At 43.5% G+C, this 144,179-nt stretch overlaps 2 protein-coding genes across 5 annotated transcripts in view; one reads left to right on the forward strand and one right to left on the reverse strand.

The window, feature by feature from the left end:
- Positions 1-16,239, forward strand: part of PDE4A (phosphodiesterase 4A) — a 497,889-nt gene extending 481,650 nt beyond the window's left edge. For all 4 annotated transcript variants that reach the window (XM_077470223.1, XM_077470224.1, XM_077470225.1 and 1 more), the window contains 2 exons: positions 1,518-1,700; positions 3,246-16,239. In XM_077470223.1, the coding sequence (XP_077326349.1) occupies positions 1,518-1,700; positions 3,246-3,638 (576 nt within the window). In that variant the 3' untranslated portion in view covers positions 3,639-16,239. The remainder of the gene's footprint in view (positions 1-1,517; positions 1,701-3,245) is intronic.
- A 40,060-nt stretch (positions 16,240-56,299) lies between these two features.
- Positions 56,300-117,262, reverse strand: KEAP1 (kelch like ECH associated protein 1). Its single transcript, XM_077470228.1, has 6 exons — positions 117,132-117,262; positions 78,839-79,830; positions 69,655-70,340; positions 61,780-61,985; positions 59,603-59,779; positions 56,300-57,937 (listed from the first exon to the last, which is right to left on the reverse strand). The coding sequence occupies exons 2-6, from the start codon at positions 79,379-79,381 to the stop codon at positions 57,705-57,707; spliced, it is 1,845 nt and encodes a 614-aa protein (XP_077326354.1). The 5' UTR covers positions 79,382-79,830; positions 117,132-117,262; the 3' UTR covers positions 56,300-57,704.
- Between the last annotated feature and the right edge of the window lie 26,917 nt (positions 117,263-144,179).

Below are 144,179 nucleotides of genomic sequence, written 5' to 3' on the forward strand. Positions count from 1 at the left end.
AACAGAGGATGCAGATTCAAATAGAAAATAAATTCTTAATTATAATTAAAGTGATACTAAACACACACTGTTTGTTTAATTTATATTTTCCCTTCTATTTCTGTATATAGATGATGGCACTGAAATTATTTTAATTAAAATAAAATAAAAATCTAGGTACTCTTTTCCTAAGCGATATACAGATGTCACATGGCCCAGATCTTTCCCAGCCTGTCTGCCAGTACACCGTGGCAGGAGGAGCTTCTAGTCCTCTGTTGTGGGTCACATGTTCAAACAGCCTTTGGGACCCAGAGTAAAAATAAAAAAAATGAATATCAATAAACTGTTTTAAATTGTCATACAAATATATATTTGTAAGCAAACCTTTATTATTTTTGGCAATAACATGGCGTGGGCAGATTTCTGCCAGTCACAGGCTGTGTCACGAGCCTCCAGCCTGTGTCCTAGAATAAGAGGGAGGTGAAGCCTCCATTAATCTACATATAATATCCCACCCCCATTGGGTTTAGCTGGTTAGTGGGTATGGCAGAGGGAGGGAGTGGGCTGTCCTTTACCACTATGTATACGCTCACGTGTGTGACTCTATAGTCACATGGTCTGCTCAGATGTGATAGGGAAGAAATGCTCAGCATAGAAACTCACTGAAAACTGAGCATGTGCAGAGTTGCCAACAATGCTCTGCAAAATCTCCAACTGCAGTGGGGACATGGACAGATGGGGCAGATAAAGAGCAGCAGGATCAACCAAGTTATTTGCAGAATACAGAAAACAAATCTCATAGTGACTGAGTGAGTATAAACAGCATATAATACAGCATTTATTGATAGTTTTTTTATGATGTGGGTTTAGTGACACTTTAGGAAATGACTTTATAACTTCAGTTGTTTTTTTCTTTTTTTGGAAAAGTTTCCAATTTAAATATGGCAAATGGAGAACAGAAAGCTTTAGTGATATAAAGAATAAACCACCCATTACTGTAGCTCAACGTGTCTGAACTCTTTGGCTATAATAACCAATTAGGTTGTCCCTTTCTTGAACATTGGGGCAGGTTAGGAAATAAAAGGAAGAATCTGTTTGGCATAGCCAACATAATTGTTTCATGCAAGTTCGTGCATATTGCCTGTCTGTCAAGGTAGTGACCCACCTAAGTAAAGAACTAGACATAGCACAGTTTGCATGTGAAATGCCCAAGTAACAGAAAACCATTATTTCTTATGAAGATCTGAGCCCCTTTCTGTGTCACTTCACCAAGACATATGGAGAAGTTAGAATTTTCTGTCCTGTATGCAGTTTGGCTACACAGCATCAGCATGTCCACATCTGGACTAGGAAAGAAAATATTGTATTGGTGACACCTCCAGAATTTTTATTTGAATTGATGAATTTTGTTATCCGCAAACTGTACTGTTTATATTCACGTGTATTTATTTTCTTCTTGCAGTTTGACTGTTTTTACCTATTTCCGCATTTAAGTTGATCTTGCGTCTGATTGCTTTGTTGTCTTTCTGCTGCCACAGGTTCTTCGCAACATGGTACACTGTGCGGATCTCAGCAACCCAACCAAACCACTGGAACTGTATCGGCAGTGGACTGACCGCATCTTGGAGGAGTTCTTCAGACAGGGAGACAAAGAGAGGGAAAGGGGGATGGAGATAAGTCCTATGTGTGACAAGCACACTGCCTCTGTTGAGAAATCACAGGTACATTTCCATATTGGATACAAAATCCTCCCTCCTTAAATGCTTAGTCTGTGTCCTGAATGTCTTACAGCATTACAGAATAGGCCCTGTCATGTACGGAACAGAAATCAACTTTTAAGTAGTAGTTGTTGAAATTCACCATTGCTTCAATTGTCCCAGCATGCAGTGTTGGGAAGGGCTGGAGGACCGTCAGCACCAGAGAAGCTGCCACAATATAGTTTAATATGGAAAGTAGTCTTTCTCACTTCCCCCAGTACTGACGTAAAAGCTGGACCAATGTAATTATGTAAAAAAATAATTTTTTCGTTTTTTTTAAGTGTTTTGTAAATGTTATCATTAACAAAACATATAACACCAACCAGGGTACACAATGACAAGCCAGCAAGATATACTGATATAAAGGCATTCGCCTACAAAAGGCACACAAACATCATTTACAAAGCCCATCATAAGTACAATCTTAATCAATAAACAGCTGGTGAATACACAACTTAAAGTGGTTGTAAACCCTTACAAACCACTTTGACCTACAGGTAAGCCTAGATTGAGGCTTACCTGTAGGTCCAAGAAACATCTCCTAAACCTATATGATTTAGGAGATATTTACAAAAAGACAGCCACGCGCAGGTGCACTGGGCAGGCCGCAGATCACGGCGATATGCCGCTCATGTTGGCTCCCATGCGCATGCGCTGGAGTGACATCATCGCGGCTCCGGCAAATCACAGCGCCGGAGCAGCAAGACCCGGAAGTCATTCCGGGATACATGGCGGCGGCGAACATGAAGACGGAGGACCGCTTCGGGGGCTTCGTTCTCAGGTAAGTTATTCATAATGAGCTAGTATGCTATGCATACTAGCTCATTATGCCTTTGCCTTGCAGGTTGCATTTTTTTTTTTTTTTTTAAGTGCCTTTACTTCCTCTTTAAGGCACATATGGCAAGATAGCCAATGTAGGCACGTTCTAAGGCATGCAAATGACATATCTGGATCATAGCCACCAGAGCATCTATATTGCCTGAAACTGCAGAGATCCAACTCAACCAAATGTATTTTTTTTGTTTTGTTTTTTGGACATCCCCTCGCGGTATAAGTCAATTTGTACATAGGTGGAGTTTTATTTATTAAATCAATTCACATGCAAGCTAGGGGGATCAGGTTGTTTCCATCTTTAAAGCTATTTTTTTTTTTTTTTGAGAAAAAAAGAAAAATCAAAACAATATCTTTTGAAAAGCCCGAAGGTCTTCCTCTTCTAGATTTCCCAGAAGACATCTAGCAGAGGCACAGTGAAATTCTTTTTTAGCTAAGCATGTTGAAAGTTCACTTTGTAAAGTCAACATGCTCTAACCCCTCCTTTAGTAAATTAGCCCCATTTTTTTTTTCAGAGATTAGACATGGGTTTTTAGCTGCGGTGCTCAGAAATAACCAGTAAACAAAAGGGCTGAAATTGCAGTGAAGTTCTGTTATGCAACCATGTTAGAAATGATCATAAATCGGTTGGACCCTTTATACATTGTCTACATCCCATGTTTTTGTGTACATCAACAGGTTGGCTTCATTGATTACATTGTCCATCCGTTGTGGGAGACCTGGGCGGATCTTGTTCACCCAGATGCTCAGGATATCCTGGACACCTTGGAGGACAACCGGGATTGGTACCAAGGCATGATACCTCAAAGCCCGTCCCCACCACCAGATGATCCAGACAAAGACGATGAGACCGGTATGGAAAAGTTCCAGTTTGAATTGACACTGGAGGAAGAAACGGAGGAATCTGACAAGGACCGGAACAGCGGCATCGAGGAAGAGGAGGGCTGTGCGCTCCAAACACCTGAGATCCTAGAACCTGAGCTGGACATTGAAGAAGACCCCACAACACAGGAAGAGTCACCAGAACAGACTGATGACCAATCAAACGACACATCTTCTGCGGAATCCTGAACTTTACTGACAGAAGACAATGAACTCTAAGACGTTTAATAACACACAAAGACCTGTTTTACATGGAGATCAAAATGTGCTTAATTTCCAGTTTCATATTTATTTATTTTTGTCTTTTTTTTTTTTTTTTGAAGGTTGTTTTTGTATTCTCAAGGGGAACAAACACAATTACTGTAGATTCCGATACTTTGCACAGAATAGGAGTTTGTTGCCATAAGTAAGTTACAACACACTCTCTACAAAAAAATCTATAATGTGTTTTTTATTTCTTTTTTTTAGTGCTTTTTTTTTTCTTCTTATTTTTGAAAAACAAAACAAAAAAAACTATTTATTTCCCTTTCAAACGGATGCAACAAGAAAACCAAGCCCCGTTCCTATTTTTGCGCATGCAATGACAAAGCCATTTTTTTTTCTTTTGGAAAAAATGAACAAAAATACCCATCAAGGACTGAGCAGAAATGTAATGAATTTTTTTAATTACTTTTTTTTTTTAATTTTTAAAACAAAGAGAAACCTACTGTCTCAGCCAAGCTGAGCTCACTTCTCAGAGTGTTTTATTCCATCTGAGAGTGATGTAGGGTTCCAGAGACTGTGGAAAAGGTGTGTGCCTTTTATGTACTTGTATCTCTGTGTCTTTTTTTTGTGTGGCAGATGGCGCTCCCATGGCAAAGGTTTCTGGGTAAAACAAAATGGCAACAACAATGCTGAAAGGTGTGTTAGACAGGGCTTTACTTTCACCTCCTCCAAGGGGTTCACGGTGTTCTGTTCATATGAGGTGGAATGTTCTAGAACTGACCTTTCCACTGCCAGAGAGGCAGGTGGAGCCCAACTCTAAATCGCCCTCTGGTAGCCAAACGGTAAAAAGAATGTGGAAATATATAGCCTCCAAAAGATAAATATATATAATTTTTATTTTTTTTGGTACAAAAAAAAGTAATATTTTATTTAATTCTTCAATTCTCTCTTTCTCTTAAATCTCTTGACATATTTTATATATATAAAATTATAAATGCATATAATTTATTGATTGCCTTTTCTCACAAAAATACACTTCAACGCCATAGAACTGCGAAAATTGTGGTGTTTGCTGATTTAAAAGGGAAAAAAAAGATAAAAGAAAAGATAAGATGGACTGATATAGGAGACAGAGAGATTGTAATTGTCTGAGCCTCTTGCAGCTTTGCCGACGGTCTTCCTTACTCTTATTCCTTGTTCTCTCTTGCACACGCTGGCAATACACTCAGAGTGAAGGTTTTTATTTTAGGAGATGGCAAGCTGTAGAGCAACTGCAGGGTAGAAAAAAATAAAATGTATATTTTAATTTTTTTTCACCAGCAGTTTTTTTTTTTCCTTTTGCTTTTTTTATATGTTTTGTTTTAATGATGTTTATATATTTTGTATTATTTATTTGAATGTGTCTTTGTTGCCAAAATACTTGCTTATCTGTAAGCTGCTTCTATGAAAGACTGACATTCTACATGATTTTTGTTTTTCACTCTTGGGTTTCCTATTTTGTGTCTTTAGGCCCATTCGTTTCTGAGAATTAGATGAGGTGAGATAGTTTCTTGGCCACTGTGAGCTTTTCTGGTCTTGAATGTATTTCACCAAAAAAATATATTGCTAATCAACATTTAGGACGGTCTAAAAAAAAAAAAAATTAGGAAGGTACAGTTTAAAATCAGATTTGGCAATACAGTACAATAGAGCACAGACTGAAATCCCATACTAGGGAACCCTAAAGACTTGCATTTAAAGTAAGCCTATCACAAACTGGGTCAAATCAAATTCAGCAAAAAAAAAAATGCATAAATAGATACCATCTATTAAAAAAACTGCATTCCCAAAAGCTTGGGTGGATGCAGAGGTATAAGAAGTTGAAATTATAATTTTTCCAATAAAAGGTGAGCTTGGTCCTGTCCCTTCCAGCCTCTTAGGCCTCCATGCTAGTCTTTCAATTTTAGGCCTCGCTGGTCAATAAGGAGCTTTGTAAAGGGTAGGGTCAAAAGGCCAAGCTGATTTTCTAGAGGAAAAGTCATAATTTGAATACAACTTCAACTGCATGTATATTTGAATCTGCCAATGGCTTTGGCATGCTAAAATTCTGCTTATGCATCTTTTATCATATGCTCAGTTTGAGTGACTCAAGTATGTGACAGGTTCGCTTTAAGCCCTTAGCTTTAGTACCCAACTCAGCCTATTTGCCATTGTAATTATTACATTAAAGGAGTATTTCATAATTTATTTTTTAATTGTGCTCAGTGTCTGGTTGTGCCATGTCCTTGGGTTTTCTTCAGTGCATCTTACCGAAGTGCAATGTGGTCTAAGAGGTGGTTTATGGAGCTCAAAGTTTTATATTGAGTACATCTATGTTTTACTTCTAGTAGGCAACTCTAACACCCCAGAAATAACCTCATGCAACTTGCATGAGATTATTTCTGATAAAAAAAAAAAAAAGAAAAGTCTTAAGACTGACTGACAGCTACAAGCATGACTTCCAGAGGCATGATGGGATTTGTAGTTTCACCACAACTGGAGTACCAAGCTTACCTATCCCTGATCTAGTTAGACCCCTACGGCTTATTTGGCAGGAAAACTGCAGTACGCTTGACTCCTGTTAAGTGGCTGCTCAAAAAACATCTACCTCTGGTCCCTCATCTTTTTCAGACCTCCCAACAACTAAATGGAGGATCTCTTGTTTTGTTCTATTTTAGCTGCTCTATAAGATATTCTTTAGACTTAAAGAGCTTAAAGCACAAACAAAACATTTTTTTTCCAGTTTGCATTGATTGAGGAAAGGGTAGTCAACCTCTGTTGGGTAAATTTTTTGATGTCTTGTCCTAGCTGAGGGGATTTTCAATCTCTTCCTGCCCAATAACATAGGGATAGAAAGCAATAGAATGGGGTAGAGACGGCAGATAAATAGAGCTTCCCCTTTTGGGTGGAACTCCTCTTTAAGCCTTGTTCTACTCTCATGCAAAGTTTTTAGCTCCAGCAACATGGACAAGGTCAGATCTTGCAAAGTAAGATGACATACGGGCAGAACGAACATTTTGTAATAACAGCCAATTATAATATTACTTCTTCAGCTGACTATTGATCAGAGAGAGGACCTGTATCAGTGTATTGGTACAATAACTGTTTTTATTACTTGTAACAACCAATCAGATTCTTGCTTCTTAAAAAAGGGAAAAAAAAAAAAATATTTGACTGCTGGTTGCGCTGGGAAAGAGAGTTCCTGATAAGGAAGGCTCTGAAAATTGCAGAGTGAGCGGATGCCCATCGATGCAGTTATTGAGTCATCCAAATTCAAGTTATTTCTATACGTTTTTTGCTGCTATACACTCCCTGTACAATATTTGGCCAGTTTTCGAAGAGCATCTGCTGTCAAAACAAACAGCAGGGAGCCAGTATGGAAACCCAAAGCTTCATTCATGAGTGCGTCTGTGGACCAACTGGCCACAACTGCGCCCAACCACTCCAGTTCTCCTATGTATGATCTTGTTTCTGTACCTGTTCTGGAGAAGCAGCTTACAGACTTTGCAACATATGTATATTTATATGTAATTCTGTTTTGCCTTAAGCCAAAATTGATTTGCCATAGTCTTAGTAGTCCTTCTGTGTGTGTTTATAATTTATATGAAAGGGCTGTCTGCTGTGAAGAGAATGAACAAAAATCTTAATTTTTTATCATCTGATTTGGTTTTCTTTTTCATTTTATTTCTGCATGAGTTTTTGCATCCTTCCAAAGAATATCATTATACAGTGGTGTGTGTGTGTGTGTGTGGAAACTGTTGGGTGTCCCCCCAGGGAATCATGGGACAAAATGTCTAATTTAAAAAGTAAAAAACTATAGCCAATGAAAATAGATATTTTGCTTCCAGCAACCATTTAGGTTTGAGAATCTAGGCCAGCATAGTGCTGTATTTGAGCAAATACCGTTCTATTTCATTGGCTTTAGTTTTTTCCATAAATGCGGTCCATTGTGAGCATGTGAGTGCACTAAATATGTTTATCTGGGATTGAACAAGAAGTCAGTAGAGCAAAACAGCTGCATTTTGGTGGGAATTGGCCTTTATAATGGATGTCTGAAAGGAGAGATGCTCCTGGTGCTGTAGCAGCCACGTTTTCCTTTTACCATTCCCTGTGCTACATGGGTGAATGAAGAAGAAATCGTGAGTAGCTACTGGTGCCAAAACTTGTTAGGTTTGAATATGACTGAAAACCATCACTTTAAGTGGTTCTCATAATTACTTAAGATCATTCTCATAGTACAGGTACACTTCAGTCATAATCGAATATGAAAGGGTAGAGAAACTTTCTAACAACACTTTGTTACCCTTTGGCCCCTATTGATGGCATTGGTACAAGGTCTAAAGCAGGGGTATTGAATTAAAATTCACAGTGGTCCAGTCAGTAAGGGCTGGCTCACACCACATGTGGTGGGCCTTCATTGGGCAGCTATTCCAGCGCAGTACCACCACTTGGGCAAAGTGTCTTCTCTCCTATGTGCCTGGTTCACAACACGATCCAGTTGCGTTCCAGTGGTGTGCGGGCTCGGTGTGCTGGCAGTACTTTTTTTTTTTTTTTTCTTCCCTCAGTATGGTGCAGTGCACTGCCTTGCACCATACGGCCAGCAATTTAACTTTTTGAGATGTCTGTGTGACAATAGTGTTTTTGCATCATTGCACTAACGTCAGCCCCACGGCACACCAGCCGATGCACTGCAACCAGCCCCAAAATTTTCTTCCAGCAGTAGTCTGAATCTCGTATTTGAGTGATGACTCAGGTCCTTCACATCATAGCCTCCCTCTTCTTATATCACAATCCTATTCTTACATCAGTGTCCTCAGTCCCCCTACTTGCCACAATCCCCGTTTCACATCAGTTTCCCCTTTAAAGCAGTGTCCTCTGCCCCCCTTTACATCAAGACCCTTTTATCCACAAAGTGGTGTCCTCTGACCCACAATCTTCTCCTCACCTTCAGACCCCCCCCCCCTTTACACAGCAGTGTCCTCTGCCCCCTTCCACAGCACCTTTTCCTGCAGTGGTGTCCTCTGTCCCCCCCCCCCCCTTCACATTACAGCTCTGTGCAGCTCTTCTCCCTTATCGCAGATCTGTCCGTCCCCCCCCCTTCACATCACAGACCCCTGCAACTCTGCCTCCCCTTGACATCGCAGACCCCTGCAGCTCCGCTCCCCTTCACATCGCAGACCCCTGCAGCTCTGCCCCCCTTTCACATCACAGACCCCCTGCAGCTCTGCAGGACAGGCAGGAGCAGGAGCTGCCAAAGTTAACTTCTCGTAACAAGCTGATGATTGGTTGCTAGGACTGCCCTGCATCCTAGGAACGAATCACCTGCTGGCTAACTTGAAAAGTAACACTAGCAGCTCCTGCTCCAGCTTTTCGCTCTGCTGTGATTAATGACAGCAGTGAAGGCTGGAAGAAAGAACTGGCTCCTAAATGGTGGGACTGCAGCTGTCCAGATACAGGCCGTGGTCTGCTAGTTAGTGATTCCTGACCTAAAGAGTTTTCTAACCCTATTGGGACTTTTTTTTTTCTTGTTTCCAGCTATCATTTTGCAGTTGTCAAATTGTATTCTTGCCTTAGTGTATTATGCTTTACTGGGAAAAGTAATTCTGCTATTTACACCACAGATAGCTGCTTGAAGACGGATTTCACTATATTTAAGAGATAACTTAGCTGGCCAAGCTTCGACCAAGTCAGAGCACTCCCTATACTCTTGGAGAAAAGCTGTCTTGATTTCGAGATTTAAAGGGAATGTACACCCAGTTACAGCTGTTTATGCTCATACTACTGAAGTCTTTTTTGGCATTGGTTACCAAGCTGGAGTTACCTGCCCCTTCCATTTTCTAATGCAATGGGCTTCTCTTGTCACGGAGAGGACGAGAACTAGAAAAGGGGTGGTACCTTCAATACAACAATTAAGTATTTTAACAGAAGTTCTGACAACAATTTAGGATTGTAAAAAATAAATAACAGTATGAATATTTATATACAAATATATATACAGATTATCAAGATGAACACTTATGTAAAGATTGTATAGAGTCTGGAAAATTCTCTAGTCATAAATTCTTGTATAGAAATCATAGTATATAAGGTCTCTGGTTTGCACTTTATTTCCTATTTAAGATAAACTAAGCCTTTTCTGTGGACACTAACCTGTATTAAGGAATAGATCAGCCATTTTGCTTTTGTGTTCTATATGTTTGCTAATCATGCTAATGTCCCTACTTAACATGATCATTTTCATCATTTTATTGTGGAAAGAAAATGAATAACCGCTTACAACATGCTCTATCACAGTACTGTTATTGGATATTCTTTTTAAATAGAACTGTGAGCATTTGGGTGAAGTGAAAATGTGCATTACCTCTGAATATTGGTAACCCTTGATCTAGTGAGCCATAGAGTTCCCCAACTCATTCATTTGATCAGCCTGTAGTCAAAGGGAGGACTGGGAGCATTCGTCATACCACTCAAGTTATGGAGTCCTAACCCTGGTTATATGCTGGTCCCATCAGCAGCAAAGGAGGTGATCAGGCACTTAAAATGAAACCACATTCTCACCGCATCTACTGGTTTGGACATTCTTGGTGGACCTAGATATAAGGAAATCTTAAAAAAAAAAAAACACACAAAAGGAAGCCTTTATTGCTGAACCAGTACTGTGGACTAATGTGGACCTTTTTTAGTCAATTCATGTATTTTGAGCCATAGGTATTTGTAAAGAATGGTAAATCTTTAAAAAATACAGTAGCACCATAATCTGTGATTGTTCCGTTTGGTGTGGAATGCTATGCTTATCTCTAGTAGCTAAGTCCAGTTAAGCCCTGGCGTAGGAAGAGAGGTGGGCCTAGTGCTTTGATATCATCACATATATTATAACTATGTCATTTTCACATGTGCATTATCTCACCCATATTGTGGTGTTGGTTATCTTAGGCCTCAGTTTTAACACATTCTGTAAGGCCATAACTTTGTAGACACATGACCATCATACCTCTATGAGCTTTTTGGACTTCCCATTCCAAAACCATGGGCTTTTATTATGGAGTTGCAAAATAACAGCCCTCACTCTTCTGAGAAAGCTTTTCGCTAGATTTTGGAGTGTGCCTGTGGACATTTCAGCTAAGTTGCCCATAAAAGCTTTTGTGAAATCGGGTACTAGTTTTGGGCAACACCTGGCTCACAATCTACCATCCAGTAAAACCCAAAAGTGTTTAGGGTTGCGGTCAGGGTTTTGTGCAGGCTACTCAATGTGGCCAAACTTGTCAAACCATTTCATTATATAGGTGTCTTTGTACACAGGGGCATAGTCAAGCTGGAACAGAAAAGGGTCTTCCCCAAACTGTTGCCACGTGGTTGAAAGTGGGCAGTTGTCTAAAATATCTTTGTATAATGAATAGTATAACCAGAACCTTTCATGAATAACACTCGAACATAGTCAAACTTTTGGCCCTATACTAGATGTGATGGTCAGGTGATCAACATTTTCCCTTAAAACGTACTTTCCATCTGCTCATATTTTGCCTAATAAAAATTAAAAAAAAGAAATGGTTGTGAAATCACTCAAATATGATTAGGTAGGATCAGCGCCTTATTATTGCACTTGTTATTTTGTTTTGTTTTTTAGAATCGTGAAAAACCCAGCAAACGTGAAATTAAGGGCTAAGTGGAAATACTTGAAGCCTAAATTAGCATTTATCCATGTATAAGAAGATCGAGTCTATAGTGATCATTTTGGGCTGCTTGAGTGTTTTCATATTGAGTGCTCTATAGTAAAATTAACAATAGTCGATGGCCATAATCTGTCATTTGAAAATTATTGGCCATTTCTCTTGTTCCATAAATAATCACAAGTCAATTTTTGTCCACATCCTTCAGGCAGATAGTTTTACATTTTTAGTTCTAGCTTGAGTATATATAAATTATCATTTACATTCTTTCACAGATTAACATTCAGTCACCTGGCTTGGTTATGGCAAATGATGTGAACGTTGTTTGTTTTAGGCAAAGTATTGTGCCAAGAAAAACTGCTCGGGAAAACTGACAGTTCTTTCTTTTCAGTAAAAGATGAAAAGTGCTAAGTAAATCCAAGTTCTAAGATTCTAGAATTTACTTTTATTTGAATTGTAATACCAACACCTTTTAATAGTCTTAAAGGCCACTTCACCAGGGCTTTGGAAGGATTTCATTGAGAGTGGGGCTTTTTTTTTTTTTTTTTCCACAATTCGGCAGTATAAATTGGCTGTCTGGCATGTAGGATGTTAAATATGCAGTGTCAGATGATTTGCATAGCAGCTGGCCTAAATGTATTCTTCTGAATTTTTTTTTTTTTTTTAACATGCTCCAAGATTATATATCCTGCAGCGAAACCCCCAGAAGTGCAGAGGGAAGAGTCAGGCTATAAAATAGAGTTATGTCGCGTACACACGTAGCCGACTATCCGACGGACTTAGTCTGGCGGACTTCCTGCCAGACTGTCTGTCGGACTTTCCGAACGAGCTACTTGCCCACGGCACTTTTTCAGCAGACTAAGAGTGTTAGGATGTTCAGACCCTTCCTATTAGAGTTCTAGAGAGTTATGAGAAATGTAATGGAAACCATTTTCAATATCTATCTCTATTGTTGAATGGTGTCCCTACTACAGGAGTAGCACAAGGCCAAGACTGGCTATACCCAGCCCTTTGGTTAGTCACCTTGCTACCAATTACTGGGCAAGGCAACCACAACAACTAGGATGCACAAAATAAGTGCTTGGTGTCCAAATATTGTTCTGAAAATCTGGGGGGGTGTATGGGATTTGCACAAAATTGGGATAATGTGGCAGGTTTGGCAGCACAGTAATGTGCCAGCGGGAAGACCTGACCCTTCGGAGTAGGGGAACCCATTCACGGAGTCAGATTGCTGAACTATTGAAAGGAAACTGAGATAATCTGCCCATTTATAGAGATAAACTATTACATCAGATGGTCTTGAGCATTGATTGCAAAGGTTAGGAGAAGAGATTGTACATGAACTCTACTGATAATGCAGAGATATGCTGGCACTTTCTCATTTAGTGGAGAGCTTGCTCAACTTTTTCAATATGCCTATTCTATACTGTACTATGTGTTTGCCCTTTTGTTCCCCTTAGTAGAGCCTGGCCAAAAAATGTCTGGACTCTTTACACACAGTGTTGTGTTTTAACCAAGGAGAGACTGCTGCATGGTTCCAACGTTGTATTGGATACCTGAAAGTACTTGCATATAGAAAACGCTCACTAACCTTTCCACAATAGACAACTATAATATACACACCATAGGCAACCTACTAAAAATCATGTTCTATATTGAGCAAAAAGCTGCCGTTGAAAATGCTTGTAACACATTTTACAGTAACATGGCTGCTCCTGCAAAGGATTGTGGGTCATGCACGATTTCATGTTCATAAAATAATATACATGCCTATACCCCCGCCATCCTAACTTGTTTGTCTAATAATGTTTCTCACTCTCCCACTTTTATGTTATTAATCGAAGAGCCAATAAACCAAAAATACAAGTTATTTTATGTTAAAGAGCTGCCAATTAAACACCACAATTTTGTATGTATTAGTGCCCATAGTGTATCTCTGCAGAGAGTTCTATATTTGACATCGGACTTGGTAATTTATTTATTTTTTATAGCTAATTTTTCTGATTTCAGCTATGGCTGTAGCCAACAATTGGCAGTGTTCCTCTTTGGAACTACTAAAAAGGAACTTATCAGTTTAGAGAAAATAAGCCCCCCCCCCCCATCCACAAAGTGCAGTTCTAGTGGACTTATAATATGTTCACATTTATTTTCCTAAAAGCTCTTTTATATAAATCAACTTTTTATCTTCACTGTTCCCAAACTCTCAGATTCTTTATTGTTTTGTTTTAAAAGCAAAATTAGGATAGGTGTGCTTTGTGATCAGGTAGGTAGGGTTTGGTAAGATGATGGGCAAAGCCTGGAATTCAAGGTGGATGCGAACAAATTGGGTCAATGAAGCGAGTTTGGTTTAATCCTACAAATTTAAAGTGCAATTGAGCTTTTAGTTTTAGTAAGCAAAATACATTATAGGTCAACCTTCCTCAACCAGGGTTCCTCCAGAGGCTGCTGGGGGTTCCTCGAGTAATCAGTATTTTCTGCCTCTCGGACAAGTTACGGCTAAAACCAATGATCTTTTTAGCTATCTGTAGGGGGGATTCTAACTGACATACAGTCCTTTTTCTGTTCCAACCATTTGGGTTGGATGAAGAAACCGTGAGCTTATGCCTAAGTGCCCGTTCACACAGGGGCGACGCGACTTGCAGCGCGACTCACAGACGCGACCTGCACACGACTTCAGCGGCGACTTGCAAAATGACTTCTGTATAGAAGTCAATGCAAGTCGCCTGAAGTTGCCCCGAAAATAGTACAGGAACCTTTTTCTAAGTCGGAGCGTCTTGAGTCGCTCCTATTAGAACGGTTCCATAGTACAGAACGGAGCGCGACTTGTCAGGCGGCTAAGTCGCCTGACAAGTCGCGGTAGTGTGAACGGGCACTAAGGCTGGATTCACACCTAGGCAGTTTTAGTGCATTTTGCAGATTTGCACTACAGAACGTGTTCCATAGGAAACCATGTTAAATGGACTGTAGTGCAAATCTGCAAAATGCAAAAAGCACTAAAACTGCATAGGTGTGAATCCAGCCTTGGTGGCTGTATTCCTTATCAGTCCCTGTTCACACCCGAGCAGAGTGATTTTCAGGCATTTTTTTATGAGAGTTTTGCAAGTGTATTATGAGCATTTTAAAAGCATGTTACAAGCATTTTACATGTGTATTCAAGCTTCAGGTGTTTTTATTTAAGCCAATGGAAAGGATTAGGGGTGGGGAGCTGCTGTTTTGCCAGAAAACATGCAACAAAGTGCTCATAAAATGCTTGTAAAACTCATGTTTTAGCGTTTTTATGACATTCCCATTAAAGTCCATTGGGCCAATCTGCCTAAAAGAAGCTCATGTACTTTTTTGAATGACAGGCGTTTTGCTACATGCGACAAAATGCTCAGATGTGACCAGGGGCCATTGAAATGAAAGAGATTTTGTTGAATGTTAGAGCTACAAGCTTCAAGCAGAAAATCACTCCGGTGTGAACGGGCCTTCAAGAAAAGAGGTTTTCAGCAGGGGTCCCATAAGGCCAAATATTTTTTTTTCTAGGGTTCTTCTGTGTTACGAAGGTTGAGAGCCTGTTCTTGCTGCATCAAAACAGAAGGTACTCAAAGTCTTAACGTTTGCTTCTTTTAGAAAGCAGCCGCAGCTTGTGAAGAATAACCTGTCCCCAGCCAGCATGCTGCAAAGAAGGAGCTTTGGTCGCTTTGTGGAAGCGGTGGTTCCTCCGCAGACATCCAACACGCAATCAGAACATTTTATAACGTCCTGCTCATGGAGGGCTCTCTAGCTCTTACTCAGTAAGGGTTGTAGAAAAGATGTAGCTGGATAGCCGCACTCTGAATTATTCACCTTTATTTCAAGTAAGGGTTGTGTTAGACCTGTTTTGTCTTTGCACACCTTTTGTTTTGATAGTCCTTGTAAGTATTTAAACTGAAATTTTAATTGGGCCTTAAACGTTATCAGCCATGGTCCATTGCTGGTGGTGTAAAAGCCCCTTTGCTGCATTTCTATTGGCAATACTATGATCTAGTCTAGATTTTGTGTTTGTTGGTCGGTGAAGGATCGATGGTGTTACTGCTTGACATTTTGCCTTGTTTTTTTTTTGTTTTTTTGTTCCACCTGCCACACCCATGTGTTTCGAAATGGTCAGTTTATACGGCCATCTCTACCTATAGAAGGGAGGCTGTGATGTCTCCTAGCCATCTTGTGTGGAATATATTTTACTTGTTAGGAATAAGATATGTCATGGTAACAAACAAAAAAAAAAGTTTGAGTGGAAAACGAATGAACAAAAAAAAAAAAAAAAAAAAAAAGAAACGCCATTTCTGTACACAGTACTGTAGGTTTTGTTTCTTTGTAATTTAGCCATCGATATAAAGGAACCCCAGACACGCCAGAGAGACCGTACAACCGATAAAGCATTGTAGGCCTCCCTGGGGCTGCTGGGTGTTTGTCCCCCTGCTCTGCTGGATAGTAGCGGCTTTGAATAAAGCTCCCGATTCCGGCAACAGGTGGATTTAAGCCTCAATTGAATCCTTTTAATGATTCTTGTACAGTTTTTTTTTTTTATTATTTTAGCTGAGAGTGATTGGTTTAAAATAAATGAATAAAAGATATATATATATATATAAATATAAAAATAAAGTGATTTTTTTTTTTCTTTTTGTACATACTATAATGTTAAGATTGTACATTTAATCTATGGGTGGGCGCCTCAGGTTTGAGAGGTGCTGATACTGTCAGTGCTCCTGGTGAGACATATAGCTGCATACTCTGTATATTTCTATGGTGTAATATAGACCAATTGTAGAGTCGTTCTTTATGAGATTGTTGTTATCACATTGCACTGTTCTATGTACCTTACCAAAATCATGGATTACAGCTTCTGGACAGTCATGAACAATACATTGCATCTGTTTCAACCTTCCGAGTCTCCCATGTTCATTGTGTGATCTCTGTCTGCAGCTGACTAGGTTAAGCAAGAACTCCGCTGACCTCTTTTTCAACATGTTGACCACGTAATATAAACCCAGTGTAATTTCAGAATGTAAAGTACCGTTTATTGGATCCCTATGTTGCTATGAAAAGACTGCACAATACAAAAATTCCTCAGCACACTATTCAGCCAATCAGAACAAAAAGCCAAAATAAACTGTTTAAACGTTTTCGAGGTAAAAACAAAAGTTTTTGTTGCAAAATGTGCAAATACATGTGAAGCCGCTTCAAGGCACCTCTCTAAAGTTTTGTCCTTATCTCAGAACTACCTGAGCTCCCACTTTGAGGGGGCCTGCCTTGATAAAAATAAAAAAATTTAATAGCGTCTTAGTCTGTAGAGTTCAATATTGAGTTGGCCCACCCTTTGCAGCTACAACAGCTTCAACTCTTCTGGGAAGGTTGTCCACAAGATTTAGGAGTGTGTATATGGGAATGTTTGACCATTCTTCCAGGAGTGCATTTGTGAGGTCAGGCACTGATGTTGGACAAGAAGACCTGGCTCACAGTCTTCACTCTAATTCATCCCAAAGGTGTTCTATCGGGTTGAGGACAGGACTTTGTGCAGACCAGTCAAGTTCTTTCCCCCCTAAGGCTGCTTTCACACTGGGGCGGTATTCAGGCGTTACAGCGCTAAAAATAGCGCCTGTGTAACGCCTGAAAAAAACCGGCCCCTTTAACTCCAGTGTGAAAGCCGGAGGGCTTTCACACTGGAGCGATGCGCTGGCAGGACGGTGAAAAAAGTCCTGCTAGCTGCATCTTTGCAGCGGTGAAGGAGCGGTGTATTCACCGCTCCTATACCGCTCGTACCCATTGAAATCAATGGGACACCGCGGCAATACCGCCGGCAAAGCGCCGCTGCAGCGGCGCTTTGCGGGCGGGTTTAACCCCTTTTCGGCCGCTAGCGGGGGTTAAAACCACCCCGCTAGCGCCCGCACACCGCCGCTAAAACGACGGTAAAGCGCCGCTAAAAATAGCGGCGCTTTACCGCCGACGCTGCTCCCGCCCCAGTGTGAAAGCAGCCTTACTCACTCATCCATGTCTTTATGGACCTTGCTTTGTGCACTGGTGCGCAGTCATGTTGGAACAGGAAGTGGTCATCCCCAAGCTGTTCCCACAAAGTTGGGAGCATGAAATTGTCCAAAATATCTTGGCATGCTGACGCCTTAAGAGTTCCCTTCACTGGAACTAAGAGGCCAAGCCCAACCCCACACCATAATCCCCCCCTCCACCAAGTGATTTGGACCGTCTTGACCTCAACCTAATAGAACACCTTAGGGATAAATTGGAGCGGTGCCAGGCCTTCTTGTCCAACATCAGTGCCTGACCTCACAAATGCGCTTCTGGAAGAATGGTCAAACATTCCCATAGACACACTCCTAAACCTTGTGGGCAGCCTTCCCAGAAGAGTTATAGCTGCAATGGGTGGGCCAATATACAGCAATTAATACACTGAAAACCGATATGTCTAAAGCCCCATACACACTATCAGATTTTCTGCTGATTTTTTCCTTCAGATTTACCAAAACCATATAATATAAGGTCAAACCTTAGGAGTTTCAATGTGTATGCAATCAGGCAGGCCCTTGCACTACATGGTTTTGGTAAATCTGAAGACAACAATCAGCAGAAAATCTGATAGTGTGTATGGGGCTTTAGGCTCAGTTCACACTGCTGTAACCTGAAAGTAGTGCAACTTTTCCAGGCGACTTGAAGCAGTTTTGCAGCAACTTCGAGGAGGGCCTGGGCAATCTTTCTGTAATGTCGGATTTGTGTTTTTTTTGTGCTTGTAGACGCACCTCTGTGTTAGTCTATGTGGCCATGCACACACAGGCCTTTACAGGCAGATAAAAAAAACATCACCAGCACATTCAGGAAGAGAGCTTTTGGGCAGAAATAAATTTGATGTGTCAAAATGCGTGTAGTGCTTCAGCGCTCATTCCAATGGCCAGAATAAATTAATATTCCATCCAATGGACTCTATTAACACCTATATGCTTGATGCATTTAAACGTGCCAAAACACGACTGTAGGGGCATTTTTAAAGAGGAACTGCAGTCTCACATAATTTGTAATAAAAACATCTTTGCCATTCTGAAGCTTCCCTCCAACCACTTTGCATATTTTATATATACTACGATTCTGTACTTGCCAAATATGCTGCAGAAATCTCCCTCCACTGAGTTTGACTGTAGCCATTTTAACTGTGGGCAGCTGAAGCTGCTGCCTGTTCACTTCCTGGATTTACACAGACACAATGAGGCACACCTCCAGCTCTTCAGCTCTCATTGGCCCTCTTATGACTTATCCCCCCTCCCTTCCTGTCAAACTCTCACAAGAGTGAGAGAGAGCTGTCATTAGCCTAAGCTAATGACCACAACAGGAAGTGGACTGTATAAGGTATTTACTGGCAGAAAAAAATGTTTTTCTATCCAAAGTTAAAATGACAAGGACAGAAGATTTAAGAGATGGAAAGATGAAAAAAATGATTGGAGGTCCGCTTTAAGCAACTTTTCTCCTGTTAGGAGGAAAGGTGTTCAGGGGAGTTCAGTCTGCACGAGGCATAAAATCCTGTCAGTTTGAACTGAATAAAGTTCCACTTTAACCACTTCCCGACTGGCGCACAACGATGTACGTCGGCAGAATGGCATACAGGTACGTCCATTTCTATTTGCTGCCCTGCCATTATATATTTTTGGGGGATATTTATTATAGCAGAAAGTAAAAAAAAAATGCGTTTTTTTTCAAAATTGTCACTCTATTTTTGTTTATAGCGCAAAAAATAATCCTGGATCTTCAATTTTTCTTGGCCTCTCCCCGCAGGCGAGACAGCACAGGACCACCCCTGGATCAGTAGGCCCCAAGACTCCTGGGCCTACTCTCTCAGTTGCAAAGCCTGGGGCCAGCCGGTAGAGCTGCACGATTCTGGGAAAAATTTGAATCATGATTCTTTTGCTTAGAATGAAGATCACGATTCTCAAAAAACTGTTTTATTTGAAAAATTTACAGGCAGGGTATTGCTGAGTATTGGCAGGAAGGATATTGGCAGGGTATCACAGAGTATTGCTAGAGTATTGGCAGGGTATCACAGAGTATTGCTAGAGTATTGGCAGGGTATTGCAGAGTATTGCTAGAGTATTGGCAGGGTATTGCAGGGTATTGCTAGAGTATTGGCAGGGTATTGCTAGAGTATTGCAAAGTATTGCTAGGGTATTGGCAGGGTATTGCTAGAGTATTGGCAGGGTAAGGAGGGATGGCTCCCTAGGGAGTGGCCGTAGGACAAACCGGAACTAACGTAAGACTAACGTAAGACTGGCGGTACACGCCAGATCTCTATCTGTTTGAACTTTCTTTTTAAATGTGAGAGTCCATTGCTTTCTCTTAATAAATTTATTTAGTTATTGAAACCACTACACTATTGGAGTCCCCTCTCTCCTCTCCCTTCCCTCCTCCCCTCTGTGTTCTCTTTAAGTTTTATACCACGAAGATACAAATGCTGCAGTATTACATACAAGAGGTTGAATTGGCCCTCTAGTGGCAGAAGTCTATATCACTTGGGAATTGTGCACAGAGAATTAAAGGAGAAGTTTACTGGGATCATCTGTATTTTGCCTGATTATACCTGCTTGGAGGTGAGAGTTCTGAGAGCCTGATATTTTGGAACATTTGGTCCTGCTCTTTCTCAAGCTTTTTCACCATACACCTACACTTATTGGTGTATTTATTTATATGAGTTTTCCATTGACTCTTGTTTTTCACATTTATATATATCATCCTATTTTTTCAGTGGCACGATTTGCGCAGGACTTTTCATTTTTATTCATTTATGTGATAGTTTGTGTTTACTATTTTTTGTCCCGCTGCATTTCTGTATTATTTAGCAGCACTTGCACTTTCTTCATCCCACAGGTTGTTTTATTATACTTTGTAATATTTTCCATTTTTTATACACATAGATTTATTTCACGTTTAGCACTTAGTGGCGCGAGGGTCCATTTTCCACATTAAACCCTTTGATCGCCCCCTAGTGTTAACCCCTTCCCTGCCAGTGACATTTATACAGTAATCAGTGCCTATTTTTAGCTCTGATCGCTGTATAAATGTCACTGGTCCCAAAAATGTGTCCGTTGCAATCTTGATAAAAATCGCAGATCACCGCCATTACTAGTAAAAAAAAAAAATAATAATAAAAATGCCATAAATCTATCCTCTATTTTTTAGACTAGAGGCGATTCAGTTCGCATTGTGCGCTATACAAGTATTTCATTCATTTATTCATTAGACTCAATAACTTTTGCGCAAACCAATCAATATACACTTATTGAAATATTTTTTAGCAAAATAATGTAGAAGAATACATATCGGCTTTAACTGATGAAGAAATTATTTATTTTTTTTGGATATTTATTATAGCAAAAAGTACAAAATATTGTACTTTTTTCAAAATTGATGCTCTTTTTTGTTTATAGCGCAAATAATAGAAAACCGCAGAGGTGAATCAAATACCACCAAATGTCAGTTAAAGCAACGCAGTGCCATATTGCAAAAAATGATCTGGTCGTTAAGGGGGCAAATCCTTCCAGGGGGGAAGTGGTCATTGATAACAAGAAAGGCAGTAAAATATATCTGGCAACAATGGACACCCCAATGACAATAGATCCACCTCCGCAACAATGGACTCCCAACAGCCAGCATCAACAGACACTCCAGCAGCCAGCAACATTAGACCCCTCCCTCAACAGTAGATCCCTCCCAGCATCCCAGCAACAATTGACCCCCTGCAACCTTAGACTCACCCCCGGCAACAATAGATATCCACCAGCAACAATAAACCCCCCTGCAAAAATAGATCCCTTCCAGAAACAATAAATTCCTCAGCAGTCAGCAACAAAGACCCTTCCCTCAACAGTACATCCCTCCCAGCAACAACTGACCCCTCAGCAACAAAAGACCTACCCCAGCAATAATAGATCCCCTACGAGCAACAGAAGAACTCGCCAGCAACAACAGACCCCCTTCCTTCACAAAAATAAATCCCCTCCAGCAGCAATAGATCCCCCAACAGCCAGCGTCAATAGACCCTCCAGCCCACCCCGGTACCCTTTGCTATCACATACATTCAGTTCTGGGGGTGCCGGAACTGCATTCCCCCACCTTCCCGCTGAAAAAAAGCCTTGGTTATCTCCCAGTCATTTGAATTCCTGAACCATATCCATGTAATTGCAACAAAGTGTAGCACCCTCTACTTAGGTAGGTGCTAGAGTTAAGATTTTGTGAGAGCAGGTACGTTTAGGTAGGCCTACCTGGAAGCTAGGCCTGTCTGTTTTGATCTGTATGGGCTGGGAGTGGCTCAGAGTAGGTTGGTGACTTATAGATAGCATCACTTCTCGATTACCTCCATCTGGCTTCTAGAGGATTCTAGAAGAGAGGCAGGGAAGAGAGGTGAAGATGCCTGAGGTGTTCTAAGGAGCCCTGACCAATCCCCAACTTGGATGGCAGGGGCAGACCTCCTTAAATACCTAGTCAGCCCAGCTGGGGAGGAGTTGTTGGGTGGAAGAACTGAAGATGGAGCACTAGGTTGTCTGGGGCTTTGAGGGCAATTCCAATTCTGGAGGGGGGGGGTGACCTTGGGCCTGGGGTTCGGGTGCAGGACGGAGCTTCTCTGGAAAGCAAGAAGCCTCTGGTCAGGAGGCACAGAGAGGAACCAAAGAGGGCAACAGGAGCTAGTGCTGCTGGGCAAGTTGTCAGGAGGGAACCACTGATGTGTGTGCAGCCAGGAGGGCTGGTGAGTGACGTGCTATTGGAAGTACTGGAGAGGCATGCCAGAGAGGACTGAGAGGCAATGGTCAGAGCTCGGTGTGGAGCCAGTGAGCATTGTAATGTCACAGGCAGTGGAGTCGGGCAGCTGCAGCCAGGAGGGCTGGCAGAGCCTGAAGAGGGATTACTGGGAGCAGTAGTCCACCATAGGACAGCTAGCACTAAAGATTTTCTATTCTATTTTGCTACACAAAAAGGGACCCACGATCCCTGCCTACAAATGGCAAGTCCTAAGGCCTGACTGAGTCAGTGTTGGGCCTAACCATGTGCTAGCTGTGCCTGGAGTCAAGTGTTGTGCAGGAGAGAGAGGGAGCGATAGTCTGCAAGTGTTGTGCAGGTGGAGTTTGAGGAAATGGAAATAGCTCAGCGGGGAGATCCCTACATCCACATCCAGGGCCGGCGCTACCACTGGGCGAAGTAGGCAGCTGCCTAGGGCGCACTACCACCTAGGGCGCAACCACGGCCTCTGCCCAGTGTGAGCTCCTCTTCTGATCTCTCGCCCCCCCCTGTGGTGTGCCGCCGGCGCCACCGATCCCCCAATTTTCCCGCTGAGAGCCCCACCGTGCTCACACCTGTTTATCTCACAGCGCCGCTCCGGGACTCCTTTGCTCCAGCCTGTCCCTCTGGAGCGGCACTGTATGTCTGTGTGAGTGCAGCGGAGGGGCGGGGCTCGGCGGAGATGGGAGCATTGAGAGGTCGGTCAGCTGACCTCCTGCCCAGCGGGGACATCGTGGAGCGGGGTGGACGGCGCTGGCCTGGTTCCGGCGGGGATATGATGGAGGCGGAGTGGGTGGACGGCGCTGGCGTGGCCCCGGCGGAGCGGGTGGACGGTGCTGGCATGGACTCCTGAACAATTCTGCACACCCAGTGCGGAGGAGTCGGAGAGGCCTGGATGATGGTCGCTGAAGGCAGCATCAAAGAGCAGAGGTAAGGAGGAGGATGGATCCTCCCCAATCTACATTGAGCTGTATGGAGGGGGTTTGTGTGTGAGTAATGCAGGAAGTAGGAGTCAGGTAGGTCAGTGTGATGTGTGTCAGTGTGATGTGTGTCAGTGCCAGTGTATGTGTCAGTGTCATGTCAGTGTATGTGTCAGTGCCAGTGTATGTGTCTGTGTCATGCCAGTGTCAGTGTCATGCCAGTGTCATGCCAGTGTATGTGTCATGCCAGTGTATGTGTCAGTGTGATGTGTCAGGGTATGTGTATGTGTCAGTGTATGCGTCAGTGTATGCGTCAGTGTGATGGTCAGTGTATGCGTCAGTATGATGGTCAGTGTATGCGTCAGTGTATGCGTCAGTGTGATGGTCAGTGTATGTGTCAGTGCCAGTGTATATGTCAGTGTATGTGTCATGCCAGTGTATGTGTCAGTGTGATGGGTCAGTGTGATGGTCAGTGTATGTGTCAGTGCATGTGTCAGTGTATCTGTCAGTGCCATTGTATGTGTTAGTGTATGTGTCAGTGCCAGTGTATGTGTCAGTGTGATGGTCAGTGCCAGTGTATGTGTCAGTGCACGTGTCAGTGTATGTTTCAGGGTGATGTGTCAGTGTATGTGTCAGGGTATGTGTCAGGGTGATGGTCAGTGTAGGTGTCAGGGTGATGGTCAGTGTAGGTGTCAGCGTGATGGTCAGTGTAGGTGTCAGTGTGATGGTCAGTGTAGGTGTCAGTGTATGTGTCAGTGCACATGTCAGTGTATGTTTCAGGGTGATGTGTCAGTGTATGTGTTTTCAGTGTATGTGTCAGGGTATGTGTCAGGGTGATGGTCAGTGTAGGTGTCAGGGTGATGGTCAGTGTAGGTGTCAGCGTGATGGTCAGTGTAGGTGTCAGTGTATGTGTCAGTGCATGTGTCAGTGTATGTGTCAGGGTGATGGTCAGTGTAGGTGTCAGCGTGATGGTCAGTGTAGGTGTCAGTGTAGGTGTCAGTGTGATGGTCAGTGTCAGTGTAATTGGCAGTGTAGGTGTCAGGTGGGTCGGTGTAATTATCAGGTAGGTCAGTGTAAGGGTCAGCATGATGTGAGTAGTGCAGGAAGTAGGAGTCAGTTGGATTAGTTTATGTGTCAAGGGGTCAGTGTAGGGGTCAGATAGGTCATGTGTAGCAAGGGCAGGGTAAGGTGGAGTCATGGGCGCAGCCGGGGGGGGGGGGGGCGGCAAAATTAGGTTTCGCCTAGGGTGTCAACGATCCTTGCACCAGTCCTGTCCACATCCATGTGACATCAGGTTTCTTTTTCATGCAGCCCACTGGTTTACGGAAAAAAACGGCCCGTGTATACCCAGCCAAAGTTACCAAGGGCCAGAATTGCTGGTAGCTCACAAAACTTGTTCTCTAAACGACAAGCATTAGTGCAAATTAAGTAACAAACGTGATCTACTTCTGGATTTTAGTACCAGAGTCTTTCCCTGCATTAACCACTTCCATATCGGGCCAATTCTGGCACGCCTCTCCTACCTGTAAAAATCATATTTTTTTTGCTAGAAAATTACTCAGAACCCCCCAAACATTATATATATATATATATATATATATATATATATATATATATTAGCAGAGACTGAGAGAATAAAATGGTGGTCGTTGCAACTTTTTGTGTTTTTTCATGAATAAAAATAGAACACTAAAGTTAGCACGATTTTTTTGTATAATGTGAAAGATGATGTTACACTGAGTAAATAGCATAAATAAATAAATAACATGTCATGCTTTAAAATTGTGCACTCTCTCGTAATGGCGACAAACTACGGTTCCTTACAAATCTCCATAGACCACGCTTGAAAAATTTCTACAGGTTACGTGTTTAGAGTTACAGAGGAAGCCTAGAGCTAGAATTATTGCTCTCGCTCTAACGTTTGCGGCAATCCCTGGCATGTGTGGTTTGAAGGTTGTTTACATATGCGGGGACGAAGTACCTATGCATTTGCTTCTGAGCGCGAGCATGCGGGGATGGGGAGCTTCAAATTTTTTTTATTATTATTATTATTGTTTATTTTATGTTTTAATTTTTTACACTTTCCCATTAATTTTTGCATTTATTTTTTGATAGCTTTTATTCCTATTACAAGGACTGTAAACATCCCTTGTAATAGGAATAGGGCATGACAGGTCCTCTTTACAGAAGGATTTGTGGTCTATAAGACCCCACATCTCTCCTCTTGCCTGGAAAGACTGAGATAAAAACAAAAAACGATCTCAGTATATTGTGAAAGATAATGTTACGCTGAGTAAATTGATACCCAACATGTCACGCTTCAAAATTGCGCCCGCTCGTGGAATGGTGACAAACTTTTACCCTTAAAAGTCGACATAGGCGACGTTTAAAAAATTCTACAGGTTGTGTATTTTGAGTTACAGAGGAGGTCTAGGGCTAGAATTATTGCTCTCGCTCTACCAATCGCGGTTTGAACACTGGTTTGAACACTGTTTTCATATGCCGGCGCTACTAACATATGCGTTCATTTCTGCGCGCAAGCTCTTCGGGACGGCGGCGCGGTAAAAAAAAAAAGTTTTCTTATTTTACCATTTTTTATTTTTACACTGTTTTTAAAAAATGGCACTTTTATTCCTATTACAAGGAATGTAAACATCCCTTGTAATAGAAGAAAACATGACCTCAGATCTCATATTTAGACTAAAATGCAATAGAAAAAAAAATAATTTTGTCATTTAAAATTTTTTTTTTTTAAATGGCCCTTTAAGAGCTGTGGGTGAAAGTGGCGTTTTGACGTCCCTTCCGCCCAGCAATTGTATGGAGACGATGGGGCCATGTTCCCCTCACTTGTCTTCATACTGAGCCATTAAGAGGATGCGGTCGCCTCCGCCACTGCCGATGGCTCCGGTAAGCGGCGGAGGGCACCGGATTACGGCGGGGGGAGGGGGGGTCCCCCTCGCCTGCCACCAATAATAATAATGATCTTGTGGCGAATCCGCCGCAAAGACCATTTTTATCTTCTAGTGGACTGACCCGCTGAAAAGAGGATACCGGGGTTATGGCAGCTAGCTGCTGTCATAACAATGATGTCCTCCTTCAAACAGCCAACGTAAAACTGCGGTGGGCGGTCCGTAAGTGGTTAAGGAAAGCAGCACTTAGAGAGCAGGAGCCAGCAGTTTTGAAAGTTGTAAACTGCAAGTGCTGGGGTAAAAATGTTAACAGTTTACAGAGAAATACTTATTTTGTTGTGCTCACTGGTAAGCTAAAAACAATGAAGGTTTAACACTACTTTAACAACCACATCAGCCAAGTCTTTAGAAAGACAAACCGTCAAATTTGTACCTACCTCTTGCGGACAGAAATGCCCCTTATCAATGATTAGTGTTGTGAGAATGGTTCGGCCCGAGCGTCAGTTCAGGCCGAACATTGGCAGTTCGCCCTGTTCGTGGAACATCTGAATTTGCAGGGTGTTCGGCAGGTGTTCGCCCCGTCCTGCGTTGCACAGTGCATTTTGCTCCCTGATTGGTCAAAGCTTTGTATAAGCTGGTTGTTAAGCAGCGGGTTCGGGAAGCCGGCTGCAGCATCCTTAACAACCGATGAGTCATCAGCTGTCACTTGGTCTCCCCGCTGAAAGCTGAATAATAAAAAAAATGATTGCCAGTAAAAAAAACGGCATGGGGCCTCCCCCAAGATCCATACCAGACCCTTATCTGAGCATACAGCAAGTGAGAAACACAGGGGGGCAGCCTGGCCAGAAGGGGGATCAGCACTGCTCATAGTAATTAGGGTGTGCCCAGGCACACCTGGCACACCCCCTGGGCATGCCTATGGGCTGGATGATCAGATTAATATAAAGCAAAGAAAATCTAAAAAAGAAAACAAATGCAGCCATCACATCTAAGAGTTGGTAAGCTGCAATATAATAAATGTTTGCCTTTGGTATTTGAGAATTTAGCGCCTCCTATTTTGCAAGTACCTATATTTGCATATGATTTCAGCCGAAAAGTACAAATGTTGTGCTTTCGTTTTATTTGGGGGAAAAAAAAACCCCCACTACTAGTCAGTCACCAACGAAATCTGATTGTGTAATCCAAAAAAATACTGGCTGCTCCAGTGTTGGGGGCTTGGGTTCAGACCACTGCAACTCCGAGCATGAAGAAAATATAGCATCAGCTATTCTGTGACATCTAGTGGTAAGTGTGTGGTATTGCACCCTTCAAGAACAAATATTCAGGTCTCACATCAGAAATGCCAATTATGATAAAACTAAGCAGATAAGTGGCTTAAGTGCAAAGTAGGGCAATTTTTTTTTTCAAATGCAAACATTTCTATCGTACAACCCATTCACGTTACACACTGTATTAAAATACAGGTGTTTATGTAATAGGTTACCATTCACTGTTGTAAGGTAGCCCATTCATGTTGACATGAAGACATGGAAAAACAGAAATGCGCTATTTTTATTTATTTATTTGTGCAGCAAGATGGATTACATCAGATAGATAGACTACCCCTGTATGCAATAGTTTAAAATATTTAATACCGTTTAACAATTTAATAAATTTATATAAAATAACATAAATATTATAATAGTAATCTCTCTCTCTCCATACAGTATCTCACAAAAGTGAGTACACCCCTCACATTTTTGTAAATGTTTTATTCTATCTTTTCATGTGACAACACTGAAGAGATGACACTTTGTTATACAAGCTGTACACTCACTACTTTACATTGTAGCAGTGTCAATTTGCTGTCCCCTCAAAATAACTCAACACTAGGGATGAGCCAAACACCCCCCGGTTCGGTTCGCACCAGAACTTTCGAACGGACCCCAAATTCGAACGAACGTTAGAACCCCATTGAAGTCTATGGGACTCGAACGTTCGAAATGAAAAGTGCTAATTTAACGGCTAATATGCAAGATACTGTCCTAAAAAGGGTTTGGGGACCTGGCTCCTGCCCCAGGGGACATGGGTCAATGCCTAAAATGTTTTTTAAAATGGCCGTTTTGGCGGGAGCACTGATTTTAATGACGATTAAAGTGAAAAAAAAATTGAAATATTCCTTTAAATATGGTGCCTGGGGGGTGTCTGTAGTATGCCTGTGAAGTGCCACTTGTTTCCCGTGTTTAGAACAGTCCCTGCACAAAATGACATTACCGTATATACTCGAGTATAAGCCGAGATTTTCAGCCTCTTTTTTGAGGCTGAAAGTGCCCCCCTCGGCTTATACTCGAGTCATCGCTGTCTGCCTGCTCGATCAGCGTGTCGAGCAGACAGACAGCGGCCATTCTATAATTCAAAAGCCGCGCCTCCGGCTCCGCCTTCGCCTGTGATAGGCGGAACACTGAATTTCCCAGCAGCCTGTGTTCCGCCTATCACGGACATCGTCTCATCCTCGTACTACGGACGAGGATGAGACGATGTCCGTGATAGGCGGAACACAGGCTGCTGGGAAATTGTGTTCCGCCTATCACAGACAGGGAGGCGCGGCATTTGAACAGGGGAATGGGCGCCGACGAAGAGCGGTGATCCTGGGACGGGACCGGACGGAGGCTCGGCTCGGGACGGGACGGGACCGGACGGAGTCTCGGGACGGGACGGGACCGGACGGAGGCTCGGGACGGGACCGGACGGAGGCTCGGGACGGGACGGGACCGGACGGAGGCTCGGGACGGGACGGGACCGGACGGAGGCTCGGGACCGGACGGAGGCTCGGGACACAGGTAGGCTGGACACACAAGGCCACACACACACACACACACGGATGGACACACACACACACAGGGATGGATGGATGGATGGACACACACACAGGGATGGATGGATGGATGGACACACACACAGGGATGGATGGATGGATGGACACACACACAGGGATGGATGGATGGATGGACACACACACACAGGGATGGATGGACACACACACACACAGGGATGGATGGATGGATGGACACACACACAGGGATGGACAGGCATATCTCACCCTCGGCTTATACACGAGTCAATAGGTTTCCCAGTTTTTTGGGGGTAAATTGGGGGCCTCGGCTTATACTCGGGTCGGCCTATACTCGAGTATATACGGTAAATGGAAATAACACCATTTAAAACTGCTTGCGGTTTTAATGTTATATCTGGTTCCTGCAATATGGTTGAAAATCATTGAGAAAAATGGCATGGGTAGCCCTCCCTGCCCATTACCAGCCTATTTGGGTCTTGTACGCATATTAAGGGGAACCCTGTACCCATATTAAAAAAAGGAAATGCGTGTGGCCCCCAGGCCCTATATACTCAGAACAGCAGTATACAGGTGGTGCAAACAAGACAGGGACTGTGTAGGTTTGTTGTGTTAAGTTGAATCTGTTTGTAATTTTCAACTGGTACATTTTTAAAGTGTAGCTCCAGTCAAAAAAACAATTTTTAAGCTTTTTGGAAAACATAAGGAAGGGTTATCACCCCTGTATAATTTGTTTTATCGTCCATCTTTTTTCATCTCACTTGCTGTTGTCTCCTTCCGTTTGCAAGTAGGAGATGTTTGTAAATTGGATGTTTGAAAGTAGGGGCCTGCCCTATATGCTCTGCAGAAATGGCGGAACAAGGTGTTGGTTTTGCCACAACATTGTAAGCCCTCAAAGTGACTCTTGGTGGGCGCTGGAGCGCCCTGCTGTGAACGATTATATCAAGAATTGTAATTACATGCCATTGTTGAACAGTGGTAGAAAAATTGACCTTTGGTGGTTGTGGTGCTGGTGCCACAACACTATAAGTCCTCACCGTTACTCTGGGTGGGCACAGGAAGGGGCCCTCCTGTGAAATATTATATCAAGAATTGAACACTGCAACCTCTGCCATATACTCTAGTTTTATTGCAGGAATTAGCCCTGCTGCAAAGCATTGCATCAAAAATTGTACTTAAACGCCCCTGTTAAACAGGGGCAGAAAAATTGGGCCTTAGGCACTGGTGCTGGTGCCACCACACTGCAACCTCTGCCATATACTCTAGTTTTATTGCAGGAATTAGCCCTGCTGCAAAGCATTGCATCAAAAATTGTACTTAAACGCCCCTGTTAAACAGGGGCAGAAAAATTGGGCCTTAGGCATCAACCAGAACCAGAAATGTTCTTCCAACATATCAGCGGAGGAGGAAGAGGATAGACAATCAACATAACAGGACAGTCACTCAGCATCAGCATAGGCAGTCTTGAAGGGATGTGGTATTTCAAAAAAAATTATTCGGTTACATCAGCTTCAGGTGCTTGGTAGCTGTGGGTGATCCAAGACTGATTCATCTTGATGAAGGTCAGTCGATCAACTGATTCGGTGGACAGGCGCACCCTGTGATCGGTAACAAAGCCACCAGCAGCACTGAAGGTGCGTTCCGAAAGAACGCTGGATGCAGGACAGGCCAGTAGCTCAATTGCATACTGTGCAAGCTCTGGCCAGTGATCCATCCTCAAGACCCAGTAAGCCAGAGGATTTTCGGTGGGAAAGGTGTCCAAGTCTGACCTTGCCCCTAGGTATTCCTGCACCATGTAAATCAGACGCTGGCGATGGGTGCTGGAACCGATCATACCTTGGGGCTGCGGACTAAAAAATTGTCTGAAAGCATCAGTCAGACGGCCACCTTCTCCACCGCTCCTTCTGACCGATGCCTCAGCAACACGTTGTCCAGGACCAGGAGTTTGTAACCTCCCAGTCTCTGGGAACGCGTTGCACAGACCTTTCTGCAAGGCCTCCCAGAGATGTCTCATCCTCTGCTCCCTCTGCGATGGCAAGATAAGGTCGGCAACCTTACCCTTGTACCGTGGATCAAGGAGAGTGGCCAGCCAGTAATGGTCCCTCTCCTTGATCCGAAGAATACGAGGATCCTTCCGCAGGCTTTGCAGGATCAGGGAGGCCATGCAGCGTAGGTTAGCTGAGGCATTCGGTCCGGAGTCCTCTGGGTCATTAAGGACAACATGATCCGCAGCTACCTCCTCCCAGCCACGTACAAGTCCACGTGTTTCTTGGGACTGTAAATCATCCCTACAAGACTGCTGCTGCTGCTGCTGCTGCTGATGCTGAGTGCCAGCCTCCACCTCCATGCTGACACAATCATCCTCCTCCTCCTCTTCCTCCTCCTCATCCTCTTCCTGTGTGATGGGTGGCACAGCAGGAACACTGTCTGGATAAAGGGGACCTTGAGAGGCAAGGAAGTCCTCCTCTTCCTGCCTCTGTTCTGCCTCAAGTGCCCTGTCCATTATTCCACGCAGCGTATGCTCCAAGAGGTGGACAAGAGGTACAGTGTCACTGATGCATGCACTGTCACTGCTCACCATCCTTGTGGCCTCCTCAAATGGTGACAGGACAGTGCATGCATCCCTGATCATGCCTCACTGGCGTGGTGAGAAAAAACCGAGCTCCCCTGACCCTGTCCTGGTGCCGTAGTCGCACAGGTACTCATTGATGGCCCTCTGCTGCGTGTGCAGCCGCTGCAGCATGGCCAATGTTGAGTTCCATCTGGTGGGCATGTCACATATAAGGCGGTTCTTGGGCAGGTTCAACTCCTTTTGGAGCTCAGCCAGCCGAGCACAGGCATTAAATGATCGGCGGAAATGCACACAGACTTTCCTGGCCTGCTTCAGGACATCCTGTAAGCCGGGGTACCTGCCCAAGAACCGCTGCACCACCAGGTTAAGGACGTGAGCTACACAGGGCACATGGGTCAGTTGTCCCTGTCGGAGGGCGGAGAGGAGGTTGGTGCCATTGTCGCAAACCACCATTCCTGGCTTAAGCTGGCGTGGCGTCAACCACCTCTCGGCCTGCCCCTGCAGAGCTGACAAAACATCCGCCCCAGTGTGGCTCCTGTCCCCCAAACAAACCAGCGCAAGCACGGCATGGCATCGTTTTGCCTGCGTACTTGCGTAGCCCCTGGAACGCCTACGGAGCACCGCTGGTTCTGAGGACAGAGCACTGGAAGAGGCCATGGAGGAAGAAGAAGAGGAGGGGGTGGAGGAGAGAGGTGTGTCACAACCAATAGTAGCATTTTGGAGGCGTGGTGGCGGAACAACCTCCAACACTACTGCACCTTGTCCTGCATCCTTCCCAGCTGCCAGAAGAGTGACCCAATGGGCCGTGAAAGACAGGTAACGTCCCTGTCCATGCCTGCTGGACCATGAGTCAGCGGTTACCGCTCACGGCCCACCTTACCGCTGACCGCCCTGTCCAGCGAGGCAAGGACATTGCCTTCCACATGCCGGTAGAGAGCCGGAATCGCCTTCCGTGAGAAAAAGTGACGTTTGGGGACCTGCCACTGAGGAACCGCACATTTTACAAACTCACAGAAGGGGGCCGAGTCTACCAACTGAAAAGGCAGCAGTTGAAGTGCTAGCAATTTAGCCAAGCTAGCATTAAACCGTTGGGCATGTGGATGACTGGGAGTGAACTTCTTCCGCCGGTCCAGCAGCTGGGGCAGGGACATTTGCCTGCTATAATCGGACGTGGGTGTACCGCTAGCAGAGTTCCCGGAAGCACTTGGCTGTGACACACCTAATTCTACACCTTCATTCCTCTCAGAGCAGGTTTCAGAGAGGACTGAAGGTCTAGTGGGGTTGGAGATGCCAGCTGATGAGGAGCAAGGAGAGGTCCGCTTTGTTCTTTGGTGTGGGTCTTTGAGGTACGCTTGCCAACGAGCTGCATGGCAGGTCAACATATGTCTGGTCAAGCATGTGGTGCCCAAGCGGCTGATGTTTTGGCCACGTGAGATACGCTTGAGACATATGTTGCAAATAGCAGCGGTGCGATCTGATGCACTCATCTCAAAAAAGGCCCACACCAAAGAACTTTTAGAATAACGTGCAGAGGCAGCGCTCTGCACAGGCGGAGCTCTGCGGTGTGATTCAGTCAGTGTGCTGCCCCTAAGTTGGCCCCCGGAGGGCATCCTGCCTCGTTGGACATGTGCCTCCTCCTCCTCCTCCTCCCTCCTTCCAGGCACCCACGTGGAGTCAGTGCCCTCATCATCCCCTCCCTCTTCATCGCTGTAGCAAACCTGGCAGTATGCTGCAGCTTGTGGAACATGACTGCCAGATTGCTGTCCTTCTTGAGCATCCCCTCTCTCTGCGCTCACGCTACTGCCTTCCTCTAGCTGAGTGTCATCATCAGAGCCCACAAAACACTGGGCATCCTCCTGGAGCATGTACCCAACACTGTGCTCAAAGAGTTCAGGAGACTCCTCAGGAGGACGTGGTGGGTCTAGGGAAGGAGTCACTGATGATGACATTGAGAGGAGGGAAGACGATGCGTTGGCAGCTGCTTTGCTACTACCCTGAGACTGGGTGAGAGAGGATGAGGAGGATGAAGAGGGCTTGGTTATCCACTCTACCAAGTCGTTGGCATGTTGCGGTTCAACATGTCCAGCTGCCGAAAAGAAGGACAAGCATGTCCCATGGCCACGTGCTGATGACAATGCACCGCGTCCACGACCAGCACTGTTGTCTCTAGACACAGAGCCTGCTTGCCCTCTTTTATCGGCTCGCGCCTGTCTGCCTCTCCTTGCTGGCCTTCCAGACATGGTAATGGCCTGAAGGGAGTTGGGTAAAACAGCAGTTGGGTAGTGTATATTGTGCTGGAGGCACACAACACCCACTAACTCCTGCAGATGCCTTTATTATAGAACACCAGAGATAAAGGGGGATATACAGATGTATACTGTGCTGTGCTGGAGGCACACACAACTTCCAATAACTCCTGCAGATGGCAAGTGGTCTCAAATAGAGAACAGCTATGTAGGTGGATATAGCGGTATGTACTGGGTACAGAGCACGCAGACAGCACGCACTATCTCCTAACACTACTGACTGCAAGCTCTATTATTAAAGATAGATCACTAGCTATATAGGTGAGGTGAATATAGCGGTGTATACTGCGATCAGGGCACGCAGACAATAACCAGAGAACACCAGAGATAAAGGGGTATATGCAGATGTATACTGTGCTGTGCTGGAGGCACACACAACTTCCAATAACTCCTGCAGATGGCAAGTGGTCCCAAATAGAGAACAGCTATGTAGGTGGATATAGCGGTATGTACTGGGTACAGAGCACGCGGACAGCACGCACTATCTCCTAACACTACTGACTGCAAGCTCTATTATTAAAGATAGATCACTAGCTATATAGGTGAGGTGAATATAGCGGTGTATACTGCGGTCAGGGCACGCAGACAATAACCACTACACAACAGCAAGATAGAAAATCGTCGGAAAACGATCGGTGTGTACTGTGTTGAAGGTACACAGAACACCCACTGCTTCAGACGCCAACACACTACACGAGGCCGCCGCAATGGCGGCCTTATATAGTGTGGGGCGTGCACTACACAGCCTGAGCTATGATTGGCCACAGGCATCCTGCCTGTGGCCAATCATGGCTCTCCTCGCTGCTGGCGCTGCGATTGGCCAAGCATGCGGGGTCACAGTGCATGCTTGGCCAATCATGAGCCAGCAATGCACTGCGCCATCACAGTGCATTGTGGGCCGTGAGCGCCACACGAATTTGACACGTACGTTCGACTCGAACACGAAGCTCATCCCTACTCAACACACAGCCATTAATGTCTAAACTGCTGGTAACAAAAGTGAGTACACCCCTAAGTAAAAATGTCCAAACTGGGTCCAAAGTGTCAATATTTTGTGTGGCCACCATTATTTTCCAGCACTGCCTTAACCCAGTGAAGTCCTCTTCCACTCCTCCATGATGACATCACAGAGCTGGTGGATGTTAGAGACTTTGTGCTCCTCCACCTTCTGTTTGAGGATGCCCCACAGATGCTCAATAGGGTTTAGGTCTGGAGACATGCTTGGCCAGTCCATCACCTTTACCCTCAGCTTCTTTAGCAAGGGAGTGGTCATCTTTGGAGGCGTGTTTGGGGTCGTTATCATGTTGAAATACAATCCCTGTCTCCAAAGGGAGGGGATCATGCTCTGCTTCAGTGTCACAATACATGTTGGTATTCATGGTTCCCTCAATGAACTGTAGCTCCCCAGTACTGGAAGCACTCCTGCAGCCCCAGACCATGACACTCCCACCACCATGCTTGACTGTAGGCAAGACACACTTGTCGTTGTACTCCTCACCTGGTTGCCGCCACACACGCTTGACACCATCTGAACCAAATAAGTTTATCTTGGGCTCATCAGACCACAGGACATGGTTCCAGTAATCCATGTCCTTAGTCGCTGTGGGTCAGATAAGGTCATTGTAGAACATAGAGATTCATTTTGAGGAGTCCTGTCCAGTTAAAAGTGTCCATACGTTCTAGATTTGGAGGGTTATCACGAAATTGAGTTTGGAGGGCGTGGCAGAGCTGGGGGTATCAGAAAAGCATGGAATTAGGGAGGTTAAATTCGTCTTTGAGTTATTGGAATGATTTCAAAGTGTCATTTTGATAAATGTCTGAAAGGTATGCCACCCCTCGGGAAAGCCACAAGTTGTAATCAGGTATTGATATTAATTCTTTCAGGCCTGGGTTATCCCACAGTGGTTTATGTGAATGCGTGGGTGGTATTTTCAGTCTGCGCCTCACTACTTCCCATATTTTACAATGGTTATACAGCAGTCCTCTACGACTTCCCAGCACCCACGGATCCGTTGGGTCACTAAATAGTACTTGGAAGGGGTGGGTGCATGCGCCGACATGGGAGGAGCACACCAGGGCCAAGTAACGATCCTTATCCTGCTTATCTAAATAGTAAAGGTGGGATAGATAGTATAGGTTAAAGTCGGGTAGTGCCGTGCCACCTAAATCAGTAGGATTTTTCAGTACTTGCCATGATAGTTTGTGTCGGCTTGCTCCCCACACAAAGGAGTTAAGGATAGCTTCAATGATTTTGAAAATTCTAAGGGGTAAGTATAGCGGGGCATGCCACAATACGTATAAAAATTGGGGAAGTATGACCATTTTTATCAGGTTTATGCGACCCATTACACCCAGGGGTAGTTTAGCCCATGTTTGTGTTTTGGTTTTTAGTGTCGTAATCAGAGGTTCTATGTTGAGTTTGGCAAAATCTTCAGGCCAGCGGGTAACTATTATACCCAAATATTTCATAGAGCTTACCTGGATAAGAGGAGAGGAAGCCTGGTGTACTGTGGGGGGGCCGAAGTCAATAGGGAGGATCTGGGATTTGTCCCAATTAATCTTTAAACCAGAGTATTTGCCGAATGTTCAAATTGTGTCCAATGCTGCCAGTAGGGAAGGGCCAGAATCCGCAAGGTATAAAAGCATATCATCAGCATATAGACTGATCTTTTCAATTAGATTCCCACATTGCAGCACCTTGATCCCAGGGTGCATTCGCAGAGCGGAAGCAAGGGGCTCCATTGCTATGGCGTATAGAAGGGGTGATAGAGGACATCCCTGACACGTCCTCCTAGAGAGGGGGAAGGCGTCAGAAACCCTCCCATTGACCAACACCCTGGGGCTCTGGTAGAGGAGTCGGATCCATCTGACAAATTTGGGCCCAAATCCGAATCATGCCAGGCATTCCCAAAGGTAATCCTCCTCAACGAACGCCTTTGCGGCATCTAGAGACACCATGACTCTGGATCCCATCTGGTCATGCTCAGCTTGTAGGTTCATGTTGAGTCTGCGGAGATTGTATGCTGTATTTTTTTTGCTGGCATAAACCCTGTCTTGTCCGGATGAATCAGGGTTAGAATCACCTCATTCAAACGTAGCACCAGGATCTTAGTCAGGATTTTAATATCCAATTGGAGAAGGGATATTGGGCGGTAGGATTCAGGAAGGTCAAGATTTTTGCCAGGTTTGGGTATAAGTACTATATAGGCCTCGCACATGGACTTGGGTAGAGAGCCGGCGTTGAATATGTGAGAGAATAGCTCCCGTAGTCTAGGTATCATCATTTCGTGGTATGTTTTATAAAACTCAGGGGGAAGCCCATCTGAACCAGGTGCTTTGGACGGTTTGAGGTGAGATATTGCTTTTTATATGTCCTCCTCAGTGATGGGGGCCTCCAGCAATTCTACCTGTGACGGTGAGAGCGTGGGCAAACTATTTTAGCTAGTAGTGCCGCCACTTCCCCTTGGGGGTTGTCGGCAGTAGAAGAGTATAGGGATGTAAAGAAGGAGCGGAACTCCCCAGCCACCTTGGCGGGGTCAGTAACCAAATCCCCACCGGAGGTACGAAGGGAGACCACCGTTGGTGGTTTGTGGTCCAGATGAGTCAGGTAGGCTAGGAGCCGACCCGCCCATTCTTCACATTCATACATCCTCTGTTTGTTGTAAAATATTTTCCTCTCTGCTTTCTCAAAGTGAAGATTATTTACTACCCGGGTTTGCAGTTTTAACCTATCAGCATTGGAAGGTGATGGGTCATTGGAGAACTCTGTTTCAACCTCCACTAGGGACTGCTCTGCTTATTGGATCACTTGGGAGGTTTTCCTGTATCTAGAAATGCGTTGAGCTAGTATCATTCAGGCATGAGATTTAAACGAGTCCCAAATGACCTCAAAGGGGGCTGTATCTTTATTTGTATGAAAAAAAAGAAATCCCACTCAGTACTGCCCCCCCCATGTCTGGGACCACTGATAACCAAAAGGGATTAGGTTTCCAAGTGTAGGGCGAGAGTGGGGAATCTAGTGTGAGCTCAACCCAATAGAGGGCATGATCCGAGAGTACACGGGGGCAGAAACCCACCCCCCCAAGTATTGGAAGGAGAGAACGCGAGATTAATATGAGGTCTATACGTGACATACTATTGTGCGATGCGGAGAAACATGAAAACACCTTGTCCTGGGGATGATGTTGTCTCCATGTGTCCACCATTGTCAGTTCAGTCAGGAACTTGCCGAATCGTGTGCGTGAGTGGGAGGGCATGTCTGGGGTAGTCACAGTCAACCTGTCCAGTTCCCTGTCTGCCACATTATTGAAATCCCCCAGCCAAACTGCAGGGACAGTAGGGAATTGGGCCATGAAAGCAAGTGTTCTGTGAGAACATTAAACTGAAAGGGTGGAGGTATATACACTGCCAGTAGGAGTAGTTCCAGACCATTTACTTTGGCATGCAGGAATAGGAATCTACCTAGTGGGTCAGATCTAAGTGTAAGCAAAGTGAACTGAGCAGTTTTGGCCACCAATACTGCAACCCCCTGGAGTTAGCAGCATGGGGAGCCTGGTATACCCAGCCCACCCACGGTTTCTTAATTGAACTGTAAGGTGGGTCTCCACTAGTACCATGAGATCAGCTCTCTGTGCTTTAAGATATGATAGGACTGCATTTCTCTTTGGCTTAGCCCTAATTCCACGCACATTCCAGGTAATACATTTCAGTATAGGCATCCCAGGGTTAGGTCTTAGTCACCATCCCCGAAAACCCTGAGCCACCCGCAGCCCCCGCGGTCCACCTTAAAGGAGAGGGGGTACGGAGCACTGCACGGGAGCCTGGGGCATCCAGGACAAAATAGTATATTATAATCCTCCTGGGTCCCCGTGGGGCCCCAGCGCACTGCCCAAAAATGATGCAACTGAATATATACCAGCTTTTGAAGTTCTTCTCAACATGAAATTTCGTGTAACTTTTCAAACCAACAGAACATACAGATTAACTTATACATCAACACACTGTCCTGTCCGGGCACGCAGTGCCACAGGAATATCGCGGGGATTAAGAGCCGGACAGTCCAGGGAAACAATATTTGCGCCAAAAGGCGAACATTACTTTGTAAATTAAAGAAAGCAGGGCTGGTTAAGGCTCCTGCACCTAGGGGGACAATTACCTGCTGCAGAGCGAGCAGTGGCGCAAGGAGGGAAACTCCCAGTTTCAGAGCTCCAGGTTAACAAGTGTGGGGGAAACAAAAGGATAGGCAGGTTTGAGTTTGTATGCTGGGCGTCACAATGGGTGGTAGCCATTGAAAGCGTATGTGGAGGGCTATATGTATATTCCATCCCCCTAAAGCATAAGGAGGTCCAGTAATAGGATGGCGGGTGATATATGGGGGGCAGTTAGTATGTTCGGAAGGCAGGGGAAAAGGATATGGAGGGGGGTTGTCTACATATGTATTGTCAACAGTGTCACGGGGAGATATCGGTGAGCAGGGGAATGCAGAACATAGTACCTTAATAAAGATCAATTCAGGACTCATGAAAAAGGTGCGAATCCTATGCGAAGTCCATCACATCTTTAACCGGACATGCTGCTGTGGCATCTGGCTGTGACTTTAGGCGGGTTCCCGAGCCGTCTCCGCTTTTTCCTCCAGCCAGGCAAAGACCGCTTCTGGTGTGTCAAAGAAGTGTGCTCTGTCTTTTCCAGCGAACCGAAGTCTGGCAGGAAAGAGCATGGCGAAGGAGTAATGGCGGATCCTCAGCTGCCATTTTGCTTCTGTAAACTGTGCCCTTTTCTTCTGAACTTCAGCAGAGAAGTCGGGGAAGACTCTGATTTCGCCATTCTTGAAGGGGATAGTCCCTTTCAGCCTGGTGAGGCGGAGGACCGCGTCTCGGTCCCGGAAATTCAGCAGTTTTGCAATGAATGTCCGTGGAGGTGCACCCTGGGGAGGGGGCCGGCCGGCTAGTTTATGGGCCCTCTCCACCACGAATGAGGTGGAAAATTCAGCCCTCCCAAACGTGGCGGTAAGCAGTTTCTCTAGGAATGAGGGGGGGTCGGATCCCTCCACACCCTCGGGCAGTCCCACAAAGCGTAGGTTACAGCATCAGAGATGGTTTTCCATATCGTCCTGTTTGGACAGGACTGCGCTGAGTTGATGCTGTAGCTGCTCAGTTGTGGTTTGTAATGGCGGGATGTCATCCTCCATCTGACTGATGCGGGTCTCCGTCTCAGTAACGCGATCCGTGAGTTTCTGCAAGTCCTGGCGGATCAAGGACACGTCAACCTTAACCTCCTCGATTTTGCAGGTCAGGGTGCTCTTGCAGTCCGAAATTGCTTCCAGCACCCGAGCAGTGTCTGCTGTTGCCGAGATCGCCGCGGAAGGCAAGCTAGCGCCATTTTCCTCCAGGTTCCCTACCTCATGGTGCCAGTATTTGGCCAGTTTAGAGGCTGTTTTCGGCGGTGACATGTTCCCCGTTGATGCAGAGTATTGACAGACCAGATCGTTTGACGTATGAGGTAATATTAGCCCCAGGATATAGTAGAACGGAGTTTAGGCAAGCGGAGCTCCAGATTAGCGCTCCTCACACCATGCCGGTCCAGGCCACGCCCCCAACCAGAGCACTTTTTACTTTAACTGGTTGCCGACCAGCGAACGCCGATGTACGTCGGCAGAATGGAATGGCTGGGGAAATGGGCGTGCTAATGTAAACAAGCATCTCCCCGTTCTGCCTAGTGGCAGTATCACTGATCTCTGCTCCCTGTGATCGTGAGCAGAGATCAGTGACATGTCACATATAGCCACGCGCCCCAGGACACACTTAACCCCTACCCCGCCCCCTAGTAGATAACCCCTTCACTGCCAGTGTCATTTTAACAGGAATCAGTGCATTTGTATAGCACTGATTGCTGTATAAATGACAATGGTCCCAAAAATGTGTCAAAAATGTCTGATGTATCCGCCATAATGTCGCAGTCATGATAAAAATCGCAGATCCCCGCCATTACTAGTAAAAAAATAAAAAATAAAAATGCCATAAAACTATCCCCTATTTTGTAAACGCTATAGCTATTGCGCAAACCAATCAATAAGCGCTTAGAGTGATTTTTGCCAAAAATATGTAGAAGACTACGTATCGGCCTAAATTGAGGGAAAAAAAAATTTTAAGATATTTTTGGGGGATATTTATTATAGCAAAATGTAAAAAATAGTGTTTTTTCCAAAATTGGCACTCTTTTTTTTGTAGCGCAAAAAATAAAAACCGCAGGGGTAATCAAATACCACCAAAAGAAAGCTCTATTTGTGGGGAAAAAAAGGACATAAATTTAGTTTGGGAGCCACATCGCACGACCGTGCAATTGTCAAAACGACGCAGTGCCGAATCGCAAAAAGTGCTCTGTCAGGAATGGGGGTAAAATCTTCCGGGGCTGAAGTGGTTAACTAGTCATTGCGCAGTCATGCAATGCTGTACCCAAAAAAAATGTGTGTCCTTTTTTCCCCACAAATAGAGCTTTTATTTGGTGCTATTTGATCACCTCTGTGGTTTTTATTTTTTGCGCTATAAACCAAAAAAGAGCGACAATTTTGAAAAAAATAAAAAAAAATTACTTTTTGCTATAATAAAAATCCCCAAAAATGTTTTTTTTTAGTATCCCCAAAAATGTTTTAAAAAAACTAATTTCTTCATCAATTTAGGCCAATATATATTCTTCTGCATATTTTTGGTAAAAAAATATCGCAATAAGCGTATATTGATTGGTTTGCGCAAAAAAGTTATAGTGTGTCTACAAACTATGGGTAAGATTTATGGCATTTTTATATATTTTTTTTTACTAGTAATGGCGGTGATCTGCAATTTTTAGTGCTATTGCGACAGACAGATCAGACACTTTTGACACATTTTTGGGACCATTGACATTTATAGAGCGATCAGTGCTATAAAAATGCACTTATTACTGTGTAAATGTCAGTGGTAGGGAAGGGGTAAACACTAGGGGGCAATCAGGGTGTGTTCCCTCAGTGTTTTCTAACTGTATGGGGAGTAGAAGAGGAGACATATCGCTGTTCCTACTTACTAGGAACAAACCACACAAATCCCTAGCACTCGTGATCACGCATTGGCCGATGGCGATCACGACCATCAGCCACGCGCAATCCCCCCCGTGAGCGCAATCCCTCTGGCGGCTCTTAAAGGAAACCTCGTACGAGTACAGGGTTTCACGCAGGGGTACCATTCTGCCCCCCCCCCCCCAGTAAATAGACATGAGCTGGTTGGGAACCGGTTAAGATGAAAATCAATTTATAACTTTTTTTGAAATGCGTTTTTCTGGATATGTTTGTTGTTATTCTGACGGATCATTTCTTTGTCAGTGGGCAAACGTACGAAATCAGCAGGAGATCAAATACTTTTTTCCCTCTCTGTATCTATCTATGGAAATGCATTGTGGTCATTTGGAAGTTAAAATGAGGTGAGGGGAGTGTTTAGAACAAAAAATCCTTGTAAAGGCTAATGCTCACATACACGTGACGCTAGCAATTCTGGCATTTTTAGGTTACATAGTTGCAGTACACAATGAGTCTGGTTTAACCACCTCGCGCCCGCCCTATAGCCGAATGACGTCCGTAGAGCAGGCGCTTTCGTCCGGGTGGCTGTCCCTGGACGTCCTGTTGTTTACTTCCGCAATGCGCGCCGCCGCGGGCGCGCATCGCGGAAGTTCTGTGTTCACCGTGTCCCCCGGGGACAGGCAAACACAGATCGCTGTAAACGGCCAATCACAGCGGCCGTTTACAGCGCGATCGGCGTGTCCAATGGGAGATGATCTCATATGTAAACATATGAGATCATCTCTCAGCGCCGCTCTCCCTCCTCACACAGACAGAGTGTGAGAGGGGAGAGATGAACGGCTGCAGCAGCCGTCAGTGTAAAAAAAAAAAAAAAGTGCCATCCTCCCCCAGTGCCATCCACCCCAGTGCCATCCTGCCCCAGTGCCACCTGCCCCCAGTGCCACCTGTTAGTGCTATCTCTCCCCAGTGCCACCTGTTGTCAGTGCCATTTGTCCCCAGTGCCATCTGTCATCAGTGCCACGTGTCATCAGTGCCACGTAGTGCCATCTGTCATCAGTGCCACGTATTAGTGCCATCTGTCATCAGTGCCACGTATCAGTGCCATTTGTCATCAGTGCCACCTGTCAGTGTCACATGCCATCTGTTGTCAGTGTCACGTGTCATCAATGCCACTTATCAGTGCCATCTGTCATCAGTGTCACGCGTCATCGGTGCCACGTATTAGTGCCATCTGTCATCGGTGGCACGTATTAGTGCCATCTGTCATCAATGCCACGTATTAGTGCCACGTGTCATCAGTGCCACGTATTAGTGCCATGTGTCATCAGTGTCACATATTAGTGCCATCTGTCATCAGTGCCACGTATAAGTGTCATCATTGCCACGTATCAGTGCCATCTGTCATCAGTGTCACGTGTCATTGTCCTGGTATTTCAAAAGTGTAATAAGTAGTCAACAAGTTAGATGTGTAATTTATGTTCCTAGAACACATGATGGCGCTCCCTGCATGTTGGGCCTCTCTATGTGGCCAGGCTGTGAAAAAGTCCCACACATGTGGTATTGTAATACTCAGGAGGAATAGCAGAATTTTTTGGGGGGGTGTCATTTGTGGTATACACATGCCCTGTGAGAAAAATAACCTATTACAATGACAATTTTGTGGAGAAAAAAAAAATGAAAAATCTTAATTTTGCAAAGAATTGTGGGAAAAAAATGACAACATCAAAAAGCTCACTATGCCGCTTACTAAATACCTTGGAATGTCTACTTCCCAAAAAGGGGTCATTTGGGGGGTATTTGTACTTTCCTGACTTGTTCGGGTCACAAGAAGCGAGATAGGCCACCAGTACATCAGATGTGATCAATTTTAGAGAGTCTACAAGCTGTGGTGCGAATCGCACAACTTTCACAAAGACCAAATAATATCCACTAATTTGGGTTATTTTTACCAAAGATATGTAGCAGTATAAATTGTGGCCAAAATTTATGAAGAAAAATTAATAATCTGCATAATTTTGTCACAGAAACAAAGAAATATGCGTTTTTTTCAAAATTTCCGGTCTTTTTTCATTTATAGCGCAAAAAATAAAAACCCCAGAGGTGATCAAATACCACCAAAAGAAAGCTCTATTTGTGGGAAAAAAAGGACAAAAAAATTCATTTGAGTACAGTGTTGCATGACTGAGTAATTGTCATTCAAAGTGTGAGAGCACCGAAAGCTGAAAATTGGTCTGGGCAGGAAGGGCGTTTAAGTGCCCAGTAAGCAAGTGGTTAAAAGTCCATCTCAGTGACGGCCCATCTATAGGGGGCACAAGGGCGATGGACCTCACCCCAAACCAGTCAGTCACAAAAAAAAAAAAAAAAAAAAGTATAATTTTTTTTTTAAACTTGCCCTTTAAAAAAAAATACAAAAGAAAGGTCCTTAAAGCGGAGGCTCCATTTCCTGATTCCCATACCCAAGATGGCGGCGGCAGGACCCGACAGACGACCTAGCGATCGGCTTCGGGTGCCGACATCGCGGGCGCGCTGGACAGGTAAGTGTCACTATTTTAAAAGTCAGCAGCTGCAGTATTTGTAGCTGCTGGCTTTAAAAAAAAAAAAAAACGCGGAGTCCCGGTGGACTCCCGCTTTAAGTGCACTGTGTTCGGACACTGGACACAGTGCACTATGGGAAGCGCCATGTCTATGCAATCACGAGATTTCAGACGCGGTGCTTCATTTGCAGGCTTTTATCCCCCCTTGCTGCGCTTTCCAAAGCACCGAGTAGCTTCCACCCGACGCTCGTAGTATCTGTTACTATGGCCGGGTGGTTTGATTGACATCTGAGTTAGATATCACTACCTGTTTTCTCTCTCCCATTGCGCCCTGGAGAGAGAAAACCGGAAGTATGGGGAGCGGACTCCTCCATCGCCGCTGCCAGTGGAAGGAGACACCTCAGGAGAGGAAAACACAGCAAGTTAAGGTAAGTACCGCTGTATTCCCACTAGACATGTGCGTTTAGTTTCATACGAAACCAAAATTCGTACGAATTTCCAAAAATTCATACATTCGTACGAAATATGAATTTTTATGCATACGAATTCTGTACCAATATACGAAATTTCGTTTACGAATTTGGGATCCAAATTCATAATGAAAATTCGTAATTAATGAGAAGTTAACAAACCTAAAAGTTAAAAACCCAGAAAGTCAGCACAGCACAGGGATGGTGGGAAACTGCCATTCCTCTCCTTGACAGCGAGGTGAGAGGTTGCGAGTCCCTTTGCTCCTGTGCTTCCAGAGACCAGGGGCTAGAGTTACTCCTCTGCCCCAGGAAGGATGCTGGATCCTGGGGAGGACCCTGGCGGGGGCCCCCTGGATAGGCCTCAACCTGTGGAAGATTCTGGGCCTGGCCCAAGGAAGGATGAATCTCTGTCTGCCTTTAGACGGAGGATTGTGGAAACGCTGAAGCGGATTGAGAAGGAAGAGGAGAAGTTGGGAGCTTTGAAAGCTGAATTTAAAAAGAAAAAGCAGTTTTGTGCTAAAGTCTTCAGTAAGAAGAGACCGGCTCTGAGGCCTGAATTTAAAGCGGGATTCCGCTCTTTTTTTTTTTTTCCTTACCTGTGTCACAGGTGGGAGAGTGCTACCTTCGATTGGCATCCACGTCCGGCGTTTATTTGACCCCCGGCGCGACGACTCTTTTCCTCAGGATGACTTATAAAAACCTGCTCTGGCGTTTTTCATTTTAACTGTGGGCGTCTGAAGCCCACAGGCATTTACTTCCTGGTATATGATGACGTCTGGCTCCCAGCATGCTCCGCTCCATCTTGCACATGCTCAGTGTGCAATAGTGGTAATGGCAGATACAGCTGCCTGCCCACTTTAAAAATGGCAAATTCGTACACGCCCTCGTCACGTGACTGGCGTCCTAACGAAATCTCGCGAGATTTCGCAATTTCATTGTCCCCCATGGATTCTTGGGAAATAGCTTACAAATTTCCCAGGGACCATTGCGAGGACGATAGCCACGCCTACTCCCACGGGAGGACAACCCGGAAGTCAGCTGAAACATCAGAAATAAAAGGTAAGTAAATAATATTTTTTTTTTCAGGGTTCGTTTAGGTAAGTATGCTATCTGTTGATTTTAATAACATGAAGTTTCATTTTCAGGTACCAAACCACTTGAAGGACCTGGAACAAGCTCTGCGGAAGCAGAAGGAATTGGTGAGTTCTGTGAAGGAGAATAGTGGAGCTTTTAAAGAAAAATATAAAAAAAATGAGGAGCGATTTAATCAAATGAGGAAAGGAGCCTCTTCCTGCATGGAGAGCGAGGAGATGCAAGCAGAGAGTGAGAAAGTGGGCCCGGAGGATGAGCCCAGCTGTTCAACATCTCGGACACCTGCTGAGCCCTCAATGGCGGAGGCCTCTGTCCCCTTCCCTCCCCAGCAATGTGGAACATCTGAGCAGGAGGATGAAGGTTCTGACATGCTGGATCTGATCAATAAACTGGAGGCCAGTCCAGATTCAGCTCCCCAGGATGGTGAGGAGAAGATGGACACCATTCCCAGTCCTGTGGAAGAAAGACCTGTGGAGAGAGCAGGTGCAGGTACTGTGTGTGTGCAGGATGGTGGTATCTTTAATAACAATGGGCTTGCTGAGGGTTGTAGTACTGCAGACAGTCAGCCCAGACCCATAGACAATGTACTGCAAGCAAATACATCTGCTAATAACTGTCAGCTTCAGTCTGCAGAGATGTCCATGGACAATACAGTGACTTTGCCTGGACCAGGCACAGAGGCTGTTCCTGTGATTGGTGGAGGAGATGCTGGGAGCAGTAGTACTACAGCTCTCCAGGAGTCTGCAGCAGCCAAGACTGTGATGGCTCCCAGGATTGAAGCTGAGTGTTCGGGGGAGGGGGTGGGTCCTGCTAATCAGAAGACTGCTATCCCAGCTGATTCAGACTCTCTGCCAGCAGGTTTGAATGTATCTGAGGACAAGACTGCAAATGCTGGTGGTGGAAGAAAAACTTATGCTGGTGTTGCTGCCACAGGATCTGGGAAGGGGGAACAAGCAGGGAAGGAGCATGGGGACGTTCTATCTTCCTCCCTGTTTAAAAGGAGGAATGTTGTACAATTGAAATGGGAAGGTGATGGAAACCCCCCACATAGGAGGACAGTGGTGGATAAAATCCTGCAGATGGGGTTTAGGCCTGCGGATATCTTCGCCCTGATCAGTCCGGCAGGTTCCTATGAATATGATTTGTCCTTTATCCGTCCCGAGTCTTTGGACATATTTTGGGAGAAGTTTGAACGTGTGTGTAGGGGCCTGCCGGACTGGAGAGGGCTCATCCCCAAGCTTATATCGCGCCAGCCCCTCATTAAAATGGTGACAATACTTGTGCGCAATGAATCCATACCACAAGGGGATCTGACTGTATGGTTGAGGAGGTATGGGGACGTCCTGAGCCCCCTAAGAAAGATTTTGGACGATCGGGGAATATGGACAGGGGGATGGTCTGTGCAGCTGAAACTAAAGGTTATTGACAATGTTGTCCAACATCTGCCATCCTCAGCTTTCCTGGGGAGGGACAGGCTGACCATCTTCTACCCGGGCCAGCCAAAGCTCTGCAATAAATGTGGAGATAAAGGGCATCTTGCATCCTCCATTCCAGTAATGAAGTGCTCTCTGTGTCAGGGTATAGGACATTTGGCAAAGGATTGTAATATTATAATGTGTAATCTGTGCAATGCAGTGGGACATCCTTATAGTCAGTGTCCTGAGGCAATGCACAACAAGCCTGAGCTCATGAGGGAGTTTTTCCGCCTGGACATGGAGGATGTACAGAGCTCATCAGCTGGAGGGCCTGTGATTCCATCTGAGTCTGTGCCAATACCCAATGTGTCTCCCCAGTCTGTGCCAATACCCAATGTGTCTGTGTCTCCCCAGTCTGTGCCCATACCCAATGGGTCTGTGTCTCCCCAGTCTGTGCCCATACCCAATGGGTCTGTGTCTCCCCAGTCTGTGGTTCCCCAGTCTGTGCCAGTACCCAATGTGTCTGTGTCCTCCCAGTCTGTGCCAATACCCAATGTGTCTGTGTCTCCCCAGTCTGTGCGTGTACCTAGTGTGCCTGTGTCCTCCCAGCCTGTATGTAAAGTTTCAGTTGCCAAGAATGTGTCCAATCCTTCTGTGTCTTCTAAAATTGCAGAGGCAGCAAGAGGTTCTGAGGCTGGTGCATCAGGTGTGGTGCCAGTCCCCCTCCCCGACGCTGCAGGGTTTCTATTGCAGATCGTGGGGTGCAGAGGAGTGGGAAAAATAGTGGGGAGGCTGGCCTGGTGGTAGATAAGGGAAGGGAGAGTGGGGGGGAGGGAGTTGAAGGGGAGGATAGGTGTGGGGAGGCTGGTTGTGGTTTATCCAAAGATGATATGGAGTGGTTGGAGGATAGGAGGAGGCGGGGCAAAATAAGGAAAAAAGGGGTTCAGTTCCCTTCAATCCTGAAGTTTTGCCTTTGAAAAATAAGTTTAAGGTCCTGTCGGATGATGATGATGATGATTGGGACTCGTTCAGTTCAGCGTCCTCCATGGATGATGAGTGCCAGGGCGCAACAAAGCGTGCTGGTTCTCCAGGGAGAGGGAGTAGTCAGGCTAAGAAACGTCTGCCTCAATTACCCTAATGGCAGTTCCCACTCCGTTAAAAGTGGCAACCGTTAATGTTGCCAGCTTGAGATCAGTAAGCGCTCGTCATATGGCCTTATTTTTGCTCAGCGAGTTTGATGCTGACATTTTGTTTTTACAAGAGACCCATCTGAGTAGTCTGGCTGATATACATCTGGCAAAGAAGGAGTGGAGACGTGGTCCCTCATTTTGGTCTCTTGCGGCCGAGCCTTACAGCGGGGTTGCAGTGCTTTTTTCTGGTATGGTAACGTGCCGGCGGGTAATTGAGGTAGAGATTGGGAGATGCATGGTCTTGGACGTCTCTGTAAGGGGGCAGGACTTGCGCCTGATTAACATCTATGGTCCCCAGACGAAGTGGGACAGGAAATGCCTCTTTACAAAGATTAAGCCTGTTCTTTTTACGGCCCAGCAGGTTATCTTTGGAGGTGATTTTAACACCATTACTAGGTCTAAAGACAGGAGAGGTTTCAGAGATAAGCTGGGCTATGACACCCTTTTTCTCAATGCGATAGTTAGGGAAGCAGGTCTGGTAGATGCGCACATTAAGCATTGCCCAGACAGCACGGGGTTCACTTTTCAGAGAGGTAGTAGTCAGAGTAGGATAGATAGGTTTTTTTTAAAGGGAGACTCTGCTTTTTCGGCACCTGTGTGTCGGGCAGTGGAGTTTTCTGATCACTGTATTCTGTCTGTGACTCTGAATGCCTCAGACATGCCACCTAGGGGGAGGGGTATCTGGAGATTGAATTCGGCCCTCCTGGAAGACGAGAGTAAGACAATCCTTTGAGGACTTTTTTCAAGCACAGGTAACGATCCTAGACTTTTGCAACAGTAAGTCAGAATGGTGGGAGCTTGTAAAACAGCGGACTGTTAGGCTTTTCAAGGCCATAGGAAGAAAGAAGCAGCAAGATAAGTATATCACCTACCAGCGTTTGCGGAGGAAACTTGACCGCCTTGTTTCGAATGGAGGAGATTGTGGGGCGATCTCTGAGGTGAAGCTCCTCCTTAGGAGACATGAATATGACCGGCACGCCTCTTTGGTTCAGGAGAGGGATTACGGGAAATACCATTCGCCTGACCCTTACCAGAACTGTAAACAGAGCGTAGTAGTTAAGACGGTCCATGGCCTGAAGGACAGTACGGGCTCTCTGACGAAGTCTAGGTCAGGGATCCTGGAGGTGGTCAGGTCATACTATGCCAATCTCCTGGGAGGAAGGAACCTTGATCGGACAAGGATGTTGGGTTTTTTGGACTCTACACCAGGACTGGAAAGTAATGTTCCTTTGATGAATTTGATAGATGAAATCACTGCAGATGAGGTAGTCCAGGCTATTGATAAACTGGCCATCAAGAAAACGCCAGGGCCAGATGGGTTGACAGCTGAATTTTATAAATGTTTTAAGACGATCCTGGCTCCCTACCTTGCGGAGGTTTTTAATAGCTGTTTGTATGAGGGTTCTCTCCCTCCCTCCATGAGGAAATCTGCAGTGATCCTTCTGTCAAAGGGTAAAGATCCTTCGATGATTGAGAATTGGCGCCCCATTAGCCTTCTTAATGTCGATAGAAAGATACTGGCAAAGATTTTTTTCTGGCGATTATCGCCAGTGGCAGGCAGTTTGTTATCCCACCACCAGCACTGTTCGGTCCAAGGTAGAAGCACTTTCTCAGCAGTGTTAGCCGTCCGGGAGGCCTTGGAGCGTTGTAGGGCTGCTGGTTGGGGTAAATTTTTGCTGACATTGGATCAGGCTAAGGCCTTTGATCGGGTTAATCATGAGTACTTATGGCTCCTTCTTGGCAGATATGGCCTGGAGGGGGGTTTCATTGATTGGCTCAAGATTTTGTACAAAGGGGCTGAAAGCTTTCCGCTAGTTAATGGTTGGGTCGGGCAACCCTTTGTGGTCGGCTCGGGTGTGCGTCAGGGGTGCCCATTGAGTCCTCTGTTATATGCATTTGCAATTGACCCCTTCATCAGAAGGCTGGAGAATGGGCCATTGTGTGGGGTACCTTTGGGCATCGCTGGTGAGCCTCCTTTGAAAGTTGTGGCCTATGCTGATGATGTTTCTGTTTTTGTCTCTGGGTCTGGGGAGGCGCAGGAGGTGGTCTCAGTGATAACACAGTATTCAGAGGCATCAGGTTCAAAGGTCAACCAGGACAAGTGTGAAGCCTTCTGGATGGGCGTGGAAGGTGAGAGCTTTGTTCTCCCGGATGACTTCCCGGAGCCCCAGCAAAAAATTAGAGTTCTAGGCATTGAATTTGGCCCAGGTGACTATGGTCATGCAAATTGGGTGAACAGGCTGGAGAATGCCGATGCCAAGGTGGCAAGCTGGAAAGGTTGGCAGCTTTCCTTGAGGGAAAAGGTTGATCTGATCAAGACTTACCTGATTCCGATTTTTCTATATGTCAGTTTTGTTTGCGTTTTGCCAGCTTCTCTCTATACCAGGGTCTATACTTGTTTCTTCCAGGTGTTATGGGGGAACAGAATAAACCTTGTCAAAAGGAATGTGACTTACCTTTCTAGGCGGGAGGGTGGTCTAGGGATGATCAACCCTGTAGTCTTTTTCTCTCTGATGTTTGTGAAGTACAATCTTGGTAACATGTTGGCAGAGAGACCGCCTGGGTGGGTTGGTATTTTCCAGTCCTGGTTTAGGCCCTTTCTGCGAGACTGGGAAAATGGTGGGCCAGTGAAAAGCCTGAGGGTCAAGCATGATAAGCTCCCGGCTTATGTTGCCCCGTGTTTGAAAATGCTTCGGCAGTGGCAAGTAATGGCAGGAGAAGTCAGATCTCTTCCAAGGAAACTTCTTGAGAAGCGGATCATGAGCTCTGTTTTTTGCGAGCCACTGGCCTTGAGGGATTGCCCAAGCCTGGTTTTGGGGGTGGGTTTGCGGTTGATTAATTTGGAGAGAATCCCAATGAAGTTTAGGGATCAGGCTTGGCTTGCCTTTCATGGAAAACTATATGTGAAGGGCAACTTGAAGTTTCTTTCCATGAGTGATCGGGGCTGCCCGAGAGTGGAGTATGGAGGAGTGGTGGAGTCCATGGATCACTTTCTACTTAAGTGCCCTTTTAATATAGAGGTGTACAAGAGGGTGGGGAGGGCTCTGAGTATACCCTTCCTCCCCCATATGAGTTATGCAGAGTGGGTGTATGGGGCTTTCCAGACTCGTCGGGATTATGATTTGGAAACACTTTTTTTAGTTAGTTTAGTAGTCCGTTATTTCACGTGGAGCGCACGGTGTCAGGTATCCTTACGGGGTAAAATCCTCCCTGTGGAAGTGGTGATGCAGAACATTCTGGGTGAGGTTGGAAAGATTCGGGGTCTTGAGAAAGACAGGTGGCAGCAGGAGGCCTGGATAAAGGCGTGGAGGAATATCAGGGCTCTGTAGCTGCTGCCTGTTGATCTCGGGGTGTGTGGCTTTCTTTGTATTCTTCTTTCACTCCCTTAGATTTTCAGATCCAATACAATTTTGATAAAAGGCTACATGCATGGTGACGGTGATGTTCCTTAGTCTGGCTCTCCCATAGGGATTATGTTGTGCGCAGTTTGTTTTGCACTGTTTATTTTGCACAGGGATGGTGGGAGCCCCTCATAATGATAAATTCATCATAACGAACTTTCGTTATTTTAACGAAAATACAAATTTTGTTTAGTACGGAACGAAAACAAAATGAATTTTTTGACGGTGCCCATGTCTAGCTCCCACAGAGACCGGGGGGGGGGGGGGGGGCAAGGCTGCATTTGGTGGAACGCAGGCTGCATTTTATGGGACACAGGCTGCATGTAAGGAGGGGCTCCGCTGGGGGCCAATAACCATGGTGCTGGGATGATTGAAGTGCTAACACCAGGTTTTTGGAATATCTTTATCTGCTGATTGTTAAACTTTCTAGAATACACATTTCTATTGCTGTGTAGGATCTGGGCCTGCTGTCCCTCCATCCCTCTCCCTCCATCTCAGATGCCAACCACACCACCTTAGAGCCACGCAACTATTTTACTGAAACCATGACCATTTTCACCAAATGGGAGGGGTCAAAAAGGAAGGGCGGGGTCTGGAGCCCCCCATCCTAAAACTTCACCAGCCGCCACTGGTCCATCTAGTTGAACCAATAAAAGGTCATCTAGTATGCTTGAGGCTTTAAAAAAAAAAAATAGAGACTGCCTTAAAAATTAGAGTGTGGAAGAGTGACACCAGCTGCAGTGGACAGAACAGGGGGAACCTAGAGAGACTGCTGTGGCCTGAGCTGTCAGGAGAGAGCGCCAGGGACTACCGCAAAAGAGCCCAGAAAGGAAACCAGGCATCAGAAAGCGCTGCTGTGCTGAGCTGGAGGACCCCAGCACACACCAGTTACAGGCTTTGGAGGGGAACCTCAGAGTGCAGCATGACCTCTCACCAGCAGACCAGAGGCCACCTTCACAGCATCAGTGATAACAGGCCCTTTGGCCACATCTTATTTCAGTTAAACTTATTTTGCTGCCATTGGAATTTTGTTTCTGCCAGGAAAATCTGCCTTGGACATGTTCCCTGCGTTCCCCTGACTATTACAAATTCTCTCAATTTGAGATTGAACATTTCAACAAGTGTTTAAGGGACCTACCACCGGAAGACTGCATATTCATTCATCCACTGGCCAGGGGATTCCCATAGGGCTTAAGAATAGTAGGCAGGCCCATACCATTTATTAGATCTCCAGGTTTTTCTTTTTTAGTTACATATTCTCTACTGTGTGTTATCACATTGTTGTCAGCCAGGTCGTTCTGCTCTTATACACCCAGTATGTACAGCAAGGCCTTTCACAGGCAATAAGGGGGAACCAGAGTTATAGGCCGTGTATTAACATTGTTCCTGTGCTGGACATCGAGTTAACCCTGTAATTGTACACTTGCCAGCCACTTTATTAGGTATACCTTGCTAGTATCTGGTTGGACCCCCTTTTGCCTTCAGAACTGCCTTACTGCTTCAAGGCATAGACTCAACAAGATGTTGCAAACATTCCTGAGATTTTGGTCCATATTGACATGATAGCATCACACAGTTGCTGCAGATTTTTCGGCTGCGCATCCATGATGGGAATCTCCCAATCCACCTCATCCCAAAGATGCTCTATTGGATTGATATCTGGGGACTGTGGATGCCATTGGAGTACAGTGACCTCATTGTCATGTTCAAGAAACCAGTGGCAAGATGATTTATCTTTGTAACATGGTGCATTATCCTGCTGGAAGGAGCCATCAGATGGGTACCCTTTAGTCATAAAGGGATGGACATGGTCAGCAACAATACTCAGGTAGGTCATGTTGTGTAAACAAGTCCATACATTTTTTTTTTATTTTTTTTTATTGTGCATTAAAAAAGAAAACAAATAAAATTAGACATGCTATCTACCAATAGAACTTAACCAAAAAGTGTATTCTATGCATCCAAAAATATAGAAGATATACCAAATCATTATTCAACCAAAAAATAAAAGCCTCATGCATGTGTCCTGCTTCTTAATATAGGGGTCACCAATGCCAAGCGTTGGTGAAAGCAGGGGTCCGTCGTCCGGAGAGAATTCCGAAAATCATCAGGATTATTCTCCTGGATGTCCCGCAGCAAAGGCATATGACATAATTGGTCACGATTAATAAAGCAACCAATTTTTTGTCGAAGAATACCTCCTCCTGTTCCTGGACTGGACTTGGGTCAAAGCAATAAAGTTAAAGGCCAATAATAAATAACACGTTATCTCCTCCGATTCCGCAACATGGCTGGTTGAGAGAACGACCGCTCAGAAACAAACTGAAAAACGTGAAATGAAAAGCACAAATCAACACTCACCAAACTTCTACTAACATGAAATTAGCAGAAGGAACCCAAAGGGTGGAGCTAAAGAGCTGAAAAATCACGTAGTACGTCACTACGTTTGTGCTTGGTGGCCAACAATTCCTTGCCATTTGTATGCAAGACAACTTCCTGGCCAACGCCCTTCGGACAAAAGTCTGAGGTTTTGTATGTGGAACATCTGATCGTGTGTACAAGGCTTTAGCGTTTGTGGCATTTAGGTCAGTTAGCTATCTGGGTATAATGAAGAGGCGGGAGGCGAGAGCCGTGTCGAAGAGAGGAGTAAAACAAAATCTAGACATCAGCTCACCTGTGAACTGGCTAAGGGGCTGTCAATATTAATTTTAAGAGTGTATGTGTTCTTTGAGTGACATGAGGCAGTGATTTTACATATTACTCTTCCCCTTGCCTTATCTCACACCCCCCCCCCCCCCCCCCCCCCCCCCCCAGCCAGGAGACCAGGTGTCTACCCATGAGTTTTTAGTGTACATAGGCTCTGATATCGTACTCTGGCAGTGTGCATCCCATTTGGGTATGCACATGGAGGTAGGAGTAGGAGCAGCACAATAAAAATCTAGTAGGGATCGTCATTTCTGAAATTATTCCCTGTTCCAGGGTGTATATCAAGCTCAGACTGGCGAGTAGAGGAGTTGCCATAGTACTGATGCAGGCGAGTCAGTGAGATTCCTAGAGAATTTATATTGTCGGGATTTCACAGTCATTTGATTTTTGAGGCTGTGTAAAATAGCCATGTACTGTTAACATGTTATATAACTAAAAACTGGAATCAGTTGGAAAGTGCCTCACATAAGCTGGTGGGTAGATTAAAACCAGTGGTTCTTCTTGGTGGATATGGATAAGGGTTGCCTACATGGAGAACGCAGATTGCAAAGGTCTGAGTGGAACCTTACATTTGGGAAACTTAGGGCCTTCAGTGTAAAATACTTTCAGCTGACAGCTTTGACACAATAAGATGATTGGAATAATTTATGCCAACCTATTCAATCAGGGTACCTTTAGGTTTCTAGAGGTGTCTTGGGAAAATATCAAAAATTTGCTCAAAAATTGTAACCAACACAGCAGGTGGAAAAAGCCCGTCTTATTTCTACAAGGCCACAGAGCTTTTCATTGTGCACCTTTACAACCTTCTAGCCACCGGCATCCTAAAAACCAATGATGTCATTGTTTGATAGGGGCAACATTGAGTGCCTGCACATCATCCTATGTTTGCCACTCTCCTGCCCTTCTTTGTCAGCTCTGGAGTCCAGCTGAGATATGGAGAGTAACAATGGAATACTAGTCAGTACCAGTTTGCAAAAGTGTATTTGCTTTGGAAGAATAAATTATCTCTAATGTTGGGTGTCCTATTTGTGTGGATGTTGCTGTATTATGTAAAATTATTAGTTTAGTTTTCTACATTTTAGAATGGGGAGCCTCAAGATTTTAAAGGGGGCCTTGACTTTAAAAAGGTTGAGAAGCATTCTGGTAAATGAGAAACTGACAACAATATTAAGCGACACACATGCCAAATTTTTACACGGCTAGATTATTTCCCTCCAAAACAACCACCTACACGCATTCAAGAATTATAATCCAACATCATGGGTTAACATTCCTACAGTGAACCTCCAGGACAGAGGTGGGCTTCCTCCCTCTCCGCCTTTTTTCTCCTCCCTTTTCTCTTCTCTCTCTTTCCTATATCTCTTTCTGGACTCTGCTACAGTCTTGTCCTTTTCTTTATGCCTTTGAGCAAGAGCGGTACTTTTTGGTCCTATAGACGACTGCACTGCTCTATATAGCTTAAGTGCCCCCTACTTGAAAGACTTATTTTAACAAAACAAAGCACATCACATTTCCAGGCAGGGCCCCGATAATGGATTATTTACTGGTACAATATTGCTTGGGACCAATGGTCCTTCACCCCTATGTTATTGTTGAATGTTACAAATTTGCAGGGGGAGAACTTCTTTACTTGTTCATATTTTAGCACAGATTTTTGGATATGAAACCGTTAACTTTTTCTTGTAATTTCTATAAAAATAATAAAAAATTCAAGTGAAATAAAAACAAAAAAATAAATAAATAAAAAAGGTTCAGAAACACTGATTTATACAAATAAAAAGGAGGCATTTCATTGAATGACAGCTTTATATTGAAAACCATGTTAAAATTACAAGTGAAGGTAAGAACTGTATAATATATTTGTGGTACAGAAAGTGTACCTATATACACACACATTGGATTGGGAGCAGAATTATTGCCCAACACAAAAATCACATTTTTTCTCTTTGTAATCCTATACATCTGTACATCTATACACTGCATAAATATATTACAGAAAGGATAAGGTCTGGGAGAGGCAGTCTTTTGCCCTCTCATCTCTGGGAACCTGTGTTGTAAGCCTTGGCCACTACAAAAGGGGGGGGGGGGGGCTCACCCTAGTACAGAAAATACAGAATGGATGGTGACACTCCTTTTATGCTCAAGAGATAAGAGGCCTTTTGGAGGTGGGTGGGTCAGAGAGAGTTTACTTTCACTTCATGAATGGTCTAGTAGAGGTTCGCCCTGCACTAGAGGATGTGGTTGGTCTTCAGTGAAACCCTCTTTTGGCATTGGAGACTGGTAGACTCTCCTGCAACTCAGTAGTTTAATGGGCAGACTCCCATAATTCATTAATCGCATGGGCAGGTTGTGCTGACATTTCATTATAATGGTGGGCCTGGAACGAGAGAATTAAACTCAAATCTTAAAGCAGTATTGAACCCAAAAGGCAAACATATTGCAACTTACCAGTTCTAAGATCTCATGGCTTGCATTAGTTTTATATTTTAGGCTTTCCAGCTTATTTTTTACATGACAGATGTACTTTGCAGAGAGCGATGGACAGCCCGAGCATTCTTCAGACTTGGCATGCCCCACCAGCAATCTGAGTAACTTGGGTTACTAGGAAGGAGCTTGTTGGAGAACGCAAAATTTTGGCATTTGGTCCTAAAGGAGCAGTAAAGGGTTTTTACAAGCTAAAAAGCAAAATGACAGCTAGTTTATTACTAAACGTTTTACCATTTTCAGCTAAAACTTATTATGCCTTCTAGAATAAAAATGGTTATTTATTTTTTCTAAAGGAAGAAAAAAAAAAAAAGACAAATCACAATAAAGCAGCATGTCAATAGATAGAAAAATAAAAGATTGCACTTTATGCTCTATTCCAACCCCCGAGAATTAGTTAATTACATTTCTACCTACTAATGCGGCCAAATTCACAAGTTTACAGTAAAAAGATCTCTGAAATTGATATTAATAAAAATATATACAATTTTAATGGCAAGCATAAAAAGCTGCCAGTAATGTATATTTTATTCAATAGTGTCCTTGTTAGCAAGAGTAGGTTTATTACATGTAAATCCATGGCACTAGATCTTTCCTTAGTTTATAATGGTTCCTGTAGAGGCACCATTGTGTCTTCCCACCCATAGTGAAAAAATAAGCCAGTTCATCTCTGTAATACTGCGCTGCTTCATATAGCTTTGATGTAGGTTATTTCTTGCAGAGCGAGGAGAAGAAGCAATTCTCTCGCTGTTTCTCTGGTGGTTTCCCCTCCTGCTTCTCAGCTAGGAATCCCTCGCACGGATTTTTGCGGCAAGGCTCCATGGTGACAGCCACGCCTACACCGCTTCGTCCTGACAACATTTGGGTCACCTCTGTCCATGAATCCTGATCAGGATCATAACATTCCACGCTGTCCAAAAATGTGGTCCCATCATATCCACCTGCAAGATAGGTAAACAGCTGGATTTAAATCTCAATATCATTACTGGGCTTTCAAACAAACAGAGCAGAAAAGCAAAATGGTCCAAGTGGCTAAACCAGGGGTAAATCCTCTGCCCCCTTCATATATACCCCTCCCCTCTTCCTTAATAGCAGTGTTCCCTTCACATCACCCCCCACCCCGCCGCCTCAGTAGTGCCCTGTGCCGCCCCCTCCCCCCATAGTGTTCTGTACCCCCATCCCAAAGCAGTGTCCTCTGCTCCCTTCATGTCAAGTCACCCCCCACCCCCCCGACAAACACACAGTAGTGTGTAGGTAGAACTCCTACCTTGCAGTGGGTGTACTACAGAGCGGAGAGCCGCACACAAGTGGACAGTGAGGCCAGGAGTTGCTGGAGTTAACTTTTAATATTAGCAAGCTGGTAATTGGTTGCTAGGGCCGCTCAGCGTCCTAGCAACCGATCACCTGCTGGTTAACTTGAGAGGTTAACTGAGGCAGTTCCCACCCTTTGTGCAGTACTGTGCTGCCTCCTGCTTTCCATTGAAGATGAGGGTGGTGGAGGCTGAGGGGAGAGGACTGACAAAGCAGGGACCGTTTGCGATCTAGCCATTAGCTGCCAGTCAACAGGTAAGCCGTGAGCGACGTGTTGCCAACCCCCAGTCTAGAAGAATTGAATTTAGGCCATTCATTCTTGAAATACACACTTTTGTTAGTCAACAAGAGTACCCCTCTACTTCTGGGTCAGCTATCTACCCAGGGAACAAAAGTAACGATGCCTACCTAGGCCTCATTCAGCACCCGTACTGCAGGCAGGCTGCCTTATTTTGCCCTGAGTTAAGCACAGGCAGCCCAAAGAAGTGAATGCAGATGCAGCAGCTGCACAGACATAGCCACATGTCAAAAACTGACAGCCAAGCAGGAGCATTCAGGGCCCTGCAGCTGCTTCGGCACAGCTGTCTAATTTTTACATGTGGCTGTGACCATGCAGCCACTGCATAGGCTGCATATAGGTTGCCTGCACGCAGCTCAGAGTGGAGGCAGTTGCCAAAACAAAAGCAGGCTGCGTGCCGTACCAGTGCTAGCAGCTATCTGAATGAGGTCTTATGGTCTATTGTGAAGACTGAAGGCAAAGAGATGACACCGGAACCTAAACTGCCCGTGAGGCATACTGCAAAGCATCATAACAGCACTGAAACCAAGCCATCGGCTGTCAGGGAACAAGCATTCTTGAAAAGAGTTCAACAATGGCAGTCTCCGTTATTCCCTCATGACCGTATCCCCTTAAAGAAACTGCAGCAGGTATAATGACCTAGCACCTAGAGGTGCACATACCTGCAGCAGCCTCAAACCTCTGTGTCATGGGCTGGCACAAATCTAGGGTTATTGATAGGCAAAGCGACAACACTTCCAAAGAGTTAGAGCTACCTTAAAAGTCCTGTCATCCCACACACACTAAGATGGGTAACCACACTGGCCAATAGGAGATTCAGCAATTACAGGAGGGTTTTGGAAATTGCTATAGGTCAATTCAAGTCATACAGGTTTCAAAGTCTTTTAATGCTTTTGAAATCACAGCTTTCTCTTAGGATTGTCCTTGAAGCGTTAAGCGTGAATGTTCATGTAAAGAGTAAATAGAGCTAAATGCACACATGTATAGGCTCGGTTACCTAATACATAGATCTTTCCCTGGTGAACGGTGACTCCTAGTGCGCTCCTGCGGTGTTTCATAGGCGCCACAAAGCTCCAGGAGTTCTTCTCCACATCGTATTTCTCCACACTGTTCAGCTGGTCTGTACCATCATAACCCCCCATGGCATACAAGCTGGTGTCTAGAGCGCAGGCGCCTGTAAATGCAAAACCAGTATTAAGTCTGCAAGGTCATACATACAAAGATATCCACAAAACAAATTGCCAATGACCAGTTGGTTGGACTGATTCTTCCACTTGTTGGAAGATTGATCTCCATGCATGACTGTTTTCAAGAAATAATATAAAAGATAGTTTGGAATACCTGGCAATTCTGAAAGCCCTCTACTGTTCAGATAAACAATCTATCAGACTAAAACTGCTGCCATCAAACTATTCCAGGATACCAATAACTAGAATATTTCCAAATAATTTTCTATACATCTTCTTAAAAAAAGTGTAACTTCCATTTTGGATAGATAAAGAGAAGGCTATAACCCTCTGTGTGCCTAACAGATTTCACTTCTTGTCCCATAGCCAAACGGGGAAATCCCTTGTCACCAGAACTGGTGTCCCCACTGGAAGATTTTTCCCTCCATTTCTGTTCTGGTGACAACCTAATATGTGGGACTGTCTTTCACTTTTGTTGAGAACATTAAATCCAAAAAAAAAAAAAAAAGGAAGGATAAATCTCCTTAAAGTGGTTGTATACTCTTTTTTTTTTAACTTTTACCTACAGGAAAGCCTATAATAAGGCTTACCTGTAGGTAAAAAAAATATCTCCTAAACCTTTACGGTTTAGGAGATATTCCCCTCGGTATGCGCCGCTGACTGCAGCGGCGCATGCGCACGAGGGGATTCTCGGCCTGAAAATCCGGCAGTGTCCGGCCGGCCGGAATGAAATCTCCCGCGCGCATGTGCGGGAGTGACGATATCGCGGCTCCGGCCACTCACAGCGTCGGAGCCGCGATACCCGGAAGAAACGCCGAGGGAGCATGTCAGCTCCCTCGGCGTGGATCGTGCCAGATGTCGGGGCCTCGTTCTAAGGTAAGTATTTCATAATGAGCTAGTATGCGGTGCATACTACCGAAAATTTTCCAAAAAAAAGAAAAAATTATTTCTCTTAGGTTTCTGTAATAAAATTTTGCAAATAAGTAATTTCTCTTCATAAAGCTGTGACGTGATGGGGAGGGCCAATCACAGCGCTCATATCCCGATCTCTGCTCAGCTGGATTCTGTGATCATAATGATCACAGGATGGAGCCGCGCTGCGAGCACTCGTTCTGAGGGACGTTCCTGAATGCCCACTCAGAAAGAGGAAAGGGCCACCCGGCCGTATATGTGCAGTGGCCGGGTGGGAGGTTTTTTCGCCTGCCTTTCAGGCCGATAGTAGGTTTTGATATTCTGTACACTTAACGTTTTTACTTTTACACTGTCCTTTAAAAAATTATCACTTTTATTGCAATCACAAGAAATGCAAACATCCCTTGTGACAGTAATAGGCAGTGGCAGGTACTCCATCTATAAAGACCACAAACCCCTCCTCTGCACTTGAAAGTATTCAAAAACACCAAGATTGGTGGTTTTGAATACTTTCTATTTCTTAAAAACGGGTGCCTTTAAGGCTTCAGTAAACATGTCATGACATCGCTTCCGGAAGTCGAGACCTGATCAAAGCCGATTTCCGGCTTTGTTCGGGTCTCCGGCCAGCTGACTGACTGCTGCTCGGGCCTCCCGGTGGGACTGGAGACCCAGATGAAAGCAATATCGATACGTTTCTGACCGATAGTTAAAAATTTGAATATCCACCCCCCCAATAATTGGTTGACCCCTAGTCAGTAGAGAGGTACTAACTTGCATTGGTGGCATTTAGAAGTTACATTGGTTAGTGAGGACAGTGGAAGATGACCTTTCATTACAGAGTGATGAAAAGATCAGCGTTGTCTGTTAGAACTTACCCGAGAGGCAGAAAATGCTCATTGATCAAGGAACCCATAACATTTGGGGGAACCCTGGGGATCCCAGTAACTCTGGTTGAGATATGCTTCTCTACTGTATTCATCCTAAAGTGATTTTAAAATTTGTACATGCCAGCAAGCATGTCACCAATCTTTCCCTCATCAAATAGGAAGGTGGGAGAGCAGTACTCGGCACTTACCGGCGCCGCTGCGTACAACATTCATAGCTGCAATATCCCGCCACTCATCCGTTTCGGGGTAATAGCACTCTGCAGAGTTCAGTCTATTCGTCCCATCAAAGCCGCCCACCGCATAAAGGAGTCGGTTGATGACTGCCACACCCACTCCAATCCGACGAGTCTTCATTGGAGCTACGAGCTGCCACTCATCCTTCTCAGGGTCATACCTGGGGTGAAAAATAAGACAACACACGTCAAAACATAGCGAGAGGATGGAAAGTCCCAGAAGACAAATGGACAAGCAGATGGAGCCGTCATCTTTTATTGCTTCAATGAAAGTTTATAACTGACATTTTTGGACTTTAGTTTTTGTGGAGTCACTGGAGGCCTGGTGCCATTTGCTTACACACAGGTGGCTGAGGTTAATGTAGGATTTCTAACCAATACAAGCATGACAGGGGTTCTAAACTTTTTCTAGTCTAAATAAGATTATATTATATAATATTAATTTTTTTTTAAATTTTTAAATTTTTCACTTTGTTATATTGCAGCCATTTACTAAAATCATTTAAGTTATTTTTTTTCCTCATTAATGTAAACACAGCACCCCATATTGACAGAAAAAAAAACACAGAATTTACATTTTTGCAGATTTATTAAAAAAGAAAAACTGAAATATCACATGATCCTAAATATTCAGGCCCTTTGCTCAGTATTTAGTAGAAGCACCCTCTTGATCTAATACAGCCATGAGTCTTTTTTGGGAAAGATGCAACAAGTTTTTCACACCTGGATTTGGGGATCCTCTGCCATTCCTCCTTGCAGATCCTCTCCAGTTCTGTCAGGTTGGATGGTAAACAGCTATTTTTAGGTCTCTTCAGAAATGTTCAATTGGGTTTAAGTCAGAGCTCTGGCTGGGCCATTCAAGAACAGTCACAGAGTTGTTGTGAAGACACTCCATTATTTTAGCTGTGTGCTTTGGTTCATTGTCTTGTTGGAAGGTAAACCTTCGGCCCAGTCTGAGGACCTGAGCACTCTGGAGAAGCTTTTTATCCGGATATCCCTGTACTTGGCCGCATTCATCTTTCCCTCGATTGCTACCAGTCGTCCTGTCCCTGCAGCTGAACAACACCCCTACAGCATGATGCTGCCACCACCATGCTTCACTGTTGGGACTGTATTGGACAGGTGATGAGCAGTACCTGGTTTTCTCCACACATACTGCTTAGAATGAAGGCCAAAAATTTCTATCTTGGTCTCATCAGACCAAAGAATCTTATTTCTCACCATCTTGGAGTCGTTCACATTTTTTTTTTTTTTTTAGCAAACTCCATGCGTGCTTTCATGTGTCTTGCACTGAGGAGAGGCTTCCGTTGGGCCACTCTGACATAAAGCCCCGACTGGTGGAGGGCTGCAGTGATGGTTGACTTTCTACAACTTTCTCCCAACATCTCTGGAGCTCAGCCACAGTGATCTTTGGGTTCTTCTTTACCTCTCTCACCAAGGCTCTTCTCCCAAGATAGCGCAGTTTGGCCAGACAGCCAGCTCTAGGAAGGGTTCTGGTCATCCCAAACGTCTTCCATTTAAGGATTATGGAGGCCACTGTGCTCTTGGGTACCTTAAGTGCAGAAATTTTATTGTAACCTTGGCCAGATCTGTGCCTTGCCACAATTCTGTCTCTGAGATCTTCAGGCAGTTCCTTTTGGCCCCATGATTCTCATTTGCTCTGACATGCACTGTGAGCTGTAAGGTCTTATATAGACAGGTGTGTGGCTTTCCTAAACAGTATAATCAAACACAGCTGGACTCCAATGAAGGTGTAGAACCATCTCAAGGAGATCAGAAGAAATGGACAGCATATGAGTTAAATATACGAGTGTCACAGTAAAGGGTCTGAATACTTAGGACCATGTAATATTTCAGTTTTACTTTTTTAATAAATCTGCAAAAATGTCAACAATTCTGTGTTTTTATGTCAATATGGGGTGCTGTGTGTACATTAATGAGGAAAAAATAAACAAAGTGGATGTAACCCCAATGTCATCCTTTCTAAACTACTGCCATAGGGGTTATCTATAAGGATATACATGCCGCCTGCATGCATCTTTACCTGTCAAATGTCTCCCCTCTGTCTGCTATGAGAACCGAAAAACTGCAGATTCTGTGGGTGGGTCTGTTGTCTGGAGCTCGGTGGGTGAAGTCGTGATGTCAGTAGACTCCCCGCCCACCTCTACACTCCCCTTGTCAATATGCATTTTTTTCCCTGTGTATTTCTTACACTGAACTTCTGCTATGATCACTAACATCCAGTGAAAAGACAGGAAAGTAACCACATGACTTCAGCATGCCCAATTATGCTGAGGTGTGGAACAGCCAATCCTGGCAGAGCAGCAGAAGAAAGGAGTGGGAGGGAATTAAAAAATAATGCATGTCTCTTAGGCTAATGCAGAAGATATGTAAATCACCTGTCACTCACAGCAAGGTGGAGGATTTGACAAAGTTTTTTTTCTCCGTTTGTCAAGATTTATCTGACTGAACAATAAAAGAGGATTGCTCAGAGCTGGATTTACTTTGTGGCAAGACTGGGCTCAAATGATAGGAAATCTTATACTCTACATTATGACATATAAAAAATAAAATAAAAAAAAATGTATTTTTTGGGGTTTACACCAACTTTAAAAAATGATTTTAGCAAATGGCTGCAATATAACAAAGAGAAAAAAATTAAGGGGGTCTGAATAATTTTCCGTCCACACTGTGGTATAAATAAATATATATACACACACACATATACACATATACACATACACACACATACTACTAAACAGAACTAATGACACTTAACCCGGCCATGCATGGATCAAAATTCACTGGTTGGGCAAGGTTTTCATAGCCTGCAATACTAATCAGTGTATTCTGATTGCAGGGAAAGCTCCTCATGGTCAGAATACAATAGCTCAGCAAGGAGGATTCAAGTTGTTTTTTTTCGTTCAATACGCTGGCTGAACAAAAGAAAATATGAGGTGTGAATGGGCTGTTCTATAAAGTCATCCAATTTCAAGACCCAAAATAACTGGAGAAGGGTGCCGCCACCATACCACTGTGCGGCTTCTTCTTGTTGGTCCAGGCTGACAAAATCCAGATCTACCCACCCACAGATCGCTCACATGTTGATCAGAGAATGGAAAGGCAATAGTCTCTTAAAAAATAATTGAAAGTGAAATTAAGATTCCTCCAACAACCAAGACCTCTGAAATGATAAGAGTGTTTATAAGCACATTCTTGGTCCAGAGTGTACCCACTGAAGATTGGCTAGTTGCTGGCACACCACTACTAGCACCTCCAAGGTGGTTCAAGCATCTGCAAAACAACAGAAGCCGTCCCACTCTGGAAAATAGGGGTGCCCCGTCATGCCAAGGAGGGCATGTGGTGGATGGGGCTAAAGAGGTCTTGAAGTGGAAGCTGAGGGTGTCCTGATGCAAGAAGGATGCTTATGACCAGACACAGATAAAAATGACCTAGCAGTCAATCCTTAGGCTTCTTCTGCATGCACCTGCCTCCAAAGCATACTTGATAGAAATTACCAGCTGAACCAAAAAGGGACATTCCTCGAAAGACAGGAAGGAATGGAAGAGGAACTACTGCCAGAATGAAGCAGAACCCACTGAATAAAAATGTTCTAGAAAAGGCCACCAACTGCCTATCTGTGGGGTCCTTGAATGCCAGGTTGTTATCCAATGGTATGGTAGTTTACTTGTGAAGCAATTGAAATGTACCACTTTTACACAAAGTTCTCACTAAATGGATACAAAGATTGTAAACACTTGGGGGGTGCAAATAGTCCATTATGTCATTTTCAGTCAAGAATGAACTGCAACCACTAAAAAGTATTAAAAAGGGGTTTGAGCGATTCAGAAAACAGACAGCGTTTCAGCAGCTGATGGTTCAGCCACCGCTATAGCCACCAATTATTCAGATGAAGCAGAAAATCTGTAGGGAAGGGTGAGGTGATACACCTGCATTAGAAAATGACCGTAAAATTCTGCAGGACCATTAATAGAAACCTCAGCTGAGAGGGAAGAGAACTGTGCTCTGTACAGCGGCAAAATCAGCAGGAAAATGCTTCCTCAATACTACAGGACAGAGAAAAGCACGACCTATAGAACGAGGTCATCACTATCTCAAAACAATCACTTCCACAGCAAAGCGAGTGGAAACTTGAGAATAATGGCACCCAGGGACCAGTAAAACTGAAGGAGCTCCCAAAGCCCAAATAGCCCAATTACTAAGCGACCCTTCAAAAGAGCATTCATTTTTATGTTTTTTTTTAAGCTATAGTCCTAGTTTATTCTGTGAATCGCTAATCTTCAGTGGTGACATCAGCCCCTGTAGCTGTCCATTCCTGATGGTGGATGCCAGAATAGACTAATGATTACCAAGACAGGCTCTGCCAGGGAAAAATGTGAGAGACTAAAGTGCAAAGGGCACAATAACACCACTTGTGTCATCTGCCGGGAAATCTGATAAGGAACAGAAAAAAAAAAAAAAAAAGTCACTGAATCAAATTGTGCCAAATAGCTCATAATTATCCCCTGTGCTCCCAAAAGGGGATACCAGAATAGTTTATATCATTCATTCTATTCCCCCCCCCATATTATCACTTTACATGCATATATGTGGGGAGCCTGAAAATATTTTTTTTTGGGGGGGGGGGGGGGGGGGGGTTATGTGCTTGGGTGGAACACATTTTTTTTTTACAATTAAAAAAATACATGATGTGTCGCCTAGTTTAGTAGTAATCCTCCTATTCTCTGGTGTCCCCCTCCACTGCCATAATCTTCCTGTGTGGCAGGGGTTAACAGAAATGAGGGGTACCCAGCTATGCCCATCATTTCTGCCAAGCTCCTCCATTCATAGAAACCATATTACAGCTTCTATGAATGAAACGTGATCGATGAATGGAGGATGGGCAGAGGACTGAAAGGTTCACCCCCACTCCATTCATAGAAGCTGTAGCTGAATGGAAAGTGTGGGTATAGTTGGACACTTGAGGAGCGCCTGTGACAGCTCCTCGGTTCTATGCACCAGATTACAGAGCTGGGATGCATTGAAAGAGGAAGATACTACTGAACTAAAAGACAGAGGCACAAGGGATACATCACACTGAAGGCCGGCAATGTTCCTTGTAGTTATGTTGGATTTTTGTTAGGTCATTTTCTAGAACTGCTTAAACCACGCAAAAAAAATAAAATTACCTTAAAGTGGATGTAAACCCAAATTTTTTTTAATTTGTCTGGCACAATATAGAGTACGGGACTTCAGATCAGCTGTGCCCAGTCTTGCCACAAAGAGTTAATCCAGCTCTGAGCAATCCTCATATCTTTTTTCAGTAAAATAAAACTTTTCCCCCTTGCTGTGAGTGACAGGTGATTTACATATCTTGTGCACTAGCCTAAGACATGCATTATTTTTTAATTCCCCCCCCCCTCCTTTCTTCTGCTGATCTGCCAGGATTGGCTGTTCCACACCTCAGCATGATTTGGCATGCTGAAGTCAGGTGGAGACTTTTCTGGGTTTTGACTGGATGTTAGTGATCATAGCAGAAGTTCAGTGTAAGAAATACACAGGAGAAAATGCATGTTGATCAGGGGAGTGTAGAGGTGGGCGGGGAGTCTGACATCAGGACTCCACCCACTGAGCCCTGGAAAACAGACCCACTCACAGAATCTGCAGTTTTTCAGGTCTCATAGCAGACAGAGGTGAGACATTTGACAGATAATTATACATGCAGGGGGCATGTATATCCTTCTAGATAACCAATATTGCAGTAGATTAGAAAGGATGAGAGTGGGTTTACATCAACATTAATACTCCCTTACCTCTCTTTACCCCACTAGCCACTCCATTCAGCCATAGAAAGTGAACAAACAGCCCTTTGTAAACTCAATTTACCAATCACATCTTACACAGGGTTGACCGTGTCCCCTTATTCTGGGCCATGCACCAGCGCTCTTGCATTACTCACATGCTTCTCCATGCCCAACATATTTCCATCTATCCCATCAGCCAAATGGAACAGCAGGGAGTGAAGGATATCCAAGTGTGTGCTGCTGGGCAGGGGGTGTTTTAAGGAGCCAATCTACATTTCCTTCCAGAGACAGCAACACAAAATGCCCCCAAAACTGTCACCAATTAAAGGTTTTCCCCAGCCTGGGAAAAAAAAAAGAAAAAAAAATTCAAGTCAGCAGCTATAAATTACTGTAGCTGCTGACTTTTAATATATGGACACTTACCGTCCAGGGAGCCCACGATATCAGCACCCAAGCTGATCTTTGGATCAGCTGTCGGGTACTGCCACCGCCATCTCCACTAAGGGAAACCGGCAGTGAAGCCTGTCAGCTTCAGAGACAGTTCCCTCTCAGAGGCCAGGCGGTGGAGAAAGGAGGAGGGGGCCGAACATCCAAAGGAAGGAGCCATCTCTGCAAGTGGGGAAGGGTACCTGTCAAAACACAGGTACCCACTCCCTCCTGAAGGGTGCCAAAATGTGGCATCGGAGGTGGGGAAGCGAATGTTCCACTTTTGGCTGAAACTCCGCTTTAAAGAGTTAATCTAACACCCCCACCTATTGAGAGGAAAGGGGTGTCAGACATTGGTGTAATCCGAGATCCTGCTATGCCTACATAAAACCCAATTCTACAGTTAGTCAGAAATATATAGAAATCAATGTCAATAAGGAATATAAAACAACATTTAAAAGGGGTTGTAAAGTCTCATGCATATTATGCATTAAAAAGGTGAAAAACCTTCTGTGCGGCAGCTGCCCCCAGAGCACCCCACCCACACCCCTTTTCTTACCTGAACCCATCAGTTCCAGGGATGTGCACGAGCCCAGCAGCTCCAGCTGCTGTCTCAGTCCTCATTGGATAGATTGTTAGCAGCAGGAGCCAATGGCTCCCGCTGCCGTCAATAAGATCCAGTGACACGAGAGCGGGGGCTTGGCCGAGTCCTGCTGTCTGGGTCAATGGACACAGCAGCAGGACCCGGAAGCGTGGGAAAGCGGCTTTCCGAGGGGGCACCCGATGAAGAGGAGTCATGAGTGCCAGTGATGCACCCCAAAAGAAGAGAATCGGGGCATCCTTGTGCAAAACTCTTACACAGAGAAGGTAATAAAAAAAATAAAAAAAAACCCACGTTCGAAGTGAACCTTTGAATACCTACACACAACTAGGGCTGCAACTAACGATTATTTTCATAATCGATTAGTTGACTGATTATTGTTTCGATTAATTGGTTAATAGTCTTAAAAAAAAAACAAAAAAGCGTGGTGTATAATTTAGTTAATATGTACAGTTTTAAAAAAAAAGGCAATTTATTCTGAAATATCTCTATATGCAGTGGTGAATATAAATAAACAACTATATGGTTAGGGAGCAAACTATAGAATCCACTCTGAGAATGACAGAAGAGATATACTGTATATATTTGAGGGGATATATACTGTATATACTATTAGAGGAGATATACCATATATACTATTAGAGGGTATATACTATTAGAGGAGAGCTATACTGTACATACTATTAGAGGAGAGATATACTGTATATACACCATTAGCGGAGAGATATCGTGTATACACTATTAGAGGAGAGATATAGTGTATATACTATTAAAAGGTCAATCTGGTAAATATCAGATTCATTAACTTTAACCCCATTTTGTTACTGGCCGATTAATCGATTATGAAATTAATTAACATTTTCATAATCGATTAGTTGTCGATTAATTGTTTCAGCCCTACACACCACACAAAGAATTAGGAAGGTAGTGACAGCTCATGCTGAACAGAGGGTAGCCATACACAAGCTGTCCATGCACCAATATCTTTAATGTACCCACCTCTCCACGCTGTTATGATGGAGACACCCGTGAGATCCACCCACTGCGTAAATCTGTCCATCAATAACTCCAGCGCCCACCCTGTTCCTGGGTACGCTCATTGGTGCACATGGAGACCACTGGTTGTTCATGGGATTGTAGCAGTCCAGGGCATTGGAGTCCTCATTGAGGTCAGGAGCGTTGTTGCGACCCCCAACTGCATAAAAGAGTCCCCCAAGCACACACCCAGCAAGGCCACTCCGGGGAGTCTCTAGAGAAGCCAAGCTGAGCCACTCACCCTCCATGGGGTTATAGGCCTCCAAAAAGTTGAGCGATTGCCGGAAGTAACCACCCCCCACATAGATGAATTGCGGAACATTAGGGATCCTTCCCTGAGGAGGTCTAGTGGGTTTGTGAAGGGTCAGGTCCTGGAAGATCTGGGACAGGTAGTCCTGGCAGCGGGTGTCTCCTCGTAAGATCTCACAGCGCTGGAGTTGTAGCTTCAAGAAGTTGGGGGTGAGTGAATGGCAGCGAACAGCACGCAGCAGCGCCTGGATGTAGGGTCGCCGGTTCTCACAGTCATACTTGACCCAGTTGATACAAGCGTGGAAGACCTCAGACTCGCAGCGCACATTCAAGTCATCGCGACTAATCATGTTAACCAGCTGACAGCGGGTCAAGTTGAAAAATTCCTCTTGTTTTGATACCTGCAAAATAAGTGAAAGTGTGAGGAAATTAACTCACTCCATGTGCATGAACTATATCTAGATTAAAGTATAAATAAAGAGGAAAGACTTTTTTTAGTTTCAGTGTGGAGAGGAAATATACCAGCTGTCAGATTCTCGCTCTCAGTTTGTCCTAATTACCATGATCAACAAAAGAGAAAATAAAAATTCCAAACTTTGGGTTGTCCCCAGAAAAGCAATAGAAGGGAAGTCTAAACCACTTCCCGGCCGTAGGACCTCATATGACGTCCTGGGCTTTGAGTGGAGCTATCTGAATGATGCCTGCAGGCATCATTCAGATATCTTTTCAGCAGGCAGTTCCCTGCAAAGTAAAAGCTGTTTAGCCGCTTGATTGCTTTAACAAGAGGCAGGAGGGGACGACCACTCCTGTGCGCTCAGTTTGCTTGAGAAGTAATCTGCCATCTCTGACCCTTGGAGGCTAGAAATGGCATCATAAAAAGGTCAAGTCCAACGCTGGGCAAAACATTGCCTTTTTTTTCTGGAAAGGAGATAGATCTACATTTTTTTTAAATCTCAAGCTTTCCAGCATAGGAGAGATCTGGAGACTTGTAGAACCAAGATCTCTCCCCAAGGCCCCTTTCACACTGGGGCGGGAGCAGTGTCAGCGGCACTATTTTTAGCGCAGCTTTACTGTCGTTTAAGTGGCAGTATTCGGCCGCTAGCGGGGCGGTTTTAACCCCCGCCTAGCGGCCGAAAAAGGGTTAAAACCGCCCGAAAAAAACAAGAAAAAAACGGGGACACTGAGGATGGCAAGAAAAGTAAGAATAAGGTATACAAAGAACAAAACTGACTGGATATTGTGTGAGACCTGTGTATTTTTTGCTTCAATAAATTGCATAAGCATACTACACTATGAGATCCTTTTTTCACTGATTTACTGAGACACATTGGCGATTGATCCAGGATCCCAGACGCACAGTTTAACCTTGTTACATGGGGGGGGGGGGCACCTGAGTGAGAACGCAGTGTCTGATTATCGCATCACTTTCCCAGCATACTGAATCGCATGGAGTATGGAACACCTGTAAATTGGATCAATTTGAACTTTACACAGTGCACATAAGCACTTTTTTTTTTATAATTTCAGTATTTGGATCTATTTAGATTTCCACAGCCACCTATATGAATGCACATTGTCACTTTATTATTTGGCTATTAAAGCGGTTGAATACTCAAAGTTTACACTTTTACCTACAGGTAAGTATATAATAAGGCTTACCTGTAGGTAAAATTAAGATCGCTGCATACTAGCTCATTATACCTTTGCCTTGCAGCTTTTTTTTATTTTTATTTTTTTTTATTTTTTTTTTTAATGTGCGGGTTTACTACCGCTTTAAGAACTTATTATTTTTTAGATTTTTCATCATATAAATTTTATACATTATTATTATTACCACGGTGTAGAGGATACATTTTTACCAATTCAGAGGCTTTATGCTTATACCTTTGATAGTGCAGAGTTTTTAATGTGATTTAGTACTTTTACATGGTTTATGAGACATGTTTACCGCTTTCAGATGATTTAAAGAGGATTTATTGGTTTATTTTTTGTTACTGGAGGCTCACAGGACGTTCTATATAATTTTATTATAAAAATACATTTTTTTTTTTTTTTTAAATGTAAATTTTTGGTTTTGGCAAAGTGCATCCAGAATTTTTGGTTTCGGTAGCAGAATTTTCATTTGCAGTGCACCACTATCTGCAAGTATTGGTTTGTAGATTATAAAGTCTAAGGTCACCTTTGTTGTCATTTTTATGATTAACAGCAATTTGTATAACTATGGAAACTGTTTTGGGTGGTTACTGTTGCATGCAAAAAAAATAAAAAAAAATACTAATGTGCTGGAGCATTGAGAGAGTAAAACAGAAATTTCTCTTTAAACAGGGAAGGGGGTACAAAAAATAAATAAATAACTGGAGTTCCACTTTAAAGATGAAGCATAAAGTTAAAACCATGTGTGTGTGAGAATGTGAAGCACACGACTGTTACAGTACTACACCATCCTATGCCAGTCTGAAGCCTCTCCACCTTCCAAGCTACTGTACATATCCGTGTAGGAAGCCTTCAACTTACAAAAGGATGCATGGTTCATAGAAGAGTTCAACACACTAACAAAAACAACAGAGAAAGCACCATACAAAAAATAAAAATAAAAAAAAGTTATATATATATATATATATATAAGTAACATGTAACAACTAGACACACAAAGGAAAATTCCAGTATCCCATTACAGATTGCTAAAAAGCAAGTCACCTGAATCCCTTCCTCCTGTTCTTGGAAAGGAATGAAAGAATACAACCAACTGACAGAGCAGAGCACACAAATCCTGGGAAATCTCCATGTAATCCACTCCTGAGATTCATTACAGTATGGCTGGATGATGTACGAGAAGAGGGGTCTCACTGATGAGCCGAGAGGCTGAGCCAGCTGCCGATCAGGCATTTCAGTGTATATTATTGGTTTGTGCAACGGTTATAGCATGATGATAGAGATAGAGATATATATACACACACACACACACACACACACACACAATCTCACAAAACCTCACATTTTTGTAAAATATTTTATTATATCTTTTCATGTGCCCTTAAAATAACTCACACAGCCATTAATATCTAAACCGCTACCAACAAAAGTGAGTACACCCCTAAGGAAAAATGTCCACATCGGCCCAATTAGCAGTTTTCCCTTCCTGGTGTCATGTGACTTGTGTTACAAGGTCTCAGGTGTGAATGGGGAGCAGGTGTGCTAAATATGGCGTTATCGCTCTCACTCTCTCATACTGGTCACTGGAAGTTCAACATGGCACCTCATGGCAAAGAACTCTGAGGATTTGAAAAATAATAATAACAATAATAATAATTTTTGCTCTACATAAAGATGGCCTAGGCTAGGGATATGCAATTTGCGGATATCCAGCTGTTGCAGAACTTCAAGTCCCATGAGGCATAGCAAGACAGCAATAAGCATGACACCCAAAGGCATGATGGGACTTGTAGTTTTGCAACAGCTGGAGGTCCGCTAATTGCATATCCCTGGCCTAGGCTATAAGAAGATTGCCAAGACCCTGAAACTGAGCTGCAGCACGGTGGCCAAGACCATACAGCGGTTTATCAGGAAAGGGTCTGCTCAACCAAAGAAGTTGAGTGCATGTGCTCAGCGTCATATCCAGAGGTTGTCTTTGTGAAATATACGTATGAGTGCTGTCAGCATTGCTGCAGAGGTTAAAGGGGTGGGGGTCAGCCTGTCAGTGCTCAGACCAGACCATACACTGCATCAAATTGGTCTGCATGGCTGTCATCCCAAAAGGAAGCCTCTTCTAAAGATAATGCACAAGAAAGACCGCAAACAGTTTACTGAAGACAAGCAGACTAAGGACATGGATTACTGGAACCATGTCCTGTGGTCTGATGAGACCAAGATAAACTTATTTGGTTTGGATTGTGTCAAGCATGTCTAGTGGCAACCAGGTGAGGAGTACAAAGACAAGAGTGCCTTGCCTACAGTCAAGCATGGTAGTGGGGGTGTCATGGTCTGGGGCTGCATGAGTGCTGCCGTCACTGGGGAGCTGCAGTTCATTGAGGGAACCATGAATGCCAACATGTACCCCATGACATACTGAAGCAAAGCATGATCCCCCTCCCTTTGGAGACTGGGCCACGGGGCAGTATGCCAACATGATAAACGACCCCAAATGCACATCCAAGATGACCACTGCCTTGCTAAAGAAGCTGAGGGTAAAAGGTGATGGACTGGCCAAGTATGTCTCCAGCCTAAACTCTATTGAGTCTCCTCAGAATGGAGGGTGGAGGAGCGCAAGTTTCTCAAACATCCACCAGCTCTGTGATGTCATCATGGAGGAGTGGAAGAGAACTCCAGTGGCAACCTGTGAAGCTCTGGTGAACTCCATGCCCAAGAGGGTTACGGCAGTGCTGGAAAATAATGGGGGCCACACAAAATATTGACACTTTGGGCCCAATTTGGACATTTCCACTTAAGGGTGTACTCACTTTTGTTGCCAGCGGTTTAGACATTAATGGCTGTGTGTCGAGTCATTTTGAGGGGACAGCAAATTTACACCGTTATAGAAGCTGTACACTCACTACTTTACATTGTAGCAAAGTGTCATTTCTTCAGTGTTGTCACGTGAAAAGATATAATAAAATATTTTACAAAAATGTGAGGGGGTGAGATTAGATTATATATGGCTTGGGGTTGACTGAGGGCTGGGACTTTTTCTCTAAACCCAAACTTGTCCCTTAGTCACTTCAGCCCCAGAAGGATTTACCCACTTCCTGACCAGGCTGTTTTTTGCGATACAGCACTGAGTTACTTTAACTGACAATTGTGCGACGTTGTACCCCCCCCCCCCCCCCCCAAAAAATGGAGTTCATTTGGTGGTATTTGATCACAGCTGCAGTTCTTTTTTTCGCTATAAAACGCACTAAAAAAAAACAAAAAAAACACACAAATCTAATTTATTCATGAAATGTAGGTCAATATGTATTCTGCTACATATTTTCGGTAAAAAAAAATAAAATAAAAAAAAATAAAAAAAAAACCCCACCAATAAGCGTATATACGCACCAACATATAAATGACACAGGGGAGGGAGATGGGCTGCCTGGGACAACACACAAAACAGTCTCCCTGCATAGCAGAAAGACAGGATCTCTTTGTCATCCCCTGACAGAACAGAGATCTGCCTGGTTTATTTTGGCAGATCCCCACTCTGTCTCTGCGGGGGGGGGGGGGGGGGGGGGAAGAGAGAGAATGATTGCGGGAGGCTATAGAGTCCACCGGACCCGCCAATGACCCCCCCCCGCAGAACCTAGTACACGTCCTGATGTACACCGGTGTATTGTTCATGATATTCTTTATCAACCAAAAATCCAGAAAAAACACACATGATACACGTAGGGGTGCACCGAATGGGTTTTTTGGTGCCGAAACAGATACCGAAAATGAAAAATACACTAGGCCGAAAACCAGCAGATGGTCAGAGACTGGGGACATATTACAGGAGATGGACAGAGACTGCAGGCATGGTACAGGAGATGGTCAGAGACTGCAGGCATGGTACAGGAGATGGTCAGAGACTGCGGACATGGTACAGGAGAGATCAAAGCAGCCTCACCAGTTCCCCTCAGATGCAGCCTGCCTGATAAAAATACATGCACAGTGTTTTCCATGTATTCCAATGGCTTTAGTTCACACCATGCAGTCAGTTTCCGGTGCAGAAACTGACTGCATGGTGTGAACTAGAACCATTGGAATACATGGAAAACACTGTGCATGCATTTTGTGCAAAAAAAAAAAAAAAAAGCACACGGAACTGCATCTGGTGTGAACTGGCCCCCCAAGCAAGCTACCTGGTTCCGTTCCAACAGACTTCTATTGGGAATACTCATATCGTTACCTCTACTAGCAATAACTTAACCCTTCCCCATTCTATCACATGGTGATAAAAACCTAGCTGGGTCAAAATCAAGATTATTATTTTTTTTTTTATATGGCAAATAAAGGGAGTACAGCCTTTGTCCTGTGACCTGGTTTATATAGCATGGCTCCATTCACACAAGTGGCCAGAGGTAGATAGTTTCAGACTTGTACTTTATTTTTTTGGGCCAGTTTGATATATGCAGTAAGCAGCATGTTGCATCAAGTACCAATGTGGTCTCTGTAATCAATTTGATTAGTTCTATTACTTTGTCCTAAAAAGGGATGATTAAGGCACACTGCCACCAAATATGTATTAAGGATCCAATGTAACACATGCATCTCCACTTACCCATGCCCGGATCAGAGCGGTGATCTCCGTGTGTCACGGAGCTGTGCATTGAATTTCCCGGGCGGATGCAGTAACAATGTCCCGCCTCCTGCAATATCGTCACGCTGATTCAATGTCCCGCCATTGGATCAGTGTACCGTCTGTCACAGGAGGCGGGACATTGTTACTGCAGCCGCCCGGAAAATTCAATGCACAGCTCGGTGACACACGGAGATGACCGCACTGTCGGGCGGGAGGAAAGGAGGAGGGGGGGACAGAGGACGAGCCAGGAAAACACCCTTGCAATGGGCGGCACCAGGGGACGGAGCCCCGCCCCCATTTTCGGCCCCATTATCGGCAAGATTTTCCTTTCGGCAATTTGCCAAAAACACAATTTTCGCCCGATATGTTTCGGCGGCCGAAATTTCGGTGCATCCCTAGATACACGTTATAAATTGAGTTGCAGTTCAATGAGTAAGATGGAGCATTTTATCCCCTACCAACCATCAATAATTTTGGCTCCCCCAGAACTGGATACAATATGTACTCATGTGGTACACCGATTAGTCCTGTCAGTACAGGAAGGTGCTCCCAACGACAACTCGTTAGGTGTATTTAAAAAAAAAAAAAAATAAAAAAAAAAAAGGAGAGAGGATGCCTGTCCTCAGAATCTCTTCCATTCAAGCCGCGCCATCATGGGCAAGACCAAAGAGCTCTTAAAGGATGTCTGAGACAAGATTGTAGACATACACAAGGCTGAAATGGGCTACAAGACCATCAACAAGAAGCTTGGTCAGAAGGAGACAACTGTTGGAGCAATTCGCAAGTGGAAACATTATGCTTTAGGAACAGTGCTAGAACACTGAAGATGGGTCGTAGATGGGTCTTCCAACATAACAATGACCCAAAACAAGGCAGTGAAGGAGTGGCTCAAAAAGAAGCACATTAAAAAGGTAATGGAGTGACCTAGCCAGTCTCCAGACCTTAATCCTATAGAAAATTTAATGCGGGAGCTGAAAAAGGATTTAGAGAAGATCTGTAAAGAAGAGTAGATCAAAATCCACTCTGAGATGCGTGCAAACCTGGTCACCAACTACAGTCTTACCTCTGTGCTTGGCAACAAGGGTTTCTCAACCAAAGTACCAAGTCATGTTATGCTTGGGGATCAAATACTTATTTTACTCACTGAACTGCAACTCAATTTATAATAATATTTGTATCATGTACTTTAAAGTGTTTGTTACCCCAACATTTCAGAATCCTGATATGTGGCTGCTGTACCATGTACTCGTATGAAGAAGTCTCCTGATCTCTTTGTATTGTTTCCTTTGGTGTGAAATCCCTGGTGTTCTGGTCAGTCCCTCTGCTTTCCTATTAAAAACGGACTACACTGAGCAGAACACACCGTGGTTAGTTCTCTGGCTATGCTGCAAACTCAGTGTGCTCTTTTCCAATGATCAGACTTTCCATCCCTCCGCCCCGCCAATCACTGGGGAGCTCAGTTTGCTGCCTTATCTCCTCCCTCCAGCTCTTATACAGCTGAGAACAAAGGGAATGTGAGTACTTATATTTAAAAAAAAAAAAAAAAAAAAAAAAAAGTTACTAGGGTTTTTTTTGTTCTTAACTACACAAAAAATGTTTTGCTTTTTTTATTTATTTTTTTATTTTATTTTAGGCTGGGTTCACACCTATGCAAATTGGATGCAGGCTTCACCACATCCAATTCGCATGACAGGAGATTGTGACCGGCTAACATATCTGTCTGCCGAGTGGCTTGTGCTCTGTTTCAGGGCCAAATTCAGGCAAATATTCGGCCCCGATTCGTCCCTGAAATGAGGAAACAGGGACGCACTGGAACCCTGCAGCGAGCATCCATTGGAGGAATAAACCCAACCTTAAACTGAATGGCTTATTTTAAAGTTGATCCTTTACAAATCACCCAGTATTAAAAAAAAAAAAAAAAAGAAGGACATGCTGGATAGACTTTGAATTCACTTTGTTTTCTTACAGGATACCTACCACGTTAAATGGGTTGATCACTTATCACATGTTTTTTTTTCACCTTTTACTTTGAATGCAAGAGCACAGTATTAAACGTATATAAAAAGGGGAGTGTATCACTTTACAGTTATTACAAAATAACTTATGCACTTAGTTTGTGGTTGTATATGGTTCACAGTGTTAGTAGCCTCCAAGGAATAGGAACACCACATTAGTGTAAGCACGGGATCTTTGTCGTTTTTCACATGATGGGATTTATAGTTTCACCATAATGTCACGATTGTCTACCCAAGTCTTTCACTGAGAGGAGCCAGCCAATACACCCTCGTTCTGTGCAGTCTCTTAACCTGGACACGATACATGTCCCACCTCAAAGCTCTAACATGAGCTCCTTCAGTTTAGGATATTATAAAACGAGTGCCTCAGCAGTCAAGAATGAGGTGCTTTTAAAAGTCCTGAACTGTGGGGTATCAAAAGAATGTATTATTTACTGCACCTCAGAACCCAAGCCTCAAATTCAAATGATAGCATCATAGAAACAACTACTAGTTTGAAGGCATCAGTGAAAACACCACCAATATGGTGGCGGTGAAAATCTCATGCAATGAAACCTTTAAATTATTTAATGCAATAAATGATCCATATATGTGGACACCATAAAGAAAATGTTTCAACTCTCACCTCCCCAAAGTTCATGTATATATACTCCCGGGCCTTCTGGTGAAGCTCTTGACACCCAATTTGCTCAGCAAAACTGGCAATTCCAATGGCATTACTGGGGTCAAGTTGTTGGATCAGAAAGTCACAGCAAGCTTTCACCACGCTGTCCATCTGATACATGACCGCTCCGTTCATGACGTGGATGACACACTTCTCCCCCACAGAGATGCTGGCTGTGTAGGCGAACTCCAACAACCGCTCCATGACTTTGGGGTGAATTCCTTCAATGGAGACCACCTCCATGCCGCATTCCTTGAGGCCATTGGTAAACATGGCTCTAAAGACGGGGCTGCTAGAAGCCAGCACGATTTTATGCGCCACAAAGTCTGCTTGCAGGCCATTGTACTTGACCCTCAGAGTCACATCACACAGCTGCTGTCCCAACCGCAGCTCGTTCATAATTTGGAAGGCCTGGTTGGTGTGATCCGCCAGTGAGTAGTGGAATTGGCGGTTACCATTGCTGTGGGAGGGCGTGACTTCAGCCTTGCACTCAGTGGCATACATCCCCAGCTCACTTCCAGTCAACCTTTAGATGCACATCATCCAAGACAACCAAGCAGAAAAATCCAAATCAATAAATATGTACATGCCTTGTTGTGCAAAAAAATAAAATATATCTGTTTAGAAAAATATATTTTGATTGGAAATATTAAGAAACACTGAATTTAACAGTTCCTGAAATTCCAAATGTTAAAGATGGTTTAAAAAAAAAAAAAAAAAAAATTGTAATCCAATCTGAGGTTAGTCTTTTCTTCAACAATCTTTGAACGGGAATTTTTCATTTAGTATTCCATTGTTTATGAGGTTTTTAATCCAAGAATCGATTCCATGGCGCCTACTGTTAAATTGTCCAGGATAGCAAAATTAAATACAAGTTACTCCATTCGGCTACTGAAAAGTCCACCTAAAGTAAATCCAAGAAGACCACGAATTGTTCATTTTTTGTTTGGTTTCTGTAGACAAAAAAAAAAAAAAAATGGTTAGTCATGGTAATGTCCTGCCAGTCAGGCCCATCATGTAGAACAGGGATATGCAATTAGTGGACCTCGTAGTGGAACTTGTAGTTCTGCAACAGCTGGAGGTCCGCTAATTGCACATCCCTGATGTAGAATATCTATTGCACATATTTAGCTTTATATCCCTCAGTGACCATGCATCATCGCCCACTCTGCTCTCCTGCTCAGTGGGCACCCCACCTCCCTGCTTTGCAACGTTACATTCTCCCATGTGACCATGTCCTACACCTCCAACAGCATCTGATTTGATTGCATAATTAAGATGGAGGGTCTTAGATAAACAATAGCTCTACATAGATTGTCAAAAGCTTGCAGCATTTCACTTCCCTATGTAAAATGGAAGTGTACAATAAAACAGTAGTCCAAAAGGGACCATCTAGTCTAAAGCCGCAAGGTTTTTTTTTTTTTTTTACCTTCATGCAGTCTATGCTTCAAAATGATTGTAAAGGCACCGCACCTCAAATGCATTAAGACAAAAAGCCTTCTGTGTGCAGCAGCCCCCTTAGTACTTACCTGACCCTCTCTCTATCCAGCGATGTCCAAGAGTGCCTCGGCCATCTGGGACTCTCCCTCCTGATTAGCTGACCACAGCAGTGGAGCCATTGGCTCCTGCAACTGTCAAAGTCAAGTTAGCCAACAGGAGGGAGAGGGGGCGGGACCAAACAGCAGCTTTGTGTCTGAATGAACACACGGAGCTACATCTTACCTCGGGTGCCCCCGTAACAAGCTGCTTGCTATGGGCGCACTCAACAGGAGGGAGGGACCAGGAGCCCCATAGAGGGACACCCCCCCCCCCCCCCCACCGAGAATAGGAGGATTTGGGCTGCTCTGTGCAAAACCACTACACAGAGCAGGCAAGTATAACATTTTGTTATATTTTTTTTCCCTAGGAAAATACACACAAGACTTAAATCACTAAAAACCTGTGTCACAGCCCCCCCCCCCCCCTCCCCCACTTACCCAAGCCTAGTCATGATAGCTGTGGCTGTCCTGGCTTTGTTCCTCCTCCCTGGGCAGATTGTTAGCTGTGGGATCTCATTGGCTCCCGCTCCTGTCAATCAACTCCAGTGACGAGGAATCAGGGGCACGCGGTGTGCGAATTGATGCAGCAGCGGGTCTCAGGAATCTGCTTAATATTGGGGGGCACCAACAAGAGGAGAAACCAGGAGTGCAGACAGGAGCCCTGAGAAGAGGAGGAGCAGAGCCGTTTTGTGCAATTCTATTGCACAGAGCAGTTAAGTATAGACAGGTCACGTAATAAATTGCAGGGTCTGCCAAAATGCTGACTGTTCAGTTAGGAAGAGATTTCCATTACAGCGTGTGTCCTCATGCGGTTATGGGGAGGCAGATCGACCATAAACCAAGATGTAGAGGCGATTCAGTTCGCATTGTGCGCTATACAAGTATTTCATTCATTCGTTCATTCAGATGTGACATCCCACCCATTGTGGGTTTTTTTTAGTTACTGGGGTTGGCGGAGGAGGGAGTGGTATTGCTGTCATTTAGGAACTGTATAAAATGCACACACATATGATGTAAATATCATGCGACCTGGCTTGCCCTGATCAACAAGGAATGTTCTCTCCAGCAAGAGACCAAACTGAGCATGTGCAGCAGTATTACCCTCACTGTATCTTATCTGACCTTGCCAAGAGACCCTGCGGGGGGATCTGTCCATTCAGGATCAAAGAGCCTTTTTACACAATACAGAGGATTAACCCCTTAAAATTCCACAGTGTGTGTGACAGGCATGCTATTCTGCATATACAGACATATTTTACTATTGTGGGTTTAGTAGTAATGGTTTAACATACAGTGGGGCAAAAAAGTATTTAACCAGCCACCAATTGTACAAGTTCTCCCACTTAAAAAGATGAGCGAGAGGCCTGTAATTGTCATCATAGGTATACCTCAACTATGAGGGACAAAATGTGGAAACAAATCCAGATAATCGCATTGTCTAATTTTTGAAAGAATTTATTTGCAAATTATGGTGGAAAATAAGTATTCTGTCAATATCAAAAGTTCATCTCAATACTTTGTTATATATCCTTTGTTGGCAATGACAGAGGTAAAACGTTTTCTGTAAGTCTTCACAAGGTTGTCACACACTATTGCTGGTGTGTGGGCCCCCTTCCTCCATGCAGATCTCCTCTAGAGCAGTGATGTTTTGGGGCTGTCGCTGGGCGACACGGACTTTCAACTCCCTCCAAAGGTTTTCTATTGGGTTGAGATCTGCAGACTGGCTAGGCCACTCCAGGACCTTGAAATGCTTCTTACGAAGCCACTTCTTCACTGCCCAGGCGGTGTGTTTGGGATCATTGTCATGCTAAAATGACCTTGCTGATGGGAGGAGGTTTGCACTCAAATGCTCCATGCACACTGGAGCTCATAAACTGCAGTTTATTGGAGTTTGGGCATTTTTTTTTTTTTTTTTTAAAAGCCCATAAACTCAACTCTATGTTAGCCTATGTGTCCATGCACACATGGAAGTTTTTTTTACCTTTAACCACTTCCCGACCGCCGCACGACGATGTACGTCGACAGAATGGCACGGGCAGGCATAAGGGCTTACATGTACGTCCTTGCCTGCCTGCGGGTCGGGGGCCCGATCGGCCCCCGCCCGGTGCCTGCGGCGGTCGGTATTCGTTCGGGAGCGATCCCGGACGAGGGGACGGCCATTCATTCATGGCCACCCCCTCGCGATCGCTCCCGACGAATGAAAATGCTCCGTGACATCACTTCCTCTCCTGTAATGTAAACACAGGAGAGGAAGTGATGTAATCTCTCCTCCGTGTCGGTATTTTTCGTTCCGACACCGAGGAGAGAGGATCGGTGAGTTGCACCAACACGACACTACACAGTAGAACATGCCAGGCACACTCACACCCCCCCGATCACCCCCCCAATTACCCCTGCCCCCCAGTCACAGTGACACCAAAGTCATTTTTTTTTTTTTTGCATTGGTGTCATTTGTGACTGTAATAACTGTTAGGGCAGTTAGGGTTAGCCCCCCTTTAGTTCTAATGTACCCCCCTAACCCCCCCAATAAAGGTTTAACCCCGTGATCACCCCCCGTCACTAAGGCTGGGTTCACATTGCAGCGGTTTGAGAACGGATGTGATTCGCACCGCACTGCAGTGCAAATCACATCCAATCTCTGTGCGATTCGAGTTCAGCCATACAGATAGTATGGCTGAATTCGTGTCGCACCCGCCGCAAACTCGCACGGGACCCTTTTTTTGGTCCAAAGCAGAATCGGATCGCATGGGTGTTCACACCATGCGATCCGAGTTTGCAGATCGCACTGCGATATGCAAACTGATCTGGGGGCGTCATTAACATTTCACTGACACTCCCAGCAGTTCGCATAGGGCAGTGTGAACTGCCGCCGGGAGGCATGTGATGCGTGGCGTTCCCGCATCGCTCCAGTGTGAACCCAGCCTAATAAGCGATCGTTTTTCTGATCGCTGTATTAGTGTCACAGGTGACGCTAGTTAGGCAGGTAGGTATTTAGGTTCGCCGCAGCTTTTTATAGCGCCAGGGACCCCCATATACTACCGCATAAAGCCCCCTGATTGCCCCCTAGTTAACCCTTTCACCAGTGATCACCATATAACTGTTACAGGTGACGCTGGTTGGTTAGTTATTTTTTTTATAGTTTCAGGGCACCCGCCATTTATTACCTAGTCTCACTAGTGTACCCCTAAATTTAGGGGTGTCTACTTTCCAAAATGGGGTCATTTGGGGGGGGTTTGTGCCATCTTGGCATTTTATGGCCTTCAAAACTGTAACGCCCTTAGAAAGCCTGAAGGCGGTGCTTGGTTTTCGGGGCCCCGTACGCGGCTAGGCTCCCAAAAAGTCCCACATATGTGGTATCCCCGTACTCAGGAGAAGCAGCAGAATTTATTTTGGGGTGTCATTTCACATATGCCCATGGCATGCATGAGCAATATATCATTTAGTGACAACTTTGTGAAAAAAAAAAAAAAAAAAAAAAAAGTTTGTAATTTTCCCGCAACTTGTGGCAAAATATAAAATATTCCATGGACTCAACATGCCTCTCAGCAAATAGCTTGGGGTGTCTACTTTCTAAAATGGGGTCATTTGTGGGGGTTTTGTGCCATCTTGGCATTTTATGGCCTTCAAAACTGTAATAGGTAGTGAGGCGTGAAATCAAAAATTTACGCCCTTAGAAAGCCTGAAGGCGGTGCTTGGTTTTCGGGGCCCTGTACGCGGCTAGGCTCCCAAAAAGTCCCACATATGTGGTATCCCCGTACTCAGGAGAAGCAGCAGAATTTATTTTGGGGTGTCATTTCACATACGCCCATAGCATGTGTGAGCAATATATCATTTAGTGACAACTTTGTGTAAAAAAAAAAAAAAAATTTTTTTTTTGTCATTATTCAATCGCTTGAGGCAAAAAAATAAAATATTCAATGGGCTCAACATGCCTCTTATCAATTTCCTTAGGGGGTCTACTTTCCAAAATGGGGTCATTTGGGGGGGTTTTGTACTGCCCTGTCATTTTAGCACCTCAAGAAATGAGATAGGCAGTCGTAAACTAAAAGCTGCGTAAATTCCAGAAAACGTACCTTAGTTTGTAGATGTGACAACTTTTGCGCAAACCAATAAATATACAATTATTGACTTTTTTTTTACCAAAGACATGTGGCTGAATACATTTTGGCCTAAATGTATGACTAAAATTGAGTTTATTGGATTTTTCTAATAACAAAAAGTAGAAAATATCATTTTTTTTCAAAATTTGCGGTCTTTTTACGTTTATATCGCAAAAAATAAAAATCGCAGAGGCAATCAAATACCATCAAAAGAAAGCTCTATTTGTGGGAAGAAAAGGACGCAAATTTTGTTTGGGTACAACATTGCATGACCGCGCAATTACCAGTTAAAGCAGCGCAGTGCCAAAGTGTAAAAAGACCTCTGGTCATTTACCAGCAAAATGGTCCGGTCTGAAAGTGGTTAAATGTAACCAGATTGCTACACTTGGAGGCGCCTCTCTTCTCTTTTATACTCAGTTGTGACATGAGGCTGCTTGTATAGAAAGTCAAAATTTATTTAAAAATGTTGCTTGTCTTGCAAAAAGCTCTCAAACCAAGTTACTCTCAATCCAAGGTTTTATTGTTTTTATATGTATTTTTCCCCATTCAGTTAATAGAATTTCACTATTTTTTCTTTCCCTTTCAGACGTTCTCCAGTAATGCCTCAGCAGACAGTCTGTAAAGCCACCCTCTCAGGTGAGCCTGCTGTTCGTTTTGTGAAGTGCACCTGTCTACATTGTACTGCAAATCTATTATGCTGCTAAATGTGGTTTCTAGCTAGGGATAGCCAGACTATGTAAATGATAATTACAGAACTCCGGACAAAAAATATGTTTTGGATTAGGCAGGCATTGACAAACTTTGGTACAACTGCCTGAGGAGTTAAGTATAGGCTTTCATTGGCTCCTCGGGCAGTTCTTGTACCATCGTTGTCTAGTAAATTCCTTGCTGATGAAAGTGAGACCAAACATATCACATTGACATGTAGAAGAAGGGAGTCACTTTATTATACTGGATTTATTCAGTCCTGGTTTAGAATACAAATACCAAATATATAATTGTATGTTTCTAAAAGAGAACTCCACCTTTTTGACCATATTTCATGTTACACCCATATTTAGGGTGTAACGTGAACCATCATGGGCAGCATGTACAGCGCTCTGCCCCAAATACCTTCTCCCCCTTTGCAGTTTTTCGGGCTGAAATGCAAAACCATTATGAATGTACATTTTGCCTTTTGCAAAATGGGTCCTTTTTTTTTGTTTATTTATTTATTTATTTTTGTTTGTTTTCTGTTTTTGTGTTTTTTTTTGTTTGTTTGTTTGTTTTTTTGTTTTTTTTTTGTTTTGCAAAAGGGGTAATTCCCCTGTACATATACTTTGTTGTGAAGGAGGTAAGTATGCCCTGTGGGGTTTTCTGTAATAGAAACTTTAACCCCTTTGTGATGGAAGGTAAACCAAACCTTATCACTTCAATTTTGACTTGCTTTATTAAATCTGTACTATTAGTATATCCAGGTCAACATTGTTTTTTTTTTTTTTTCATGATAAATTGGTCCTTTATTTGGTAGCAAATTATAAGGGACGATCGAAGGAAAACTGGCCTATAATAAAATAATAATATAAAAAAATCTAAAAATAAGATTTTTAAAACTGTAGCTGTCTATTTCTTGTCATTACCATGAGCTGCCACCAAAAAAGAAATTCTAAATATGTTCCCTACTCTTGGTGATGCACATGCTATGTACATTATTTATTGTTTGTACCTGTGATAGGACTCAGACTCAAGAGTGCGCTTTCTGTTTGTTTTTTGTTATTACTTTACCTAAACATGCTGACACTAAATAAACACTCTTTTTTTTTTTTTTTTGACCCTGACCTGATACTGACCCTAATGCTAATACTGACCCAGACACTAACCAAGATCACGCCCTGATCTTTTACCATTGAAATAAAATATGTGTCTGCCTGTGTATATGTATGTTTGTGTGTGTGTGTGTGTATGTATATGTGTGTGTGTGTAATATATATATATATATATATATATATATGTATGTATGTGTATATGTAGCGGTACTCCCATGGGGGCTGCTGGGTTGTTATTATCATCTTGCCAATCACTCCACTTCCATGCTTCCATAACACGCACATGACACCAACAGTCAAGGTTTAAGTTTTATTACTCTTTATGTGTGGGATAAGTCTGGGGTTGTTCACTGAGAGATATGAGATGCTCCACCAGACCCCACTATATGAGGGTGTAATCCATAGTCGTAGCTTTGTTACTTGACTCCCCTAGAGCGATCCTTTCCTGATTCTATTGCTTCCTTTAGTGCGGCACTGCCAAGTTAAACAAAAAGGGCATTACTAATAATTTCCCTCCGCCAGACTGATAGATTTCCTTTGGGTGTTGGGCCTAGAGCTGCAGGCTATCACCGCCTATTTCCATGACTCACACGCCAACATCCCTAGGAAGTAATGTCTTATGATTTATACTGCGGTCCTTAGACTCACAGTATATAGTTCCAAGCACTTCTGCACTAGTTTCTCTGGGCTTCCACTGACCTGTTCTCTCCCAATCAACAGTCCATGTTTCACCCACAGAAAGTCAATCACCCAGTTCTCTTCTTTCACTTTACTCCCGCTTCCTCCTCACTCGCCTGGCATATCCCCGTATGGGAATGTCCGGTTCTCTCCCAGCACTACATGCTGCCTCCGCTGCACTCCAGGCGTCCAGCCTGGACCTCCTGAAGCCCTCCTCGTCTTTTCTTTACTCTCCTGGGCCCCAGGCCCTCTGTCTGCGCTCGGGCCCTCAGGCCGTTCCCCCTTTAGAAGCATGTGACCCCCATTTTTATATAGGAGACCTCCTTTTGGCCACACATGGTTAATGATTGTTTAGGACTCGCACATAAACTTTCTGCCACTCAGGTTTCAGCCCATCCTCTCCTGCTGGTACAATCCACCGTCGTGCAGAGGAGGTATCTCTGAGCCTCCTCTGTGTGTAGGTGGCCGCACCCCCTACTATTCTAACACTTCCAAGCTGGAATCAAAACAACCAGGCCTGGTAGAAAACCTGCAGGCCTAGCTAAATTTACCTACACTAGATCCTACACCACCAATTCTACAATATCGCACCTACCCTTAAATAGAAGGTGCTATATATAATATATACGTACATATATACACACAGACACACACAGTGCTTTGAAAAAGTATTCACACCCCTTGGATTTTTCCACATTTTGTCATGGTACAACCAAAAAAGGTAAATGTATTTTATTGGGATTTTATGTAATACACCAACACAAAGTGGCACATAATTGTGAAGTAGAAGGAAAATGATAAATGGTTTTCAACATTTTTTACAAATAAATATCTGAAAACCGTGGCGTACATTTGTATTCACATACCCCGAACTAAAATCTAGTAGAGCCAACTTCCTTTAGAAGTCACCTAATTACTAAATGGAGTCCACCTGTGTGGAATTTATTCTCAGTATACATACAACTGTTCGGTGAAGCCCTCAGAGGTTTGTTAGAGAACCTAAGTGAACTAACAGCATCGTGAAGGCCAAGGAACACATCAGACCGATCAGGGATAAAGTTGTGGAGACGTTTAAAGCGGGGTTGGGTTCTAAAAAAAAATTATCCCAAGCTTTGAACATCTCAAGGAGCACTGTTCAATCCATCATCGGAAAATAGAAAGAGTATGGCACAACTGCAAACCTACCAAGACATGGCCGTTCACTTAAACTGACAGGGCAGGCAAGAAGAGCATTAATCAGGGAAGAAGCCAATGGTAACTCTGGAACTGCAGAGATCCACATCTCAGGGGGGAGAATCTGTCCACAGGACAACTATTAGTCGTGCACTCCACAAATCTGGCCTTTTATGGAAGAGTGGCAAGAAGAAAACCATTCTTGAAAGAAAGTCATTAGAAGTCACATTTGTAGTTTGCGAGAAGCCACGTGGAGGACACAGCAAACATGAGGAAGAAGTTACTCTGGCCAGATGAGACCAAAATTTTACCTTTTGGATTAAAAGTAAAACGCTATGTGTGACGGAAAACTAAGGCTGCTCATCACCCATAACACACCATCCCCACTGTGAAACTTGGTGGTGGCAGCATCCTGTTGTGGGGATACTTTTCTTCAACAGGGACAGGGAAGCTGTTCAGAGTTGCTGGGAAGATGGATGGAGCCAAATACAAGGCAGTCTTAGAAGAAAACCTTGTAGAGTCTACAGAAGACTTGAGACTGGGTTGGAGGTTCACCTTCCAGCAGGGCAACGACCCTAAACATACAGCCAAAGCTACAATGGAAGGGTTTAGAATTAGATCAACACATATTCATGTGTTAGACTGGCCCAGTCAACGTCCAGACCTAAATCCAATTCACAATCTGTGGCAAGACTTGAAAATTTCTGTTCAGACGCTCTCCATCCAATCTGACAGAGCTTGAGTTATTTTGCAAATAAGAATGGGCAAAAATGTCACTCTAGATGTGCAAAGCTGGTAGAGACATCCCCAAAAAGACTTGCAGCTGTAATTGAAGCGAAAGCTGATTCTACAAAGTATTGACTCCAGGGGGCTGAATACAAATGCACGCCATATTTATTTGTAAAAAAAAAAAAAAAATTGAAATTCCTTTATCATTTTCCTTCCACTTCACAATTTATGTGCCACTTTGTTGATCTATCACATAAAATCTCAATAAAATACATTTACGTTTCTGGTTGTAACATGACATGGGGAAAATTTCAAGGGGTATAAATAATTTTTCAGGGCACTGTGTGTGTGTGTGTGTGTATGTATATGTGTGTGTGTGTATATGTGTATATATATATATATATATATATAGATAGATAGATAGATAGATAGATATTATACATGAATTTTAATGGCATCCCAGTCTTAGTCCGTAGGGTTCAATATTGAGTTGGCCCACCCCTTGCAGCTATAACAGCTTCAACTATTCTGGGAAGGCTGTCCACAAGTTTTAGGAGTGTGTCTATGGGAATGTTTGACCATTGTTCCAGAAGCGCATTTGTGAGATTAGACACTGTTGTTGGACGAAGAAGGCCTGGTTTGGAGTCTCAACACTAATTCATCCCAAAGGTATTCTATCGGGTTTGGGTCAGGACTCCATGCAGGCCAGTCAAGTTCCTCCACCCCAAACTCACTTGTCCGTGTCTTTATGGACCTTGCTTTGTGCACTGGCGCACAGTCATGTTGGAACATGAAGGGGCCATCCCCAAACTTTTCTCACAATGTTGGAAGCATGAAAGTGTCTAAAATGTCTTGGATATACTGACGCCTTAAGAGTTCCCTTCACTGGAACTAAGGGGCCAAGCCCAGCCCCTCTAAAACAACCCCACATCATAATCCCCCCCCATCACTAAATTATTTGAATCAGTGCACAAAGCAAGGTCCATAAAGACATGGATGAGGGAGTTTGCGGTGGAGGAACTTGACTGGCCTGCACAGTCCTTATCTCAACCTGATAGAACACCTTTGGGATAAATTAGAGTGGAGACTGTGAGCCAGGCCTTCTCGACCTCACAAATACGCTTCTGGAAGAACGGTCAAACATTCCCATAGACACACTCCTAAACCTTATGGACATTCCTCCCAAAACAGTTGAAGCTGTTATAGCTGCAAAGTGTTTTGTTTTGTTTTTTGTGGGTTTTTTTTTTTTTTACCACCCAGGCTTTTTTTTATCTTTACTGCCAAGGTGAAATAGTTGCATTGTATCTTTTTTTTTTTTTCTCCATTCAAGAGGAGAAAGAGTACAGAGGTAGGACTTACAAATAGTTAGGGTCAATGTAAGGTGGTTGGGTTGGAGAAGATCTTGATGTAACAGTAAAGCTTTTGAGATGCTGAATATTTGAGCCTGTCACATCTAGTTCTTCCACATGGAAACCTGGAAGAGCTAACATGCTAACACTAAAGCTGGCCATGCATGTTAAGATTTCTGTGGTTGATATAATAAAGTGGTTTCTAAAGGTAGAGCCTGATCTTGATCCAGTGCTGTGCGCAAGAACAGAGGCAATCTCTCCCTTCTCCTTGGCTCAGAGACGGCACAGACAGTGAGGATGGGGCAGGGTTGAGCTGTGCTCTGTGTCTGGACACTCAGAGCCAGCTTGGGAGCGGGCCTACACAAGTGCCCCCATAAGAAGCGGCTTCCTATGGGGGGTATGAGCAAGGAGTGTTGGCAGGGACCCAAGAAGAGGCAGATCGGGGCTGCTCTGTACAAAACTGTTTGTTCATTTAAAAAAAATAAAACCAAAATCTTTATAATCACTTTAATGCAAATGACAGACTGCATCATATACTGTAGGTCATTTTTGGTTTTGCCCATAGTTCTACTATAACGAAAACCCACCACAAACCTGGTCCATTCAAACTGAGCATGTCATTAAATAATACATAAGTGGAGCTCCCCTATGTGGCAAAATAATCTGTAGACTTAGAGATTCAGGGAGCTGTACCTGTATGGAAATCTCAACGCTGGCTGTAAAAATTGACCATGACCTTGAGCCGCTCTAGGTCTTTATTGGTGTGGTTGACTTTGCTAATCAATAGAGTCTAGGCAGAGGCAGACGCATGATCTCCGATATTTATTTTTTGCATGCTAGTCTCATAGTGAAAAAAATGAAGAGGTTACTAAAGTTATGAAAATTCTCTTACGACACAACTTCGGAAGTGATGTAATGTCTTGTAATGTATTCTTTCCTTTTCGAGCATGCGTAGTCTTGCGCTACGATTTTATTTTATTTAATTTTTTTTAAACGCATACTGTTCTGATTAAACGTAAAATCGTACGATCTAGCATCATACAAGATACATATTTTTTTTTGTCATTATTCAATCGCTTGAGGCAAAAAAATAAAATATTCAATGGGCTCAACATGCCTCTTATCAATTTCCTTAGGGGGTCTACTTTCCAAAATGGGGTCATTTGGGGGGGTTTTGTACTGCCCTACCATTTTAGCACCTCAAGAAATGAGATAGGCAGTCGTAAACTAAAAGCTGCGTAAATTCCAGAAAACGTACCTTAGTTTGTAGATGTGACAACTTTTGCGCAAACCAATAAATATACAATTATTGACTTTTTTTTTACCAAAGACATGTGGCTGAATACATTTTGGCCTAAATGTATGACTAAAATTGAGTTTATTGGATTTTTCTAATAACAAAAAGTAGAAAATATCATTTTTTTTCAAAATTTTCTGTCTTTTTACGTTTATATCGCAAAAAATAAAAATCGCAGAGGCAATCAAATACCATCAAAAGAAAGCTCTATTTGTGGGAAGAAAAGGACGCAAATTTTGTTTGGGTACAACATTGCATGACCGCGCAATTACCAGTTAAAGCAGCGCAGTGCCAAATTGTAAAAAGACCTCTGGTCATTTACCAGCAAAATGGTCCGGTCTGAAAGTGGTTAATGAGCAGTGGAGTTTAAGAGCTTTTTTCTGAACGCCAGAAATTTGCGTTCAAAGTGCAGTTTTTCACCGCCAAAAAAACAACATACGCAGATAAACACTTATAAACGCTCATAAGTGCGCGTTAATTAGTGTTAGGCATTCTATTTTTTCAATGCATTGTGGGAGTTTGGAATGTATTGTGGGATTTTTGGAGCGTCCTCTGTGTATTTTTATTGAAAACGCCCATAAACGCTAGTACAAAACGCTGTTAAAAGCACGTTTTTCAACCAGCGTTTTCTGCCAGCAATCTGGCGTCCAGAAAAAGCTTTTTTGAGCTTCAGTGTGCATGGAGCCAAAATCTCACGATACATGGCCCCACTCATTCTTTTGTGTACACAGATCAGTCGTCCTGTTCCCTTTGCAGGGAAACAGCCCCAAAGAATGATGTTACCACCCCCATGCTTCACAGTAGGTATGGTGTACTTTGGTTGCAACTCAGCATTCTCTCTCCTCCAAACATGACGAGTTGTGTTTCTACCAAACAGTTCTACTTTGGTTTTATTTGACCATATGACATTCTCCCAAACCCCTTCTGGATCATCCAAATGCTCTGTAGCAAACCTCAGACAGGCCCGGACATGTAGTGGCTTAAACAGGGGGACATGTCTGGCACTGCAGGATCTGAGTCCCTGGTGGCGTAGTGCATTACCGATGGTAGCCTTTGTTACGTTGGTCCCAGCTCTCTGCAGATCATTAACTAGGTCCCCCCCATGTGGTTCTGGGATTTTTGCTCACCGTTCTTGTGATCATTTTGACCCCACAGGGTGAGATCTTGCATGGAGCCCCAGATCGAGGGAGATTATCAGTGGTCTTGTATGTCTTCCATTTTCTAATTATTACTCCCATAGTTGATTTCTTCACACCAAGCTGCTTGCCTATTGCAGATTCAGTCTTCCCAGCCTGGTGTAGGTCTACAATTTTGTTTCTGGTGTCTTTCGACAGCTCTTTGGTCTTCACCATAGAGGAGCTTGGAGTGTGACTGTTTGAACTTGTCAGTATAAAAGACACCCGTCCACCACCTCAAACAGGTGCCATTAATGCAGGTAATGAGGGGAGGACAGAGGAGCCTCTTAAAAGAAGAAGACAGGTCTGTGAGAGCCAGAAATCTTGCTCGTTTGTAGGTGACCAAATACTTATTTTCCACCATAATTTGCAAATAAATTCTTTCAAAAATAAAAATAAAAAATCAGACACACAGACAATGTGATTGTCTGGATTTGTTTCCACATTTTGTCTCTTAGTTGAGGTATACCTATGATGACAATTACAGGCTTCTCTCATTTTTAAGTGGGACTGCCACTGACACCAATCATGTGGCAATATTCCTTCCAGTAACACCAATTATGGGGCACTACTCCTCCCACTCACACCAGCAATAGAGCACCATTCCTCCTCCTAATGGCAAAGAGGAGGCACTGTTTACTCCCACACCAGGACATTTTCTACTCATTGGCCACACTCCGGCAACCACCCTTTGGAGTTTGAAAACCCCTGGTATTGAGGAGAACACTGCTGTCATTTTCTTGCTTCTGGAGCTACACAGCGAAGCTTCCCACTGGATTACACCCTAAGTGCACTGGCTGTAATGTGACTTGTCAGAACACTACAAATGCTGAAAGAGTAGAGCTTCCCAATATTGCTCTATAAGCAAGAAAATGCCAATACTACACCAGGGTGGCTGGTAAGGTCTTCTACTAAAGAACCAATCCAGTTGGTAGCACTGCAATGTATTTGATGGACCAAATATGATGCACAGGCAAGGACAGAGGCATTAAGAATGATTAGCGGTTTCAGCACCAAAAGCCTTATAGATAGTTCATTCTTTAAAAAAAAGATGGATTGGCGATGTCACAACACACATGTTGCTGGCGTTACGTCAGAATTGGTAATGGAAGTGACGTTCCGTTGCCACCATCTTGCTACACCCTGCACGCCTCCACAGTAACGATACACGGAGAAGGGGGCAAGCGGCCATCTTGTTACACCCACTGGAGTTTTGCACTTCAGGTTTTTTTTTACAAGGAAACAGAGCATTTATGGTGAAATACAGTATTTGGAAATCCACTGGACTGTTTACATATTGAATTATAAAAGCCGCGCTGTTCTGTCACATTAGCAAACCTGTGAGATGGGCAATTTTGCCGCCGTTTTTAAAATTCCACATCTAAAACAGTCCGTCGGATTTCTAAATACTGTATTTCACCATATAAGCTCCGTTTCCTGTTAAAAAAAAACTTTGGTGGGTGTAACAAGATGTCCGCTTGCCCTCTTCTCCGTGTATCTTTAACCTGTAGGAGTGCAGGGTGTAGCAAGATGGCAGCGATGAAATGTCGCTTCCAATTCTGATGTCAGATACTTTAGTAAGCAAGAGCAGCAAGGAGGTTTTTGCCTGTCAAAAGCAGTGCCATGGTTCCCTGCATGAATACAATGAGAGCCTACAACAATTCTTAGGAATTAGATTCAAACTTTCTTGCTCAACCTGTATTTCTAGACTACTGCTTACAATAAAAAGTATGTTTGTGCATAAAGGAAGAAAAAAAAAAAAATATAATAATAATAATAATAATAATAATAATAATACACACACACACACGTTATGGCTCTTAAAAAAAAAAAAATCTCTGGGATCCGTGTTTCCCAGCGGACAGCGGGGGACCCGCAGGAAGTGGCGTAAATATCCGCAGATTCTGTGAATATCTATGCCGGAAGTGGGTGCAAATACCTGTACTATACAGGTATCTGCACCCCCCTCCCCCCTGAAAAGGTGCCAATTGTGGCACCGGAGGGGGAGGGTTCCAATGAGCAGAAGCTCCACTTTAGGGTGGAGCTCCACTTTAATAAAACATTTGGTATGGTCATAAAGAATGTCCATGACATGTATACTGGGCTTCTTTGAACGAATAGCTATGGACAACTATTGGTCCTTAGGCTGGACATAGAGGAAGCAATTTTCTTTCCTGCAGCCACAGGTTGCAGGAAAGAAAAATCACTTGATTTTCCCAACACCATAAAGTGTTGACAGGGAAATCCCTTCAAAGGAGCCACTGTGTTCTCCTGGCGGGGGCAGCTTTCCCAGCTGGGATCACATAATAGCCGCTAACACTAATCACATGTAGAAAGGTTTGAATCTTGTGTTTCCTGCTGAGATTCTAACCCTCTATGACCGGCTTTAGCCATTGGCAGACAGACACACCCCTCACATTTTTGTAAATATATTATAGCTTTTCATGTGACAACCCTAAAGAAACAACACTTTGCTGCAATGTAAAGTAGTGAGTATAGAGCTTGTACAACTGTAAATTTGCTGTCCCCTCAAAGTAACTCAACACACAGCCATTAATGTCTAAACCGCTGGCAACAAAAGTGAGTACAGCCCTAAGTGAAAATGTCCCAATTGGGCCCAAAGTGTCCCAAATATCTTGTGTGGCCACCATTATTTTCCAGCACTGCCTTAACCCTCTTGGCTATGGAGTTCACCAGAGCTTCACAGGTTGTCACTGGATTCCTCTTCCACTCCTCCATGACAACATCACGGAGCTGGTGGATGTTAGAGACCTTGCGCTCCTCCACCTTCCATTTGAGGATGCCCCACAGATGCTCAATAGGGTTTAGGTATGGAGACATCCATTGCCAGTCCATCACCTTTACCCTCAGCTTCTTTAGCAATGCAGTGGTTGTCTTGGATGTGCGTGTGTGGTAGTTTATCATGTTGGAATACTGCCCTGCAGCTCAGTCTCCAAAGGGAGGGGATCATGCTCTGCTTCAATAAGTCATAGTACATGTTGGCATTCATGGTTCCCTCAATGAACTGTAGCTCCCCAATGCCGGCAGCACTCATGAAGCCCCAGACCATGACACTACCACCACCATGCTTGACTGTAGACAAAACACACTTGTCTTTGTACACTTCACCTGGTTGCCGCCAAACATGCTTGACCCCTCCCTTCAGGGACTGGGCCGCAGGGCAGTATTCCAACATGATCATGACCCCAAACACACCTCCAAGACGACTACTGCTTGCTAAAGAAGCTCAGAGTAAAGGTGATGGATTGGCAATGCATGTCTCCAGATCTAAACCTTGAGCATCCTCAAATGGAAGGTGGAGGAGTGCAAGGTCTCTAACATCCACCAGCTCTGTGATGTCATCATGGAGGAGTGGAGGACTCCAGTTGCAACCAGTGAAGCTCTGGTGAACTCCTTGCCCTAGAGGGTTAAGGCAGTGATGGAAAGAAATGGTGGCCATACAAAATATTGACATTCTGGGCCCAATATGGACATTTTCACTTAGGGGCGTACTCACTTTTGTTGCCAGTAGTTAAGACATTAATGGCTGTGTGTTGTATTCTTTTGAGGGGACAGCAAATTTACACGGTTATACAAGCTGTACACTGACTACAGTGGAACCTTGTATTGCGAGTAACATGGTTTCGCAATACAAGCAATTATTTTTTCTTTTTAATTCTATCTCTGTTTGCGAGTATTGTCTCTCAAAACAAACAGGATTCAAGCCTCTGCAGTGTGCAGTACCGCATTTGGCCAGAGGTGCAGGGGCGCCGGGTGACACTCGGAGCCGTTCGGAAATACTCAGTTCGAGGGTTTCTGAGTGCAGCCGAGCGGTTTCCGAGTATTTCAGAGTCTCTCTCCGGCGCCCCCCCAACCTCTGGCCACATGCAGTATTGCATGCAATAGAAGTCAACAAACGAATTACCTTAGTTTCCATTGACTTCTATGGGGAAACTCACCTTGATATCTGAGTGCTTTGGATTACAAAGCATTCTCCTGCAACAGATTATGCTCCTAATCAAAAGTTCCACTGTACTTAACACTGAAGAAATTACACTTTGCTACAATGTGCTCACATAAAAAGATATAATATTTACAAAAATGTGAGGGGTGTACTCACTTTTGTGAGATACTGTATATGATTTATGTAAATGAATTATGGCAATTAACACTTCTCTGTTTAGTGTCGCTTTAAAGGAGCATAAATCCCAACGACTATCACATTTATTTAGAAAATTAAGTCTTGTTAGATCACTTCAGGCTGGCCCTTTTTGCAGGTATAGATATGTACAACAGAAAAAAATAAATAAATAAATAAAAACACAAGAATAAGCGTATTTACAGTTTCTCCTTCCCTTACAGGATATTTTTTGTTTTTTTTGTTTTTTAGAAACTCTGGAACTTACTCCTTAGCTACAATCTGTACACATCTGTAGGTAAAACTACAAAACTTAAAAAAAAAAATAATTAATCTCTAAAAAAACTGCACAGTTTAATCCAATATTGCCAGAAAGAAAGAAAAGGCTTCATGTAACTATGACTTGACACTTTTGCTGGCTTTCATGACTGTATTTCAAAACACATTTTCAGGCTTTCCCTCTGGCACTAAATTATGTGTCAGGCACGTCTAGTTCTCACCCTTGCTCAACTGCAGAAATAAAAGGACAGCATTATTGACTCAGAAAGCACATATAGGCCTCTGACAACTGTTGTGTGCACATTAAGAAGATTTCTCTACATGAGATATTAGACCAGAACAGAAACTAAAGAGATCTACCAAACAGGCGGTGTTAATTTCGATGAAAATCTTATCATCATAGTTCTCGCCAGCTGCATCTTTTCAGTTATAAAAACTAAAACAAACCAACCCCCCCCCCCCAAAAAAAAAAAAAACCCCCACACTCAACCCATTGATCGCCCCCTAGTGTTAACCCCTTCCCTGTCAGGGTCATTTATACAGTGATCAGTGTAATTTGTTAGCTCTGAACACTATAATGTCCTTGGTCCCAAAAAAGTGTCAAAAGTGTCCGATCTGCCTGCTGCAATGTCACAGTCCAAAAAAAAAAATCACTGCCATTACTAGAAAAAAAATAAAGTGTTTTTTTTCCCCCAAAATTGGCGGTCTTTGTTTATACCGCAAAAAAAATCAAAACCTCAAAAAGGTGATCAAATACCACCAAAAGAAAGCTATTTGTGGGGGAAAAAAAAAAAAAAGGACATCAATTTGATTTGTGTACAGCGTTGCACGCCCCGTGCAATTGTCAGTTAAAGTAACGCAGTGCCGTGTCATTAGGTGGGTAAATCCTTCCGGGGCCGAAGTGGTTAAAGGACAAGTCCACCCTAACACTAAAATTGCTACATTTACAGACATCAGTATACATACCTGTTTTTGAAGCCGATCGGTCTCCAGCAGCGGAAGCTCTGCAAAAGGACACATCTGACAACGGCTGTGAAATGAATGGGAAGTGATGTCACCCATAGAGTTACTATGGGACTTCCGTTGTCAGCTGCCTCCTTTGCACCCGCCCACACAGCGAAGCTGCAGCTGACAACGCAGCATGGGATTGGGTCAGATCGGCTTTGAAATTTTTATTTATTTATTTTTTAAAGAAATGTATGTATACCGATTTCTTCTTTACATGTTAGATAGGTTAGCGTTAGATTGTGGATGTCTGTAGCTGTAGAGATTTTAGTGTTAGGGTGCACTTATCCTTTAAACAGAAAACGGTTACAGTTTTTATATTCAGGCAATATGTGCAATGGCATTACAGCCCATAGTTTACAGTTTTGCGTTTGCTTTATATTTTAGGCACCTTTCACACAGGGCAGAATCCGTCCAAGCAGCTCTGCCTGCCAGGGGATCTCTCTCCGCTGATCCTTGCTGAGTAGGAAGATGACAGGTCCATGTCACATGGACATGGACACAGCCTGCTGCTCTCTTTGGGGCACTTGGATGGAAACGGACTATGTCCATTTCCATCCGATTGTTATCTGATCCACTCAACGATCCCCGTTTGTCTGGTTTTAGCAGGCTGGATCCAGCAGACACATGTCCAGATGAGGAACAGGTAAGTAAGTGCAAGACTGGCAGGGGGCAGGGACAGCTACAACATATGTTTAACTACACCAATGTATGGTGAACCTGAAATTAAAAAGTGAAGATTTGCTTGGTTATAGGAAACATCTAATGAAGAATAAACGAACAACCTCCGCCTACTCTGAAGGTCTTGAAAATGTATTTGAAGAGTGTTACAAGAGCTACAAAGTAAAATTGCACAGGAAGATCCTCAGGCAAGTGAAGAGAAAAAAAAATAAAAATTTTTGCTACGCTTCGTGTTAGGCAAGTTAATGTACGTACATACACACACACACACACACACACACACACACACACACACACCTCTTATACAGTCCCAATAAGTGATGTTATAAGGTGCTCGTGCCTAATGATGTATTTGTGCGCAGATGTGCTCAGACTGGGGGTGCCCCACATCACCCCTAGAAGAGGACTACCTATCTCTAGTGTGCTCTTTCAAGCGTGTGGGGATTCCTCTGTAGAGGTCTGTTGGCTGAAGTCTCATGCCTCATTGCGCAATGCCATTATAAACTATTTATTTAGTTAAAAAAAATTTTTTATTTCCACTCGCATTTCAAAAGTGCCTAAAATCCTGGTACCTGGCGTTTTTAGGAGATGAATGTATTATGGGGTAATAGGGCCACTCATGGATAACACCGCTCTCGGTGTTCGGCTCAATTCCTGTGTGTTTGTATGGGCCGAAGTATGTGGCGATGACGCGGTAAAACCTTGTTTCAGCCAATCACAGGGCCAGCATCAGGAAGTTCTAATTCTGCCATATTGGTTAAGGGCATTTATACTGTTACTTCGAATCTCGAAAATTGATTATATTGATCACCTGCTAGATACTTCAGGGAAGAGTACAATTTAATCTCTACTACAGAAATAATATCACTAATCTGATGCCCATAGATGCTAACTAGATGCCATTATAAAATGTGAAAAATATTTATATAAATGAATCAGTAAACAAAAAATAAATAGTGAAAGGACCCTCTGGTGGTCATGAGACAACGACAATTTCAATATGGCCATCTAGTGGTTGAATCTAGATTTGCAATTGCAAATACATGCGTGAATTAATAAAGATATATTCGATAAAATTAAATTTGTAGCGTTATTAGATTTAGATATTATTGGTTACATTTATTTATATTAAATTTGTATTAAGTGACACAGTGGGTTAGGCGACACAAAGTTTAAAATAAAATAGTCTGTTCTATAAAAGCAGTTGAAATCTAATTCAATATTTAACCCAAGTGGTGTTAAATTTTGGAGTTCAAATATCCATTTTGTCTCGTTCTAGGATATTGTGGTTACCAGTATGTGGGTAGAACTTCCAGGATGCTAACAAAAAAAGTTAGTGAGCACATAAATATCCGCAATGGATTCCCAAAACATAGTTTGTCCAACCATTTTAGGATGGCACACAACAAAGATCCAGCTGCATTGTCCTTTAATGCAATGGACACTATTAATAAACACTGGAGAGGTGCCAATATGATCCCAAAAATAAATAAATTATATCCCAGAACAAGAGGAAATGGATATTTGAACTTCAAACTTTAACCACTTTTAGACCGGACCAATTTGCTGGTCAAAGACCAGACCACTTTTTGCGATTCGGCACTGCGTCGCTTTAACTGACAATTGCGCGGTCGTGCGACGTGGCTCCCAAACAAAATTGACGTCCTTTTTTTCCCACAAATAGAGCTTTTTTTTGGTGGTATTTGATCACCCCTGCGGTTTTTATTTTTTGCGCTATAAACAAAAATAGAGCGACAATTTTGAAAAAAACGCATTATTTTTTACTTTTTGTTATAATAAATATCCCCCAAAAATATATAAAAAAAACATTTTTTTCCCTCAATTTAGGCCGATACGTATTCTTCTACATATTTTTGGTAAAAAAAAAAAAAAATCGCAATAAGCGATTATTGATTGGTTTGCGCAAAAGTTATAGCGTTTACAAAATAGGGATAGTTTTATAGCATTTTTATTAATAATTTTTTATTATTTTTTTTTTTACTAGTAATGGCGGCGATCTGCGATTTTTATTGTGACTGCGACATTGTCGGGGACCCATCGGACATTTTTGACACATTTTTGGGACCATTGTCATTTATACAGTAATCACTGCTATATAAATGCAGTGATTCCTGTGTAAATGACACTGGCAGTGAAAGGGTTAACCAGTGGGTGGCAGTGTAGGGGTTAAGTGTTCCTAGGGGTGTGTTACTAACTGTGGGGGGGTTGGGCTTTCATTTAGTGTACACTAATCTCTGCTCCAATCACATGGAGCAGAGATCAGCGTCACTAGTTGCTAGGCAGAATGGGAAAATGTTGTTTATACAGCATTTCCTCCATTCGGCCGCTCCGTGAGACGATCGCGGGGATGCCCGCGGCGATCGAGTCCGCGGGTCCCGCGACCGGACTCACGGGGGTCCCGACCAGCGCGGGAGCACGCCGCCGGCGGCGCGCTCCCGATGGCACGGCGGCAACGAATATTGGACGTACATGTACGCCAATATGCCTGCCCGTGCCATGCTGTCGACGTACATCGTCGTGCGCTGGTCGGGAAGTGGTTAAACAACACTAGGGTTAAACCGTTGAATTAGATCTCAACTGCTTTATTACAGACTATTGCCGTGTACACACAATCGCACATTACGACAACAAAATCCATGGGATTTTTGTTGACGGATGTTGGCTCAAACTTGTCTTGCATACACACAGTCACAAAAAGTGACGTACAATAAGCCAAGAAAAAAAATGAAGTTCAATAGCCAGTGTGGCTCTTCCGCTTGATTCAGAGCATGTGTGGAACTTTGTGCGTTGGAATTGTGTACACACGATCGGAATTTATGTGAACGGATTTTGTTGTTGGAAAATTTGAGAACCAGATCTCAAATTTTGTGCAACGGAAATTCCAATGGAAAAAAATAAAAATAAAATAAAAACTGTCCGATGGAGCCTGCACATGGTTGGAATTTCCGACAACAAGCTCTGAAAGTCCAACCGTGTGTACACGGCAAATACGAATACATTTTTTTTTTATATTTTTCTCAATTTATCTAATATTTTAAATTATCTACTCCTGTTTTATAGGTATCAATTAATGAGCCACAAAGTTCCTACAGATAACGGATATTAGGCTCAATTATATATATATATATATATATATATATATATATATTTATTACACACATACATGCATACACACACTTTATTGTGTCGCCAACCCACTGTGTCACTTAATGAAAATGTAATATAAATAAGTTGAACGTATAATCTGATATTACAAAATTGTATTTTATCTAATACATCTTTAATAATTCACCTAAGTATTCACAATTAATTGCAAATCTAGATTCAACCACTAGATGGCCATATTGAAATTACCATTTTCAAATGTCATTTGTCTTATGACCACCAGAAGGGCCTTTTACTATTTATTTCTCATTACCAATTTATATAAATATTTTCACATTTATAAATGGTATCTAGTTAAGATCACTAATCTCATTCTTATATATGCTACTTTGTAGTAGAGATTAGATTGTATGCTTCCCCGAAGTATCTAGCAGGTGATCAATATAATCAATTTACAAGATTTCGAAGTAACGGTATAAAAAAATGGCAGAATTAGAACTTCCTGAGGATGGACCTGTGACTGGCTGAAAAGCATCAAACACCCGGGAATCAAGCCGAACACCGAGACCGGTGTTGTCCATAAGTGGGCCGATTACCCCATAATACAATCACCTGCTAAAAACACCGGGTGCCAGGATTTTAGGCACATTTTTTTAATGCGATCGGAAATTTTACATTGTTTTTAAACGAAATAGTTTCTAATGGCACTGTGCAATCAGGATTTTTCTGTCATTTCCATCCATCCTATGAGGCCTTTTTTTCTGCATGAGACATCAGCCAGACCTCTACAGGGGTATCCCCACACGCTTGAAAGACCACACTAGAGATAGTCATCTTCTAGGGGTGAGTGCACATCCATGTGAGGCACGTAGTCTGAGAACATCTGCACATGGATACGTTATTAGGCACGATAGAGATAGATGTGTATGTGTGTGTATGTACATTAAAGTGGATGTTGATAAGGGCAGTGTAGAGGTGGGCGGGGAGTCTACTGACATCACAACTCCACCCACAAAATCTGAAGTTTTTCGGGTCTCATAGCAGACAGAGGGGAGACATTTGACAGATAAGTATACATGCTGGAGGTGTGTATATTATATCCTTCTAGATAACCAATATTGCAGTAGTTTAGAAAGGATGAGAGTGGGTTTACAGCCACTTTAACTTGCCTAATACTAAGCACAGCAAATTGTTGTTTTTTATACTCTCTTCACTTGCCTGATGATCTTCCTGTGCAATTTTGCTTTGTAGCTCTTGTAACACTCATCAAATCAATTTTCAAAACCTTCAGAGTAGGCAGAGGTTGTTTGTTGTTTTACTCTTCATTAGATGTTTCCTATATCATCACTTATTGGGACTGAATAAGATCTATATGTGTGTACATTAACTTACCCAACACTAAGTGCTGCAAATTGTTTATTTATAGTGTTTGCTGCTTTTGGCAATTTTTTTTCTTACTGCAGCTGGCGTATTGTTGTGTAATCTACCTGAATATTTTTAGTTATGCAAAGACGCCAAGGTTTACATTTTTTCAAGCGAAGAGAGTACCTGGCCTCTTGACCAAATCAATAGGCTTTTAACCACTTGCCGACTGCTGTCGGCATATATACGTTGGCAGAATGGCACGGCTGGGCAAATAAACGTACCCGTACGTTACTTTGAATTTCCCGCCGTGCATGCGCGCCTGTCGCGAGCTCCGTGAACATGCCTGGAGCTCAATGGCGAGATGCCGATGTAAACAGCATCTCCCCATTCTGCCTAATGACAGGACACCGATTGTCTGCTCCCTGTCATCGGGAGCAGCGATCAGTGTCCACGTCATACACAGCCCCTCCCCGAGACAGTTAGAAAACACTCCCTCCCCTAGGACACACTTAACCCCTTCCCGCCAGTGACATTTTTACAGTAGTAATCAATGCAATTTTATAGCATTGATCGCCGTATTAATGCCAATGAATGGTCCCAAAAAAATAAATAGCTGATCACCGCCATTACTAGGAAAAAATAAATAAACATTTAATAAAAAGGCCATAAAACTATCCCCCATTTTGTAGATGCTACAACTTTTGTGCAAACGAATCAATATACGCTTATTGCGATTTTTTTTAACCAATAATATGTAGAAGAATACTTATTGGCCTAAACTGAGGGGGAAATTTTTATATATAAATATTTTTTTTTTTTGGGGGGGGGGTATTATAGCAAAAAGTAAAAAAATGCGTTTATTTTTTTTAAGTTGTCACTATTTTTTTGTTCATAGCGCAAAAAATTAACCGCAGGGGTGATCAAATACCACCAAAAGAACGCTCTATTTGTGTGGGAAAAAAAAAAAAAAAAACGCCAATTTTGTTTGGAAGCCACGACCGCACAATTGTCAGTTAAAACGACACAGTGCTGAATCGCAAAAAGTGCTCTGGACAGGGAGGGGGCAAATTCTTCAGGTGCTGAAGTGGTTAAGCTCTAGGCCCTGCCATGTAAGGACCTCCCAAACATTGTACATAAAAACTCATTCACTTAAAGAGGAAGTAAACCCTGATGAGTTTAATTCCTCTTTCATTCCCTGCAAAGGCAAAGCATAATGGACTACTATGCATCGCATAATAGCCCATTATGTGTCACTTACCTGACACAGGCGAAGCCGCGATGACGTCACTCCCGCGCATGCGCACGGGAGCCAACACGCGCGGCATCTCTGTCGTTGAAGATGTCGCACTCAGTGCGCCTGCACGCCGCTGTCTACGGCGCATGCGCCTTAGACAGCGGTGCCCGTCTTCGGGCAAATATACAGGTTTAGGAGATATTTCTGGGACCTATAGGTAAGCCTTAATCTAGGCTTACCTGTAGGTCAAAGTGGTCTGTAAGGGTTTACAACCACTTTAAGAATATGCATAAGCAACACATCAATTACAAGTGGCAAAATCCCCACCTCTACCAAGGCCACCTGTACACACAGTGCAGGACAAGGCACTGTATGTCAGTAAAAGACCACAAGCAATATTGTTACCTGGTTCCGAGCAGCACCCTCAGTTAGGAAGGTTACAAAAAACAGAATCATGATTATATTATCTTCTGCAGGTGAGTCACAGAAAGTAAAAAATGTTTAGTGATCCGACGTTAACAGTTTCCCCAGATGCTATTATCCATTAACTAACTTTCCTGTCAGATATTCTCTGACTGTCATTTTTTTTTTTTTTTAGCCCTTCTTGCCTAGTGACATAGATCAGGGATAGACAACCCTAAAGAGGCAAGCAAGGTACAGTGTACATTTTTAAGATGATTGTGTAGCAAAGCCCCATAAAATAAAATTAAAAAAAAAAAAAAAAAAAAAAAAAAAAAAAAAAAGGGGGGGGGGGAGGTTTGTATGGAGCCAAAGTGCAGGAGTAGTAAGCACACAACGCACATTGCAGAGGTCAGTACTACGCAACGCAGCACTAGGGCCGTGGGTTCGAATCCCAACCATGACACTATGTGCCTGGCTTTTGCATGTTCTCCCTGAGCCTGTGGGTACTCAGGTTTTTGTCCACACTCGAAGACATACTGTTAGGATAACTGGATTCTGAATTAATTAGCCCTAGTATATGAATGCGAGTCGGGGAGCTTTGATTGTAAGCTCCTTGAGGGCAGGGACCAATGTGAATGTATACACATTATACACACTCACACCAACAACTTTATTAGGTACATCTGTTCAATCGCTTGCTAATCAGCCAATCACATGGCAGCAACTCAAAGCATTTAGGCATCTAGGCGTGGTGAAGATGACTTTCTTAAGTTCAAAGCAAATCAGAATGGGGACGAAAGGGGATTTAAGCGATTTTGAACGTGGCATGGTTGTTGGTGCCAGACGGGCTGGTCTGAGTAATTCAAAAACTGCTGATCTACTGGAATTTTCACACACACACACACACACACACACACACACACACCTCTCAGGTTTACAGAAAATGGTCTGCAAATATCCAGCGAGTGGCAGTTGTGTGGAGGAAAATGCCTGGTTGAGGTCAGAGGAGACAGGGCAAACTGGTTTGAGATGATAGAAAGACAACAGTAACTCAAAGAACTACTCGTTACAACCAGGGTATGCGGCATACCATCTCTGAATGCACAACACATTGAACCTTGAAGCAGATGGGCTACAGCAGCAGACGACCACACTGGGTGTCACTCCTGTCAGCTAACAGGAAACTGAGGCTACAATTCGCACAGGCTCACCAAAATGGGACAACTGAAGATGGAAAAACGTTGCCTGGTCTGAAGAGTCTTGATTTTAGCTGCAACATTCAGATGGTAGGGTCAAAGTTTGCATTAAACATTCTGCCTTGCATTATCAGATCAGGCTGGTGGTGTAATGGTGTGGGGAATATTTTGGGCCCCTTAATACCAATAGAGCATCGCTTAAACACCACGGCCTACCCGAGTATTGTTGCTGACCATGTCCATCCCTTTATGACTACAGTGTACTCATCTTCTGATGGCTCCTTCCAGCAGGATAATGCACCATGTCATCAAGCTGAAATCATCTCACCACTGGTTTCATGAACATGACAATGAGGTCATTGTACAGGGGGTCCCCAGGTTACAAACATCCGATATACAAATGGGAGACAACAGGAAGCGAGAGGACATCTCCCCCAGGAAGGCAAATTAACTCCTGTAAGCCCTTGTACACATGGTTGGACATTGACAACCAAATCCGTCAGATTTTGTCCGAAACTGGCACTGCATACACATGGTCGAAATTTTTTTATAGCCGAGCTCTAAAACTCTGTCAGTCATATATTCCGACAGAAACAGTCCGATGGAGCCCACACATGGTCGGATTATCCGACAACGCGGTCCGATCGGACATTTTCCGTCGGAATGTCCGACCGCGTGTACAAGGGCTAAGAGTTAACCTGGGAAAAAAGGTGTCTCCACTGATGCTTTATCATCAATCCTTGTTTCCACAACAACCCAAAATTTTCAAAATCCTAAATTATCATTGGGACAGAAGGAGGTAAAAATCTTCTGAACAGGGGCACAGACAGCAAGACAAATGTTAAAGGGGTTTGAAGCCTTCCCTATGCATTCCAAAAAGCTTAAAAATAATTTTTTTTTTTGGCTGGAGCTACAAAAAATAAATAAATAAAAAAACAAATAAATAAAAAAAGTACCTGTTCTTACTTAAGCCTTGTACACACAATCGGATTTTTGGCCAACAAAGCATCAGACTTTTGTCCGACAGGCATGTGCCAGGAACTTGTCTTGCATACAAACAGTACACAATTGACAGCCAACAAACACGAACAGTGACAAATTACATTGAATTTCATCTCGAGTGTCACCCTTTGGGCACCTTCTGCTAATGTCGCGTTTGGTGAGCACCGATTCCAAGCATGCATGTTTGTACTTTGGACTTTTGAACACACGATATGAAAATTTGACAGACCGGTGTCTGACGAAAATTTACTAGCCTGCTAACCAACATTTGTTGGCAGAAAGATGGACAATTGTCTCATGGAGCGTACTAATGGTCGGATTTTAGGAAAAGTCTGTCATCACACAATTCCCTGCCGAAAATCCGATCGTGTGTTGGAGGCTTTACATACAAATTCAACTTAAGAAGAAACCTACAGACCCTGTCTTGTTTGTAACCTGGGGACTGCCTGTACTCCAACGGCCTCCACAGTCACCAGATCTCGTCCAATAGAGCACCTTTGGGATGTGGTTGAACGGGAGAGTCGCATCATGGATGTGCAGCCAGTGAATCTGCAGCAAATGTGTGATGCCATCATGTCAATATGGACTAAAATCTGAGGCGTTTCCAACACCTTGTTGATGCTAAAGGCAAAAGGGGGTATCCAACCTGGTACTAGCAAGGTGTACCTAATAGAGGGGAGAGGGGGATAATATCTCCATCCACACATATTAGTGCTGCAGGATTAATCGCGGAGAATCGTTATCGCGATTCTCCGCCTGCCGCGATTGCAACTCGGGATTTGTGCAATTCTTACCATTCTGACCATCAAGCTGTTGTATCATCTGGCACATTTTCCTGTTTCAGAGCGGAGGGGAAGCCGAGCGTGCTGAGCCAGCGTGCTGAGCCAGCGTGCTGACGTCGCTCAGCAGAAGAATGTGATTGGTGTCTGTGTCCTGCCGAAAATCATCCCCCGGCGGATAATGTCCCCCTTGTACTGAGCAGGCGCAGTACGAGGAAGAAGGGACCCGAGCCTTCGAAAATAGCCAAAGAGCTTTGAGTTGAAGAAGGCGCCTGCGCAGTACAAGGGGGGACATTATCTGCCGAGGGGACGGTTTTCGGCAAAACACTGTGAACAAGCGTGACTGCAGCACTGAGGAAACGTGAGCAGCTTTACTTTTTTTTTTAGAATTAGAATAAAAATAGAATTTTTTTAGAATCATTTACAGTGCTCCCCCTCTCTATATATTATCTACAGTGCTCCCCTCTCTCTCTCAAAAAAAAATTGGCCGTTCTCGGCGGCTTTCGGCCGCTCTCGTAGTCCCGTGTGAGCCACCGAGAACGGTCGAGAGCTACCGAGTGCCGAGATACACAGGATATCTGGCTCTGCATCTCGGCTTCCGCCATTTTTAAACAGCAAGTCTTCAAATGACACCGACAAGGCTGCAATGATGGGCATTTAAATGTATGGTTTTTTTTCCCCTTAAAGCGGGAGTAAACCCGCTGACATTTTTTTTTTTTTTTTCAGACCTGAAAGGGAAAAGGCATAATGAGCTAGTATGCACCGCATACTAGCTCATTATGAAATACTTACCTTAGAACGAGGCCCCCGACATCTCACTCAATCCACGCCGAGGGAGCTGACATGTTCCCTCCACGTGTCTTCCGGGTGCCGAGTGGCTCGAGCCGTGATATCGTTACTCATGCGCATGGGTGATTTCTTTCTGGCAGGGTCCAGGGGCGTCTGCCGGGCTTTAAGCAGAGAATCCCCTGTGTGCGCATGCGCCGCTGCAGTCAGAGACTCAATATTATTATTGATAATAAGCAACACACATCCCTCTTCCCAACGAGAAGAAATACTCACTTCCCCATTTCCCAGGCTAAATTTGCCCACAAATCCCCCCGTTAAAGCTACTTATCAGACCAGATGCAGCAGTACCCGGTAGAGGGAGAAAGTCCTCCCTGGCTGTGTCATTTGACAGTCAAGGGGGAACATAGGTCTTCCTTTGACTCTGCAATGCCTATTGCTGCTGTAATCCAAGGTCTGAAAGGTGGCGGGCAGAGTCATGACCGAGCAGTTGCCGAACCCAGACCTAGATAAGCAGTTTTCACTCTTATTTCCTACCTACAAGCTGTTATCCATTTCCATAGATCTCTGTTATAGCTTAGGAATTGCTCTCCTACCACGTTACACTCCCCTGTTTCCCGATGTGTCAATGCTCTGTACAAACTCAAACTGGCCATGGTATTTTTATTTCAAGAAGCAGAATGTATCACACAGCAATAATTTCAAGAGTCCAAGAACAATCCAGAATAGGGCAGCATTCTTCAAAATACTACATTTACTGATCTACTGCTGTTTAATTTTCTACAAGGTGAAACTGGTTTAGGTTACACTATCACCACACTTAGAAAATGTGACTGCGGACGTGAGCCATGTGCAATCACAGAGAAAAGAGTGTGTTACAAGAACAAGATGGAAACTGTGGGGAAGCTGATTGATTTCTGTGGTCAAGAGATATTTACACTTTTTTTTGCATGATTAAAAAGGAATGTTAATTAGTATCTGCAACTGTGCAGCTCACACCTCAGTGCTCGTTATTACAGACTGTCCTCAAGAACAGGTTTACAAATGGTTAAAAAAAAATACTCATGCCCCCAGTAAACTGTGCCAACCACCTTCCCCCTATAGTTCTGCAGGAGCAACAGCTCATACAAATCTATGGTACATTATTGCAGCCCAGTACTATTTATTTTTACCAGCCGTGGAGCTGTCAGAGGAAGCAAGGACCTGAGAGTGCAAATAGAGAGGCAAGTAAGGACCCGCACATGTTGAACAGTTTACTGTATTGAGAGGTGGCATTCTTTTTTAACCAGTTGCCACCCATGTAACATGTGATGCAGCAAAACGGGTGACCTTTAAATGCCAACACGTCACAGATGTCACTTGGCGGCTGATGTTTCTGTACTGAGAGCAGGCTCACTGGGTGCTCTCGACACAGAGACAAAGCTGTCAAACACAGCTCTCGGTGCTCACTAACGATCAGTAGCCAGCAGGATTGGCTTCTGATCATGTGACCCACCGTAACAGCCAATCACAGTGGTAACTGATCTTTCCCATCCCCGGGCCTTCAGAACTATTTACAGGGACACTGTGGTGGTGGGAAGGGATGTATTAGTGAACATGTCCCTCAAAGTATACCTATAACCAAACAATTAACTTTTCTTCTTTTCTCCCTTTTTTGGGCTTAAAGGCAAAATTCACCCCCCCCCCCCCCCCTTCTAAATTCCAGCTCCCCTATGTACCAATATACCATTACAGTACTACTCTTGCAGAAATTAAACAGCTTTCCATTTGTTCTACACTCACTGGACTGAATGGGAAAAAAAAAAAAAAAAAACCCTGACAGCTGAGGTTGGAGCCACTGTATTAACACAATCCAATGTTAGTACAGCAATCTCCCCTGTTGTGCTATAATGTATGGACAGAAAGACAGCCCCTCACCATTGGCTAAGAGAGCTGGTCAGCAGACCCTTTTTCAATCATGACTCATCAAAAGATGCTGGTCGTTTGGCCATCGGACCAGCTAACATACACAGGGGCTGAATGTTGGCCGGTTTCTATTGAACTGGCCAATTTGGTCTGACATTCAGTCCATGTACTAAATTTTAGAAGAATGTGGTTGCCAGTAGATTTAGAGTTCATTTAGGCTTCATGTACATGGGACGTTTTTTCCAACCTCTCCTGGACGATTTACTTGACAGAAAGTAACCTACGTTTAAAACGTCTGTTTTGCAATAGAATATATATATCTATCTATCTCTACAAAAATGAAAAACACGCCTGTAAACGAAACACGAGTTACCACGTTTAGAAGCGTTTTGCGCTTAAAATGCCTCTAAACTTAGCTTCTGAACCTTTTTTTTGGGTTCCAAAAAAAGCACCTCTAAACTCAACTGCCTAGAAACAACCCTGTATACATGTACTGACGAGGCAACATATAGAGGAGAGGTCAGGAGCAGTTGAAAAAATTGCCCAACTGCTCCTAAACGTTCGTTTAGCAGCAGCAGTGTACATGAGGCCTAAGGTTAAACTTCTACTTTGAGGCTGGTTTCACATCTTCGCGTGGAGCAGCTTACAACAGGGGTCCGATGCATCCCCATTTACCATTCCAGATCCAAATTTTGGGCTGAATTTGGACCTGAAACGGACCAGAAGACGCACAGAACTATTGTGGAACTCTGAACTGGCTCCATTGAGAGCCGGTCACAGGACACGGACAAACCCACATCCAATTCGCAATAGTGTGAACCCATGCCTCAGTCTCCAACAAGCCTGGAGCGGATTATCAATTGACCTCAGATTAACAATGATGATTAATGAATTGTACGAGATTGCTCTGCTTTGTATCTACACAACTAAAAACTTTCAAAAATAGAAGCTGCAATGTTACACAGAAGTGTAAGTCTCAGACACCATACTGGAGAGGACTTTGTGACAAACGTGCAATTACTCTTGCTGATGGCATACAGACCTTTTTAGAAGTTGATATTATTATAATATGCATCCACAGGTTGGCATTCTAATATTAGAGACACATCAGGTTGCAACATATAATGACATCAGAGGCCAGCACCAAAGCATGGAAGGTTTCCATGATGCACTTAACTGACGGCAAGGAATGGAATTCTCCTTGAGATTGATGCCAGACACTGGCAATGTTTAGGCATTGCACCTACAGATCCTGTCACGTCCACAGCAGTCTCAAAAATTTGGAGGGGGGGTCTTAAAACTATTTACTTGTCAAACTAGGCTGTATGTTTGAAAATACTTACAGGAAATGTATTATTCATTAGGGATGAATAAATTGATCTGCAAATCAAAATTGAAAAGGTTTTCTCTTTCTGCTTGTATGTTCATGCAGACTTGTCCAATCTTCAGAGAACCATACGATATATTCATTACAATTACATGGAGAGTCATACAACTCAGGAATAAAGAACAACACACGTGTAATAGTCAGGGGAAACAAACTTGGCGACCATATAGGGTGGTGACTTGGTGCCTTGAGGGGAGGGATCCAGCATGAACCCAAAACGTACATGTGGACGATTTGTTTCTATTGGAGTATTAGAAACAAAAATTCTATAGTCTGACTGTATGATTGGATTTTAACCACTTCCAACCCTGCAGCTGCATTTATGACCCTGGTATCAAGATTTTCAGCCAACAGCAGGCTTTATTGTAAAAGTGATCTGAGACTCTACCCCGTCCTGATCACTTTTACAGGGGTGGAAACAACCCCCCATTGCTTTTCCCAGACTCTTCCGTTCCACCGGGAAGCCAAGGACCGCCACACATAGTTGGATTGAGGATTTTGTCACTTGCCGATTTCATTCTTTATTTACTGCCCATTAATGACCAGGCGAACATCTGATCAAACCGATCTTGATTTGATCAGATGCTTTGGAGGGATCAGGGTCTTCTAGACCCTGGATCTCTCAACAATGAGTACCTGTTGGGATGTTGTTCATCCCCTGCGAAAGCAATAAAGTTGTTATATATATATATATATATAAAAAGTTGTTATATATATATATATATATATATATATATATACACACACACACACACACACACACTATAATGTAAAGTGCCCCTCTGATCACGCACAAGTGCATGTAGGTTCCCAAACACATATGTAAACAGCTGTAATTCTAACACCAGAGTCCACATTTAAAGTGGAAGTCCACCTCAACACTAAAATCGCTACATCTATAGACAGCCACAATCGAACGCTAACCTATCTAGCCCTGTAAAGTAGAAATCTGTATACATACCTTTCTTGAAGCTGGTCTGGTCTCCAGCAGCGGAAGCTCAGAGGACACAGCTAAAAACGGCTGGGAAATGAATGGGAAGTAACTTAACCCATAGACTTACTATGGAGCTTCCGTGGTCAGCTGGCTTCTCTGCAATCGCCTCCACAGTGAAGCCACAGCCGACAGCTCAGCATGGGAACGGCTTCAGAAAAAGGAGCATATACCGATTTCTTCTTTACAGAATTAGATAGGTTAATGTTAGATTGTGGATGTCTGTAGATGCAGGGATTTTAGTGTTAGCCTGGACTTATCCTTTAACTCTAAACTGATAAAAAAAACGCTTTTAAAAGCGTTGGCTATGGAGATTTTTATTTCTTTTTCTAGGTACCATGGTTTGTCACCATTTCATCCAAAAAAAATTAATCTTGACATGTTTCGAATCCATTTACTCGGTGCATCATCTTTTAGATTTTACCACAAAATTGTGTATTGTGCTGAAAATTTGCATTTTATAAATGTCTGCTGCAAATTTGAGAAAAAAAAAAAAAATGTATTCCCCAGGGCCTCAGCTTTCACAAAATGTTTGTTAAAAAAAGTCAGAGTGGGAAAAGGACAATTAGTTGTTAATCCCTGCCATTTCTTCTTTTACAAGATGTACATTCGTGGATCATCTATTCAGATACTGTGAAGTGCACAGACGTACAATTCAAATCGCTCAATACCACTTTCCATCACGATTGGTCTGACTCTTCTAGCAGAGGAGAATATTGGCTGAGTTGAGAACACAGTAATCATTTCTTATTATCAGCTCCTGACATGTGTAATAACTTGAGTTACTGATGCACATTGACCCCATTTTTTTTTTCCTTCCAAGCTGTGTAAAGTTGGACCACCCTGCAAGTTTTTATACTACTGGCATATGAAGCCATTCACTTCTATTCACACTCCCTCTGAAGCAAGTATCAAACAGGCACCCTCTCCCCCGCCCCCCCCTTCCAACTATACAACACTTCATATCCATATAACCTCAATATATCACAATGGGCTTCAGTGAACACATATGGCGCAAAAAAATAAATAAATAAATAATTACAAAAAAAAAAAAAAAAAACACATTGGAGCACACAAAAGGTCATGTTATAAATATACAGTTTCTGCCACAGCCTGCACAGCAGAAGATCTGAGGTCTAATCCAGTTTCAATTAAGTGGAGCTCCACCCAAAAGGGGAAGTTCTGCTTTAAGCAATCCCCCCCTCCCAATTCTTAATTTTTTTTTTGGGGGGGGGGGGGGGGGAACCTAGTTTTGATAGGTACCCACTCACAAGTTCTCCTCTCCCCCTCCCTTCCTGCAGTCATCTGGGACATGCCACAGGTCCCGGATAACTGCCGTTCCATTGCGGACACGCAGCTTGACTCGCACACTCGCCTGTGAAGCTGCAAGCTGACACAGCCAGGTGCCCACCCTTGAAATGCCAGTGCGATGAGAAGGAGACAAACGTTGGCTCGGGTGCGCACACTGCTGGATTCTGGGACAAGCGAGTGTAGGTTTATTAAAAGTCAGCAGCTACTGACTTTTAATAAGCATAGAAACAACTGGAGCTCCTCTTTAAATAACATTTCTAGAATATTTGCAGTTAAACTCAGTCCGATTTGTTTTTCTGTTTCTCACTGAAAGTGTACTAGACACACAAACACTTAAACACAACTGTGATGACTAAGTTGGAGCATAACATTTTAACAAGGATCTGTTCCAAGGAATAGCTATGACTCAGCCTTTAAGACCATTTCCCACCATGCCACATTCCATCTAATTTTACTCTACCTGTCCTAACCAGGTACAACTCAACTATTGTGTCATCTCCTATACAGTATATGTGCTGCACTGTCATCTTACACTGGGGGTATAGGATTGTATATATGGAGGCAGTGTATTTTTTCATCCAGACTTACTATGCAGCGTATCTATACAATCTGTACATTATAGTCCTGTCATTCCCAACCTAGTACCCAACTGGTTACTTTCCTTTTTGGTCTAATACCTACTCTGCTAGCCACACAAATGCCCCTTTTAAAGCTTCACACAAGCAATTTATCCATCGATATTGCGGTTATTCCACTTTCGCAAACTACCCTGCCCTACCGCAGCCTGCCTGTCCACCTCTACCCTGCCCTACCGCAGCCTACCTAGCTCTACCCTGTCCTACCGCAGCCTGCCTGCCCACCTCTACCCTGTCCTACCGCAGCCTGCCTGCCCACCTCTACCCTGTCCTACCGCAGCCTGCCTGCCCACCTCTACCCTGTCCTACCGCAGCCTGCCTGCCCACCTCTACCCTGTCCTACCGCAGCCTGCCTGCCCACCTCTACCCTGTCCTACCGCAGCCTGCTTGCCCACCTCTACCCTGTCCTACCACAGCCTGCCTGCCCACCTCTACCCTGTCCTACCGCAGCCTGCCTGCCCACCTCTACCCTGTCCTACCGCAGCATGCCTGCCCTACCGCAGCCTGCCCACCTCTACCCTGTCCTATCGCAGCCTGCCTGTCCACCTCCACCCTACCGCAGCCTGCCTGTCCACCTCCACCCTGTCCTACCGCAGCCTGCCTGTCCACCTCTACCCTGCCCTACCGCAGCCTACCTAGCTCTACCCTGTCCTACCGCAGCCTGCCTGCCCACCTCTACCCTGTCCTACCGCAGCCTGCCTGCCCACCTCTACCCTGTCCTACCGCAGCCTGCCTGCCCACCTCTACCCTGTCCTACCACAGCCTGCCTGTCCACCTCTACCCTGTCCTACCACAGCCTGCCTGTCCACCTCTACCCTGTCCTACCGCAGCCTGCCTGCCCACCTCTACCCTGTCCTACCGCAGCCTGCCTGCCCACCTCTACCCTGTCCTACCGCAGCCTGCCTGCCCACCTCTACCCTGTCCTACCACAGCCTGCCTGCCCACCTCTACCCTGTCCTACCGCAGCCTGCCTGCCCACCTCTACCCTGTCCTACCGCAGCATGCCTGCCCTACCGCAGCCTGCCCACCTCTACCCTGTCCTATCGCAGCCTGCCTGTCCACCTCCACCCTACCGCAGCCTGCCTGTCCACCTCCACCCTGTCCTACCGCAGCCTGCCTGTCCACCTCTACCCTGCCCTACCGCAGCCTACCTAGCTCTACCCTGTCCTACCGCAGCCTGCCTGCCCACCTCTACCCTGTCCTACCGCAGCCTGCCTGCCCACCTCTACCCTGTCCTACCACAGCCTGCCTGTCCACCTCTACCCTGTCCTACCGCAGCCTGCCTGTCCACCTCTACCCTGTCCTACCGCAGCCTGCCTGCCCACCTCTACCCTGTCCTACCGCAGCCTGCCTGCCCACCTCTACCCTGTCCTACCACAGCCTGCCTGCCCACCTCTACCCTGTCCTACCGCAGCCTGCCTGCCCACCTCTACCCTGTCCTACCGCAGCATGCCTGCCCTACCGCAGCCTGCCCACCTCTACCCTGTCCTATCGCAGCCTGCCTGTCCACCTCCACCCTACCGCAGCCTGCCTGTCCACCTCCACCCTGTCCTACCGCAGCCTGCCTGTCCACTACTACTTTATCCTACCGCAGCCTGCCCACCCACCATTACTCTTTCTTGCCACAGCCTGCCTTGTCCACTATTACCGTTTCCTGCCACACTACTACTACTACTACTACTACACAGTCCTACCATAGCCTACCCATACACCACTACTCTGCCCTACCACAGCCTTCTTATCCACTGTTCTTGCCACAGCCTGCCTGTCCACTACTACCCTCTGCTACCACAGCCTGCCCACCCGCTGTGTCCTAATACAACATGCCTGCCCACTACAGTCTACCCACTCACGGTTATGCCTTCCTACCATATCCCACCTGTACACCACTGCTCTGTCCAATTTTAGCCTGCCCTCTATCACTCTGTCCTACCCCAGTTTGGCTGCCATCACCTGACCTGTCACTTCCTGCCATACCATCTCCTTCCTAGTCATTCCTCCAGCACTGTATACCGAGAACCTTCCCCAGCCCGGAGTGCGCTCATATCTCCTCTTTATTGTTATTTCCCCCTTTTATCTACTCTAAGAAACGGATCTGCCCCTTCCCCGGGCACAACACACACACACACACACACACACACACACACACACACACACACACACACACACACACGGCCCGATCTCTTACCGGCCCCCGGAGCTTCTCTCCTCCGCCCACGCCATAGTCTTCAGCAGTCACCGTGACTAAGCAGCAGGACCCAGCAGCGTCACAATAAGAGGTCAGGGGCGGGGCTCCGCTCGTCACAGCAGACAGCTGGGCGGGCGTTTAACGTCACGGGATTAAAGGCGGCCGTTCTGAGTGGCTGGAGCGGAGGGGGGCGGGAACGTTCTGGGAAGTGAAAGTTCAAGCTGAGCAGCTGATCCTCATGAGACCAGACTGAGCACAGCGCCGCTGTTTACTAATACTGGCCTCGGTCCCATTCTGCTACACTACGTCTATGCCATAGCTCCCAACTGTCCTATTTCCTCCTCATTTTGGTCTGATCTATATAGTTGTATATAAAACGCACTTTTTATCTTTGAAAAAGTGTTTTCCAGTTCTAAACCTTTCATCCAAATTGTAAATTTCTGCATTTGTAAATAGCCAGTATAAAAGGAATAGTAGTGGTAAAAAAAAAAAGCCCTTGTAGATTTAATTAACCTTTTTTTTGTTAATTCTCCTTTAAGGGGGTGTGGCAGGGGGCGTGTCCTATGCCTACATACATTTGCTAGTAGGTGTCCCCCATTCCCAACTCAAAATGTTGAGTTGGGAATGTCAATGCTGAGACCTGATATTCTATGGGGGGGATGGGCATCTATAAAACATAATGCCGTTCTTTTCAATGAAGCCATTGTCACCGGTGCGCAAACATGCGCTGTATTCAGATCTGTAACACACAATCCAAAAATCTGTGTCCAAGAGCATGCGCTTTAAGCACTTACGTGTATAAACGCATTAATACACCTAAGTGTATGTCTACATCGTGTACATGCACCAGCCGCTTTATTAAGTACGCCTTGCTAGTACTGAGTTGGACCCCCTTTTGCCTTCAGAACTGCCTTAAAGTAGAACTATAGGCAAAACTTTATTTTGGATAGAGTAAGGAGGGGGGGGGGGGGAGGGTCATAACCCCTGTAATTTTTTGTTTGGGAGGTTTTCCTTCACTTACTGACCCATAGTCAAAACAGGAAGTGAGAGGAAATCCCTGCAAATTAACCACTTTCAGACCGGACCATTTTGCTGGCTTAAGACCAGACCACTTTTGGCACTGCGTTGCTTTAACTGACAATTGCGCAGTCATGCGACGTGGATCCCAAACAAAATTGACATCCTTTTTTTCCTACAACTAGAGCTTTGTTTTGGTGGTATTTGATCACCTCTGCGTTTTTTATTTATTGCGCTTTAAACAAAAATAGAGCGACAATTTTGAAAAAAAACAAATTTTTTACTTTTTGTTATAATAAATTTCCCCCAAAAATATATATAAAAAAAATTTTTCCCTCAGTTTAGACCGATACATATTCTTCTACATATTTTTGGTAAAAAAAAATCAATAATAATAAAAAAAAAAAAAAAAAAAAAAAAAATCGGAATAAGCGCTTATTGATTGGTTTCTGCAAAAGTTAGAGTTTACAAAATAGGGGATAGTTTTATGGCATTTTTATTAATATTTTTTTTTTTTTTACTAGTAATGGTGGTGATCAGTGATTTTTATTGTGACTGCGACATTATGGCGGACACATCGGACATGTTTGACACATTTTTGGAACCATTGTCATTTATACAGCAATTACTGCTATACAAATGCAGTGATTCCTGTGTAAGGGGTTAAGTGTTCTTAGGGGTGTGTTACTAACTATGGGGGAGCTTTGCTTTGTTTTAGTGAACACTGATCTCTGCTCCAATCACATGGAGCAGAGATCAGCATCACTTGTAAACAGCATCTCCCCGTTCTGCCTAGCAACAAGGCATCTCCTCGTTCAGCCGCCCCGTGAGACGATCGCGGGGATGCCCGTGGCGATCAAGTCCGTGGGACCCGCAACCGGACTCACGGGGGTCCCGACCGACACACGAGCACGCCGCCTCCGGCGCTCGATGGCAGGGCGGCATTTAAAACTGGACGTACCTGTATGCCAATATGCCTGCCTGTGCCATTCTGCTGACGTACATCGGCGTGCACCGGCCGGGAAGTGGTTAAGGGACTTCCTTGGGGACCCCCAGGTCACCAAAACTAGTGTCCCCATTGGAAGATTTCCCCTCTATTACTTTTCTGGGGGCAACCCAAAATTTGGGATTTTCTTTTATTTTTCAATGATAATGGTAAACAGGACAAAGAGAGGGTGAATCTCTTTAACAGGGGCACAGACAACAATCAAAACCTGAGAGGGGTTCTAATCTATCTCCGCTTTGTCCAAAACTAGGAAAAAAAACTAGAAAAAAAAAAAATAGGAAAAAGTTTTGCCCTAAGTTAAGTCTAGGTTCACATTTATGTGGCTGTGGTTTATGCCTTTTTTCCTAGGCACATTTTGTGGAGCGTTTTTAAACCCGTGTTTTTGCATGCAGGTTTCATGCATTTTGCATTCCCCCCTTTAAAAACATTGTATATAGCTTGTTGCTAAGGAGTGTGCTGGGAAGCCAGCCGATGTGTCCTTAGCAATCGATGAGTCGACAGCCGTCAGCAGGGTTCCCCACTGACAGCGGAATGTTAAAAAAAAAAAAAAAAAAAAGGGAAAAGAATTGCTGGCGTTCTGTCAAAAGAGCCAACTCTTCAAACTTTACAATTCCGTCACTTCCAGCTGTGACTCTCCAGCAATCGTAACTGCAGAGTATACACTACTGTAAATGATAGGGTTGCACCGATACTAGTATTGGTGCCGATACCGAGTATTTTGCACAGGTATCAGTACTCGTGCAAATTCACTGATACCTGAAACCGATACTTTCAGGCTCCGTTCTTTTAGCTGTCAGTGGGTCTCCCATGTTGACAGCTGAAGTGTTAAAGAAGTTCGTAATTGGAGCTGTCAAAAAAAAAAAAAAAAAAAAAAAAAAAAAAAAAAAGCAGCCAGCAATGTTTATTAACAACACTAAAATAAAAAGAAACATTGTTCCTTTTTGTATCTTTCTGTTTCTTCATCTGCAGATCAATGGGATGAACAAATGTTCCTCTGTTTAACCTCTTATTAACCGTTAATTTACTTGAATCAGCCTTAACTCCCTATTCTCCTCCATTTAATTATTATTACGATAAACAATTAAACCTTATTTTTTGTTTGCTTTGTTAGTGAATATTTTTACTATATATATATATATATATATATACACACACACACACACACACACACACATATACATATATATATACATACATATATACATACACACACACATATATATATATATATATATATATATATATATATATATATATATACACACACACACACACACACACACACACACACACATATATATATATATATATATATATATATATATATATATATATATATATATATATATATATATATATATATATATATATATATATATATATATATACACACACATATTTATTAATTACACACACACACACACACACACACACACACACATATATATTTGCACATTTCACACTGAAAATGCACCAAAAATAAATAAATTTATTTTGTAAATAACTTTTTCAGTGCTTTGTACCATTGCCGAAGTGAAAACAAAACAGTTGTGGTAGGTATCAGTAATTGGTATTGGCGAGTACTAAAAAAAATAAAAATATTGGTATTCGTTGTAAAAAAAATAAATAAAAAAAATAAAAGGGTATGCATCGCTAGTGCGGTATAAAGAGTAAACCGCGCTATTCAAACAAGATAATGACTATAAAAAATAAAATATAAACAAATAAATAAATTCCCTACAAGCAGCAACCCTAATCGTAATACTCCGATACCAAACTAAATAAGTGAAAAAAGTGAGCTGCGCTAAAAGAACAAAACAAAAAAAATCCTAAACAGAAAAAATAAATCTAATCACAAAAATTCATCAATAATCGTGAAAAAAAGGTTATGTGACCAAAAAATGCAAATAATTGAATTATATAAGTGAATAATAACTTTTCATCATATGAGTGAAAAAATTGTTTTGAATCAGAACCAATAATAGCATAAATTATATACCCCTTATATATAAATCGCATACATTAAAGAAAATAAACCGACACACCAGTAAATTAATTATAGTGAATAAACAGAAAAGACTGGCAAAAAATTATATATTAAATAATAAAATAGAAAAACAAAATGTCCAAAGAGTAGTGATGATTCTTCCAAGGTGAAAATATGAAGTGGACACCCACAAATTTCTGTGTTTAAAGAAAATCCAAACAATCCTCCACCAGTGAGAAGAGGGGCCGCTTACCAGAATTATAGATCTCAGTGTCAATGAGATCAACAGGGCAACAGCACAGAAGTTCTGGATGAACCGTCACAGGCGCCACACAACCTTTATCTCTGATACGAAGCCTCCAGACAAGGAACGAGGGTATCGTGGATCATATAAGAAATCAAAAAGGCACTCGCATAGCGTAAAACCACTTAGTTTAATAGAATGAAAATGTAAAATATTACACTCACATGTGCATAGAAGAAAACGATCGAATAATAAGAAAAACGAGCCGGCCGGGACTCGTATTCCGCCCGCACTTCCTAGTTGGGCGTAGAACGCGGAGACGTCAGAACGTCTACCTCCCTACGCGCGTTTCGTCACGAACGGACGTGTTCACGGGATGCGGGACGGCGTTCTGACGCACCGCCTATATACCAAGTCACAAACAAAACAGCCTCGGTCTGAGCTCCATGCAGTCTCTCAATCCGCCATATTAAGTAAGGGAAAAAGGACAAAAATACCCATATTATCTCCTAATCCACCATATTGCATGAGGGAAGGGGGATAAAGATTGCCCTGCTGCCACACAAAGCCAGACCTCTGCCAATAACCATCAGAATTACCTGGGAATCACAGATTAAAACTAAAAATCATGTAGATATACAATGAATGTAAAAAACTTTATAAAAACAAAAGAGGTCATCTCTCATCAGAGAGAATCCTTTCTTCCTCTCCCCCTCTCATTGGTCAAATATATTACAGACCCATGTATATACACATGTCCAAAAAAAGAAAAAAGGAAAAAAAGGAGGGAAAAAAGGGGGGGGGGAACATCCCCTGAGAAATTTATTTAAAAAAAAATAATATTTATTAAAATAATATATAAAAAATAAAAATGAAATTAAATGTGAATCAACACAGGCAAGACAATCCAGATGGATAAGCAAAGGGGCCTATACGGCGAAAAAATATTTTTTTTCTCCTTTTTTTATATCTGAATATTAGCAGTTGTATATACAGACGTTATCAGTTGTATATATAAAAGATGCTACCACCATAGAGAAAATATGTAATGATAACCCCGGGTAAAAAACAGCACAGGTGGAAACAAAAATCACTTAGCAAAGACTCATGGAACTCACACCAAGTTTACAGTCAAAGGTAAAACAGGAAGCCTAAACTATACAAGCTGTACAAACCAGTTATATGTTGTTCATGCATTGTCAATGAACGCATTTACGTCCACTTCAATGTTAAGGCCATGAGGGGTATAACTTTTTAGTTTATGTATCCACATCATTTCAAGCTTTGAAATGCTTCTCACCAAATGGGTTCCCCTCCAATTGGGGTTGAACTTATCGATTCCCAAAAAAATTGTGTTGGTAGGGTCCCTATTATGCACCAAAAAGGTAATGTTTGGAGACCGAATGTTGGGTATACCCCCTACGGATATTCCCAATGTGTTCATTCAAACGCACATGTAGAGCACGTTTGGTCCGCCCTACATACTGGAGGCCGCAAGGGCACTCCAGCAAGTAGACCACCGCCTCGGAGCAACAAGTAATAAACGGCTCTATAGTGAAAGACTTAGAAGTCACCGCAGATCTAAAGGTGGTACTTCTCCTAGATCTACAACCATTTATGTTACACACAGGGCACTTTCTGCATTGGTAATACCCAGTGAGGATTGAGAAAAAATGCGGGCGGTTAGTGGGTGGGTCCAAAACATTGGGAGCCACCCTATCCCTCAAAGATGTCACACCTCTATAAACTACTTGAGGTCTATCAGGCAAAAAGGTTCCCAATATTGAGTCATTCCTAAGTATGTGCCAATGTTTTTTGAGTATATGCTTGATCCTAGTGTGTTGACAAGAGTAATTGGTAATGAAGGGGTGACGAAAATTATTTTGACGGACCCCTTCCCGTTCCTTTAATAACTCAGATCTTTCAATAAGGCTGATCTCATCTACCAAAAGTGTCAGGGAATCGGACGGGTAACCTTTATCAATAAACCTCTGAGTAAGAACATGGGCCTGTTGTATAAAAACATCCTGTTCTGTACAGTTACGTCTTAACCTTAAAAGTTGGCTTCTAGGTACTGATTTAAGCCAAGCTGGATGGTGGCAGCTAGAGGTAGGTATAAAGGAGTTCCTATCGGTGGCTTTAAAGAAAGTTGATGTAATAAAACGCTCTCCTTTAATCGCAATAGTAAGATCTAAGAAATTAATCTTAGTAGGACTAGCTTCATAGGTCAGGTGTATACCTCTGGTGTTAGAGTTAAGCTCATTCATGAACAGGGAAAGGTCTGATTCACTGCCATCCCATAGGAGGAGGATGTCGTCTATGTACCTAGCCCAGAAGTTCAGCTGCGGCCTAACCTGGGCATAGACAACATCCTCCTCCCATCTCGCCATAAAAAGGTTCGCCAGACTGGGGGCATATTTCGCCCCCATGGCTACCCCCTTAATCTTGCGGAAAAAATCACCTCCAAACCAAAAAAAATTATGTGTAGCTGCATACTCTAAGAGTCTCATGATAAAATCAATTTGTTCTGGAGGGAGATCAGAAAACCTCTCCAGAGAATCTGAAACTGCTTCTAAACCCATATTTTGGGGTATACTCGTGTATAGTGACGCAACGTCTGCAGTTACCAACAGGGTCCCTTGTTTGGGACGATGTCCCTCAAGGAGATTAATTACATGCCTCGTGTCTTTAATGAATGATGGCATTCGACGTACTAAAGGTTGTAGAAAGAAATCTATATACCTGCCCACCCGGGAAGTAATGGAATCAATCCCACTAATAATGGGTCGTCCCGGGGGGCAGGTAAGACTCTTATAAACCTTAGGTAGGTAATAGATTATAGGGATTCTGGGAGTTTTTGGAACAGGGAATGCCCTCTCTTTCTTATTCAAAATTCCCTGATCGAATCCTTCTGTAACAAGATACTCCAAAGTACTTTTATATTGTGCATTCGGATTAGAAGGTAAGGGGAATATAAGTAGCCCTATCCCCTAGAATGCGATTCATCTCGCCTGTATAATCCTCCTTATTCAAGATGACTATACCCCCCCCCCCCCCCCTTATCCGCTGGACGGATGACCACATTCTTATTATTAAAGAGGGATTCAATGCCAGCATCAATCACCTCTTTATTTTTAACTTTAATACGCAAGTCTTCAAGATCTTTGAGGGCCAGATCACGAAAGACTTTCAGAGAGGGACACAGATGCCCAGGAGTGTTAAAAAGTGATGCGTTGGAAAGTCCCGAGTGACAATAATCACCAGAGGCATTCCTGAGGAAATTAGTAGGGTTTGAAGCTACATATCTTTGAATATTAAGCTTCCTTACATACTTATGAATATCCATGTATGTTTGGAATTTATTCATATTCTTGGCTGGAGCAAACTTGAGGCCCTTATCCAGGACACTCAGTTCGCAATCACTAAGAGTGGCCGAACTCAGTTTAATAATACCCGCACCAGTTAAGTTCTTGGTCTTTTTGGGCTGAGTACGCCTCCCCCCTCTAGTTCCTCTCTTAGCTCGACCACTCTTTTGATGCCCTGGTTTGGCCTGGGAAAACCCCAACTAGTATGGCCTGGGTTGGCACCCAGGTTACCACTCTTAGAGTCTCCCTGGTTTTCAATATAGGGGCCCATATTGTTGGGCCTCAAGTTCGCCATACCATCCGTAGGTATATAGTTTCTTTCTAATGGAAACCCAGAATCCTGTAAAAGGCAAAAAACTATTTTGTGTAGGGATATTGAATTGAGATTGATAATCAACATCATAATGTACCACTTGGCTATTGTTATAAGCTGCTGGTGGATTAGGTTTTGGATACTGAGAAGGAAGGGGTAATTGGTTGTAAGCAGGAGGTGGAAAGTAACCCTGTTTAGAATTAGGGCCTCCCATCCATCCAGGGGGAGTCCAAGTGGTCTCCCTTGTCTCCAATTAGAAGAGGGAGCAACCTGACCATAATAAGAGAAAGGGGCCTGGGCGTATATCTGTGGGGGGAGGGGGGTATTCTGACGTTGCCCACCTCGTCCTCTTCCTCCATTAACATGCCCCTGAGGGGGTCCACGTTTACCACCTCTATTTTTGACCGTATGCATCGCTAGTACACGCTATATATATATATATATATATATATATATATATATATATTTATTTTATATATATAATGAGTGTTCCAGACCAAGGGATCTGGTCAGGGCCCTTACAATATACAAAAAACAGACTTCGGGGGCACACCCTACATGCATTCAAGATGGTTCTGCTATAAGACTGCAAATAGAACAAAAAATGATTACAGCGCATACATACAAAAATGACATTAAATCCTGTAGGGCTATTTAAAAACACCTGAACATATTCAAAACATTTTTTTAAATTGGTTCCTCCCCGACCCTCCTATCTCACTACATATATTAGCAGATCTCCAGCGAACCCTCTCAGTTCTTCTGGGACAAGGCGTCATTGCCCCAGTTCCCGTGGCAGAATTGTTCCAGGGGTCTTACTGCTACCCATTTGTTGATCCCAAGCCCAAAATGGGGCATTTGCCTTAGTCTGCATCTGAAAGTACTGAAGGAATTTACAAAAATTTGTCATTGCTTCCCTTCACCTCTATGGATATCACAGATGCTCACTTACAGTACGTTTCCTTTATTTTCAGGTTCATTACTTTGCTGTGGGGTTCCTGCACCATCAGTTCATGACCATGTCCTTTGACCTTTACTCTGCACCTCTGGTTTTCACCAGTAGCCCCTGTACTAGCCCTGCTCCATTTTTGTGGCATCCCCATTGTAAGATATTTAGATGACCTCCAACTAAGGGAACAATTGGCATGGCCTCTTTAAAGTACATGAAATTACAGTCCAGATGCTACAGCAATTCTGATGGATCTGGAAGGTATTATTGTTGAAACAGTTTCATGGTTTGGCATTTGGGTCTAGTCCTGGACACACCCATACTTTAGCTACACCAGTCCCAAATCTGAACTTGGAACAGATTGTGAGAAATAATTAAGGATGTCCCACACATGTGAGGTATCACCGTGAACGTCAGACCATTATCAATAATTCTAGCACTAGACCTCCTCTTTAGATCTAAAGTGGTAACCTGTAAAGGCTTTTCAAATGTTGCCTATGGATAGTAAAATTTACATTGTGTGTAGCCATTGATTGGGCGTGCATAATTTTAAAGCGTGACGTTTGAAATCTATTTACTTGGCGTAACATCATCTTTGTGTAGCGGCGGCCCCTGAAGAACACGCACTATGCATTTTTCTAAAGTTAAAAGTTGCCTAAACTGCAGTTTGGTTTGGGTGCAATTATCTAAATTGAACCTCAGCATCAGTCTGACTTGACTGTGAGATGTTCAGCCTGGCCACGGGGCATCTTCTGACAGGCATGGAACTATGGTCTGGTTGGGTGCTTAAATTACTCTCTCTCATAGCCCGCCCAGTGGGAGTGGTACTCTCGCTGTGCTTTTCTGTCACGTGGTTCGTTGTTCCAGTCCAGAATGATGTGCTGACTTCATCGTCCTGGTCCTCTTGACCAGCCTCCAGGAAGGCTATGGCCTGGGGTGCGGATCCACCAGACTTTAATGTCTCTGGGCTGGCTAGCCCGAGGCAAGGAAACTAAAGGAAGGATTCTGAGGTAGTTGGGTGCCGTCTCCGGTTCAGGAGAGACAGAGTGTACTTCAAGCATTCCAGGGGAGGACTCTTCAGAAGAACACCACATACGGGTTGGTTTTCTTAGCAAGAGCCTGGAAGGGCTGAAGTAATCAAGAGAATCCAGTCTTGTGGATATCGCCAAACAGGCTGAGAGATCCAGCTATCCCACAAGTGTTCTCAAGCTTAGTTTTCCTACGTCTCTGGCAGAGACATTATCTTGTACGTTTCTACAATGTCTGTGATAGAGACTTGTTCCTGAGTAAGCACCATGTTGGCTGCTAGGCCTTGTGAGATAGGGACTGTCCAACCTGAGTGATCATCCAGTTGTGAATGGCTATTCTCTGGATAGAGGCCAAACTAAGCAAGTTCTTCAACGTTTTATTTGACTTTGACACCAAAAGTACCTGAACTTTCCTTTCCAACCCTCTGATCCCAAGTTGAAAGACTGTTCAATTGTCTGAGTTTTGCAAATAAAATCCATTCAAGTGGATCTATTGTCAGTTTCAAGTTACTGGGCCATTTACCACGGGACATCCCCTAGACGTGCAACAAGGAGAACGGAAGGTAACGGTAAGCCCAAAAATAACCAGCAGCTCCTTTGGGGGTTAGTGCCACATTTATATTTTACAAGCAAATTAGGTTATGCATTGCATATTTGTGCATTAAAATTCAAAAAGCGTATTTTTTTCCAAAATAATTGCGTTTGAAAAACCGCTTTGCAAATACCGTGACAAAAAATTGCAAAAAACGACAAAAATTTACTAAAACCACCAATTTATCTTCAAGGGCCCCTGCGTTTAAAAAATATATGTTTGGGGGTTCAAAATAATTTTCTAGAAAAAAATACTGATTTTTACATGTAAACAAAAAGTGCTAGAAAAGGCCTGGTCTGGAAGTGAAATGATCATACATATGTACACTGCTTATACCTGGAAGCATTGTTTCTAGATTATCTGTCACTGCTGCATACAAAGTGGGTAGAAAGCACTGAAAAGTACTACACTAGCTGGACTGAAGCTCGGGAAAGCTGTGACCCCCCCGCAATATACACTCACCGGCCCCTTTATTATTAGGTACACCTTGCTAGTACCGGGTTGGGCCCCCTTTTGCCTTCAGAACTGCCTTAGTTCCTTGTGGTATAGATTCAACAAGGTGATGGATACATTCCTCAGAGATTTAGGTCCATATTGACATGATCGCATCATGCAGTTGCTGCAGATTTCTTGGCTGCGCATCCATGATGCGAATCTTCTGTTCTAGCACATGCCAAAGATGCTCTATTGGATGAGATCTGGTGACTGTGGAGGGCACTGGAGTACAGTGACCTCATTGTCATGTTCAGGAAACCAGTAGCGAGAGGATTTGTGCTTTGCGACATGGTGCATTATCCTGCTGGAAGGAGCCATCGGAAGATGGGTACCAGAGATGGACATGGTTAGCAACAATACTCAGGTAGTCCGTGGCATTTAAACAATGCTCAATTAGTACAAAGGGGCCCAAAGTGTGCCAAGAAAATATCCCCCACACCACCAGCCTGAACCGTTGATACAAGGCAGGATGGATCCATGCTTTCATGTTGTTTATGCCAAATTCTAACCCTACCATCTGAATGTCACAGCTGAAATTGAGACTCGTCAGACCAGGCAACATGTTTTCAATCATCTATTGTCCAGTTTTGGTGAACTAAAAGCGGTAGTGACGTCAGTTTTAGATCTATTGTCTACGTCTCATGCCTTTTCTCCGGAAGTGTTGTCCCTTCCGCTTTTTACCGCTTGCGTTCCACGCCATATTGGCGGTGGCGCGTGGGCCGAAGTGAGCTGTCATGCGGCTGTTTGCACTCCACACCTCGTCATTGGGTGGAACGCATGTGGCTGCGGTCCGTCTGTGCTTGTCTCCCGCTGGTGCCCTGATGTTATGTTTGTCACCTGTTGAGTCCTCTTTGGTTGGATAACACTGGTCTGTGCCGGACTCCCTTCTCAGATGGGATTGGTTGGCCACTGCCTCTTTGGATTGGTGAGAATGCTTGCGGGCATTTGCGGCGGTTTACAGATTTTTATTAGATACTGGCGGCCAATGACGGGTCATGACACAAGTGATTCCCTTTCATTGGCCACTATGCTCATTGACCATTCAGGAAGTGATGTCATTGGTGTATACAGCTAGGGTATGTGTATTTATAGTTGAGCAATATGGGGGAGCCGTTTGATGCCCCGGTAGAAGTCCACCTTGGAAAAAACTGCTTCTTATGCTTTCCATATTGCTTTTAAGAATTATGTGATCACTATTTTTATTACTTTATTTTTATTATTCTTTGTTGCTGTAATTTTGTCAAGTTGCTGGTATTTTTTGCAAATAAAAACGCCACAATATATTTTTTGACCTACACCATTGGTAGCGTGTCTTTTTATGTTTTTCATGACATTTGCTCCATGAATGCATTGACCACTCTGAGAAATACATCTACATTAGACCTCCTCGGTACCCTGTTTTTGGCCCTTTGGATTTCCCAGATGACATACATCGATCGATGCTGACGGAGGATCCCGTATGACCTGTTTTCGTTCCATGCTTGTTAGATCTGGTGTCGCTGACACACAGGTCCATCATCTCTGGTAAGAGTGTTTAATCATATCTACCTGTGTGGATGTCACTATCCTTTGAAGTACAGTTGGCTGGTGTCTTCCCCTGCTTGCAATTGACCTCGGATCCATGGTGGCCTCACTATCCTTCTAGATGGACTTCTAGTGGACTTATTTACATTGAATATACCACTGATTTATTTCACATTTTTTAGCGCTACATTTTTTCCCTTTTTTGTCATATGAATTTTTGTCTCATTCGTTTGTAGCTGCTTTATGTAAATTTTCTTTCACTTTTTTATAGCGCAGTAATTTTCTCCCTTTCTTTCTATCCAGTTTTGGTGAGCCTGTGCAAATTGTAGCTTCAGTTTCTTAGCTGACAGGAGTGGCACCTGGTGTGGTCTTCTGCTGCTGTAGCCCTTCAAGGTTTGATGTTTTGTGCATTCAGAGATGATATTCTACATGCCTTGAGTTACTGTTGCCTATTATCTCAAACCAGTTTGCCCATTCTCCTCTGACATCAACAAGGAATTTTCATCCACACTACTGCCACTCACAAGATATGCTCTCTTTTGCAGACCATTCTCTGTAAACCCTAGAAATGGTTGTGTGTGAAAATCCCAGTAGATCAGCAGATTTTTTTTAAATACCCAGAGCAGCCCGCCTACCACCAACAACCCTGCCACGTTCAAAGTCACTTAAATCTCCTTTCTTCCCCATTCTGATGCTCGGTTTGAACTTCCGCAAGACATCTTTTTTTTTGCCTAAATGCTGCCATGTGATTGGCTGATTAGCAATTTGTTTTACCAAGCAATTGAACAGGTGTATAGATAGTGAACCAAGAGTGGCGCTGAAAAACGTTAAGAAAAAATAATAATAAAATCAATACATACACCTATGCGACATGTACGTGGAGTGTTCCCCACACCCTCAGAAAAGGTGATGTGTGACAACCTTATTAATGACAATAATAAATAGTTTCTCAACGAAAAATCAAACAAACATTCATTGATGCTGAATTAATCTCCAATAATGCTCTACTAATATCCCTCTGTGATAGGTGAAGAAACAGTCTTTCCAAACCGTGAAAACAAAATCTTTAAAACGTGAACAATTTCTGTGCACATAAAAAGCCCTTATAACACAAACAATCCAATGATGTGCATCATGTAAATTTTATTTTTATGCTTCCACTACACCTCCGTGCAAGTGATTCCACTCCCTGTAGGAAACACACTCACCAGCTACATATGCCTCCCACTCTCGTGTTTGGCTAAACCACTTTTAAACCACACCAAAAAGGGTTTATGACGATTCCAATCTCCAGACGTGAATTCCCAGAATTACCCCACATGTAAATTAAAAAAAGTGCTCCACTAGTGTATTACCGTAAAACCAAATGTAATTAAAAAAAAAAAAAAAAAAAAAACACGTGATCCAACACTATTGCGCTCACATGAATCAAAAGTAAACCAAACCGAAAATTCTAACAGCAAACAAAACTTCCATGCAACGTTCAAGTGATGTATTGCGGTCGCGGTGGACCCAAGGTGTGCAGTGGCCAGATAGTACTTTCACCCACTCCTCAGACCCGAGGCTTCCACTTCCTGGTGAAGCGTCTTGTGTTACAGCATATTATGTCACACGTTGTTAGGGGCGTGGCTGTACGGCAAGCAACAACGCGTGGCGTAATACGCTGTGACACAAGACGCCGCACCAGGAAGTGGAAGCTCGGGTCTGAGGAGTGGGTAAAAGTACTATATGGCCACTGCACGCCTTGGGTCCGCCGTGACCGCAATACATCACTTGAACATTGCATGGAAGTTTAGTTTGCTGTGAGAATTTTCAGTTTGCTTTACCTTTGATTCATGTGAGTGCAATAGTGTTGGATCACGTTTTTTATTACATTTGGTTTTATGGTAATACACTAGTGGAGCACTTTTTTTAATTACATGTGGCATAATTCTGTGAATTTACAGCTGGAGATCGGAATCATCATAAACCCTTTTTGGTGTGGTTTAAAAGTGGTTTAGCCAAAACATGAGAGTGGGAGGCATATGTAGCTGGTGAGTGCGTTTCCTACGGGGAGTGGAATCACTTGCACGGAGGTGTGGTGGAAGCATAAAAAGAAAATTTACTGGATACACATCATTGGATTGTTTGTGTTACAAGGACATTTTATGTGCACAGAAATTGTTCATGTTAAAGATTTTGTTTTCACTGTTTTAAATACCGTTTCTTCACCTATCACAGAGTGATATTAGTAGAGCATTATTGGAGATTAATTCAGCATCACTGAATGTTCGTTTGATTTTTCGTTGAGAAACTGTATTTATTATTGTCATTAATAAGGTTGTCACGGATCACCTTTTCTGAGGGTGTGGGGAACACATAGAAGTGTGACTCCACGTACAAGTCACATAGGTGTATGTATTTATTGATTTTATTATTATTTTTTTTTTTAAGGTTTTTCAGCGCCACTATTAGTCCAGTATCTATGCAGGTTGTATTGAGGACTCAATACTGTTTATAAATGTATTTAGTTTAAGTGGCAGCTTCAGGTTTCACAGTTTTTGATCCAGAAGAGCAGTGGTTGTAATACAAGTATAGGAGGGCTCAACTTGTTTACTATCAGTTTTGGCAATTGAACAGGTGTACCTAATAAAGTGGCCAGTGAGAGTATATATGCAATGAGTATGTTGCTGCATGCACATCAGAAATGCTTCACAAACCAATGTCAAAAGCAAAAACCCTGATGCATCTGTTTACGTCCAATATGGGAAGTGATGATGGCTAACCTTATTGGTGCGGGTTACTGCACATCTCTGCATTGTTATTCAGTAAGGTGTTATCTGACAGTTTCAAACTATCCCTGTCATTCCTTATCTTTATATCATCTTGCTATGTACAGCCCCTCCCAGTGAGTTTTTTTTTTAACTGCATACAAGGAAGTTTTTGCACACAGAACATGGACCTGAATTGCTGAGTCACTGTGTAGTTGCAGTCCTGGTTTTTCAGAGAATGGAATGTACAGAGATAAAAAAAGAAGTGTTTTTTGTGTGAACATGATTTAGATACTTTTCGCATACCTCTTCAGGTATTCTCTAGTCACATAGGACAATTTGTCATTTAAATAGATAGCTCCTATGAACACTATTATCTTGACATTGAGCACAACACGCTAACCTATTCTTCTGAAATTCAATGAGCTCAAACCTGCAATTATAGAGTTACAGGTAACCAAGTCTTCCAGTCAAACAGCACATGGGTGATAGAGGTCTTTAAGTAATTGTTAATTGTAATTATGACTTAAGCCCCATACACACTATTAGATTTGATACAGATTTTTGTCTTCAGATTTACCAAAACCATGTAGTGCAAGGGCCTGCCTGATTGCATACAAATTGAAACTCTTAAGGTTTGACCTCATATTATATTGTTTTGGGTAAATCTAAAGACAAAAATTTGCAGAAAATCTAATAGTGTGTATGGGGCTTTAGCTGGGTTCAGCCTATTATTACTATTAGCCATGCTAATCCCCTACATCCTCTGTGTAACCACTTGTTGCCAACATGCGTGCATTTAAACAGCCACTGCACGATATTTCTAAGGGCAGGTTTTTGTACAGTGACAAAAGCGGAACATGCCTGTGCAATGTGTGTCAGCATTGTAGCTAAAGAATATTCCACTGGATGAAAATCCAGGTAGAAGTGCTGTCACCCAATAACAGCTAATGCCTGCATAAGGGACCTTCATGGCAGGACCACCAGGTATTCTGAAGGCTGCAGAGTTAAAAATATTAAAAATTTCTTTTGAAAATGCATTAACGTGTTAAAGTTGAACTTAATTTTACTTACTTCCCGCAGGCTCCATTCTCATTATGCAAGCCATGGATTACAGACATGGGGGACACTAGGTTTAGTCTATGAGTTACTTACTCCTGACCTGATCCCTGAACTCTGTACATTACTTAATATGGACCGTGAGTTACCAAACCCTTAAGCCCCGGACACACGGGCTGAATGCCGGCTGACATCAGCCAGTTCAATAAAAACTGTCCGACATTCGGCCCATCATGTGTATGCCAGACAGTCCTACCGGCTCCCAGTCAGCGCTATTGGAGTGTTCTGGCGGGGAGTGCTGTTAGCACACGACAGCTGAGCAGGGAAGATTGTTGTGCTAACGTCCAGTCATTAGTACAACGACAGTTTTTTATTTTAGCGCCTGTAATGAGCCTGAAAACTGCCTCTCAAGCCACCCCGGTTTGAAAGCTTTCACACTGGGGTGGTGTGCTTGCAGGATGGCAAAAGTCCTGCAAGCAGCATCTTTGGAGTGGTCTTTGCACCACTCCCAAACCACCCCTGCCCATTGGAATAAATGGGCAATACTTCCAAAGCACCTGAAAAAGCAAAAAGGTGGTTTGAAAATGCGGTATCATGGGCGCTTTTATCCCTTTGGGGGCAGTCTTAAATTAAAAGCTGTGTAAATTCCAGAAAATGTACTCTAGTTTGTAGACGCTATAACTTTTGCGTAAACCAGTAAATATACGCTTATTGACATTTTTTTTTAACTAAAGACATGTGGCTGAATACATTTTGGCCTAAATGTATGACTAAAATTTAGTTTATTCAATTTTTCTTATAACAAAAAGTAGAAAATATCAGTTTTTTTTCAAAATTTTCAGTCTTTTTCCTTTTACATCATAAAAAATAAAACTCGCAGAGGCAATCAAATACCATCAAAAGAAAGCTCTATTTGTGGGAAGAAAAGGACGCAAATTTTGTTTGGGTACAACATTGCATGACCGCGCAATTACCAGTTAAAGCAGTGCAGTGCGAAATTGCAAAAAGACCTCTGGTCCTTAGGCTGACAATTGGTCCGGGGCTTAAGTGGTTAAGCTAACTCAAGCTCTCTGTCCACGCCAACAACACTACACACGGCCACTAGGTAGCTTATTGGTCAAATTGCCTTTGGCCAATTATGGTTCTCTCAGCAGAGTGCACTGTGATTGGCCAAAGCATGCAGGTCAGGTGCATGCTTTGGCCAATCATACAGCAATGCACTGCGATCTCGCAGTGCATTATAGGGCGTACCGTGGAGCTAGAATTTCCCACAAACGCCCCATATGTTCGGTTCACTTTAGAAAAAACGAACATCCGATGTTCGAGTCAAATTGCTGGCTCATCCCTAATAAGCATCAACTCAAAACGGGGCAGCTGGAGCAGCCTGTGTGCCAACATGGTCTATCGCGTAGGCCGCTCCAGCAGCACCATTTTGGATTGAAATAGTGTATGACTTAGGCCCCTTTCACATGGGCTGTCTGATCAGGTCCTCCTGTCAGTTTGTTTAGGTGGGCCTGATAGGACCCTCCAGTCTCCCCTATGAAGCGGCGGATGTCAGTGATGACATGTCCGCTGACATCCACTGCTATCCAATAAGATCCAGTCCGCAAAATCCAGATGGATGGTGGTTCTTTTTTCCATAAATCTGGCAAATAGGATCTGATCAGATGAAAACAGACAGGTGGTCCGTTTTCACCTGATTTCCCCATAGGGGAGAGCGGGACTGTCTCTGTCTGTCTCCGCTCTGCACAGTGAGCAGAGATGAACCTGTCCTCCGCCGGCAGATTCCACAGAATGGAGGCGCCCATGTGAAAGGGGCCCAAAACTGGAGAGTGTGCTGTAATGCAGGAAGAATCAATGGATACCAATTCACCCAGGAAAAGACCCCTAACCACGGAGACTTTCCCCAGGAAACAGGGATGTGCAGTAGTGGGTGTATGTATCTGTTCCGATGATAGTTTCGTCATAAATGCCTGATGATGTCAAATTATGACGAAATGATCATGGGGACAGATACGTACACATGCTACTGCGCATGCGCGATCTTCTGAATTTCAAAGGAATCGTTTGGATTGCAATATGCTCTGAAATTTACAATCTGATATAATTGCACTATTTTTATTAACTAGTTACAGATCGCCAGCCGGCATTGTACGTCGGCTGTTTGACGTTGAATACCGTTGTTATGGCAGCAGATAGCTGCCATGACCCTGGTATCTTTTTAAACAGCGGGCGGTCTGCTTTCAGATAAAAGTGGTTTCTGCAGCAGATTCTCCTAAAGATCACCTTCATCGGTGGTAGAAGAGGCTCACCGGTGATCTCTGCGCTTCCGGAGCTGTCGGGAGAGGCTGAGACTATTGGGTCCTTTCCCTTCTGAGGCATGGAGTCACGTGAGGAAAAGATGGCCCCCACTCGGCTCCATACCATTGGATGACGGAAGCGACATCAAAAGTCACTTCCGCCCGATGGTCTTAAAAAGGGGAATTTTTTTTAATGACTTTTAAGTGTAAATGTGAGATCTGAGGTCTTTTTGACCCTTGATCTCACATTAAAGAGGTCCTGTCATGCTTTTTTTCTATTACAAGGGATGTTTACATTCCTTGTAAGTGGAATAAAAGGGACTTATTTTTTTTTTTATTTTTTTTAAAAGACAGTGTAAAAAAAAAAAAAAAAAGTAAAATAAATAAAATTTAAAGCGCCCCATCCCACCGAGCTCGCACGCAGAAGCCAACGCATACGCAAGTCCCGCATATGAAAAACGGTGTTTAAACCACACATGTGAGATATTGCTGTGATCGTTAGAGCAAGAGCAATAATTCTAGCAAAAGACCTCCTCTGTAACTCAAAATTGGTAGCCTGTAGAAATTCTTAAACGTCGTCTATAGAGATTTTTAAGGGTCAAACTCAGCTGCATATGAACTTTTTGCTATTTGCACAACATCTTTCACATGCAATGCATACAGTGCATATTTTTTATCGTTTTTATCATTTAGATGTGTTTACACTGTTGATATGTAAAGGATTGTACAGGATTGCATTTTATTATAAACATAGTTGTTTTTGCACATTCATAAGAATTGCACTCTATTGTTCTAGCGCTGCACTTTATTTAAACATTATTTGTATCTGGTATCTGGGTTATAGTGCACAGCTGCTGTTTTTTTTCTAATTAATTTTTTATTTTTTATTTCTAAGCACGGATATATTTTTCACATTCATGTACAAGGCAGAACCAGGAGTTTTGCCTTGTACACGATGTCGCCGAGGGCTTGCCCAGAACCCAAGACATCAGAAAAAAGCACCAGCTGTTAGAAGAGTGAGGAATAATGTAAGCATATTATCTTCAGCATCCCCTATGTAAAACGAGCAGCTAACCCCCAGTGTGCCGTAGGGCCCACTGCAAGGGTAACTTTTTTTATTTCCCAAAGTTAAGCTTTAAAAGTTAAATAAATGGATTTCCTGATTTATCAATGTTAATAATTAGCAATGCTCTAATTTTGTTGTCTAGTGTTGCTCCTAGATTTCTGGTTTTTGCCTATCTGAAATAAGGTTTGTTTAACAATGCAAACTTTTTGATGTGATATGAATTAACCCACAACCCACAACAACCAACAATAAAGTTGCTGTAGCAGGTCAGTGCAGTTAAACAAAAGCAAGCTGGTCTACTACGGCTGAATGAACACCATTGTCCTGTGCACCACGTTACTGAAAGACCATGTAAACTAATAATTTTTTAGAGTAGTCAGCATAAGCTGTCAGGTGCAGGGCAGGACTTACCATTGGGCTTGACTGGGCTCAAGCCCATGGGCCCCTGCCCATTAGGGGGCCCCACGGGCCCCACCGAGATACATAGCCAAGTGTACTCAGCTCGGCTCCGCTTACAGTCATGCCCATTCCCGCCCTATGATGGACATAACACAGGGACTGGGCGTGACTGTGAGCCGAGCAGAGTACACTCAGCTACTCTCAGCTCCGCTCAGGACTGCGAGAGGACCTGAGAGCCACTGTAAGGACATATTCGGCGACCCATTGCAGTTTTCTGCGGAAGTTACATTCCGTCTCCGCCATCTTGCTACACCCCACACTCGTCCACAGTAAGGATACACTAAGAAGGGGTAAAGCGGACATGTTGTTACACCGACCGGAATTTTGCATTTTAGACGTATTTATAACATTAAAGTTAGTATATAGTAAAATACAGGATTTACAACTCCGTCTGACTACTTAGATGTTGAATTTTAAAAGCAGCGAACTTCTGTCAGATTAGCAAACCTGTGAGATGGGCAGGGTTGCCGCTGCTTTTAAAATTCAAGATCTAAGTAGTCAGACGGAGTTCTAAGTCCTGTATTTCACTATATAAATTGACTTTACTGTTATAAATACATGTAAAATGAAAAACTCTGGTGGGTGTAACAACATGTCCGCTTTACCCCTTCATAGTGTATTCTTACTGTGGACGAGTGTGGGGTGTGGAAAGATGGCGGCAACGGAACGCCACTTCCATAGCAAACTGCAATGGGTCGCCGAATATGTTGCTACACTGCCGAGGACCCGACAGCCACCGAGATACACAGGACTCTGTATCTTGACGTGCCATTTTTAAACTTCAAGACTGCAATGACAAGGCTGCAGAAGGATGGGCAAGGCTACAGATGGACACTGATAAGGCTGCATTGATGGGCATATAAATGTAAGTTTTTCCCTTAAACTTCCCTCCTAAAAGTTTTTTTTCCTTAAAATTCCCTCCTAAACTTGAGGTTCGTGTTATACGGCGGCACGTGTTATACGCCGATAAATACTGTAATGTATGGAAGGTAGGGCCCGAAAGTAACTCAAGCCCAGGGGCCCCCACCACCCTAAGTCCTGCCCTGGTCAGGTGATACCTTATATTACCCAGATTGTGAAAAGAATGAATAGGTGCCTCTTCCCTCGCACGTTCATTCTCCACTCGCAATGACACGCCTGCAAAGAGGGGGCGGTGCTTAGCTGAACATGAGGGGGAGGGGCTGGATGGTTTAACACAATCATGATTTCCAACACATTAATTACATTTTAGATAACATTTTACCTTTAATATATGGCATAATAGATCATTTCAAATAATAGGGTAATTATGTTTACCTCTGAGCACTTTCACTGTCACCACAGCTAATAGTGACTTCCTGGCCACAGCAAGTTTACAGTGCATGTAAATACTTAAGCACATGTTGCCATAGGTGCATGTGCTTCATACCATCCATTTGCGGAGTGCTAATGTGTGAAATGTTGCGAGTTAACACGCAATTGCGTTAGGTATCCTATTGGTCGTCCCAGAAGGAAGCCTCTTCTAAAGATGATGCACAAGAAAGCCCACAAACCGTTTGCTGAAAACAAGCAGACTAAGGACATAGATTACTGGAACCATGTCCTGTGGTCTGATGAGACCAAGATAAACGTTCAAGCCCCACCATCCAACTGGACATAGAGTTAGATTAGAATTATGCCGAGTGAATCGAGGCCGTGCCCGAAGCGTGGCGAGCAAGGCAAGTCCGCGAGGGGCCCTGTTGCAAAGTGGTGTCTTACAATCAATTATACAGAAGAAGAGCTTGTCTGTAACGTCACTTCCATGACATTATCTGACAGTTTCTCTGCTCCGTATTGTTGAAAAAACGTTTGGAAAGCATATCGTCAAATTCCACATGCGCAGCGCGAAATTTCTCAGCGGATCGTCACTTGCGTAGCCAAATGTGATGGGTCACCATATGTGATGAAACACCGGCAACCAAGTGAGGAGTACAAAGACAAGTGTGTCTTGCCTACAGTCAAGCATGGTGGTGGGAGTGTCACGGTCTGGGGCAGTGTTGCCAACCTACCAGATTGAAACTTAATGACACGACACCCAAAATTTACTGGCACAGTCAAGTTTTTACTGGCATATTTAAAAGTTACAAAATTACAGTTTTAAGTGCAAATTTCAGTATTTAGGCTACAAACAAGTACAATATGCAATTAGCAAAGCGATTTAAGGTAGATATTAAGGCAAAAACATATTACTTATTTTATTTTCGATGTAGGAAATAAGTAGCTTAGGGACAGGAATCAACAATGGGTGGCGCACACACACACACACACACAATTGACTCACAGTGACACTGACAGCAGTGTGCAGTAGCACAGATTATGGCACCTCACCAACATGACACCTTCCCTCCTGAGTCACAGTCACCCTCTCTCTCCATACCAGGTGGTCCCTTCAGTCCACTCCTGGCTTTCCTTCCTCCCATTCCACAGACCTGCACATGAGGCTTATGCAGTTCCGTTCCCTTGGACCATGACTTCACGTGACACACTGCTGGCACAGTCAGAACACACTGTAGCAGGCCCTCGGTGGTCTCGGTCAAACGTCACAGCCATATTTTTTTTACTGGCAACCTTTTTCTTTCACTAGCATTTACTGGCAGGAAAAAAATGCCCATTTTTTACTACAGGACTCCAGTGGCAACCTGTGAAGCTCTGGTGAACTCCACGCCCATGAGTGTTAATGCAGTGCTGGAAAATAATGGTGGCCACACAAAATATTGAGACTTTGGGCCCAATTTGGATATTTTCACTTGGGGGTTTACTCACTTTTGTTGCCTGCGGCTTAGACATTAATGGCTGTGTTTTGAGTTATTTTGAGGAGACAGCAAATTTGCACTGTTATACAAGCTGTACACTAGGGTTGCCTTCTGTCCAGGATTCACCCAGACAGTTTGTGTTTGGAATCACGTGTCCAGGTTTCAGATGGTCTGAAATCCAGAGACATTATTTAGACTAGACGATGGCTTCTCAGCAGGGCTGCTGACTGCAGCTGAGAGTGTCTGTTACACTCTTTCACACTGCCCAAAGCCAGCACTTATAACCCCCCCCCCCACCCAAACAGACGGGAGAGGAGAGAGGGCTTGATCTGCACCTCTCCCCCCACCCCTCTTTGTCTGCCCACACTCCAATCCCCGACACTGTCTCAGAAAAGGAAAGTGAGGGCCGAAATTTGAAGTCCAGAAGCCTTAGATCCATCTGGATGAGAGGTGCTGACTGCCAAGGGGTGAGGGAGCTCACCATCCATCCGTGACTGTCTCTCCTTTCTCTCTCTTGCCTCTGAGTAAGTACCCTAAGGCAAATCAGGGTTCTCAGAGCACCCCTTACATCAGAGTCCCCCTTTACACCAGAAGCCATAGTGTCCCCCCTTACATAAGAGTCCTCTCCGTACATCAGAGTTCTCAGTGTACCCCCTTAAATCAGGGTTCACAGAGAATTTTTATGTTAGAGGCCCCAGAGTTCTCCCTTACATCAGAGTCTGCAGAGTCCCCCTCACAGTGAAAGGGAACTTTGTGAGTTCAGATGTAAAAGGGGGACTCTTGTTATTAACTTCATATGATTAGAAAGGTTATTTAGTAGCAAAATATATGTATAGTTTATACTATAAAGAAAAAATTGCTGTGCGCCGCAAAAGTCTTTGGGTTTGAGTTGAAGAAAATGTGGCAACCCTACTGTACACTCACTACTTTACATTGTAGCAAAGTGTAATTTCTTTAGTGTTGTCACATGAAAAGATAAAATATTTACAAAAATGTGAGGGGCATACTCACTTTTGTGAGATACTGTGTATGTATATATTTATAATCTATCGCTGTGTAAATTGATGGCGTTTTATAAATACTTTTAATAAATACACTTGCGCACCAACTTGTATATACCCCTTCCTTAACGGGCCATTTTTCAATGCTGTGATAGTTCCCGGTACCGTTGTTTAGAGCGGGCGATCGGCTTTCCGAGGATAACAACCGACGCAGCCAAAAGCTGCTTGGTTGTTATACCGTTTACTCGGCTGCCAATGGTGCCGGATTTAAAAAAATATACAGTATTTAGATACACAGTTTTTGGTGATCTGAATACTTTGAAGTGCAAAAGGAGGGATTTGGGGTCTTTCAGAGCCCGATACCTCCATAAAGAGTACCTGTCACCACCTATTACTGTCACAAGGGATGTTTACATTCCTTGTGACAGCAATAAAAGTGATCAATTTTTTTTTGTAAACACAATTGAATAATATAAAAATAAATAAAATAAATAATAATAATAATAAAAAAAAAAAAACACATTTCAAAACCGCCTCATCACTGTGAGCTCGCGCAGCAAAGAAAACACATTAGGAAGTAGTGCCCGCATATGTAAACGGTGTTCAAATCACACGTGAGGTATCGCCGTGATCGTCAGAGCGAGAGCAATAATTCTAGTCCTAGACCTCCTCTAACTCTAACCTGGTAACCGTAAACAAAAAAAAATTTAAAGTGTCGCCTATGGAGATTTTTAGGTACCAAATTTTGTCGTCATTTCACGAGTGCGTTCAATTATAAAGCGTGACATGTTTTTTTTTTTTTTTTACGCTGAGTAAATAGATACCAAACAACTGGAAGCTGATTGGTTTCTATGTAGAGCTACACCAGATTTTGCACTCTACAGTTATTGTAAATTAACCCCATTGAGACAGCTCATTCACATGGACAAGTGTTTTTTTTTTTTTTAAGAGCCTTTTATAAAGGTCACTCCAGAAATACACATTCACCTCCCCAACATTTTTTTTTTTTTTTTACAATAGAGCGATACTGAGGTGGTTATTGTGTACTTACAGTATATGCCAAACAGAAAAATAAAAATTATTTTGCTGTGAAGCTTTACAGCACAAGTATAAAAATGTTCACTTACCTCAGCTTGTTACTGAAGTAATCTGCTTTTGTTAGGCTGATATTTCATGGCTGCCTTTCACATCTGAGTTGGTGAGTTACATACTAGAAATGATGAAATGTACAGTTTTTAAATATCACCTGATTATCTGAATCATTCAGGTAACTATTTTCTCCTTATAACAAAACATCAATGCCAGGTAGAGATGAACAAATAGATCTGCTAAATTTATAGCTGGCCATAGGTAGTTCCAATTTCGGCCAGTTCAGCAGGGATCAGCCAGGATTTGATCCATATATGAGTAAGGCTGACTGCACCAAAGTCGCTCCATCGATCGACTTGGGTACAACCTGCATGTCGGATTTCTAGCATGCTATTATTGCCAGTGGCTATAGCCGCTTGCAATAATCACTGTGTTCTCTCAGCAGGGATGGCTTCCCACGCTCCCTTGCCAGGAGAGCACAATAGCTGTGTTAATGGAGAAATCAAGTGTTCTTTCTTACCTGCAACTCGTGGTTGTAGGAAAGAAAAATCACATAATCTATGGCCTGCAATAGACGAGTCGAAAACCAAATGTTCTGTTGATCAAAAAACAAATATGGTGCATACAATTGTGCCATAATTTTAGTTTTTCTAAATAAAAATCCAGCATGTTGGATCAGGCACTTTCGATTGTGGCACAAAAATCGCATTTCGCACATGGAACATCAATGATGTAAAAAACAAACCATCTGGTAATCGACTAGGATTTTCATTTTGTTTTTTGACCTGTCTTTGGCCTGCATACGGTACATCCCAAATCGAGCAGATTCACAATTAGCAAAGATTTATGGCTATCACTTGAGCTGCTAGAAAGTAAATGAATAAACTGTTTTTCTTTTAAAACATGGGAGGTACTGTATATAAATTGCTACACAAGTGCTTTGGCAACTTAAAGTGGAACTCCAGCAATTTTTTTTATGTTTTAGATAGGGTTGTAACCCTTTTCATGTTTTCAGGTAGAAGATCCAGGCAAAGAAGATCCTTCCACTGAGCACTCGGTTTGAGAGAGGTCATTGACAATCCCTAAATCAAATAAAGTAGAAAAAGATAGCATAGACCTCCTCAGATAACATACCAAAATATGCAGCCTGGTATACCTATGGTCGTCACAATTCAAGCCTGTAGTATGCCGATATCAACCTTTATACTCTCCAGAATTGTATGAGTGCTTCATATGGGGCTAACTAAAAATGTGAAGCTCTCTAGAAAAACATCAGCTTAGTGCTGGCAAGCATTGGACTCTTCTAAAGCTAGGCACACACTAACAGTTTGTATTTGTTGTACCCAGCGGGCTGACAAAAAAAAAAAAAAAAAAAACTGAAGGAGGAGCTGCTGTACTAACTATCCGATGTTAGTATATCGATCTCCCCCACTGAGCTATTGTGTTCTGATAGGGGGACACCTCTGCCAGAACACACCGACCAGGGTGCTGCTCGGCAAAACTTTTTTGGTCATGCTCCTACGACAGACACTTCTGTCAGACTGGGTGCAGCCCCTTAAAGTGGTGTTCCGGGAAAAAAATAAAAATTCAAAGCCAGTAGCTACACATACTGCAGCTGCTGGCTTTTAATAAATGGACACTTATCTGTCCTGCAGTCCCTCAATGTCGGCACCGCAGCTGATGTTTCCATCAGCTGTCAGGTGCTGCCGCCGCCATTGTGGTTAAGGGAACCCGGCAGTATAGCCCTTCGGCTTCACGTCGGGAACCCTACTGCGCATGCGCGAGCCCCCCCCCCCCCGAAAGGTGGCAATTGTAATACCGGAGGGGGGCGGGGGGATCCCATGAGCGGAAGTTCCACTTTAGGGTGGAGCATAATTTTCCCCTGAAGAACTGGTAAGATTAATAAAAAAAAAAGACCTAACTGTTTTAAAAGGGACACTTTCATTACTTGTAAATTGAATACTACTGCTTTGAAAAATGCAAATATAATACTCACAGTTTTTGGTGAATCCAAGTTTGGCTAAGATACAGGC

The sequence above is a fragment of the Lithobates pipiens genome, unplaced genomic scaffold, assembly GCF_037356315.1.
Source record: "Lithobates pipiens isolate NorthernLeopardFrog02 unplaced genomic scaffold, aLitPip1_a1.2 Scaffold_8, whole genome shotgun sequence".
Lineage (NCBI taxonomy): Eukaryota > Metazoa > Chordata > Amphibia > Anura > Ranidae > Lithobates > Lithobates pipiens.

Excerpts from the sequence above, each read along its gene's own strand:
- KEAP1 (XM_077470228.1), bottom strand. The coding sequence starts at position 79,381 with ATGTATGCCACTGAGTGCAAGGCTGAAGTCACGCCCTCCCACAGCAAT. Across the intron at positions 59,780-61,779 it reads TGTTGTACGCAGCGGCGCCG|GCGCCTGCGCTCTAGACACC; the intron begins GTAAGTGCCGAG and ends TTGCATTTACAG. Across the intron at positions 57,938-59,602 it reads GGGAAAGATCTATGTATTAG|GTGGATATGATGGGACCACA; the intron begins GTAACCGAGCCT and ends CCTATCTTGCAG.